The sequence below is a fragment of the Equus quagga genome, chromosome 7 (genome assembly GCF_021613505.1).
Source record: "Equus quagga isolate Etosha38 chromosome 7, UCLA_HA_Equagga_1.0, whole genome shotgun sequence".
Taxonomy (NCBI): Eukaryota; Metazoa; Chordata; class Mammalia; order Perissodactyla; family Equidae; genus Equus; species Equus quagga.
Window position 1 is genome coordinate 38935516 of NC_060273.1, and position 135244 is coordinate 39070759.

Below are 135244 nucleotides of genomic sequence, written 5' to 3' on the forward strand. Positions count from 1 at the left end.
CCTGGGTGTTGTCTTGCACTGGGGGCTGTGCAGGGGCCAGAGCTTGGAGCCTGAAGGCCTGGGTTTGAGTCCTGCCCCCTCCTCTGCTGCGATGGGGACTCCGGGCCAGTCACTTCCTGCTTCTGCCCAGTGCCCCTGGCCAGGAGCTGAGGGGAACACCCCAGCAGGTGTGTGTGGCCTGATGGGCAGATGGCTAAGTAAACAGGATGCCTGGTGGATGTGTGTGTTTTACACCTTTACCAGAGCTCAGAAAATGATGTTTACCTAGGAGATGACCTGCAGCCATTTCTGACCGTTCTTAAGGGGTCATCAGTACCTTCTGTTGAGGGACTCTAGGTCTTTGTTCTTCAAGGTAGTGTTTATTTGGGAAAGGGGAGCAATTGGCTGTCATCAGTGAAAAAGGAGTGGGTGGTACTGGGCCCGCCCCCACTCAGAAAAGCCATGACTGGGGAGAATTGTTAAGTAATGCCCTTGTCGATTGGTGCATGGGCAGGGAGGAGTCTGGAATTGAACAGGAAAGGTGCACAGAACTTGATGGTCTCAGGAAGCCTCGTGTATGAGCATTCTGAGACACCAGACAAGGTAGGCCTGCACTCGCTCACCAAACTTCTGTGAGCACTTCATGTGACAGCCCTGTGCCAGGCCTAGTTATTTGTATTAGAATACTCTTTGTAGGGGCAGCCCTGTAGCATAGTGGTTAAGTTTGGCACATTCTGCTTCAGTGGCCCTGGTTCTCGGGTTCAGATCCTGGGCGCAGACCTACACTGCTTGTCAGCCATGCTGTGGCAGCAACCCACATATAAAGTAGAGTAAGATTGGCACAGATATTAGCTCAGGGCTAATCTTCCTCAGCAAAAAGAAAAAAAGAATACTCTTTGCCCTTCAATTAGATATCTCATAGGGATTTATCAAACACAATTTCTAAACAGAAAGGTCTGGAAACTTGCCCGAGTCACTCAACAAGAAAGTGGTAGAGGTGGCCTTTGAACCCAGGCAGTGTGACTCCAGAAGCCATCATCCTAGCCCTCACCATAGCACTGTGCTGCTCTGAGGGTAAAGCTGTGTGGAGCCCATACCTGGCGGGGAGGAGGGTCCAGGTACTGCTCTCCAAACCTGGGGGGAGGGGGTGCTGCTCTTCCTGTGCCAGCGCTGGGGGCTGAAGACCCCTCCTTTGATAAGCCCCCTGGGGCGAATGTGTGCGCGCATAATGATGGAATAGTTCATCGTAATATGTAAGGATTTTATAGTGGTCATTTGCAGACGTGCACAGAGTAGCAAAAACTCTGAGTTGCCTGATCCCCATTCCCAGCTGAGGTCAAACAAGGCAGTACTCTGTCTTCTTGTTTCAGCTCAGACTTGTCTATCATGACAGGTTTTTTGCACTATTTTGCAGGTAAGTGTCTGCAGGAGCAGGGAGAAAGCACAGCTTCAGGCCAACCCTTGTGCCCACCACATCACCCACCAGCTCAGGGCCTCGGAGCCAGTGCAGAGAGCCCCCGCCCAGCACCCTGGAGCTGCAGGCCCTCCCTGTGGCAAGCAGCTCTGGTGTCTCCCCTCGTCCCCATATTCCCCTGCAACTCCCACCCCATTCACCTGTTGCCCCTCTCCACAGACTCCCCAGGAGTTCTGCTTGCTGCCACCGCCTCGCTCTCCTCGCTCTCCTCCCTCCGCAAGCTTTCATCCCCGTCACTGCACTGGGACCCCGGGCTTGCCCAGTCCAGGCCCTTGGTGGCGCTCTATAGTTTCCAAGCTCTTCTTGGCCTTCCTGACAGTCCTGCCTCCTGCCCTTCTGTCTGCCTTCCCCTTGCCCGCTTCCATGCTTCTCTAACTCAATGTTGGGGTGACCCAGAGCGCTGTCTTCTGTTGTCAACCCTCAGGCCTTAGGAGATCTTACCTAACCCGTGGCTGTAAATCCCTTCCTCACTGGTGTCTTCCGAGTTTGTGGCTTCACCTTCCCTTTGAAGCCCCAGGCTCCTGTCCAGCGGCCGACCCGACGTCTCCCCATGGATATCTGCTGGGCACCTTGAGCTCAGTATATGAAAAGCTTGGTTTTACCCCTAAACACCTTCCTCCTCTGCCTTCCTGCCTTGGTAAATAGCACCACATCCACGATTGCTCGAGCGCCTAACCCAGGACTCAGGGGCATCCTCGGGCCCTCTTGTCTCACCCCCTGCCTGCATCCATCCATCAGCAGATCCTGGACCTGCTCAGTCATCGTCTCTACCCCGTTCACCCCAGTCCACACCACCAGCATCTCTCGCTTGGATGAATGCTGTGGCCTCTTTGTATTCGTGCCCCTCCCCTCAAAAGAAGTCTCTTCTCCACGCAGCAGCCAGCAGAACCAGATCTTGTCGCCCCCTGTGTTAAGTGCCAGTAGTTCCCTCACACTGTGAACAGGGCCTCCGGGCCTGCTCTCCAGTCCCTGCCTGCTTCTCTCGTGCCCACTACCCTCATCCTGCTCCCGGCGTCCCTGGAAGCTGTTCCTGCCTCGGTCTTTTCCCTCCAGCCCATGACCACACTTCTGTTTCATGTTCTCCCTTGGCACCCATCACTTGTTTTCTCTCTGCACCCTGCCACACCAGCACCCCCACGCCCCAGGCTCTCCTCTGAGCCCTGTGAGAGCGAGGACCTGCCTGTCCTGTTCTTTGCTGCACCCCTAGTGCTAGCACAGTGCTTGGGACATCATGGGTGTTCAGGTGTCAGGTCAGTGACTGAGCAAATCTCAGTGACTGAAAGCCAGCAGGGAGGTCGTTGACCCTGAGAAACGGTGTCGGCGGGAAGAACCGGAGGTAGATGTACGCAGTTAGCTGTGTGCTGGAGGCTGCTGACGGGGTGCCCAAGTGCAGCAGCCCCAGCAGAGGAGCCTGCTAAGAGATCCAGACTCCCCGGCCACACCCCAGAGACTCCGAGTCACCACACTGCAGGCCCTAAGTAGGCACAGAGACAGGGACCCCGGGAGACTGTCCTGCGGAGCCGCTCCCCATACCTTGAGAAACATTGGTTTGGAACATACTAAGTATCATTAACTATTTTACATTTACTTCCCTGTTTTCAACATTTATCTTTTTGGAAAAAACAAAAACTAGTGAGTTAGAGGAGTGATGTTCTATTGACTTTTGGAAATAGGAATATAACTAAATCCACTTTCTAGGCTGAATGGGAGGGGTGCTGGGTGGAAACTGTTTCCTTTGCTATCTTTGTGGGAAACATGCATCTCTCCTCCTCCCCCCCCTTTGGAAGTGAATTTATGTTGACTCTTTGGCTTACTTGATAAAGTGAGCTATGATGCCCACGTATTAACATACTTAATAAGGAGAGCATCCTTAGAAATTAACCTGGGGCACATCCTGAGGCAGTCTTCAGTGTTGTTATTCCATAGAATGTGGCGAATGTTTCTTGAGCACTCCGAAGTGCTAAATGCAGTGGATTCCTAAGTGCACTTTGCTGGGCATCGGGGATGGTGCTGAGCAAGATGCAGTCCTTGCCTTCAAGGAGCTCCAAATCCGATCAGGGACACACACAAGGAAAAGGTCACTGCGGTCGGGTGGGTGTAGCACAGGGTGTCATGTGGGCCTGTGACCCAGGCCTGCGGGATGAGCTCCTGCGTAGCACAGTAATGCAGCTGTGCTAAGAGAGCAAGCCCGAGGAGGGAGGGGACGCCCTGCCGGGGCCTCTAAATCACCATGTGAAGGAGATTGCAGTGATCTAAGGCTGCAGGGAACGTGAAGGGCTGGAGGGGGAAGGGGGAGAAACGGGGGGGGGGGTGCAGTTCTCTGCAGTGTGGAGAGCAGACTGAAGGGTCAGGTGGAAGGCTCTTGCAGTAAGTAATGCAGAGCAGAAGTGATGATGGCCTGCATTAGTGTAGACACCAGTGGGGACAGGCAGAAATCGGGGAGATGCCAGAGACATTTAGGCAGGAGAGTTCACAGGACCCGAGGGGGAGGGGGGAGTCAGGAATGACACCAGATCTATACTGTCATCAGCTGGGTGGATGGTGGAACAGGTATGTGAGGGAAGTGACTTGGGGCAGGTGGCCCAGGAGGTGGAGCAGGTATGTGAGGGAAAGGTGAGGAATTCGGCTGTGGGCATGCAGAGGCTGGGGGCCTGTGGGACACGCCCTGCCAGCCTGGGGAGAGATCAGGGCTGGAGGTGTGACTGGAGAGTCATGGGACTCTGTGAAACAAGGGGAGTGGGGAGACCAGTCAGGGTGAGTATAGAGATGGGGGCCCAGACAGAAGCCTGAGAAACACCCATATCCAGGGGCCAGACAGCAGAGGAGGAGCCAGCACAGGGAGAAAAGAGTCAGGTGGGGTCACAGGAGCAAGGAAGAAGTGTGTCCAGATGGAAGGAAGGGTACCCACTGACAGACAAGGCAGCAGCCGAAATATCCTCTGGCTTTAGCAACACAATGTCGGTGGGCTGCAAAGGGCTGGGGAGGACCTGAAGAAAGTGACGACAGCTCTCCTGAGATGTCTGGCGTGACGGAGGGAAAGGTGGTGGCAGGAGAGGTTGGAAGGGGTCGGGCCGAAGAGGAGAGAAGGCAGAGCGGGAGAAAAGAGAGTCAAGGAAGAGAGGTGGGGGGTTGAGAACTGAGTGAGAAACAAGAGGTCCGAAAGTGGGATATTCGAATTCAGAATTTCACAGAGGGCAAGGTCAAGCAGCTAGGGCAATAGCTCAGCCTGCAGCCGACATCCCAGCTGGCTGGCTGTACTTGTGTGCCTGCACCTGAACCCCCTTCTCTGGGTAACTCCCACTCCACTACCTGTGCCCCGAGGAGCTCTCCAGCTATTAGTATTGTGATCCGTAGAGCTCTCTCCTTCCAACATGGTGCCGTCCCCTTCCTGAATCTTCTAGAGGGGAAAAGCCACTTTTCGTGTTTGGTTAGGAAACTTGCTCTGAGGAGCACTGGTAATGGGACTTGCTGTGCTTCTGTGCAGGCACGCTGGATGAATGTGCTGGGGGTGGGGGCGTGCCTAACCGGCAGGGGAAGTTTTCCCAGGGAGGGGCAGTCAGGCTGCAAGGGTGGGAACTCAAGCCAGCGGAGTCTGTTGCTGAAAAAATGTTCATCTATGATGCAACTACTCTAGTCTACAAAGTGCTCTCTTCCTGTCCTACAGGTCATTTCACCAAGAGCTGGAGGTTTCAAAGCCACACACTATGACTGCTTTTTGAGGACTTTGCCCCCTGAATTCAAATGATCCCTTTCCCATAGCCAGCGATGGTGGGGAGGGAGGGGCCAGTAATGAGACCCCAGGATTTGATAGGGCAGTGACCAAGGAGAAAGTGGCTTAGTCTGTTTTTAAGTGTCCTCCTGGATTAAAAGGTATCATTCGGGCTCTCAGCAATAGCTTCTAAAATGAGTCTTTAAGTATAAATGCATTTGGCCTGGCATCTGTAACATCTACTCTTCCAGTTGTCAGAAAACTCAGACTGGCTGACACGAGTGGAATTTTTCTTTCGTTTGGATAAATGTGTCACAGTCCAGTGCTGTTGTGACAGATGGAGAACTCCTATGTAGGCCACACAGGAAGGACTCTGAGGGCCCGTCTGGCACGGCAGGTTGATATGAACCCATCTCACCTCTTAGTGAATTACTCATGTGCACTTCCTGAAAAGAACGTTCCTGTCTGAACATCTCGGTGGTAAAACCGGAGAGTTCGCTATTCCGGGTGAGCGGTTCTCTGCAGGAGCGAATGGAAAGGGGCCGGGGCACCGCAGAAACGCTTTCTCCCCCAGGTGCTCTGCCGACCCAGAACACAGAACAGCTCTGGGCGCGCGTCTACCCGGTGTCGAGAGTGCTGCACCCGGGTTAGGGCCCCCTGTGGGTGGGGGTTGCAGTCTGGGCGCCCACCTGACCAGCTCCGGTGCGCGCTCTGCGAGCTGGGAAACCCGGGTATGGCTGCCTGGGCCCTTCCCAAACGGAGCCTCCCCTTCCGCCCCTGTTCCGCACGCCACTCACCTCACACCCGCCCACCCTGTAGTCTGATAACGGGATACGTGTTCCCGCTCCCTGCAGGGTGCGCCCTTTTGGCTTCTCCCCAACCCTCCACGTGGCCAATGGCCGGTCCCGGGCATCCTCCGGGGCTCGCCCTGGGAACCTCGTGCCCCCATTCTGCGCTCAGACCCATACCTCGAGCCGCGCAGGACACACTCCGCCCTGGACTTGCTGGCCAGACCCAGGCGTCAGAGAAAGCGCGGCCCCATCGTTCTGTCGCCCAGGCCCAGGGCGCCCGCACGGCCGGCGGGGCGGAGAGCGAGGGATGCCCAGGCTTCCGGCGGGCCTCGCCGCCGCCGCCGCGCCACTCCACGTCCCCGGTGACCGCGGCGCACCGGGGAGCAGGGGAGATGCGCACCCTTCGCGGGTGTCCGCGCTCCGGCTGGCAACCCTGGGGTGCTCCCGCCACGCAGCAGGGACCCCCAGGTCCCCCCGGGAGGGGCCGCGAGCTCCGCCTCTCCCGCATCGCCGGGTCACGTGGCCCGCAGCTCCCCCGCGGGCCGGTCACGTGACGGCGGCGCGCCGTTGCCGTGGCAGCGGCTGCGGCTGGCCGGCGGGGGCGGGGCAGCCGGTGGGGGCGGGGCCGGGGGGGACCCCGCGGGCCGGGCGGAAAGAGGGAGGGGGCCGCGCTCGGCGCCCCGGCCGGGCCACAGGGCCACGGGGCAGCCGGGCCGCACGGCCACGCCAGCGCCGCCTGCCGCGAGCCGGAGCCCGAGCCGGAGCCGGGCGGGGCGGGCAGGGCAGCTCGGTGAGTGCTCGCCGCGGGGCGTCTGGCGCGGGGAGCGGGATGGCACTGGGAGGCTCTGCGGGGGAGGGGACCGGCTTTCTCCCGGGCAGGCTTGAGGTGGGACGGCTGCGGGGTCGGGGGACGGCCAGGGGATCCCATCCCCGCGGGATCCCCGGGCGGGGTGCGGCGCCCAGAAGTCTCCGAGGTCGGAGCGCGGGTCCAGTCCGGGTCCTGCGGCCGCTGGGGCTTCCCAGGGGAAGGGACAGAGATGCAGTGGACGCCGCTGGGAGACCCTTGTCGGGGCTGCTGGGCCCCCGCCTCGCGCCGGCGCGACGAAGACAGTCAGAAACAGACGTTTCTGCGTGGCACTCGCCATTGCTCGTGCCCCAGATGTTTAAAGGAAATTAAGACAGGCAAACCCCAAAACCCACCCCTGGGAATGTTTCAAACAGGCCGGCCAAGGACAGTTGCTAATCTTTAGAGAAGGGGTCACCCGTTACCCTCCTAGACCTCTGTTCTCTGACTGCTTCCTATTTAAAAAAAAAAAAGACCCACAAGGTTCAGCCAGGACAGCATCGTTTGGAGCCTCTGCCACCTGACAGAAATGTCGGGCTCCGTCTGGCCCCCCCTCCCCCATCCCCCCTTCCGAGCCTTGAAGTGAAAAGAGCAGCCTCTGCCCCTCCCGGAACAGGAGGAGGAGTACAAGGTAGGCCGCTGGGGCTGGTCAGGATGGATTTGAATCCCGTCCAGGCTGCTCCCTCTGCAGGATGTGGCTTCTCTTTCTTCTGGACCCACAGGCCTGCCTCAATGCCCAGCTCTAAGCAGGCAGACAGCCCTTCCTTCCCTCCCCCTGCCAGTCTGAGGACATCTGCAGCTCCGCTCTCCACCCTCGAACTTGAGCCCAGCCACGCTCACTGACGGCCCCTGGGCTTCCCTCCTCTTTGCTCCAGACATGCCTTCATCCTTTTGGAGGCCACCAGGCCCTCCCCCACCTCCAGTCAGCTAACCATTTCAGTGGGCGCACAGAGCAGGCTCACCCCAGACTGTTCCCCTCACCGACTCCTTCCACACCCCGCGGCCGGGCACCGCCAGAGAAAGTCCAGCACAGTCCGACTGTCTGGGCTGCCCTGGGCTCCACATACTCCCTGCATCCTGTCTTTCAGCCCCTTTACCCTTGACCCTCACGGCAGCCAGCCTCCCTGCCATGTCCCCCTGCCTCTCAGAACCCTCCCATGCACACAACATCTTGTTTTGAGGGAGAGCCCCTCGTTGCCAGTGCTGCCTTCACCGCCTACGTCCTCGTCCCCTATATCCTTGCTCCCTAGCAGGCATCTCCTCCTTGCCCAAGGTGGAGGCAGCCAGCCAGCCCCTCTGCTCCCTAGGCCCTTCTCCCCACCTCCACTAAAGCAGAATTTAGCTCACTGGATGAGAATCACCCCCTTACCTTGCTCCCGCAGTGGAGCCTCACCTCTTTCATCGTTGATGCCTAAGTACCAAATGCAGTTTTACTTTGGGGTCCAGTAACCATCTGTTGGATGCGAGATGGAGAGATGGATACTCGGGGCAAAGGTGGTACCTTTCACCCCTCCACACGCCATATACTGCCTTCCTCATACCTGTAGTCTCGCTTCTGTGACATGTGAAAAAAAAAAAGAGAGAAAGCCCATTTCCATCTGCTATTCTGAATTATTTCGAGCTACCCAACACATTGGTTAGTGAGCAGCATTTCTGAATTCTCCCCAAGGGACGGGGCGTTCCAGTGATCGAAGTGCTTGAAAGCTGTGCTGCTGGCTGCAGGTGTGGGCAAGGGGTTAGTGACCCAGGCTCCCAAGTCAGCATTCCTATAAATGACCTAGGAATTGGCATCCCCTGGCAGAAAGAGAAGAGCGCAGAACTGTTCCCTGGGGATCCTGTTGGCCAGTAAAAGCTGTGCCTCTGAAGCCTGGCGGAGAACAGAGGAAGGCACCCCAAAAGAGAGAGCTTTTCCCCTCCTGTGGGAAGGACCCCTTCCCATAGAGCCCTTTTAGAGAGTGCCATGAATGGATTCATTTGGGGCATTTCCTCAGCCTGGTAAATACCCTCACCACCACCCCTCAGCCACCTCCAGCCATGCTCCCTAGGACGTAGAAACGCTGATCTGTTTGTAACAGCCTTAAGTAGGCTTTTCATGAGGCCTATGCGGGCCTGAGCATACAAGTTGATATCTGATGCCAAGTGAGCTGTGAGGTGCCTGTGCCCTTGAATCCTGCCCTGCACATTAATTAGAGCCGATCCTGGAGAGCTGCTGCTCGGGTGGCCCTTGGGGCCACAGGACACCACCAATCCTCTATTTGGATTAGTGGAGATTTGGGTTTAAATTCACAAATCTCAACAGATCAGTCCTTCTGATCTTGATTCCGTGTTATTGTCAGACCAGCTGTCTAGCTGGGATGACTCCTGGGGTCTCCAGTCTCCATTTCTTTTTTTTTTTTTTTTTTTGAGGAAGATTAGCCCTGAGCTAACATCTGCTGCCAATCCTCCTCTTTTTGTTGAGGAAGACTGGCCCTGAGCTAACATCCGTGCCCATCTTCCTCCACTTTATGTGTGGGATGCTGCCACAGTATGGCTTGACAAGCGGTTTGTAGGTCTGCACCCGGGATCCGAACTGGCAAACCCTGTGTCGCTGAAGCGGAACATGTGAATTTAACTGCTGCGCCAGGGCGCTTGCCCCCCCATTTCTCCATAAAACGTGTTCATGTCAGTTGGTGGATTTAGTTTTTCGTTTTGCTGAAGGCTTCCGTTGCAGCCTAGATGTGGCTTCACTGTGGTTCTACAAACCAAGTATTTTTTGGGTGAACCATGCCGATGACAGTCTAAGCTGGATTTGAGAAACGAGCGGCTACTTGGGAATGTTTGTTTTGTGGTTGGCGCCTGAACATCGAAAAGCAGTTCTGAGTCTTCAAGTCCATTGTCTTGTTCAGGAGCCCTATGTTGGGTGGGGATGTCTCTGTTTGGGGATGAGTGAGGTCACAAAGGTCAGAGGTCATGCTCAGGATCACACAGTCGGGTCAAATCCAGGTTTGGTAAGTTTAGCTCCTAGGATCTTTCCTTTTTTTTTTTTAAAGATCAGCACCTGAGCTAACGTCTGTTGCCAGTCTTTTTTTTTTTTCTTCTTCTCCCCGAAGCCCCCCCAGTACATAGTTGTATACTGTAGTTGCAGGTCCTTCTAGTTGTGCACCTAGGATCTTTCTAAAGGCTGCAGCTCCCTGTTCCCTGAAGGCAGGTGCGAACCAGAGGATGCCTTAGATGCTTTTGGCCCACCTTGGGATTCCATTCCCCCGCCAGCCACACTTGATTGGAGCCTCTCTGAGCACTGGGATGGGAGGCCGGAGTCCAGCGTTTGGAACAGCGTTGGACACTGCGGTGGTTCCTGGAAATGCACTCCTGACCCTCCCCTCCTGCAGATAGTTCGCACATTCCCGTGTGGGGACGGCCTCGGAGACCAGGGCCCCACGCTTGCTACCGCTGGACTGCATGGTCCTGGCACAGGGGCTATGCAGCAGACCCCAGGGAAGGTTAAGGGTCTTGGGTTCTGGCTTTTCCAGGCCCCGGGAACCCTGTGGGAGGCCTGAGTGTGTCTCTCCCGCCCCCAGTCTGGCTCCCACCATGAGCGCCGAGCTCAACGTGCCTGTGGACCCCTCCACTCCTGCCTGCTCCGAGCCAGGCCACAAGGGCATGGATTACCGGGACTGGGTTCGCCGCAGCTACCTGGAGCTGGTCACCTCCAACCACCACTCGGTGCAGGCCCTGTCCTGGAGGAAGCTCTACCTGAGCAGGGCCAAGCTGAAGGCCTCCAGCCGCACCTCCGCCCTCCTCTCGGGCTTCGCCATGGTGAGTGCAGGCGCGCAGGGGGACGGCAGCCCGCCCGAGGGGCCTCTGCCGATCCAGATCCTGCCGTGCTGCGGGAAGCAAAGCACGCTCTCTGGGCCCCACTGGCAGCCAGGATGGACGGTTAGGAAGCGCCCCCAGGTCCCAGCTCCTCCAGGGAGACTGCTCTGTCAACTAGAGGGCTTTCCTGGCAGATCCAAGGGAGTCCCCGAGCTCAGAGCCTGCAGGAAGCCCCACTCTCACGTTCACAGCAAGTATTTCCCTGACAAGGAAGTGGGGGGGCTAATGAAAATAGCTACAGTGTACAGGGCTTCCTGGAGAAAAGCGCCCACATCTGCCCATCTCAGGCGCCAGCCGAGGGTTTGGAAATTGAGGGATTTGAGCAGGAAGTGTGGGATGGATTGGGGTTTGCTCAGTTTAGCCCAGCTGGGGACGCAGATGTTCCCCAAAGGTGGCCTCCAGGGTGACGGCGCAGAGCCTTGGGCCTGGCTCCCGGCTGCCTCTTTGGCTTTCCTTCTGAGTCATCCCCAGGACAGGAGTCCGTCTCGGGCACGTCTCTGGTTGACCCACATCCCTTCAGGGAGTTGTCCCGGAGGGAGAACACAGCTGCAGCCACCCGCTTTCTCCGTTGTTGCTCAGAGGTCCTGGAAGCAAATATTTTTTTTGATGTAAAAACAATTTGCATTTTCCCCTAGCCGAGCTCCTCAGTTGTCAAATTGGAATGCGGAAAATAAAAAGCTGTTAGAGCAAGCCACTGTGGCCACTCCTGCGGCGAGGGCCTGCCTGGTCATCGGGTGGCCCACCCTTGGAGAAATGAGACACCACAAAGTCAGTGCATGACTTCATCCGGGAGGGCCGAGGTCACCAACTTGGAGGGCAGTAAATGCGGGTTTAGGTCTGTAGTTTAAAGCAAAGCCTTAAATAGCTGTTGCGTTTTACTTTTTCTTAACATAATTACAAACCGTATGATCATGTGGTGTCCAAGTTTGGCTCGTAGCAGTTTTCTTCCCATGTTTCAGTCACGTTAAAAAGACAGAATATTTTCTCAGACTTCACGTTAAGGAATATGTGTGAGAAGTTTAGACATCGCTGTTTAAATCAGAAGGACTATAGTATTGCATTAAATTTTCCTGGCCTATACTTATTATTATTTTTAACTTTGGGAAACTAACTCCAAGCAGTGTCGCATGATGTAATTGCCGCGAGAGGCTCTCCTCTCCAAGTCACTTCCTGTCGGCAGCCGTCTCGTTAGACCTCGGCCTTCCGAACATTTGGGTTTCCAAATTTGAGGAAGCTCCACTGTTTTCCAGCCAACGAAAAGCTCACCCAAGCTGAAGGCTTCAAAACCACAAAAATTTGAAAACAAGCCTGTGAACAAAGTTAGAAAACAAAGGGTGAATCTGGAGGAGTCGTTTGAGACAGAAGGGCAGCCACAGGGCCGCGAAGCGGTCTTAGAGTGAGAGCCGGGTGGGAAACTCCGGATGCCACCCCAGAGCTGTGTGTCGCCCTCTCCAGTAATAATTCACTCCTCCAGCGTTTATGGAGTATTGCCTCGGTACTAACAAGTGCTTCCTTAAGCAGTCTGGGGATACATTTCAGAAGCCACACAGTGCCCCTGCCCTCTCTTCTAGAAGGTTCCGCTCAGGGAGGCTGCCCCCCCCAACGTGTACCCGAGATTCAGCCGAAACAGTGAAAACTGGGAAGCCACGCAACCGAGCCCAGGGGTGGGGCGAGCAGCACCGTGCCTCCTGGGTTAGATTAATGTGCACCATTGAATCAGATAATTATTCAGACTGGAGAAAGGAGTGACAAGTACGGACCCACAGCATTTCAGCAATGGAAGCCATAGCTGAGGGCAGGGACCTGGAGAAGCCGTCGGGCAGTTTGCTGGGCGGAGCCCCTCTTTCTATTCTGCATGCCCTGATTAGCATTGCAAAGCTGTGCCTTTGTCCAACAAGCGCTATGGCTGACCTCAAGCATATTCCTCCTTGTTTATCCTTCCCCTGAGGCAGAGAACCACTGATCCGAGGCCCCCTAGTAAGATCTTTGCAGAAACACACTGGAAAATGCCCTTTTGGCCTTTTCTCTCTTGAGGTGGACAAAACTGCTTTCCCTGTAGGCCTTTTAATCATCTTTGTTTATCTCCGTGCCCTCTGCGGTTTCCAACATCCTTTTTTTGGGCCATATCCTTTGTGGTAACGAGAGCCTACCCAGGCCACAGGGGCACTGAGAAAAGATCACCCCTCAACTCGTGTCGGATGGCCACTGTCTTTTTGGAGCAATAATCGCTGCTGAGTTTTTCTCTTCGGCTGTGGTCCACTAGGACTGCCATATCTTCTTTTTATTTTCCAAAAGGTCCAGCTCCACTGAGGGGATGAGGTTCTCGCTCTAGGAGGCGGTAGTTGCTAGAAGAAGTTGTGAAATCTTTCTTGTAAATTTTCAAAAACAAGGACGGCCCAGATCTAGGAGGCAAACACAATGGGTGTAAAAGCCTCGCTCTAGCTTCCCTCTTTCTGCCTCCCCGCCCCCTTTCTTTGACTGGTCTGGTTTCTTACCTTTGGGTGACTGAGAAGGCCTTTGGTGAGCCCCAGAGTGCTTGCTGGGTCTGGACCAAACCCTCCCCTGGGGAGGGCCACAGTGCTGGGGTGCGGTGCTGGGCCGGGGTGGGGAAGGCAGAGCGGGGTGGGAGGAGCCATTCTGAAGGGACTGGGTCTAACCTGGGGAATCGTGGAGGGGCGTGTTGCCTAGTCTGTAGTTTGAAAGCCCCTTAGGGTTGTGGTGAGCAGCTCCCGCCTTAATGGCTATAGACAGTCGCTGCTACAGAGAGAAGCTGGGCTTCTGGTTCTCCCCGTGGGCCTTTTTACCCCTTGCATTAAAAAAAAAATTATTTTATCAGTTAATACATGCACGTAGTTTACAAATTAAGCACAGGTGCTGCTAAAGGGCTTATAACAAACCCCAGCAGCCCGTGTTTCCCACCCCCTGGAGGCAGCCCCTTGCAGCTCCTTCAGTCTGCCCGGCTCCAAATAACATTTGGAGACTGCTGTGTCTTGGTTTGTCCATTTCAGACATTCCCTGTTGGCATCTTGTGACTGTGGTCAATGATTCAGTTTGCTTTCCCACCCCAGCCCCCTTCCCCCAGCTTCCCTCCTCACCCTTGTCCTCATTGATATCACCATTCCTGGCCTTTAGGATGTGGGTTTTTCTCCCTTCAGCTCTGGGTCTCAGCTGAGACATGCACCCTGTGGCCTGTGTGAGGCTGTCCAGGTAGGCAGCTCTGAGCCTGGGGGCCATCAGGAGCCTCGGGTTTTTGGTTTTTTGGGGTTTTTTTTGAGGAAGATTAGCCCTGAGCTAACTGCTACCAATCTTCCTCTTTTGCTGAGGAAGCCTGGCCCTGAGCTAACATCTGTGCCCATCTTCCTCTACTTTATACATGGGACACCTACCACAGCATGGCTTTTGCCAAGTGGTGCCATGTCTGCACCCGGGATCCGAACCGGCGGACCCCAGGCTGCCGAGAAGTTGAACGTGCGAACTTAACCGCTGTGCCACTGGGCCGGCCCCAGGAGCCTCAGTTTTTATTTTACCTTTTGAAAGGTCAGTTTTTGTTTTTTGAAAAATAGCAGGGATCTTGCAGCTAAGCCACACTGCAGCCTGGCTCCGATGTCACCAGCAAAGCTGCATGTTCCCGGGGAAGTGTGGCCTCTGCCCTGGGTCGTAGCTTGGCACCCAGATACACCCAGACTCTGTGTCTGCAAAGGCCCCCAGAGGGTGGCCCCCCTACCCCCCTGTGCTTCTTTAGTCTCTTCTGGACTTTTTTAGATTTGTCCTTGGTGAGATCCTCTTTAACTCATTAGAAAAAGGGAAAGTTCGAAGTGGTTGAACAGTGAGGCCGGGAACGCGCTGAGTCCCGCGGGCAAGTCAGGGGGGCCCGGCCCGGCCCAGCAGCGCCCGCTCTGCCTTGCAGGTGGCCATGGTGGAGGTGCAGTTGGAGACGCAGTACCAGTACCCGCGGCCGCTGCTCATCGCCTTCAGTGCCTGTACCACGGTGCTGGTGGCCGTGCACCTCTTCGCCCTGCTCATCAGCACGTGCATCCTGCCCAACGTGGAGGCCGTGAGCAACATCCACAACCTCAACTCCATCAGCGAGTCCCCGCACGAGCGCATGCACCCCTACATCGAGCTGGCCTGGGGCTTCTCCACCGTGCTGGGCATCCTGCTCTTCCTGGCCGAGGTGGTGCTGCTCTGCTGGATCAAGTTCCTGCCGGTGGACGCGCGCCATCAGCCCGGACACCCGGCCGGCCCCGGCGGCCACACGGGCTGGCAGGCAGCCCTTGTGTCCACCATCATCATGGTGCCCGTGGGCCTCATCTTCGTGGTCTTCACCATCCACTTCTACCGCTCGCTGGTGCGCCACAAAACTGAACGGCACAACCGGGAGATCGAGGAGCTGCACAAGCTCAAGGTCCAGCTGGACGGGCACGAGCGCAGCCTGCAGGTGGTGTGAGGCGCCGCCGCGCGGCCTGAGGGCCCCACGCCAGGCCGAGCCCGGGTCGCCTGCGATTTGGAGAATTTCGAAACTGCAGATTGCTAAGGAGGCTGCCTAGACACTGCCAGATCGTTCAAGACCAAAGTTTGACTCCTGTCTTCATGCTATAAAACCTGGATTTTCCCTTAGAAAAAGGAAATCTTTAATTAAATGAGAGACTGTTGCAAAGAGCTTAGGGGAAAGATAAGCCGAGTCTTTGGCCCTGGGGATTTCCTGCAGGGCTCCGAGCAGCCCCCAGCAGTCAAGGGCAATCTCAGAGACATGGACTGGGTGGCCAGCGGGTGCAGAGGCCCAGAGGCTCGGGGCAGGGCCGTGAGTCCAGGGAACGGATTGCCCTGTGACACCCAAGGTGGGTTTTGTGGTGGTCGGGTGGCACATCTGATGGTACCAGCTTGCTGAGATTAGATGGGGCACAGGATCACAGTTTGACCTGGAGCTTCCCTCCCCTGTCCTGGAGGGAGTTGGGTGGCCTGGCTTGTGGGACAGGGCAGGAGCCTGGGACCCATGTCAGCCCAGCAGGTGCGGGGCTCCAGTAGGCAGCAGACTTGTCAGACCCCAGGGAGACGGGGAGACTTGCAAGGTAGAGGCCTGGCAGAGTGCAGACTTGTCTGTGCACGTCCCGTGTGAGATGCCCGCTTGAGGAGGCTGTTAACTGGGGGGTGCTCCCCACAAGGCTCAAATTCTCTCTTCTCAGCCAGCCTAGAGCCCTGGTCATGTAGACCCACTGGGGCCACCAGGATGGGAAAGGGCCCACAGTCCAGAGGCTTCCGTCTCTTGGCCCCAGAATGTCCTCTGAGCCTGAGTCAGCTGCCCCTCTGAGCTGTGGCTGCAGAAGGCCAGGGGCACCTGCTCAGGCAGCAGAGCCGGCTCATCTTTCTGATACCCGTGGTCCCAGCCGTGGGACGGGGCAGCCTGGGGGACTTCCTGTCTGGACAAGGCTGTTGGCCTGGCCTGGTCTGTGTGTGGTGGAGCCCAGGGCCAGCCCTGGCAAATGCAGGTCCTGCTCACAATGATGTGGAACAACCACAGGGAAGGCAAGAGCCCACATAGTGCCCCACACCTGGGCCCCCCGGGCCTCGCAGCCAAATGCAGGGCCCAGTCCACACGTTTACACAGCCATGCGCATGTGGGTTCTGGTGTTTTCACTCGGGCATCGGGGAGACCTGAGCCCAGGTTCTTTGGCTGTACACACTTATGCTACAGCCCAGCCTGGGTGTGAGCACTCTGCACCCTGAGCTGCTCTGAAAAACCACCTTTACCACATTGGCCAGCAGCCACCTGGAGGGAGGCCCTTTCTTCTGTTTTCCTAAGTAGTATTGGACTTCGTGCTCTGATGGCCTTTCTCTTGACAGCTTACTATGTCTGTGGGGTCTGGGTTGCCTGTGCCAAGAAATCCAGGCTGGCCTGGCTGAGGTTTCTGGGAATGTGACACACTGTTGCTCACAGAAACCCTAACACGTGACTCTGAAATGCTGAGGGCCCCTGGGAGCTGTGCTCAGAATCCCCAGTGCAAGTCGTGACATTTACGGGGAGCCCAGGCAGCATGTCTCGTGGGGCCAGAGAAGAGCCCTGGCATCTTCTGAAGGGAGAAGGGTGTGTCCCTTGCATCTTCTGCAGGCGTCTGTCGTGACTTGCTTGCTCTCTAGCGCATGCCCATTTTGTCCCGGAGCCTTATTAAAAAGGCTTGTCTGGTTTAATATGTGTTTGCTTTGTAAAGAATGTCAGCATCACTGCAAGACAGCTACTTGGTGTCCTGGCAGGGACAAGACAGGCTGGTTCCTCCCCACAGCTGGGAGGGGACAGCAGGCCCTTCCTCTGGCCTGAGCCTTTTGAAAGGGGCTGTGCTGGGTCCGTTCCCACTGCCCACTTTCCTGGGCCATCTGGTGCCCCTGTCCCAGGTGTGTCAGCCTCACGGAGTGCCACGCTTCCCAGACCGTGGGAAGCATCCCATCAGGGCCAGCTGGGGGCCATTTGTTACATCTGGTCCATGGGCAGAGCTTTTGGCCTGGCCCGGGCAGCATCAGGGTCAGCTCGGTGCCCAAGGACAGTGCCACGTGTAGGAAAGATGCCACATACCCCGTTTTTAACTCCGATTAGGAGAATAACGTTCCTGTGATTTCCTGTTCTCTTTTGTCCAGAGGGCTCTCCCAGCTCCAGCCTTTCTAGTTCCCAGCGGCATGGGGCAAAGGGCATTTTTACGGGAACAGAGGTGACCGTGGTCTGGGGACTGGTGGAGGGCGGCAACCTCAGGGCAGCCCGAGCTTGTCGGGAGACAGGATGAGCTGCAGTCTGAACAACTCAGCAGGCGGTTTGGGAGAGGGAGAAAGCAAATTACAGGCCAGAAGTTCAGTTTCTGGAGGTTTCGCCTGATGACCAAGTGCTCCGAGTACAGGGCCTCCTCTCGGTGGGGAGAGGCGCAGGGGCTGCCCTGGAGCCTGCTCGGGCTTGCCCTCTCCCCTCCAGCACAGCCTCCTGGTGCTCACGGCACAGACGCCGCCGAGGCGGAGCCCTCTCCAAAGTGGAACACCGGCTCCATTTAGGATCCGACCAGAAGGTTCAAAACTCATGTTTCTATTTTAGAAACTGCAAAGGCAGAATGTACTTTAGTGTCTTCTAGGAAGGTCTGTTGAGGACGAAACCGCGTGGGCCTGAGTGGATGGAGTTCACCTGCCCCTAACCCATCCTGTGCTGATCGATTATGCGTGACATGGTGTACGTCACGTCCGGTGCGCACACCCTGTCCCGTGTATGGGTTTTGGAGACAGTTGCCCTGGATCGAACTGAATAAACAAGTAAAGCTAAGAAACGCGCTTGTGCTCTTGGTGGAGGTCGTGGAGGCCCCAGTTCTTCCCTGGTGTCTGCCGCATCCTCGGTGACAGATGGCTTCTGCTGAGGCCCTCCTGCTCCTCCTAACATTGCTGGTCACCAGCCGGTGTCCTAACAGACTCCCCAGGCTAGGGGTTGGGGGGGAGAGGTGGACTGTGGAATGGACTGCAGGGCACTCAGACCCAGACATGCCGAGGTCTCCCAGGTGGGACCCCCAGATCTGAGTGCCTCTGCCTGCCGCTCCCTTCCCGAGGGAGGCTCTCCTGTCCCAGAAACATGGCAAGGGGCAGCCCATGTGTGGCGGAGCGCCACCAGAGCCCCTCTGGACAGGGCGACTTGAAGGCCCCCACACCCTCCTGGAGGAGCCTCCAGAGCTCTGGCTTCATGGGGCCTTCTCCACCCCGGGGACCTGTGGCGCAGGGGCTGGGGTCCAGCCGGGCAGCAGGAGTGCGATCCCGCCCGCAGCCTGGTGACACTCAGGAGGAAGCTCCCAGACATTCTGTTTTGTCTTTATTTTTTCTTTTCCTCCCCAAAGCCCCCAGGTACATAGTTGTGTATTTTTAGTTGTGGGTCCTTCCAGTTGTGGCATGTGGGACGCCACCTCAGCATGACCTGACGAGCAGTGCTGTATCTGCGCCCAGGACTTGAACCAGCGAAACCCTGGGCCACCAAAGCAGAGCGCGCGAACTTAACTACTCGGCCACAGGGCTGGCCCCCACCAGACATTCTGTTTTGTGACAGTCATTCACCCACTGAGGTAGAGGCCCCCTTCTAGGGAAGAATTTCTGTCCTTTATTATTTTTAACTTCCTGGCACTTCAACCCAGAGGCTCCTAGGAATCAGGTGTGCAAAGCAGCCGGCACCACTGTATGGACAGGTTCTGCCCATCCAGGGGGCAGACCGCCTCTGCAGCCCAGGAGGACTCCCCAGGGCTCAGGAACCCGAAGATCTGGGCTCGCTACAGAGCCGTGGCCGGCAAGCCCACTCCACGGACCATTTCCCCAGTGCGCTCAGCAGCCTGCCCTGGCCAGGACCACGTACCGCCCAGCCGCTGCTCAGAGAAGCGTCAATCTTGACTTGGCTGCTTCCGGAAGGCTGCGAGGTAGGGTGCACAGAGCCCTGGGTGGGCCCCAGTGGGCAAGGTGGGACAGGAGCGAGGCCAGAGACTCCTGCTAGCCCATTTAGAACCCGCAGAACCCTCCTAGCCCCTGATGTCTGTGGGTCCCCACGCATCGCTGGGGACGGTGCAGGCAGGTTCTACACGAGTCTGCGCAGGAGTCTCCCTGGACGGAGCTCAGCCCTTCCGCCCCATGAGGAGCAGCCTGTGCCTCACCGCTACCCCCTCCCCCCCCCCCCCCCCCGCCCGCCCAACAAATAAACGGCCTGAGTTTCCTCAACATTTTTCTACAGCAGGGCAGGCTGAGGCGTGTCAGCTGAGCTCCCTGTGACTCTGGAAGAGGGAACTTCCATGTGAGCATGTCCCCGGGGGCCTGTGCCTTCTAGTCTGTCACTGCAAGAGCCTTGGAACAGGCAGACAGTCAGCACTGCATCCGCCTGGCACTTAGGGAAAGCGTGCTGAATGCAGGAATGGCCACCTGAAATACAGGGTTAGACCGCGTACCCCTCAGGCTGTGGCTCCTGGGGGCAGCCCCTCAGACCCGTCAAGGGCAGTGGCTGAAGCACCCCAGCCACCTCAGTGGGTGGCCTGAGCAGCGGATGCTCGAGTGAGACAGTGGGCACACGTGCCTGATGGTCTTCATGTAGTAGCTTCCAGGTCACAACATTGACTGTGACGTGATGGAGCACATCCCGCGGTGTCCCCTGCAGGGCCATACTGACCATCACGGCAGGGAGCACGTCCTGTGCTGTGTTCTGCATGGTTTTGAAGGGCCCACTGTCAAGCCCTCACAAGCACTGGGTGATTCCAGGGGTAACGGGCTTTGCCGAGTGGCTCCCCTAGCCTTAACAGGCCTCTCCCCAATGGGTCTGGGTGTGCAGCGTTCCCCCCAGAGCCCTCTGTCAGCAGAGCATCTTGCAGGCTCCACGCAGCAGAGCGGGCTGCTCCAAGGCCCAGCCTGTGAGGGCAGAGGCTCCCCGCTGGCCCCAGTGGAGCAGGCAGCCCGCAGCCTGCTTGGCTGCGCAGATGCAGCAGGATCGCTGGAGCTCCACCCAGCCTTGCATCCGAATGGGACCTGGAGCCGGAGCTAGAGGGCTTGCAGGGAGGTCACAGTACCTGGGAGGAAGCTGTCCTCAGCCCTCCTGCTCCGAGCAAGCTGACCCAGGGAGCGGCAGTCAAGGTGGCTGGGAGCCCAGCACCCCCGCACTGGCAGCTGGGCTCCCTCAGCCACTAGAAGCCCAAGCAGCCTCTCCACTGGGTCTGTGCAGGGTTCCCCAGCCCAAGCCAGTGGCCTGGCAGCCGCGATGCCACTCTGCAGATAGCGCACAGTGGTCAGCGGCTCCCCTACCCTGACAGCTCTCAAAAAATTCCAGAGTGACTGTGAAGACCAGTGCTGACGTGAAGCTTTCTGGGCTGTGATGGGGCCCTGCTCCCCAGAGTTTGGCTCCCAGCATGTGGCCAGTGAGCCGAGTGTACTTTGTCATAGAAGCAGCAGGAAAGAGGACTGGCCATGCAAGCCAGGGCCCACGCCACCGCCCTCAGCCTCCACGACCTGCTCCCCACCTGGCCGCAGGTGCATCAGGACAGCCACCCATCCAGAAAGTGAAGCACTTTGTGCTGTCCTGGGAGCTGAAGAGATGTTCCCCCCCCCCCCACTTTTTAACAGTATTGTGGGGGCGGGGGGGTACCCGACTCTCAGGAGAGAGTTCCCTGTCCTCATGGATCTCGCACCCCCAGGGTCAGGCACAACCAAGCAGAGCCTGACTCAGAAGCTCTCACCCGCCCTGAAGTCTGAAACAATAAAAACCTCAGATCATCTGCCAGTTCCGTTCTCCAATCCAACACGCTACCCAAATGACAGGACCACAGGTGGGACGTCGGAAAACCGTGTTAGAGGCAGATAAAGGAGAGAATGGTTTAAGTGGTGCCAACGATTTTTAAGCTCAAATTATGCCACTGCCCTCAAAATGTGACAAATTAAATAACTCGAACAAGTGGCCATGGTGCAGGTCAAAGGGGACTGACCTGAGAGACCCATCAAAACCAGTGCCCGGGCAGGGTTCCCACTGCCGTGGCCTCAGGGGGTCGTGCAGTCTCCTCTCTAAACCCAGTGAGCTGGGAAGAAAGGCCCCAGTGCCGGGCTTCCCCTCAGCCCTGGCACGTGGTCAACTCTGGCGCCGGTGGCCCCGGCCACACCCTGCGCCAGCTCCTGTCCCTGGCAGGCGGCTCACATGGGCCTCCCTTGGAAGGAGAGAGAGATTTGCAGGAGCTCCTGCCCCAGTTCTTGCTGCTTCCCGCCAGGACAGAACTCGGCCGACAGCTCCCTGAAGGTGGCGCACACGCGGCGGGCCTGGATGTGTCGCCGGTGGATGGCGTGCTTCCACTGGTGGCGCGCGGCTCCCGTGAGCACGAGCAGAGAGCGGCAGGGCAAGGGCACGGCCACCTCCACCTCCTGGCACAGGACGGACCTGCTGGGGGCCATCACACCTTCCACCAAGGCCTCTGGGAAGCCCGACGGGGCCAAGCAGAGCAGTAGGCTGCCGGGCGCCTCCCGGGACATGGACAGCACGGTGGGGGACAGGAGGTTGAGGCTCACCAGCCGCTCCCCCCACAGCCAGGCGTCGTCCAGGTGGGGGTCAATGGCCGAGCCACGCTCCGGGCAGTAGTCCAGGTTGCACTGCTCCACAGGCCGGAAGTCCTCCAGGATGGGGTAGAGGCCCATCCTCCGCACCACCTCCCGGCTGAAGCTGGGGAGGCCTCTGAAGCCAGCGGTCTTTAGCTTCTGCTTCCGAAAGTTGACTTTGGGGCCATAGTCCTGAAGGACGAGGACAAGAAAGAAGTGGAGAAACGTGTGAGTTTACAGAAACAGGATCACAGACCAGGTAGGAAGAATTCAATGACAGCAACCAAGACAAGCAAAAATTCCTGACTTCGTGGATCTGACATTCTAGCAGGAAGAGGCCAACACCAAGGAGGTGTAAATAAACGGCCAACAGCAGATAGCAGTAAATGCTAAGGAGAAAAATAAAGCAGGGAAGGGGGAGAGGAAGTGTCGAGGGGATGTCCTAGCCCAGGTACCGCAGAAAGCAGAGCCGAGACAAGGCCCGTGGGCAGGCGGCCTGTTCCAGGACGTGATGCAAAGGAGTAAGGATCTGGGAAGGATGAGCAGCGAGGGCGAGAAGGCCAACCCAAGGCAGCAGCATTGCCGGTCAGCGCTGGGCACAACTGGGCTTCAGAACCACGAGGGCGAAGAGAGCACATGACCCAGAGTTCCACTCCTAGCTACACACCCAAAGGAACTGGAAACAGGCGTCTACACAGAAACTTGCACATGAACGTTCACAGCAGCACTATTCACAACAGCCAAAAAGTGGAAACAACCCAAGTGTCCACCAACGGATGAATGGATGAACGACGTACTTCTGCACAGTGGAACATCGCTTGGCCCAAGAAAGCAGTGAGGCCCTGATGCAGCGCCAAAGTGATGAGCCCTGAAGACGTCACGCTAACTGAAAGACACCAGACGCAAGGGTCACGTCTTATATACTCGCGTTTATGTGAAACGTCCAGGACAGGCAAGTCCACAGCGACAGAAGGCGGATCAGTGGCTGCTGGGGAACAGAGGAGTGGGGAGTGACTGCCAATGGATTATCACCACCTTTGGGGTGATGAAAATGTTCTGGAACTAGGTAGTGGTGATGGTTGCACAATATGGTGAATATACTAAAAATCAAACCACTGAATTGTGCCCTTGAAGTGGGTCGATTTCATGGCAGGTAGCCGCTTTCTAAAAAACAAAAACACATCAGAGAGGAGCCTTCTGGAACACAACTCAGATTTGTAGGCTGAGCGATGAAAGAGAGGAGCGTTTATCCGCAGACTCCTGCCCCCTCGGGTGCCCCTCCTGTGGAGGGGGGCTCCGCCCAGTGGAAATGTCCTGGCCCCTCCAGGCTCTGCAGGTCGCAGAGTGCCGGGGCGAGGCAGCTCCTGCAGGCCACCCCTTGTGGCAGCAGGCAGAAGCCTGAGATGGAGTGCAGGGCGTAGAGGAGCAAAGCCCGAGTATTTAAGGAACACTGAGGAGGCTGGGTGACTGCCCTAGGCGACACGCTGAGAGCAGAAGTAGACACGAAGGGTGGGCTGGCGGCCAGTGCAGGGCCTTCCAGGGCCCTGTAAGGACTCTGCCTTTGGGCTGAGAGGGGAGGCTCTGCAGGCTCTGTGACAGAGCGGTGACTCGACTGGACAGGACATCAGCAGGGTCACTTTTCTCTCTACTGAAGCTGACCGCAAAGGGCGAGGGCTGCTGCGGGAAGCTCCTGCACCTGGGGGTGGCGATAGGGGGGTGTTCTCAGATTCGGGGTATGTTTGAAGGAAGAAAGAGCTGACAGGAACTACCAAGGAGAGACAGAGAGAAATCTGGAAAGACCCATGGCTTCCGGCCTGAGCAGGTGGAAGATGGAGCTGGCTGAGATGGGGACACTGAGGGGCTGCAGCTAGGGGCAAAGAGCCAGAGCCCGGTGCAGGGTGTGACCAAGAGAGAAGCCTGGGTGGGAGGTACGAACATGGGTGTCCCGAATACGCCAACAGCGTGCGCAGCCTCGCGCAGAGCAGCCAAGGAGCGTCCACAGAAGGGAGAGAAGAGCCCCAAGGACCGAGCCTGCGGATGGGCTGGGTTTAGGGCATGGAGGTCAGCAGTGGACGCGGGTTTTGAGAGGGTTAAGGGAGGAGAGGAATTGAAGAGATCCAACAGCTCTTGCGAAGTTCTGCTGCAGAGACAAGTGAGATGGAGCTCACCGGTAGGCTGGTGGAAAAGACCCAGCTGAGGCAAATCTGATCTCGAGGAGAGAGAGGGGAACAACGCTGGACAGTGTCTTCCGAGCAGGAGGGGACAGCATCCAGCCACAGCTGGCCAGGGGCTCAGGTAAGAGGAACAGTGTCGGCACAGCACAGGCAGCTGTGTTCTCAGGGAGGCCCGGTCATCAGCGGAGTGGGGAGTGAAAAGAGAAGGTGTGGAAGGAGAGCAGCAGAGTGAACGAGCCGGGGTGAGGGCGGTGTGTCTGCCGGAGCAGGAAAGGCCCAGCTCGAGGTAGAGAGCAGAGCTGGGGAGCCCCGCCAGCAAGCCTCAAGTGGGTGCCCAGGGGCGGGGTGGGGCTGGACTCAACCAGGGCTGTGGGTGAGGGCAAAGAGTACAACAAATGGAAGAGACAGTGTAACTGGTCATGGTATGGAAGTTGGTGAGGAAAGCTGACGGGCCGGGGAGGCAAAGAGAAAGGCAGCCTGATGGCTGGCTCGAGGTCCTTGGGGAGTGGAGGATCGCCGGAGCCCAGGAACAGAGGGAGAAGGGAGCTGTGACCCCCGACACAGGGAAAGTGCAGGATGTGGAGGCCCGATCAGCAGAACAGGTGCGAGGAGACGACAGTGATGGGGAGAGAATTTCAGACAGGAAGGCACCTGGTAGCCTTCAAGAAACCCTCCTCGATCCTTACCCCGACCATGACCGTGACAGTCACCAGCACCAGGCCAGCTAGAGAAAGGCGCGGAAAGAGCTGAGCAGCTGTCTGCTTTAGATCCCCCTTGCCAACGCACACCACTCAGCAGCCCTGCCCACCGTGCCCTGAGGTCAGGGGGCTTGCCCCTCGATGGCCCTGGGGGCCGAGGGGTGTGGCTGAGGAGGAGAGCACTGAGAGGGAGGTGAGCAAAGAGGCTCCGGACAAGGAGTCTGGAGGGGCCCAGCGGGGCGACCGTCCTCCCAGCTCTGGGCCCGCCTACCTGCTTCCTCCGTCCAGACTGTGAGGGCTTCCAGGGCTCCCGGTCCATGAGCTGCACCATCTCGGCCTCCTCCTCCCGGGTCACGAAGTCCTCTATCACCGTCACACCCGGGAAGGGGAAGGCCCAGCCTTCGAAGTCAGACTCCTCGGCCCCCACGGCCCAGCCAGTGTCAGAGTAGTAAATGAAACGGTGTGTTTTCTGCACAAGAAAGAAGGGGTCCTGGAGCCACTGGAGCCCTGCCTCAGCACACGGGTGCCCCTGAGGCCCCTCGCGAGCAGCCCCTGCCGGATGGGTCATCCTCCCCCAAAGCCACTTTGGAAGGCAGCTGGAGTCCAGAAGGAGGCAGAACCTCCTGGGAAGGGCCCTAAGCCCTCTCCTTTTTCACTTTCCTCATAACAAGGAAGAGCATCTGCATGATCATGTTTCACTCTCCAATTTACAGATGAGGCTCAGCAAAGTTAAGGAACTAGCCCGAGGCTGCACAGCCAGGAAGCAGCCTCAGATTCCACACTGTTGCCCCCTGGCAGTGGCTGTGGCTGTGGGGCATCTTCTGTCCTTCCAGCCTCTGAGGATTAAAGTGTGTGAAAGCATTCTGCCTAGACCAGGAGTTGGAGAAATATGCTACCCCTAAAGCTGAGGCCCCGGGGCTGCCCAGGGAGGGAGCGGCACACGCTGGGAGGCTGGAGGGGAGAAGCCCTTTCCAGCCGAGGCGGGGACGTTTCTGGGCCCTGCCCTATGCTGTGGCAGCCACAGGCGCTGCCTCAATTTCCCTTCGAGAAAGATCAGAATTTGCCAGTCCTCCTCGAGGAGTGCCAGCCTAACGACCTCCTGCCACAGGGCCTTCAGGACCTGCCTCAGGTTTCGAGGGGGGCCATCCTCGTCCTGGGAAGCCCCTGCCAGTGGTTCTGTCCAACACGGGACTCCCTAATGGGCAGTCTTTGCTCGGGAGCTTCCGGCTGGGTTGGCTGTGACTGTCAGATCTACAGGCAGTCTGGGGTCCTCCCTGCCCAGTGAATTCTGCTTCCTCCCCTTTATGTTCCATAGGCATTGCTACCACCCCACCCCATCCTGAACCACCATGTTCTCTCTCCTGGCACCTCACACGGGACACACTGGACATTTCACTTGTCCCCCAGCCATCAGGTTGGGAAGGTGCTACCCCCACAGAGCCTGTGTCTCCGCACCCATAGTCACGGCACTGTTCAGACTTTTGGCTTTTTTTTGGGGGGGGGGGATGAAGAAGATTGGCCCTGAGCTAACATCTGTACCAATCTTCCTCTATTTTGTATATAGGATGCTGCCCAGCATGGCTTGATGATCAGTGCCATGTACACCCAGGATCCGAACCCGTGAACTTAACTGCTATTTAAAGTTTTTAATTGTGGTAAAGTAGCACATTCTGTTTATCCATTCGTCTGTCAATGGACACTAGAGTTGCTTCCACCTTTTAGCTGTTGGCATAGTGCTGCTATGGACATGGGTTTGCAAATATCTCTTCCAGACCCCGCTGTCAGTATCTTTCGGGTATCTACCCAGAAGTGGAAGGGCTGGACCGTAGGTAATTCTACTCGTAATTTTCTGAGGAACTGCTAAACTGATCCCACAGGACCTTCCAAGCTCTTACCAGGAACACTGCCACAGTTTCTTGTCTGGCTTCCCAGCCTCCACACCTTCCTGTCCGCCCCACCCCTCCCACGATCTTTCCCAAATTCACTTGTAACTTCCTTTAAAACCCTCAGGAGCTCTCCACAGCCTCAGGACCAGTGCAGCCTTGCCAGGCCCCAGCGACAGTATCACCCCCTCACCGGAAGCATCACGCCGTCTGAGCACACGCACCTCCCCCAGGCCTTTGCCCAAGCAGTCCCCCCGCTGGAACGTCCTTGCGCAGCTCAAAGGCTCTGAGTCCTTTTTGGTTAATTAATTGCATTAATTTCCTCCTTGCCCATTTCCGTCCAAGGCCTTCTGGGGCCCTCTGCCCTGGTTTTCGGACCCTCTTCTCGTTCCGTGTCGTGTCCCCGCGGGCCCGTGAAGCTCCAAGCCCCAGATACAGGGGGCGATGTGAAGGTTTGCTGTCAGACTCCCCCGCAGCCCCAGAGGCGCGCTGTGGTCGGACTGCACCCGCGTCCCAGCCCCTTCCCGACTCCAAGCCTCCTCCTCAAAGCCCTCACCTCCTCTCCCCGCAACGCCCCACCGCGAGGGCCCCTGACACCGTTCGATCTGGGGCCCGTCTTCATGGCCAACCTGGGCCTCAGTTTCCCCATATGAAGAGCGGAGCCGCGGGCGCGGCTCCTCTCCCAGACCTCACCTGCGGTGGGTGCTGCCAGGGTGGGTCCCCTCCGCGCTGCCGCTCGCAGATCAGACAGGTCCGGATGCCCTTGCAGCCGCATTCCCGAAGGACCTCGGGGGCTGCCACTGCCGCAGCCGCCATCGCCGCGTCCTGGCGCGCAAGGCGCAGGCGCGGAGCCGCGGGCCGGGGGGCCGCTGGGAGTTGTAGTCCGCGCGCAAGGGCGCGAGGTCCGCAGGGCACGAGGTCCGCGGGCTGCTTCCTTCCGGTCGTCTCTGCCACCAGGCTCGCGCGGCGCCACCTCCTGGGCTCGCGCGGCGCCACCGACGGGAGAAGCGGGCTCGGCCGCCGCTGGTGCCGCCGATCGGGCCCGCGCGGGCCGCGCCTCCTCGCCATGGGCCCCCTCTCAGCGCGGCTGCTGATGCAGCGGGGGCGACCCAAGAGCGACCGGCTGGGCAAGATCCGGAGCCTGGAGTAAGAGGCGGGCCGGGGATGACTGGGGGTCCGCGGCGCCGAGGCCACACAGCCCGCCTCCCGGGCTGTGGTCGCCGGGCGGGCGGGAAGAAGGGCGGGGACCCTTGCCGACTCCCTGCCCGGCCCCGTAACGGCCCTCTCGGTTCGGCGAACTCTCCTAATCGCTGGGGCCAAACGCCGTCCTCTCGTTACGAGATGGGCCGAGCTGGCTCCAAGTGGCCTTTCCCCTGAAGAAGGCCCGGGCTGCTGGGGAGTCTTGCAGAAAGAGTACTGAGCAACCTGTTGCGACAATTACAGAGGAGCGCCCCCAGAGAGTCAGGAAAAGCATCCTGAGCGGGCCATGCTGCCCGAGTTCTAAGATTAAAAAAAAGCGGGATGTTGGGGAGAGGCTGTGCATGCGCAAGAGAGGCCAGGTGAAAACGCCTTCGGAGGCCCCTGGGCTGCCAGAGGCGGGGCGAGGAGGCCCGCCTGCCCCTGAGCCCTCCTGGTCTGCCCCTCATCTCACCCCAGCCTGTCAGGGCTGAAGCTGCTCTCTGAGCACTTGGATCCCAAGCTCCTGAGCCGCCTGACACAGCTGCAAGAGCTGGACCTCTCCAACAACCAACTGGAGACGCTGCCTGCCAACCTGGGCCTGTCCCACCTGCGCATCCTCCGCTGCGCCAACAACCAGCTGGGGGACGTCACTACCTTGTGCCAGTTCCCACAGCTCGAGGAGCTCAGCCTAGAGGGCAACCCCTTCCTGACAGTACGTGGGGGACCCCCAGCCCCATGCCCAGGGCCAGCACTCTGTTGGGCTTGGGCTCAGCAGCGCCTGAGCCTGGGGCTAGGCACCCCCAAGCCACTCCTTCTTCATCCCCCAGGTCAGTGACAACCTGAAAGTCTCGTTTCTCCTGCCCAAGCTCCGTAAGGTCAATGGCAAGGATGCTTCCTCCACTTCCTCTCAGGTGGAGAGCCTGAACCGGGAGCTGACCAGCAGGGTGAGGGAGCTGGGAGGGGTCTGGGCCTTGGGAGGAGTCGGGGACCTTGGGGATGGGGTGACAGAAGTGCACATTTGGAGGTCTCTTGGGGGTAACAGAGGCTCTTCACCCCTTAGCCCCTGGCCTGATGTGCCGCTCTGAGCCTGGCTGTGGTGTTTGGCCTCTCGTGCTTGGAGGTTGTGCCCTCCCGTGTGCAGGCCGGGGCCCCGCAGGGGAGGCTGAGACGCCGTCACAGTGCCTTTACCCTGGGCCAGCCCCTCCTCCTGGGGCTGGTACTCGTGTGTGTTGCTTAGGCTTGTTCAGCCTGCAGCTGAGAAGGCTGTGGTTTGCAGGAGGCAGGGAGGTGGAGACAGCCGTGCCCGTGAGGTTGGAGGCAGAGGTGCCATGAAGGGTCCGGGAGAGCTGGGGTGGGCTGGGCCTGAATCTGGTGCCTGGTGCCAGGTCACAGCTCACTGGGAGAAGTTCATGGCTACCCTGAGCCCAGAGGAGGAGGCGGAGAAGGCCCAGGAGGACTTTGTGAGGTCTGCCATCAGGGATGTCCGCTATGGGCCCGAGTCCCTCAGCGAGTTCACCCAGTGGCGGGTATGTCCTCACCCCACTGTGCTGGGGATCATTTCTCCCAGCTCCTTGCTGGCTTCCGTGCCCTGAGCTGCCCTGGAGGTCTCTGGCCATGAGGGGCAGTGGGGACCAAGGCGGGTCAGGGAAGGCAGCCCTATGGGCTGGAAAGGGCCTTTCCTGCCTTGGGAAGCACAAGCTCCCGCTGTCCAGGCATCTGGGGAGGGGCTGGGGGCCCCCAGGACTATGCTCAGCTCCCTGATGGCCTGGCCCCATCCAGGTGCGGATGATCTCTGAGGAACTGGTGGCCTCTGGTGGGATTCAGGTACATGAGGCAGACAGGCCGGAGAGGCCCTCAAAAGCCACAGCTGCCCAGGAGCCCAGGGTGAGTGTGGTTCCATGCAGCTCCCCGGGCTCCTAGGGCCTGCCTTGCCCTTCCTGCCTAGGGAGGCTGCAGGGAAGAGGGGGCCCAGGAAATGAGCCAGGAGACAGTCTCTGATGCCCATGCTAGTTCCCTCTGACCCTGGACCAGCCCTTGTCTCCCACACCATGGAGGGTGCAGTCCAGCCTGTGATGGGGAGGAGGAAAGCCTGGACGGATGAGCTCATGGTCACCAGGCCCTCAGCCCGCCCCTGGCCCCCTGCCCCCTCCACAGGCCAAGCCAGGTGCCTTGAAACGGCCGGATGATGTCCCACTCAACCTCTCTCCCAACAAGCGGGTGTGCACCGCCCCGGTGGAGGGCAGCCCCGTGGGCTCTGATGACAGCCAGGTAACCTAGCAAGGTGGCAGGGAGCATGTGGTGGGGAGCTAGGGCTGGGGCTGCCATGACCCCACTCTTCCCCCACAGCCTGCCCCGAAGCTGGAGCCCCTGCACTTCCTACAATGCCACAGCAAGAACAACAGCCCTCGGGACCTGGAGACGCAGCTCTGGGCCTGCGCCTTCGAGCCGGCTTGGGAGGAGGGTACATGCATGGTGGGCAGGCAGGGACAGGGCGGGGGCCAGAGGGAACAAGAAGGGAACCTAGGAATGCCGCCTGGAGGGGGCCGCCTGCGTGGATGGGGAATCTGGAGGAACAGAGAGCTTAAAAGTATTGTCAAGGCCAGGAAGAGGGAGCTGCAGACGGGAACTTTACAGACAATGTTTTTACTAGGCTGACCCCTCAAAACAGGGCATGTAGGGGCCACATCCCAGACTGTGGCCACGTGTGGCGGGGAGGCTGTGTGTGTGATAGACTGCCAGACGGGCATCGTATTGCACAAGTACAAGGCGCCAGGCGAGGTGAGTGCCAGGGCCTGCTCCTGCAGGGTGGCAGGCAGAGCCTTGACTCCTGGGGGCGGGAGTGTTGTCTTGGGGGTCCAGGCTCGGCCTCCTATGCACCAGGTGACCTTTTCTTTGCTGCTGGGCCTCAGTTTCCCAGCCTATCCTGCATGCCTGTGCACACACGCAGCTCTGCCCCTTGGTGACCATGCCCCCTCTCCCCCTAAGGAGTTCTTCTCCGTGGCCTGGACAGCCCTGATGGTGGTCACTCAGGCAGGCCACAAGAAGCGCTGGAGCGTGCTGGCGGCTGCAGGCCTGCGGGGGCTGGTCCGGCTGCTGCACGTGCGTGCCGGCTTCTGCTGCGGGGTCATCCGGGCCCACAAGAAGGCCATCGCCACCCTCTGCTTCAGCCCCACCCACGAGACCCACCTCTTCAGTAAGACCCTCTCCCCATCCCCCCGGGGCTCCCCAGCACCCCCGTCCTGCAGCCCAATGCCTCAGTGCTCCCTGGGATGGTGGGAGCTCATGTGGCTGGTGGGCCTTACACTGGGCTGCGAGATCGGCTCTGTCTGTGGTGGGACCAACGTGGCTTCACGGACAACTGACTGGGCTTCGGACCCTACTTTTCCTCCTGCTCTGTGGCCTTGGAGCTTTCCAGCAAGCTGAGCCACTCTGTCTGACCTGGGTGATACCCCTGGCCCTCAGGTGTGGTGAGCCCAACAAGGGTGTTGTGTGAGCAGAGGCCTCCAAAAGATGGCTGCCTGGCGTGGGGTGCATTAGGTTAGAGCGGGACAGGGACTGTAGGTCCTTGAGTTCTCTGTCTCTCAGCCATGGCCCTTCCTCCTGGCCTTGGAGGGTTGGCCTTGGGACCATGGTCTCAGCCTGGGATATAGCCTGCAGGAGGGAGCAGGGCCTCCTCAGGGCCACCTGTCCTCTTCCCATCGCCTCTTCAGCGGCCTCCTATGACAAGCGGATCATCCTCTGGGACATTGGGGTGCCCAACCACGATTATGAATTCCAGGCCAGGTGATGCTTGGGGGGAGGGCTGGGGGGAGGGAATGGCTGCTAGGGTGAGCAGACCCCTGGGTCCATGGGCTCATGCTGTCTCTCTCATGTGCCGGCAGCCAGCTGCTCACGCTCGATACCACCTCCATCCCCCTGCGTCTCTGCCCAGTGGCCTCCTGCCCAGATGCCTACCTGCTGGCTGGCTGTGAGGGTGGCTGCTGCTGCTGGGATGTGCGGCTGGACCAGCCTCAGAAGAGGAGGTGAGGCCAGGCGGGGATGCCTTGAAAGCCAAGCCTCTGAGCCAGGTGGCTGCCAGTCCAGATGTCCGACCCCAGGCACACCTGCCAGGGGTGGTGCCCAAACCACATGCCCCATCCCACCTCCTCCTAGTCTCTCGAGGAAACGCCCAAGTGACCCATTCCTTCCCTGGTGTTGGGCTGGGGACTGGGCTGTGATCACCTCCCCTTCAACCTGGGGCTTCACCAACCCCAGGTCCTGCCACCCCCCAGCAGAGTGACCTTTCTCTGTCCTAGCATAATTTTCTCATCTGTAAAGTGGGGACAGCAACTTGCATCCCAGGACTAATGGAGGACAAGAGAGATGTGTCTAGACAAGGATGAGGCCCTGGGAAGGCCAGGGTGAGGCCTGTGGCCCATCTGTACCACCCAGAAGGCCTGAGATGGCTTGGCATAGGGTCCCTGCCCTCGTGGGGCCCACAGCCTAGTCAGGGAGACAGGCCTTAAACAAAGGTGGCCACTTCAAACCCCACAAAGCTACAAAGGAAAGAGAATCAGGTGTCGGTCTGAGAGGGGGACAGGGAGGCCAGTGGGCCTCTGCAGAAGGACCGGTGGTAGACGGATGGGTTCTCAGGCTCCCAGTGTCCCCTGCAAGGGCATCAGGCAGGCAGAGGGAAGGGAACGTGCTCACACAGAGGGAACAGCATGTGCCAAGGGCCGGTGGCGGGGAGAGCTGGCTGACCACCAAAGACTGGCCATGGAAGTCTGGCCACAGCTTGGAAAATTGGAGGAAATGGCACAAGATGAGGTGGCAGGGTTACCTGGGCCAGGGTAGGCTGGTGACGTAGCTGCTTGGGAGGGAAGGAGGGCAGGTCTCCACACAGGCTGTGGCTGTTGTCCAGCCATGTGTTGGGGGTGGCCCTGGGCCTGCCCCCTCCCTGCCCACCCACCTCTGCCTGGTCCCCAGCCCTGTGTGTGGCCTTCCTCCCGCATCTCAGATGCATCTGCTTCTCATGGTTGCTACTTGGTTGCCTTTCTGGCTCCAGGTGGCCTCTCAGGACTCCAGGCTGCTGCTGCATGGCCTCTCCAAGCAGTGTGACCCCACACACAGTCTCAGCTTGGAAACATTCAGCAGCTACTCCCACTGTCCTCAGGCTCCAAATCTCCCCTCCGGTCCCCAGTGCTCAGCTGCTTGGCGAACTCCTGCTCATCTGTCACTCAGTCCCAGAGACACTGCCTCTTTCCAGAACCTTTCCTGGCCACACAGCCCACTCCCATCCTGGAAGCAGCAGCCCCTCATGCTTCTGAGTTCCCAGCACCTGGGACTCAGTAGCCTGAGGTGCTGGCTCCCACCTCCAGGGCAGAGCGGAACCCCTCCAAGGCCCGGAAGGGGTCTCTCTGGTTGCATCTGTTGACCTTCGCACAGGGCAGAGCCCAGAGTAGGTCCCTGGCAGCCACTTGAGTGGATGAGCAGCTTTTACAAAATGTGTAAGGAGTAGCCCACCAGCGTCTTCTGCCGCCCCAGGGTGTGTGACGTGGAGTTTGTCTTCGAGGGCTCCGAGGCATCTCGACGGCGAGTGGACGGGCTGGCGTTTGTGAATGACGATGTCGTGGGTGAGTGGGCCTGACTCAGAACAGCCTGGCCTCCTGGGACCCACATGGGCCCTGGTAAGGCCTTCATGGGTCACTTCTCCCTGGCCTGGGGTTTAGGTTTGAAGGCTTCAGAGGGGTCCCCACTGTGGGACAGGAAGTGACTGGAGAGGGGGCCCCCCCCAGGCACAGTTCTCTATTCTCCCCGCACAGCCTCCAAGGGGAATGGCCTGGGTACCATCTGCCTATGGAGCTGGAGCCAGACGTGGCTGGGCCGAGGAAGCCAGTCCACGGTGGCAGTAGTGGTCCTGGCTCGGCTGCAGTGGTCCCACACTGAGTTGGCTTACTTCTCACTCAGCGCCTGTCCTGGTGAGCCCACCCGCACCGTCCCACCTGCCACCTTTTGGAGCTCTGCCCACCCCCTGCCCCACCTGAGATTCCACTCTCTGTGTCCTGGCAGATGAAGGGATTGTGCTCTGTGGGGACGAGGAGGGCAACGTGTGGGTCTACGACATCAAGCGCATCCTAACGCAGCAGCCTCTGCCACTGGCAGCCCCGCAGGCGCCCACGCAGGTATGCACAGCTCACTCCCACCGCCCTGCCGGGGCCTGGTGCAGGACAAGGGCCCGGTGTCTAGGAAGCCGGAGCCCAGCCCCCTCTCCTCCCACCAGATCCTTAAGTGGCCCCAGCCCCGGGCCCTCGGGCAGGCGGTGACGAAGACCATGGTGAACACAGTGGTGGCCAACCCCACCTTTACCTACCTCACCGCTCTGACGGACTCCAACATCGTGGCCATCTGGAGGAAACACTAGCCTTGAGCACAAGCTCCTGCCTCTACGCAGAGGCCCATGGACACAACTTAACTTATTCAGCTTTTGCTAATGACAGGGAGCTTTTCACAGTTGACTATTTTTATTAAACTCTACTGGGGTAGAGAAGCCTGTGGCGAGCCGTTTGTGGGCCCGTCTGCTCCTCCTACTTTGAGTGACAGGCAGAGCTGGCAGCTGAGGCTTCCAGAGCAGAGACTCACGGAAGTCCACGGGTTTTCCGTCCCCTTCTGCTCAAGACCACCTCCTCCCGGGTTCCCAGTTGTCCAGAATGAGCTTGTTCCTACCACCCTCTGACAGAAACCTGAGTCTTTGGGCCAATTCACTCTGAAGCAGAGTGGCTTTGAAACAGGTCATCTACCTCCACCCAGAGTGACAATCCATTTGCTGTGAAGTCCCCCCTGCTTCAGGCCTCATCCGGGTCTTTTCCCTGCCACACTTTATTAGGAAGATAAAACAATCTATGTACAGGACACGTGGGTGTCGGGGGTGAGGGGCTCACTGGGGTTTCTACAAGGAGGCCCACAGCTGGGAGGAGCTGCTCTCCACCTGGCGCCGGGAGAAGGCCCAGTGCAGGATAGGAACTGGCCAAGCGAGACTCCTTCCAGCCCACTATTCGATCCCTTCTTGCTTGTCTTTGATGGCCACCTGGGGGAGGAAGAAGACAGCACACTTAGCTGGAACGACCAGGGTGAGGGCATGGGGAACACAAGCCCAGCATCCCCGACGGAGGTCCGACAGGAATTCTGGCCCTGCTCCAGAACGCGGCCATGAACTGAACAGAGGCTGCAAACCGGGCCTGAGCAGCTCCAGGGAGCAGGGAGGCCGAGAGCCCCAGGGACCCTCTGAGCCAGCCCTACCCAACCCATTATTTGTGTGCAGCACATGTCCTGCTGCCTGGTGGGAGGCAGTGGGGCAGAGGCGCCTCCTGGTGAGCATCTGACTTAGATGTGGAAATCTGACAGGATGGATCCCTCTAAATCCAGTCTAGACTTTGAGGTCCCTGCAGGAACAGGTGTGACCATACCATTTGGCCCTTCCTGGGACCCCACCCTAGGATGAGCTGCCCCCTAGCCAGACAAATGCCCTAGAAGCACCCAGGCCTTACAAACCACAGAGCAGCCAGCACCACAGACAAGAGACTTGGAGGAGCATCCCCATGGGGCACTGCACCCCTTGCTCCCACTGGGACCACGAAGAGCTCACAAGCAGACCCTGGAGCGCTAGGTAAGGTCCCACCCGTGGGTGCAGACAGCAGGCCCCGGGGCTCAACTCCATAACCCCTTAGTCTGTGCTGCCTGAAGGCTGTGGTGGAGGTCCCTGCTCTGTCATCACCTCTGTACACCCCCAAATGAATCAGGAAACCACCCAGGGGTCATCCTAGGCATGAGCGTGAGAACACTGCGGCTCTGGCCATAGAGCCTGCGCATCTGGTTCCTCACCCGGAATCGCTCCTCCAGCAGGGAGAGCTCGCTGATGAGGTCTGTGATGGCATTGGTGAAGGCCTCCTGGGGGCTGTAGTCTGGTGTGGTCTGCACGCGGATGATTATCTTGTGCTCCAAGGGGTGGGGGACTTTGTAGCCAGCAAACAGCACCTGTGGGTCCTTCAGCAGCTGTCTGAGACACAGGGATGGGCAGTGGGAAGGAGGCTGAGCCCAGTGTCCCTGGGGCTTACCAGGCCTTCTAACCAAGGGAGCTTCTTGGTGGGTTGAGGCCTGTAAGCAAGTGCACTGGGGCCAACGCCCCCAAAAACATCTTCCTAGGCAGTAAAACTCCAGTCAGTATTCAGTAAACTAGAACACAAATGCCCCATCCCAGCCCCCAGAGAGCATCTGGCACAGCAAGGAGAGGCAGCAGGGGAGAAGGCCCGGCTCCCAGCAGTTAGTGAAATGGAAGTGGAAGTCCTTTGGGCAACATGGGCTGGCAGCTGCCGTCCACACACGTGGGGACCGTTCTGCAAGGCTGTGGGACGTGAAGTGCACATTGTGTGCTGTGCCCTGGGCAAGCACAGCTGTTCTCCAGAGCAGCTCAGTCAAGTGTGAGCACCAAGAGGCAGCGCCCCAGCACAAGTGGGGACACTGGGCTCACATAGGAGTGGAGCAGCGGGGCCCCAGAAGAGCCCAGGTGCACCACTGGTTTGGCTGAGGGCGGGAGGCATCCGAACAGAAGATGGGCAACCCTGCCCCCTACCTATACCAGGAGACCGGGCAGCTCCTGCTCACGGCCTCGGCACGCAGACCGGGGCGAGCCAGGCCTCACTGATGGCATTTTCAGCAGAATGACAAGTCTCCGGGCCAGAGCGGCACTCACGTCATGACCACCTCCCTGGCCAGGACTTCACAGGTGTAAATAAATACTCACCAACCAATGTCAGGTACCCAGCAGGGGCACCGGATGACCACAGAGCCCTCTCCCACCTCCTACTCTACTCAGTTCCAATCTCTGCCACACACATCGGGAACGCCAGGTGTCACCGGGGTCATGTCACAAACGGGCTGGTGGGTGGGAGCTAACCCTGACTGCTTCTCCACGCTCATTAGCACAAAAACACAGTCAAGAAAATCTTCTGGAACTTGCGCTTTGCCTCAGAAAGCCCCACAAAACGCAGCCCGGGAACCTTGGACCTGGAACTTACGATTTAATGATGTTTCCCAGGGTGTGGTCTTCTTTGTTGATGGTGAACAGACAGGCATTGGGCACCTTGGTGTCCTTGTTAATGGTGATCCTAGGAAGAGGAGAGGCAACAGATGGGGGGCAGGGGCTCCCCTCCTCCCCTGAGTCTAAACCCTGCCGTTCACGGCAGACTCAAGTCCCACGTCCTCCTGGAAGCCTCTCCCAATCTCTTCATCCCATAAAGACCCCTGACTCAGAGCGGCAGGGTGTCTCCATCCTGACCCCAGCCACGCCCTCATCCTGGGGGACCCTTGCCCACTCTGGATGGCTCCTTTTTCCTGAAGCAAACTTTCTCAACCTTGGCACCACTGACATTTTAGGCCAGATAGTTCTTTGTAGGGGGCTGTCTTGTACGTTGTAGGATATTAGCAGCACTCCTGGCCCTACCCACTAGATGCCAGTAGCACCCCCCCACCCATGACAACCAAAAATGTTTGCAGGCATTGCCAAAAGCCCCTTAGGGGCAAAATGGTCCCCAGTTGAGAACCGCTGCTCTCAGGGAGACTGAAGTGGCTGGCAAGGGCTAGACCACAGAGTCTGCAGGCCAGGCTGTTCAGAGAAGGAAAGCCCAACCTTTAAGAGGGTCTTCTACGTGCTGAGCCCTGGACTAAGCGCGTGACATAAACTACCTCATTTAATCTCCCCTTAGAGAAAACCCTGTGGTTCAATGCAGTAATAAGCCCATTTTCCAGATGAGGAAAGTGGGCCTCAGGCAGACTGAGTCACTTGCCCAAAGACAGAGAGTCCTTAAGCGGGAGATCCAGGAGCCAAGCCCAGGCTGTCCGACCCCGAGACTACACTCTCCTTCACCCCGCAGGCAGTGAGGGGTCACTGAAGGTTCTACGCAAGAGAATGAAGATCGGATACGAGTCTAGGAACCGCCACCCTGGCTGCAGCACGGAGGACAAAGGCGGCGGGCAGGAAGACGAGCGAGGAGGCTGCCAGATTCCAGAGCAAAAAGACTTTGGAGCCAGTCTGGGTTCGAATGCAGACCCGCCACTTCCTGTGTGCCCGGGGGAGTTACTTAACCTCTCTGAGCCTCAGTGTCCTCATCTGCAAAATGGGGAGACTCACCACCATCTCGCAGGGCTGTGCTTGGTAATTTTTTTATATGCAAGGAATTGTGACTTTAATCTTGTTAGTGCTGGATATTTTTATATTCCTATAAATATTCGTGAGGTTCATTTTGGGATGTGGTTAAATTACAGTTTTGTTCTTGCTGTCATCTTACGTTTGGCAGACTCGGCCGAGCGGACGCTCAAGCCAAAGCTGCTTCATTCCCCCCGGCAGGGGACCGGCAGGAGAAGCCCCAAAATCTGCGACCGGCCCTCGGCCCGACCCTCCCCACCCCGGCCCGCTCCACTTACTTCTTCTCGCCCTCGAAGAGCAGGAACGACTCAAAGGCGGGAGGGGCGTTCATCGTAGCTCCGCAACCACCTCCAAAGTAGCAGCTGCCGCCACCGCGGCCTCCAAAGCCCTAAAACACAACCTCTTCCGGGTTAGCGACTGCTTCCGGGTTACGCCGGCGGTGCCAAACCCGCGTGAGGACCGGCTCACTGCCCTCTATCGGACTGGAGGATCTTGCGCAGGCGCGGGAAACGCCCGAGGGAGGGACCGGGGTAGGGGGGCTGGTGGCTCTGCGCATGCGTGAGTCCGGAAGTTCCTCTCGGGGGTTCGCATCTGGGCGCGCTTTGGCGCATGCTTGGAGCGCTGAAGGATGCTCTTTTCGTCCTGAGACATACTCGTCCAGGCTAAGCCTGAACCATGAGCTGTGCCTCTCTCTGCTCCCCAGGACCCTTGATCCCTCTTTGGAAGTGTGCCCTGGAATACGTAGCAAGAGGCCCCTGAATGGAGAACGGAGCCATGAGGGAGTAGGCAGGTGTGGCCGGCGGGGGGGGGGCCGGCCAGACAGTTGTGGATGGATAAGCCTCCTGCCCAGGCAGACTGCTACAAGACCCCCGGCTGGCTTGTCACTGGCTTGCCAAGTGGGCTTGTGGCCTACTGAGCTTCTTGTTAGGAGGACAGTTGGGTGAGGAGGCAGGTGTACACAGGTGTGAGAGAGGCGCTGCGAGGGATAAGTGTATCAGTCCCTGTTTTGATTTGTTGCTATTTTGCAGGCTATAGCTTAGTATAAGGCCCTACCTGAGCTCTGTGAAGCAACAGGGGCTGGGGTCTCAGATTAGCGACTGGAGCCCTAACAGCTTTCCAACTGTTCCTCTAGGGCTGGGCAGCAGCCGAGGAGCCCCCAAGGAAATTTGGAGCTTCCACCACCACTTCCTGGCAAAGGCCATTTCCTACTTGAGCCTCGGGCGCTGGGGAGAGGCAATGTCATTTGCTGGAGGCCCACACAGAACCCTGACTCTGCAGGCCAAGTGGGTGGGGGTCTCTAACTGATAAGGAATAGGAGGCAGGGAGGGTAAAGATGCCCCGAGGTTGTAACCCCCACCCTTCTGGGTCATCCTGGAAAAGCTTGGGCCAAAGATTGCCAGGATTACTGTGGCCTGGAGGTGATGAGGCTGGTCACCCTTAACTGGGCTAGGGACAGAGTGGGGAGAGGATTCTTACCCAGCAGGGGCTTCACTCACTCGCCCTTTGATTCCCAGACCGACATGAAAGCCTGGGCTCCAGAAGTTGTCAGCCCTCCAAAGAATCTTCAGCAGCTCAATGCAGATGTGCCCAAAGGGGAGGTCAAGGGACCATTCTCATCTCCTAAGAGAGATGGACCTGCCTGGCACTGCTGTGAAAGGGGCTGCTAGAATGTGGGTGTCAAGAACCATTATCCAACCTTGGAAATAAGGTGAAGGGGGGGAGTGTGGCATAATCTATCAATGTCATACTGGAGCATTGTTGAACAGGCCTGGCCAAGGGTTATTTCATTAACTGGGGCAGAGATCGTAAAATGTGAGGGCTTGCGGACCAAACCAAGCCCGCCACCTGTTTTCTTGTTTGTTTGTTTGTTTGTTTTGAGGAAGATTAGCCCTGAGCTAACATCTGCTGCCAATCCTCCTCTTTTTGCTGAGGAAGACTGGCCCTGAGCTCACATCCGTGCCCATCTTCCTCTGCTTTATATGTGGGACGCCTGCCACAGCATGGCTTGCCAAATGGTGCCATGTCCACACCCGGGATCAAACTGGCGAACCCCAGGCCACCAAAGCAGAACGTGTGAATTTAACTGCTGTGCCACCGGGCCAGCCCCCAAGCCACCTGCTTTGTACATAAAGTTTTATTGGACTCAGCCACGTCCATTTGTTTACTCATCGTCTGTGGCTGCTTTTGTGCTACAATAGTAATTTTGACCAAAACTTGCACGCCTGGGCCTTTGCAGAAAAAGCTTGCTAATCCCTAATCTCGGGGAATGGACCGTGTTTAATTTGATGTATATTATTCCATTAGAGCCCAGACACTGAAGTTACCTATTAACCTGTAGGTTTCTATCTCATAGAGAAGAAAACTCCATTTCCAGTTTTGTATCTAGTATCACAACCTTCTTCTAGCATTCTTTTCTCAGAATGCTTACAAATACCCAGCTTCTCAAAATGCTCTGCACACCAGCTTTGCCAAACACTCGTTTCCTCCTTAAAGGGTAATAAATCTCTCACACGTGTTCATTCCATATTTGTATAAGTCATTTTTTTATATATCTGAAAATTGTACTTTGAGAGGAATTTCCCAAGAGGAGGTTGGTGGGAACTGGCCCAGATTTCCCACGGGACAGGCCTGGAGGATGAAAGACGCATGTACCATGTGAGCCGGGCCCACCCAGGGCTGCCCAGGGTGCCTGTCCTGTGTCGAACACCAGCCCCCTGGTCTGCAAGCCTGTCTGAGGGTCCACTCAGACCCTCAGACCTCTGGGGTACCTGCCCCAGGCCCCAGGTGAATAGCAGGCTTGGCAATCCAGGGGGGTAGGTGGGGGGTGTAGGATCTCTGGGCAGGTGTGACCTTCACAGCCTCCTGTGCTGTGGGCAGGCAGGAGTCTTTTCTGTCCCTCTCCTTTTCCAGGTGGCTTTCAAAAAGAATGTGGCACCCTGAGCTGTAGGAGCCTGAGAGGAGAAGCTGGGGTGAGGGGTCCATGAGCGTGGGGGCAGTGCCAGGCACTTATTCATTTTAACCCCACTTCTGGCCGCAGTGGCCACGCCCACACCAGGATCCGCTGCAGGAGAGGGTGGTGGCTGTTGTCGGGTGGCTGGCCGTGTGTGTCGTCACAATCCAGACTTGGACTTGTCCCCAAGTCAGAGCTCACCTCTCTTTCCCTTCACTTTCTGCGCCAGGGCTCAGCCACCCCTGGACCCAAGCATGGGCTACAGGGGGAGGGGCCTAGCTCTGCAAAGAGGCCCATGAGGCCCCCACGATAGCAGCATCCCCACCAAGGGGCTGAGCTGGTGGGCTGCTTGTGGGCGGACAGTGTCCCCATCGAGGCTATGGCCAGGAGAACAGGCGGATATGGCCTCAAAAGCCACACGGTAGAGGGGAGGGGGCAGCCTCTTGCTCCTTCGACCCCCTTTGCGTTTCTGTACCATCCCTCAAAGAACCCAGCATGCAGCCTGCCCAGATGGCCCTGCCCTGGAGCATGGCTGGTCAGCTGGCACAGGGGGCCTGCCTGTGACCTGGGCCTTCAGGGACTGTCCTAGGCTAGGATTCACAGGCAAGGTTCCAAGCTTGGCTGGATGAGTTTTAAGAAGGTGCTGGAAGCCCCTGCCCCTCCCCTGCCTCGTTAATTACGTTGGAGGTTACCCTGTACCTAGAGATGGATGGGGATGAGGGTGGGGACGTGAGGACAGAGGGGACCTTGCTTTGGCAGAGGGGGTTGGCATAAGGGACGCTGCCAGGGCCAGGCCACATGGTCCGAGGTTCTGAACCCACCCGGCTGTGCAGTTTTCAGGACACTTGCAGGAAGAGCCCGCTTGGGGGCTGCGAGGAGAGGACAGCTGGTGAGACACATCAGCTCTATCGCCTGTGGGGAGTGGAGGAGTGGGACCAGGGGGTGTGGTGGGGACCACAGCTGGGAGGAGAAAGGAGCGCCCCGCCCCGGGGTGGGGGGACGCAAAGAAGGGGCAATGGGGATGCACAGAGGCTGTGCTGGTGGCCCCAGTCCTTGGCCACTCCCACCTACTCCCTCTCCTGACCCCCACCACGAGAGCCCAGAGTTGTGACAGTCAGAGCAGGTTTATTGTTGGCAATAGAGCACCGCGATGCTCTCCCAGGGGGTGCAGCCAGTGGCCATGAGGGGAGCAGGTGGGTGGTGGCAGTGAGCAGAGAGGGTGCTGAGGTCAAGTCCTCGTGGCCTCCTGGGCCCCATGCTCCCTCCCGCTTCTCTGGGTCCAAGGAGCGTCAGCCCACCATGCTCGGGGTGGTTCCTGGCTAGGTCTGCCGTGGGCAGGAGAGGAGGGTCCCTGGGGAGTCTGTGATAGTGGTGGCAATGGCTGCAGGGGCTGCAGGGAGCAGCCAGGCCTCACAGAGGAGCAGGAGCTCGGAAGTCCCCTGGAGACTTGAGGTGGGCGAGGTGTCAGTTCTGCACTTGTGGAGCCCCTGGGCCCTGGCTCCCCCGACTCAGCCAGACCAGGAGGGACCGAGGCCCTGCACCCCGGTGGCGGGGCTCTCCAAGCACCTGGCCGGGCTCAGCAAGGGAGTGTGCGGCAGGCCTCACGTCTGCAGCGGCAGGAGGCAGGTGGGTTCTGCGGGCGGGGAGCCAGCTGGGCTGGATGCATGGGCCTCCCGGAGGTCGTGCAGCACCTGGAGCAGCTGAGCCAGGGGGTCCTCAGGGGCTGTGGGCAGACGCAGGGTGAGGGCAGGGCGGGTAGGGCCTCGCCTGCCTGTGCCTGTCCCTGGGGCCAGAGGGTCTGGGAGTGGGCCCGAGGAGCCGCAACCACAGCATCCCCGAGGGGGCTCAGGCCACCGCGCGAGTCCAGAGGGGAGGGACCTACCTTCGCCAGGGCCGGTGGGCACAGAGCCTGCCCCTGCACCTGCACTCAGCTCCTGGTGCTTCTCCCTGCGGGGAGGGCAGAGTGAGGGTTCCTGGTGCCCTTGGGGGTAAGGCTGGGGGCCCCCGTGCGGCCTCCTGAGTGGAAGCTACGGGGCGGGGTGTGGGGCTGACTCTTTCCATCGATGGGGAAGAAACACGGGCCTCTCTTCTCCGGTCCTTCCCTCTCCCAGCCTCCTCCTCCGGTCCTCCCCACCCTAACTGCAGGTCAACGGGAGGCACCTGGAAACCAAGCTCCAGCCGAGTCCCCGCTGTCTCAGAGGGCCCTCGGGAAAACAGCCACTTGAGGCCTGAAAACCCGCTGATTCACTGGCCACGGCCTGACTTTCCTTCTTGTGGGAAGAGCAGACAGTGGCGTCTCAAGTACTGTTCCTAACCAGAGTTCTCCAACGTTCCCCGGCCTCCCAGGTATAACCCGAGTGCAGACCGGAGGGAGGGGGAGCAGCCACGGCCCCGGCCTGAAGGGCCTCACTCAGGAATTCTCCCCGCTCAGCCTGATCTCTTCTGGGAGACATGTCCCTCCGCTGAGTCTCATAGGTTCCTCCTCCTCAGATGCTGTCTAGGCTCTGTGGGGTCTCCCTGTGGGGTCGCCTGGCCTGCATCCTGCTTCTCTCAGGTGCAGTCACCTTGACCTTTCCTCCGCATTGACCCCGCTGCCCAGAACTCGCCCTCCCCTGCTTCGCTCCCTGCGAGATGCTGCCCAACCTCACAGACCAGCCTGTTCTGTCACCCACTCTGCTCATGCACTGATCCTACATTTACTGAGGGGCTGGGATGTGCTCAGCACCGTCTCAGAACTGAGCTCAGCACAGCAAATTCCAGACATCTGCTCTCAGAGAGCTCATGGTGTAGCTGAGAGGCAGGCAGAAAGTGAAGAAACAGCACATATCAATGAGTTCCCTAAGGTTTGAGAGTGATGGTGGTCCAGGAAGGCCTCTCTGACAAGGTGGCATTTAAGCAGAGGCCTGAATCAGGTGAGGGAGCAAACGACGTGAACAGCTGCGGAAGAGGCTACAGGCAAAGGACACAGCAAGTGCAAAGGCCCTGGGGTGGGGTGGCCCAGAGACAGCAAGAAGGCAAGGGCAGCTGTGGCAAGCTCAGCACAGAGAGAGGCTGGTGGTAGATGATGAGGCCAAGAGGCAGGCCAGCTAGGGCCCAGGGGAAAGCCTTTGGATTTAAGTGTGTGGGCAGCCATCAGGGGTTTTAAGCACGGGAGTGATATGATCTGTTCTAGGTTTGAGAAGATCACTCTGGGGCTGTGTGGAGAGTAGATCCTAGGGAGGCAGGATGGCCAGGTAGGAGGCCCCTGCATCGTCCCAGTGATGAGAGATGTGAGGCTCATCTGGGGAGGCGTGGTGGCAATGCGAGGGGAGGTCGAATCTGGCTCATCCTGAAAGTAAAGCAAGGGGCTGGGCTTGCTGGGGGCTGGATGTGGGGCAGGGGAGGTGAGGAAAGCAGGCCCCAGGTACCCACAGGGTCTTTATAGGAGGGAGGCAGGAAGGTCAAAGGAGGAGGTGGCCACGTGACAATGGAACAGGGACTAGAGCGAGGCACTTTGAAGAGCAGGAAGGGGCCATGGGCCCCTTTGGGTTTTAACCCATGGAGACTGATTTCTGACTTCCAACCTCTAGAACCATAAGAGAAGAAATCTGTGTTGTTTGAAGCCACCAAGTGTGTGGTGACTGTTACAGCAGCCACAGGAAACTAACACAGCAGGGCCATGGACAGGAGGCCGGGTCAGAGATGAGAGGTTCTAGCCTGGAGGCCGGGTCAGAGATGAGAGGTTCTAGTCTGACGGCATGAGCTTAGGTTTTTTTTTTTTTTGAGGAAGATTAGCCCTGAGCTAACATCTGCTGCCAATCCTCCTCTTTTTGCTGAGGAAGACTGGCCCTGAGCTAATATCCATGCCCATCTTCCTCTACTTTCTATGTGGGACGCCTACCGCAGCATGGCTTGCCAAGCGGTGCCCTGTCCGCACCCGGGATCCGAACCAACGAACCCCGGGCCGCCGAAGCGGAATGTGCAAACTTAACCGCTGCGCCACCGGGCCAGCCCCTGAAGGTTTCTAAGGAAGAAATAAACCCCAGGAGAGTCAATGAGGGGCCAGGAGGATGCCCACCACCCCTGCAGGCCCCGGGTGTCGGGTGTGGGAGAGAAACCCCCCACTGGAGCAGGCTCAGGGAAGCAGTGCTCTTAGGATCCCTTTAAGAGATCCCCCCGCTGGGCCCCACCCCCAGAGCCTCTGAGTCGATGGGGTAGGGCCAGGCATCCTGTTTTTTAAAGTTGCTTCTGAAAAGCATCCTCTCTTTCCGAAGCTGGAGCCAGGACCGAGAACCAGTGAAATGAGCGAGATGGCTGAAGAACTCCGGGAACCGGCTGAGGGCGATCCCTGGGCTCCGAGGACACCACCAGAAGGCAGGGTCCGCCCAGGCGGGAAGCAGCCAGGGCCCTGACCCGGGGCTTCCGCAGCCCTGGGCACCTTCGTCCTAGCGGGGGCCGGCCTCATGCTGCAGGATCCGGGGCCCCTCCCCAAGTGTGGCTGCCAGAGGCCGGAAGGCGCCGGGCCTGATTAGAAGGGAGGAGACCAGCCACCCCAGGAGCCCCGAGCCCAGTGCCAGCTCCGGCCCCGCCTCGCACATTCCCTCATTCCCTGGGGCTGCACAGGCCTCCTCACCGCAGTGCGGCCTCCAGGCCCAGCAGGTGCTGGTAGAGGAGCTGGGCCTCCAGGTCATGGTCGAGGGGGTCATTCCACTCCTGCAGGGTCACCCGTGACCGGGTCTTATCACAGCCCAGATCTGGGGGCAGAGAGAGGGCAGAGTTGCGGGCAGGCAGTGTGAGAGCTCACGATGAACTTCCCGGTAGTGCAGATAGGGAAACTGAGGCCTATAGACGGAGAGGGATGGACTCAGGGGCCCCCAGTAAGGAGCTGGGCTGGGAGCACAGCCTGGGAAGCCGGGCCTAGGGCCTGCCTACGGCTCCCCATGCTTCCGGGGCAGCAGCTTATCCCCCTTGGGTTCAGCTCCTGAGCCATGGGACACGTGACTGCAGAGCACGGGAACTGAGCAGGATCCAACCCAAGGAGCTGGGTAACTTCTGGAAGGCTGCCTACCTGGAAGGAAGCAGGGAGTACCCAGAACTGTAAGATCACGTGAGGGGAGCCAAGGGGTTCGTGCTTTGGGATGAGCTGGCCCTGCCACTTGCTGCCTTTCTGCCCTTGATAACCTCAGTTTCCTCCTCCACAAAATGGGGCTACCAGCCCCTGCTTCGTAGTGCCCTGGGGAGCCCCACTTCCCCAAGGACAAGGGTTACTGCCACAAAGGTGACAGCCAGAGACGGCGGGTCAGGCCCACCAGCCAGCAAGCCCTGTAAAGAGCCGCCACTGCTGACCCGCAAGGCCAGGGCTGGGCTAGAGTGGGTGGTCAGCTTCCGAGGGCCTCCCCCACGCCAGGCTCCGAGGGTTGAGGCTTGGCCTGGCCTGGAGGCTGCGGGATCCAGGTGCTGGGTCTCCTCCATGACTGGGGAGCAAGAATTTCATAAAGCAGGTGGGGATAAAGGAGGATGATCCTGAAAGTTCTAGAACCGTGCTGTCCCATAAGTTAGCCACTAACCACATAAGGCCATTTAAATGTAAATTAATTAAAATTAAAAAAATAAAATTTGAAACCCAGTTCCTGTCCTAGCCACGTTTCAAGTGCTCAGTCGCCACCTGTGTTCACGGCTAGCACGTGCACAGCACAGGACAGTGCAGACACACCACTTTCATCACCGCAGGAAGTTCTAGTAGGAGCTCCTCTCTGCCATCCCTCTAGTGCCCAGGGCCCAGGGACCCCAGCCCACAGCTCCGGTAACAGGCTGCCAGCCCGGGAATGTGCAGGCTCGGGGGCCCTCTTTAGCCCTCATTAGCAAGGAATTCCTAAAGTGTGTTCCTTGGAACCCCAGGTCTGCAAGAGGCTCACACTCTGGGCCAGAAAAGGCTTCCCTGTCCAATGAGTTTGGGAAGCGCTGGGTTAAACAGTGTTGGAAATAGGATTCTAACTCGTTTTCAGGGCTCCTCGGCACCTTCAACATACCCACACGCATCACACACACCACGTGGCATCTCCCCAACTACCCAGTCACAGAACCCTCTTTGCCCAGAGCTTCTGGAAGGGCTGGTTTGCCGCAGGTGAGTTCTCACAGGTGCACAGGTGGCTCCCCAGCCAGGCCAGCAAGCCAGGGTTCAAGGGGTCTGTGTCCCAGCCAGGGGCCCAAGGCCTGTTGTGGACAGATGCAGCACAGAGAGACCCAGGCCTCCACTCCCACCTGTCTTGTCCTTCTGGTGACAGCAGCTCCACTTGTCCCCGCGGAAGATGCCAGGGTGGTAGGAGCCCAGCAGTCCCGAGTTGTTGATGCTCACCTTCCGCAGCGCAGACAGCCACTGGTTCAGCTCGTTCACACTCTGCAGGGCACGTGGGGGTGCTGTTTAGAGGTCACCTCCTCCAGGAAGCCCTCCCTCCCTGGAGCTCCCGTGCTGCTCAGGACCATGTGTCCCCCAGAGTGAACCAGGAAAGGCTGCCCCTTCTCCCCAGACACAGCCCACACCTAGCACATGGCTTGGTGAGCAGACTGTGGGCTGGCTTTCGGCCACCCCTGGCCCCCTCGGCCATGCCCCTTGGGCAGTCCACAACCTGCCAACTATACGTGGCGGCCCTGCTGTCACCATTTTTTCCCTGTGGCTCTGGACTCTCACCCAACAGGGAGTTCCTAGAACATGGGGCCCCGTGGCACAGGTCTGTGACCTCCTACACTTGCACAGGACAGTCACTCTCGGGAGCAAGCCAAGCCCCCTCCAACTTCAGACTCCCTACTTGCTCCCAGCTCATCCCTTGGATGCTCCGTCCCTCACAATGTCCCTGCTCGAATGACCCCCGTCAGAGGCCGTCCCTGCCCACCCTTTACAAACCAGCACCCGTTCAAGGTTCTACCACCATTTGACATTTTAAATATTTATTTATCGGGCCATCTTCTTCCCTGGGCGTCAGCTCCATGAGGCAGGGCCTCTGCTCTGTCGGCCGCTGTACCCCCACCACACAGAACAGTGCCTGCAAGCTAGCGGGTGCTCCATAATATTTTTAGATGACTGAATGAATGAGTTAATACATGAACAGATGAGAAGGGGGCTTGAGAGTATGCACCCAGAGCACACACTTGCATGTACGTGTAATTGTCGGGTGTTGATACACACACAGAAATGGACAGGCACCAACTCAGACGCTTGGAAATAGATTCCCACAAATGTGTAAAAGGCGAAGCTCTGAATCTCAGGGCCACGGCCATCCATGCACTGGACCACACGCAGACCTACACGTGGGTGCCTAGGCAGGCCCACGGAGAGACATGGGCACGGCCTCCCGGGCACCCCGACCCAGGAGAGACACACACACACACACACACACACACACGGGCAACGCATGCACATCAGATCCCACACACCCTGTTGTGCCTGATGTGGCGGCCATGGGGGTGGGAGACACGTGCTCCTCATTCCAGCCCACACAGGGGCTCCCACAGCATCCCGTCCCGAGCGGCCCCTCCACAGCCGCACCTTGCACTGCAGGTAGGCTGTCTGCAGCTGGCCAGTGTCGTCTGTGTAGATAACCTGCATGACATGTGAGCTGCTGAAGCTCTTCTCCTCCACTTTTTCTGCTGCCCGGATGCTGGCAAGCTTGATGAGGGTGCTTTTCTGGGGCGGACAGGGGAAGGGAGGCTCAGGGTCCACCCCACTTCCCATCTCTGGGCCTCAGTCTCCCCTCTTGGCACCAGGGTTGGCAGACGGGACCCAGAGTGCCTGTCCCTCCCAGGAATCTGCTCTGTGAGTGACCTCAGCCAGGACAGAGCGCAGACAGATGGGGACCAAGTGCCCAGCCTCTTGGGGGCTCCCAGCAGCCCTGGGAGGTCAGGGCTGGGCTAGGCACATCTGGCAGACCGTCCCCAGAGCCTGGCTGACTGGGGGTCAGGTTCGCCCAGCTCGGGGTCAACAGGTCCATTCAGAAAGTATGTGCTCAGCCCTTCTTGGGAGAAGAGTGCTCCTGGGAGGCCAGGCCGGGGGATGGAGTGTTGTTAGTAACACCATTGGTCTAGATGCTGCCCTGATTCTGGACCCTTGGAGAGACCATCTCATCTAAGCCTCAACAATCTGGTAAGCAGGACCACCATGCCCAATTTATAAGCTGAGACACCAAGGCTCAGAGAGATTGAGACACTTCACCTAGGTACATCAGCCTGGAACCCGGGACTCCTCTTAGCCCTTCTTTGCTTCCCTGATCTTCCAGAAGCACCCCTGAGCCCCCACTCCATTCACGCACCTGACCAAGGAGCCAGGGCTGGACACGGCAGCTGCTGCCGGACCCATGCACTCCTGGGCAGGGCAGCTTATTCCTCATGGGTCTTAAGTGACCTTGTGGCTGATACCAGAAGCCTGTCCTGCCCAGCTTTCTTCTCTGACCCCGGTGGACCTTGGGATGGGCTCCGAGGAAGGGACAGGAGCCTCCAGGGTGTTAAAGCCCTCGGAGCCACACTTGCTCACCTCCTTCCTTACCCACCTTGGAGCTGGGAGTCTTGGCGAAGCTGAGGGCCTCGGTGGTGAGGGAGAAGTGGAGCTTCTTGAAGGAGGAGGACATGAGGGGGCCCTTGCCCTTGGTCCTGTGGATGAAGAGTGGTCCCTCCTTCACTGGCGGTGCCTGCAAGCTCAGCGCCCTCTGCAGGTCGAGCTCTGCAGGGCCGAGAGGGAGGGAGGGCGAAACGTGAGGCCGGGGGAGGGCTGGGGGAGGAACCGCGAACCAGAGGCGGTGGGTGGAGCTGCGAGAGACACAGAGGTGGGCGGGACCATGGGACGGGGGCGGAGCAAACGTCAACAGGAGGCCCCGGGCGGGCCGCACAGGCCTCACCCTCCTTCTCCTCGATGTCCACCAGCTTGGTGATGAAGTCCTTAAGCTGGGCCACGCCCTGGCGCACGGTGGGCTGCAGCGGCTCCATCCACGCCTCCTTGGCCCTGGAAGTCTGCATGTCCATGTTGCCCACGTTCTGGACCGCCTGGGGATGACAGCAGGAAGGGCCAGGCTCTGCTGGGTCAGGGGCCCGGCCACTGCAACCCCCGCCCCACCACCAAGTCTGTGCTACTCCCACTGTAGAATGAGAGGCAGCGGCGGCATAGACTCTGCTCGTGGACCCACTCCATCCCCACTGGGAATCAGGGGTGAACAGATCCCAGAGTTGGAGGCATTTGGGGACCTAACAGTTGAGACTACTTGCGCCCAACCTATTGACTTTCCTCTGCAGGTTTAATGTCAGACTCTGCTCCACTAGGCGTCCCCGCCCCAGTCCAGGGTCAGGGAGACAGGCGCAGCTGGGGAGTGAGTAGATCTGAGGGTCAGAAGACCCCGATTCACCACTGATAGGCTGTGTGGCCTTCGGCAACCTCCTTCCCCTCGCGGACCTCTTTCTTTATCCGTGACATTGGGCGACCATGAGAAAGCTTTGCAGACTGTAAAGTGCAGTGCCACGGGAGAGCATCAGTGTCCCCACCACAGGTCCCCGGAGCCAGGTGGGAACACACTGCAGTCCAGGCAAGGACCCCTGATGTTCAGCACCCAGTTGGGCATCCCGCCCGGGCCCACAGGCCCGCACCTTGGCCAGCAGGAGCAGGGTGCGGCTGGTGCGGGCATCAGCGTGCCGCTCCCGCAGGTGGAACAGCTTGGGCGCCATGATGGCGGGCGAGAAGAAGCGCAGGCACAGGAAGCTGGTGACGGCGATGAACGGCAGGTTCTGGAGGTGAGGACAGCGGGGGCTGGACTCCCCTAGGCCTGGGCTGCTGCAGCCCCCTCCCCATTGGCGCTGTCCCCGCCTGTCCCCATGACCCCGCCCCCTCCCCGCCCTCCGCCGTAGGTGAGCTCGGTCCTCCCCACCGCGCCCCCTTCGCCCACCGCTCGCCCCTCCGCCCAGCCCCGCCGCCAGGGGGCGCACCTCGTGCTGGGCGCCGGGGAAGCGCTCGCGCACGCGCCGGAAGAGCTGGCGGAAGGTGGCGCGGACCACTGCGGGGCAGGCGCGAACCGAGCGGCTGAGTGCGCTCAGCAGCGCCCCCAGGTGGGCGCGCAGCGTCTGCGCACTCTGCTCCAGCACCTCGGCCTCGGTCTGCGGGCGGTGCAGCCCCGAGCACCTGCGTGGGCCGGGGACGGGCCCGCGGAGAGGGCCGCGGTCAGCGCCCGCACACACGACGAGGACAGGGGCTCCCAGGGACACACGCACGGAAGGCATCAGCCGAGACCGGACACAGAGACGACACACAGGTGGACAGCGACGAGGGGCAGACCCAGGCAGAAGGAGCCATAAACACACATTTGCAGACAGGTGCTGACCCCCGCCCCCGGCACCACCAAGAATCACCGTCGGCCTCACCCTACATCCTTGACCTCCACTTTGCTGGGGTCCAGCTCCACGTACTTCTTCTCCTCAAACACTTTATTGATGATGGGGCCCAGGACACCGTGCAAATACCGCATCCCAGCCACCTGGGGGCCACCGCGAGCCACATTGGTCCTGTCTCCCATCTCCACTGCCTCCATCTCCCCGCAGCTGGCCTCCCAGGCACCCCATACACCACCTGCCTGCTGTATCCACCCAGGATGGGGCCGGACACACGAGGAGGACAGTGCAACAGACTGCTACTACATGAATGAATGAAGGAAGGAACGAATGAATGCAGGCAGGCAGGCATGAATGAATGAAATTCTTAGCTTTTTTTTTTAAAGATTGGCACCTGAGCTAACAACTGTTGCCAATCTTTTTTTTTTTCTGCTTTATCTCCCCAAATCCCCCCGGTACATAGTTGTATATCTTAACTGCAGGTCTTTCTAGTTGTGGCATGTGGGATGCCGCCTCAACGTGGCCTGACAAGCGGTGCCATGTCCGCGCCCAGGAACCGAACCAGCGAAACCCTGGGCCGCAGCAGCGGAGCGCGCGAACTTAACCACTTGGCCACGGGGCCGGCCCCTGAAATTCTTAGCTTTAAAGAGCCCTGGATGTGGAGACAGAAGACTGGAGACTTCTGTCTCTTGGCCTCTCTGAACCTCAGTCTCCTCATCTGTAAAACAGGAACAATATGCCGTGCGCCCTCACCTTCAGAAAAGACTCCATGGACTTGGAGGCCAGAGAGTTGCTCCGGAACAGGGTGTTGGCCTCACCTAAAGCAGAGGTTCCAGTGGGTAAGCGGTTGGGAGAAGGACAACGCTTTGTGGAGGACAGAAGACCTTGGGTCTGGGGGGTTCTAAGCTGGCCCAACTCACTGCCCCTCCTCTGCCTTTTGCTGTTTCCCTTTCCCCCTAATCTGACCCATCAGCCTCCTACAGGAGGACTTCCCAGATTTCTTCCCTCCCAGCATCTCCGGAGTCCTTGGCTCCAGGCTCCCCTCTCCCCCATGCCCTCAGACAGGCCACTCCCCACCAAGCCTCACTGGTGCGACCCAGCTCCAGCTGGAAGAGCAGGTCCAGAAAGTCTTTGGCCAGCCCCTGCCCCAGGAAGAGCTTGAGCAAGTTGGTGGCCACGTCCTGGCGGCACTCGGTGCTCGTCATCTCCTCAATGAGTGGGATCAGCTGCCCTGGGCCCTGCAAGAGGCGGCAAGGAGAGGTAGGGCTGGAGGACGCACAGGGAACCCAAACCCTTCACTCTGAGGACCTCAGAGGACCCGGGGGGAGGTGCAGGGGGGCACACTTTCCCATGGGATCGCGAGGGACCCCAGGCACTGGCTAGTTCATCACCATCCTGAGCACTCAGGTTTTGTTCTTCAGAGTGGGCTTAGAAGGACAGGGAAGACAGGCCTGCAGCCCGTGGACTCTCCCACCTTCCCCTGGGCCCCCTCACCTGGACGCCCAGCTTCACCTCCCGGCACAGCAGCTGCACCAGGGGCTGGTAGCAGCTAGAGGGCAGCACCGTCTCGTCCCGCAGCCGCACCTCCAGCTGCAAGGAGCCCAGGTTGCCCCTGGAATGGGCAGGCTGTGACCTCTCCACCAGGGCCCCAGGCCACCCTGGGTTGTGCCCCCGCCCCACTGCCTCTTGTCCTCCCCACGGGGGTGAGCCTCACAGTCTCTCTGCTCATGCCCTCCACCTCGGCTCCTTGCACTGTCCACCTTCCAGATTCTTTGCCCAAGCTGTCTTCTCTGTTTGGAAGGCCTTCCTGCCTCTACACGGTGGAAACCCCATCCATCTTCAGGGCCTGGCTCCCAGCCACCTCTAGACTCCTGGGGACTCTGAGCTTGGCCTACGGGGACACGCTGGGCTCCCCAGCCTCCTTCATGTCTACACTTTACCCTGGAAGCCAAACCCCAATCCTCGTGACAACCTGCCGGGGAAACTGAGGCTTGAGCAGGTTAAGCAACTTGCCACATTAGGTCTAATTTCTAAGCTCCCCTGCTCTGAACCCCCTGGTGAGGGCGCCCCCCAAGGCTTAACAGTGTCTAAGGCCCTGCTGCCCGCAGCACAGCATGGTTCACTGGGGGATGCTGCTGGGCACACGACCTCACACACAGCAGAAGCCATCAAGATGGCCCTGGCTGCTTCTAGGGAAACGCCGCGGGGCTGGACACAGCCATCCGCCCTGCGCCTGCCCTGCTGAGGGGGCGATGGGCGTCTGGGCCTTCTGCAGGGAGACTGAGCTGAACCATCTGAGGTGGTGGGCACTGCTGAGCCTCTACTTCCGGTTGAATGGTGGGCAAGGAGGCCAGAGGGCTTCCTTGATAGAACTGCCAGACTTAGCCAAACAAAAATACAAGACACCCAGTCAAATTGGAATATTTTAAATATAAGTTTGTCTCAAAGATTGCATGGACAGACTTATACTAAAAAGTTGTTCATTGTTTATCGGAAACTCAGTTTTAAGAGGATGTCCTGCATTTCATCTGGCAACCCTATTCCTGGAAAATCTGGGGGAGGGTCGGAGCTATGGTGCAGGGACAGTGACTCAGGGCTTTGGGGACTTGAACTCTGGTCTGAGGTCTGCAGAGAATCCCTTAAAGGGAAAGGGTCTGAAGGCTTGTTCCAGAATCTGCCAGCAGGCAGAAAGCAGGAGACCTGTCCTGCCTCAGAGCTCAGAGGACAGGGCTGAGCCCAGGATGGGGAGGAGGGGGAGGAGGCAGCATCCAGCCGGGATGGAGAAGGATCCTGGCCTGGCGGGGCTGCACCATCCACCCGACAGCCCACCTGCCTGCCCGCTGCAGCCCGCTCTCAGCCTCCCCATGGCCTGGGGCCCGCCAGCCGCCCCCTGCTGCCAAGCCGCAAGCACTCACTCTTCCCGCCGACTCTTGGACTGGTCAGGCTGCAGCCGGAACCAGCCCTCCTCCTGCTGGGCCGCCCACAGTCTCTGGACATTGACCACCACCTGGGGGCAGGGCAGAGGCAGGGGGCCACGCTGGGGCTGGGACCCTCAGGTCTCTTCCTTGCCGACTACTGTTCTTTTGAGGGGGTACCTTCCGAGGGTCCCTGAGTACAAGTGGCTGGTTGTGGGGAGTCTCAGACCCCCTGAGTGCCCCCTCTGGGGCAGCTGGAGGGACAGGATGACTGGAAGGGAGGCCAGGTGCAGCCTGAAGGGGCAAGGTGCTCACTTTGCCCAGGAAGTCGTTGCGGCTGACGAGGTCCCAGTCCCAGGCCTCCACGCACAGTGCCTCTGCAGCCCCCTCCTTGAGCTCAAACTCGAACGTCTCGTTCCAGCGTGGGTAGCATGACTTCTTCACGACCTGCCCAGAACGGGGTGAGTGGGGTGGAGCTGACTCCACAGGGCTCCCCAGGCCCAGCCAAGGGCAGAGCCACCCCAAATGCCTCCCTCGGGTTCGCTGCAGGGGCTCTGGTTCAACTTCCTCTCCTGGGTCCAGAGGCCCTGTAAAGCAGGTGTAAAAACCTCCTGACAAACCCGTATTCATTTCTCACATGGGAAAACAGGGCCAGAGTGGGTAAGGCACTTGTCCAAGGCCACAGAGCAAAAAGATGGCTGATTGCACTGAGAACCCGGGTCTTGACGCCCTCCCCCAGGGCTGAGGCCACCACCCCAGCTGAGTCCCGGAGGCGAGAAAAGCAGTGTGAGCAGCGTTGGACCCCGTCTGCTGTCTCAGCCCAGGCTAGCCAGGAGTGAAAGGCGGCTGAGGCCACAGGGGTTGGTGCCAGAAGGGCTGAGACCCGCTCTGCACCCTCAGAGAGGTCTCCCGCTTCTCTGAGCCTCCTCTGTGTGATGGCAGTCCCAGACTGAGCTCCCAGGTGATGGGGAGGGCCCAGCCCTGAGCCTCCCGGCCTCCTCCACAGCCCACTGGCCTCCTCACCGAGGTCTCCTGTGTCCGGCCGTTGTAGCGCACTCGGACGAAGGGGTCAGAGGCACCATTCCGGTCCTTGGGCGCTAGGTCCCTGGGGGTAAGCAGAGCATCCACGCGTCACCAGCTTCCCACCTAGGCTGTCACCCGACCCCTTTCCAACCATACAAGGCTGGAAAGGCCTGGGCTCATCCAGGCCCTGGCAAGCTGGGTGACTAGACAGTGCCTCTCCCTTTCCTGGACCCTGATTCCCACAGTGTTCACCCCATGGTGCCCCATGTGGCACCCACACCAGGCTACAGATCCCCCAAGGTGGAGGCAGCTGCAGACCGGGGGGTGGGGGAGGCAAGGGCAGCCATGGAGCAACCGGGCCATGGCCCCCAGCCCACCCTCTGTGCCTAGGGCAGCCCTGAGCAGGGACCACCTCTCCGAGCTCAGTTTCCTCACCAGATTCTTGGAGACAAGAATCCCTGTAACTGAGATAACGGGCTTCTAGAAGGCCTGCCCCACAACAGCCCCCCACTTGAGGGGGTCTTGGTGAGCAGGCCCAATCGATCGTCCTGCCCTCTGCACAGATGAATCTTTAAAAAGCCCAAATCTGGTGGCAGCAAGCCCAGCCTTTCTGGAGGAACAGCAGAGCCCACCCCTCTTCCATTTGCCATAATACTATTTTCTGCTCTTTTCCATGCTGTAAGTTGTAAGCCTCTCCTGCCCACTTTTCTTTCCTCCCCAGAACCATCTAAGAGAATTCCAGAGCATGGCCTTGAGAATCTGCCCAGAAGGAGGAGGACAAGGCGTTCTTTCTGTCTCTGCAGCCAAGACAGCCTCTTACGCTGTCTCAGGATCCCCGCTGGGGTCTGAGCTGGCAACAGTGGGGGGCACATCCCTTCACGCTCTGAAGAGATGCCTGGCGGACCACTCACTCCCCCAACCCCAGGGACTTGCTAAGAGGAGGCCAGGCGGGTCCAGCCACTGTGTCCCCAACAACCTCAGCAGCAGTGTGCATGAGTGTGTACTTGGGCCACAGAGCCTGTGTTGGGAGGAAGTGGGTGAACAGAGGATGCTCGTGTGAGAGAACGACTGAGTGTGAGGGGTGTCACTGTGACTGGGACCGTGACCCTGCCCAAGTCCGACCAAGTTCCCTTTGGCTGTATCTCTTCCCATTCCAGCCCTGGGACAGAAAACAAAGCCGGGGGAGCCACGGTCCTCATTTTCAGGAGACGGCTTCCTCTCAGAGGCTGACCACCCCATGGTGGGACACGCTCCTCCATAGGTGCTGCTAGCTGGCATCCCTCTACGGCGGCATTCCGGGGACAAGGGCCGCCCTCCTGCCCCGGAGGCAGCAAGGCCCCGGTGGTGGTGGGCTGGAGCCAGAAAGGAAGGCGCTTCTCTTGGAGTGCATGTGACTCACACTCAGGGCCGGGCGGGAGAGAACTGGCAGCTAAAAATACCCTGGGGGGGTGGGGGAGTCCCTGTCACAGGTGACTCAGACCCACCTGCCCATCCAAGTCACTGTCTCTCCTGGGGAGAACCCCATCTGGGGATTTTCAGCAACTCCTTTCACCCCCCACCCCACCGAGGACCCCCCCGCCCAAAATATGTCAAGTTCATATTGGCGTTAAACCTGGGGAAGCCCAGTCTCGGCACTGGGGTTCCATGGTCAGAGTTCAGGGTCCTCCCTCCCCCGCGACACCCACTGTGCTGTGATGTCTGAAGTTCTGACATTAGAACATCACCCCTTCCCCTAAGGGTCACGTCCTCCTGAGTGAGGTCATCCAGGAAGCATCTTCAGGTCAAGGAAACCTCCCCAGGCTGACCCTGAGAGCAGGCTTTTACGGAGGAGGCACCGGGCCAGGAGGTGGAGGCGGGGAGGGGAGGCCCAGCATCCACAGCGGGTTTCTCTAGTTTCGTGGAGCCCACTGTCCCACTCCCCAGCCCCCACGGCTCACCTGGCCTCCAGCACAGAGCAGCGCAGCAGGCAGGCCTGGGTCCCCCTCACCACCTCCAGCCGCAGGTGGATCTCGCCCTGCACCTCCTCGTCGGGGTCGACCTCCACCAGGTGGGCCCACCCGCTGAAACCTGCGGGGCTGCAGCTCAGCCAGGGGCCCAGGCCCCTCCCTCCAAGCCCTTCGCCTGCAGCCCCGCCAGGTGCCACGGGGCCCCTCTGTAGTCCCCTTGGAATCCTCTCAAGCCCCTGTGAGGCAGTGGCTGTTATCCCTGATGACAGATGGGGAAACTGAGGTGCAGAAGCTGAGCAACAGCAGCTGGAAGAGCTAGGATTAGAATCCAAGTCCAGTGACTCCTGTGTCCTCACTGCTGTGCCACGCTGGATTTGGTGGCCCTGACCCTGACTCATCATGGAGATGCTCTCTCTGTCCTCAGTTTCCCCATCTTAAAACAGGGGGCGAGTGGCTCTTGCCTAGCGCTGCCAGGAGGAAGGTCTAAACCCAGATGGGCAATCTTAACAAGAGAATGGCATCACTGGGCCACCGGACCCCGAGGGCCTGGCTGGGGCCATGGGCAGGAGAGGCCTCTGGCAGGGGCTAAGTGGCTCCATGAGTCAGCAAAGTCCCCCCGGCCCCGCAGGCGTGCCCCAGCCTCACAGACAGGAGCAGGTGTGTGCTGGGGAGGCCCCGTGAGAGTCACAGGGGCTCGGGCTGGCAGAGTGTGAAGCACCTAAGAGCTCCTGGTCTGAACCTTCATGGCAGCTGGGGACTCAGCCCAGAGAAGGCAGCACCTGCCCAAGGTCACACAGCGAGGCTGGGGCAGGGCTGGCCCCTCAACATAACGTCAGCATCCCAGACTTAAGACAGAGTGGCAGTGGGAGGGCTGTGGGGACCCCACGGGGTACAGAGGAGCCAGCTGGATTGGGAGAAGCGGGTACCTACACCTCAGCAATGGAACATAAGGAGGCCCCTTCCTCTCCCTGCAGAGGCCTCAGGGGGTATGTGGTCCCAATCCAGGGGCAGAGAGGGGCCCAGGGCCCGGTGGCTGGGGTGTAGGAGATGGCCACAGGCCCTTCTGGGGAGGGAGAAGTAGCTTTCCCTGAGCACGGGGCTGGAAAGAGTCTAGAGTAAGGTCTCTAAGCAGAGGGGAGGCCTGGGACTGGGCAGACAGTGGGGCGAGAGGCAGGAGGCAGGGGAGGGGGAGCAGGAGCGGGCCACGGGCTCCCCGGGGGATCTTACCCTTCGGGTGAGCAGCCAGGGCGTCCCTGGTAAGGCAGACCTTCCCGATAACGTCATCCCGGCTGGAAGTGGAGAGGGAGCCAGAGCTGGGCAGGGCTCTGCGGGGGGCCCAGGACCACCCCCCCCCACCCAATTCAGGGTCCTGTGGGGAGCAAGGAGGCTGACGCTCCAGTTACTTAAAGGAGCCTATTGGAGCAGGACCCACGACCCTTCTGCAGGGCCAGGATTCTGGACACTCTCGTGGGCATGTGATGTGTTTCCGCACACGGACCAACACGTGTGCCCACACACATGCCAAGCTCATGCTCTCTGGGTGTCCATTTCCTAGCTCACATCCCCACACACACAGCCCAGCGTGCCTGTGCCTGTATCCCGCACATGCGCAGGTGTGATGTAGTGTGAGCACTGTGAATGCCCCCCACACACAGACACCGCACGCTCACACCCTGCACCCTTCCAGACCCTCCCGGGCTCCCCCTCGAGAATACAGAGCCACCAGCTGCCCCAGCACTGAAACAGTCTGGAGGGGCAGATGGCAGTGTCTGGCCCAGCTGAAAGCGGGGCCCACCCACCTGAGGGCATCTTCATCCATGACGTAGAAGGCCACGGCGTGGAAGCTGGGCGACAGGTACACCTGATACTCCTCGCCCCAGAAGGGACACAGCGTTTTCCACACAGTGGCTGTCCTACAGGGGAGCACACTCAGCACCTGCCCAGGCCACCCGCAGGCTCCGGGCTGGGGCAAGGCAAGGCTGCGTGACTTGAGCCCAACTTTCTCCACATCCCCCTCCACTCCTGGGAACAACAGCTGCTTTCGTGATGTTGATTTTTTTGATGACTTGATGGTTTAATGATGTGATTTGACAGCTTGAGGAGTTTCCTTATCCCAGACCCCACCGTTCACCACTGATCACTCCCCACTGATCTCTCTCTCTGCCCGGGGTGGGGTGTAAGGCTGCCTCTCTCAAGCCATTTTCCATTGGGGAAACTGAGACCAGAGTTGACAGTGGGCCCTAGGTCACACAGCAGGACAGCAGGAGTGCTAGGACCAGAAGCCTGGCCTCCCAGCCTCACCCTGGTCCTGATGTCCTGAACAGACCCCCTGAGGATGGAGGCAGGGGGATGGCCAAGTTAACTCTGGAGCCAGTCCTCCTGGGGGGCCTGGGAGCACAGGTCGAGGGCCTGACCCAGAGGGGTCTTGTCTGGGCAGAGCCTCGCCCAGCCAGGGCAAAGCCTTCAACTCACGGAACTCAGCAGGGTATATGGGTGGGGGGAGCTGAAACCCCCAACAACCCAGATGAAGGCTCAGGGGGCCACCTTCACCCCATCCGTTTCTCGGACAGGTCACGTAAACTCTGGGGCCTCGGTTTCCCTGTCTGTCATTGAGACAATCAGAGCCATATGTCTCTCTCCCCCATTGACGGCCACAGTTTGGAGAGAATCTAGAAAAAGGCTGGGGGCCCTGTTTGCAGGTGGGAAGAATTGAGAGTCTGGCGACTTTGGATGAAGGTCAGCAATGGGCACTCAGGCGGGCAGAACAGCAAAGCGACTATGAACTTGGAGGCAGAGGCCTGCGTGAGGGCGGGGACAGGATAGCAAAGACCTTGCCCAGAGTCATGGAGCCCATGGAGAAAGAGAGTTCCGGAAGTGGGCCTTCTCAGTGCAGGCTGGGACGCCCAGCCCGGAGAGGAGTTTTCTGGGGGATTACCCCTGTAGGACCCTCTCATGGAGCGGGGACCCCAAGTCAGAGCAACGACCAGGGAGGGGAGAAGGCTTTGGGGTGAGCCAGACTTGGGTTCCAGCCTGGCTTTGCCACCTACTAGGTATGTGACTTTGGGGAAGTGACTGAGTTTCTCTGAGCCTCAGTGTCCTCATCCGTAAATGGGGTTTAACGGCTGGGTACAATGCATACCCAGCGCATTGTAAGTATTAAACAGCTGGACTCCTTTAGCACAGGGCCTGGTGGAGACAGTTCTCCAGAAGTGACAGCTGTTCTTACTCATCGTCATCATCACCTGTCCCTCTTGGGGGTTGCAAAGAGGAACAGAGCCGAGGAGAAGCCCCTGGCCAAGTGCCCGGCCCACAGCAGACAATCCCCGGATGGGCATTAAGGCCAGCAATTAGGAGGGGTTACAGGTCGGTCTTTCTCACGCCCCAGCAGATGTGTAGGGCGTGCTGGGGCCAGGGGTTAGATGCCCATCTCCAGACACACTGCACACCCCTCTGAGGTGCGCGTACTGGAACGGGCTGCAGGGGGCGAGTGGTCTGCTCAGAGAGGGAGCCCACCTCACCGCCCTCAGCCCGGGGGTGGGGGTACCTGATGATGGGCTCATTGTCCACCTTCACGATGCAGTAGGGGTCACTGCTGCCGGTGCTGCAAGACAGACAGGGGGCGGGAGAAGAGGGGCTGGGGGCGCGGCCAGCTGCAGGCAGGGCCTCCCAGCAGCTCCCCTCCCTCTGCAAGGGGCCCTCAGGCACCCCAGGAAAAAGACAGTCGAGGCTCAGGCACTGGGTCCTGGGTTGGGGTCCAAAGGCTCCTTAGACCAAAACGTGTGCCCCCACCCTCAGCCTGGGAGGCGGTGGTGAGGGAGAGACAGGAACCTGCCCCAAGGCCCCCACGTGCAGGAGGAGGCTGTTCCTTCTGCTGAGGAAACGATGCTTCTCCTTCCTGCCACTCCCACCCCACGCCAGGGAGGACACAAACGAGTCCCAACAGTGCCCAAGCCACAGCCCCAGGCCAGCTCCTGACACCCCTCCCCTCAACACCAGTCAGCCCCTTACTCTCCTCTGAGCCTTTGCTCCTGCTGTTCCTCCCACCTGGACTGCCTTGTCTCTCCTCCGGGCCTCAGCCCCTCCTCTACAGCCCGCCACTGTCCCAGAGGCAGGGAGTAAGGGCTCCTCTGCCATCCCACTGCCTGCCCCTCCCCATTAGGTTTCCCTCCATCCCAGGACAGCTAGCGATGCACTGCCTATGAGCGGCTGGAGGGTGGGGACCACTTCTGTGTCCCCAGGGCCTAGGACAGGGCTTGGCACAAGACAGGGGTCCCGTGAGTGTTTGCTGAATGAATAGGTGAATGAACGAACACATATAACAGTCTGCCCTAGAGCTCCCAGCCCTCTGGGAAAGAAGGAAGACGGAGGGGGAACTGGGACCGCTTGGTGCCACCTGTCCCAGGTGGGTGGGGGATTCCGGGCATTGAGGGCAGCCAGGCCCAGGGCTGGTACTGGGCAAGAAGCGGGGCGAGGACTATGCAGAAGTGCCCTTCAGGCTTGGTGTCCATACAAAGGAAGTGGATTTGCTTGCTGGAGGTTGGGGACTTCCAAGTTCCACTTCCCTTCTCAAAAGGGGCTCCTTGGGCAGAGGAAGCCTCTCGAGACAGACAAACAAAGGCTCTCACGACTCAGGGGGGAACTGACTGGCAGGACTCAGTTTCCACCCGTGTGGAGTGGGACTTGTAACGCCAGCTCACTGGGCAGCTGCCCTGGGCCCTGACATGAGCTGAGGGCCAGCCTGTGGGAGGTGTTTAGCAAATGTTGGCACCGCCCAAGACTCCTTGCTCCTCTGCCTGTAACCCCATCCCCCATCACTCAAGAGCCCCCTTCTCCAGACAGCCCCTGGGGAATACCCCCACTTGCATCCCACCACCCCAAGGCCAGGGGACTCTAGGCCTCAAGTAGAGGGGCCTGTGCGCCCCAGGTGCTGGGCTGGGCAGCAGGGCCCGGAAGCTGCACGTCTATTTGAACAAGGAGCTCAGAGGAAGGAAAGAGAGATCAGTATGGACTGAGACCTCTGTGGGCTGCCCCCTCCACGGGCCCCCTCTGCCCTGCTTCTGTCTCCTGGTCTGGGGGGGGGTCCCTGGGAGTCCCCGGGGACAGGAAACCTCTTGTTTACCCCTATGAGCCCAGCACTGCCCACTGCTCAGCTGTCACTCAATGGATGAATCCATGAATGACCAGTGAGTTTTGGGGCTCATGTGGAGGACAGTGGGTGGGCAAAGGCCCAGGGGCAGGGACAGACTCGAGTCTGCAGGAGCAGTCATGAGCTGGGAGGCTGGAGCAGAGCAGTGTGAAGGGAACAGTGTCAAGAGTGGGCTGAGGCCAGAATTAAGGACCTGAGCCCAACCATGGTCGCTATGCCCTCTGCCCTGTGCCCTCTGCCCTCTGCCCTAATGAGGTCCCTGGGCTGGTCCGCTTTCCCACTTCTCCTTCCCCAAGCCACTGGCGGCCGCTGGCCCAGCCTGGCTACTTGTAGGGCCTCTATATTTAGGGCCTTGGCAGTTTCCAGGCTGTGGAAGGTAGAGGATCAGGGCAAACCCTGAAATAGCCCCAGGGCTGTCCCCAGGGCCACTGGGCGTGGGAGCCAGTGGGTCACCAGTCACCGTAAGACTCAACTTCTGTCTGGCTGACCCAGGCACCCAAGGATGGGTGATGGTGGGAGGAAACATGACAGGAACAGGCGGGCTCTGAAAGCTGTCGGTGACAGGGAGCACAGCCATGCTCTGTGCCCTAAGAGGACTAAAAAACCAATGAGTGGAAGTGGCAGGGTGACAGATGGCAGCTGTGTCAGAAAGGCTCCCTCCTCAGAACTGCCTCAGGCAAGATGGGCCACTATGCGAGGTGGTGAGCTCCCCGTCCTCAGAAGTGTGCGAGCTCTGGCTGGAAGGGATGCTGGTCAGAAGATAAGCTGGGACTGATGAGGTGCAGTGAGGCAGGCTCACTACCACCCCTGCCTCCAGCACTCAGTGAGGGCCTCCTGGGATCTCCAAACCCCTGCCACCTGTGCAGCCAAATGTTTTGCATGGCATTCATGAGGGTCAGTCCCTACTGAGCCCCAAGGCAAGCCTGCAACCATGGTCCAGCTAGGATTCTTGGCCTGTCAACAGCAGCCAGAGTGGGTTAGAATCCTGACCTCTCTACCTACCTGCTGTGTGGCCTTGGCAAATGGCTTCCACATCCTGAGCCTCAGTTTCCCCATCTATAATCTGAGCATATCTACTGTACGGGACTAATAAGAGGATTAAAGCTGAAGGTCCTAAACACCTCTTATTCGCCCCTACTATGGACCAGGTGCCCCTCAGGGCACCCAGAACACCCAGACGAAGGAATCATGGTCCCTACCATTGCAGTCACGTGGCACAGGCAACCCAGGAAGGAGCAATTGCTACCCAGGGCTTCATCCTAACTCCAGCTGCCCCAAAGTGCTGGAGGGCACAGGATGGGGGCAACGAACCCTGCCTGAGGGCACCAGGAAAAGCCCTGGGGTGGGGAACAGGAGTTTGAGAAGGGTCCTGAAGGATGAATAGGAGTTTTCTGGGGACTCTGAAGGGGAGTGCTTGAAGGCAGAAGGCAAGGCTGTGAAAGGCAGCAGCCCATATGTGAGGTGCTGAGGGGCGTCACAGCTGGATTTAAGAGACAGTTGACAGATCAGAGCTGTGTGCACTGGCCACTACGGGAAGGCAGAGGAAAGGAGGGGAGAGGAGGCGGGTAGGGCAGGGCAAGGAAAGAGATTCCGGGGGCAGAGCCAACAGGACATGGCGGCCCCTCCCCAGGATGAGGGGCACCTTGCCCAGAGTCCCTCAGCTGTGCAGACGCAGGGCAGGGCTGAGCAGGGAACCAGCACCCCTGCTCCCAGGAAGACATGGTCCTCAGCTTCACCGCCCTGGGCAGGTGAGAGCCTGGAGCCAGGCACTAGGGCCAGCGCTGCAGGATAGGGAGGGAGGCGACAGACGGAGGGTCTGCTCCTCCCAGCCGCCACCAGCCAGAGGAGGCCACGCTGACCTAGTTACGGTGCCAGCGTGAAGGGTGCTTAGAGGATGGGCCTGGAGGCTGAGACCCTTCTCAGAGCTCATCTGCCTTCCCACCCTGCCTCCCCCTACCCGCTGCACAGAAACCCACCTTGAAACAGCCTGCCCACCCCCTCCCTCACCCACTGCCATGGCAACTGTTGAGCCCAGCCTCATCAGGCCCAGGGGGCCTTGAACTGGAACTGCTCAAGGCGCTGAGGGAGCGGGGAAACTCACAGGGGTCACTGTCCGTGTGAAAGATGTCCTCACCCCCGCCTCCCACACCCCCCTCTCCAGCTTGCCACCTCTCTGCATCCGGGAGCCGGCTGAGGAGCCCAGGGAGTGGGGAGGCCCCAGCCCAGCAGACTTTGGACCCTATGCTGCCTCCGGGCTCCCCTTCCCCCTCCTCCAGGCAGCTAGCACCCCTCGCTCGAGCTCTGTGCTTTCCACCGCTCATACTGGAAACAGATTTCGACCTCCAGTTTACAGAGGGGTAGCTGGGGCTTTGGGGACAGGGAGCTGCCTCAGGCTGCATCTGATGGAACCAGGGATGGGATCAGGCAGCTCAGCTCTGGGACCTACTGAGAAGAGTGGGACCAGGGGCTCCTGAAACCTCAAATCTGACCAGGGACCAGGGAAAGCTCTTAGAAGTCAGCGCTTGTTAGGAGCCCTACACTCAAAACCTTGCTTCGCCACTTAGAGTCAGCATTTCACGTCTCTGAGCCTCGGTTTCCTCACCCATAAAACAGAATGATGAGAGCTGCCTTGCTGGGTGGTTGTGAGGATTAAGGGCAATGGCTGGGGTAAAGCCAAGGGCAAGAGCAACGGCTATGACCCAGCCAGCCCCTCTTGCACTGGTCCTGGCCTCCCGACCTGTAAGTCCACTCTTCAGGCCAGTCCCTCGTATCCCCTGTGCACAGCAGGAAACCCCGGGGCAAACCCTGGGCCCTAGGGCGTGTTTCAGGTGCACACTCCCAGGTACCAAGGGTTCCAGAACTAGTGAGGAAGACCCCTCCTTTCTAGGGGGGCACCTCACCCCCTCCAGCCACACCCCCGGCAGTTAACCCAGCCATCTCCCCTGCGATGTCTCCCTCACGCCCAGTTCCCATCCTATCAAAGCCCCTTCTCCCCGGAGCCGCCGCCGTTCTCTGCCTCCCCGCTCACTAAGGCTCCTTACAGATCCCCGCCCCTCCCCAGGCCCGGGCCCTTCCCTGTCACCCCTGTCCGGGGCTCGCAGCAAATCTTCTCACTGTCCCCATTTCCCCGCCAGTCTCCCGCTGCGGCCACACTCGCCACGCCCTCGTCGCTGCTCTACTTGTGGGCGGGCCGTGCGGACCCCGAAAAGGTCAGGCGTAAGAGGCAGCGCCCCTTCCCGGAAAGTTGGGGCTCCCACCCAGGCTGCGCTCACATGTCCTTGGCAGGCAGGTTCTTCCCCTCCACGATGCGAATGGACAGCGAGCTGCGCTTGGCCATCGCAGGTGCGCGCCGTGGGGTCCTGCCCCAGGGAGCCGGACGCCGGAGTCCCGCGTTGCGGGCAGCGGGCAGCGGGCAGCGGGCAGGCGGCTGGCGGGTGGACCGGCTGCTTCGGGACTGGGCGCCGCGAGGGGCGGGGCGCGCGGGCCGAGGCGGAGGGTGGGGGCGGGGAATCGCGTCCACTCCATTCACCCCCGCCCCCGCCCCCGCCCCACGTGCGGGGACACTGCGCCCAGCGGGCCAATCGGCGGCCGGGGCTCCCCTGGTGGGCGGAGCCAGCCCCAGCCGCCGCGCCCATTGGCCGCCCGCGGGAGGGGCGGGGCCTGCGCTCGGGGGCACAGGCGGGCGCGGGGGGGCAGGCGGGCGTCCCTGCGGGCAGGTGGCGGCGCCGGCGCCTTGTGGCCTGTGGCCTGTGGCCCGGGCACGTGTGGGCGGCGGGCGTGGTTCGAGTGCCGACCTGGCGCCCCCGGGCTCTGGATCCGAGTGTGTGCGGGGACACGCGGGCGGGGGGCGTGAGAGGAGGACCGCCCCGGCGCCGGGAGCCTGCCGCGTGGGAGGCCCGGCGTAGGTGTGAGTCGACCGAATGGACCGTGGGACGGACTTAGCAAACAATAGGGATGTTTGTGTTAGAGCCGCCTGGATCCAGGAGAGCAGGCCAGAGGTTTGGGGACCCGGCATTCGAGTCTGAAAGACGTCGATCATTTTTGAGAGCCTCCTTGGGAGGAGGGGATGTCCTCGGTTGTCATCTCACTTACTCCTCCCCCGTCTCCCGCAGTGGGAACCTGGAGGAGGCGCTCAGGTTCACAGAGGGAAGATTGCTTGCTAGAGGTCACACAGCTGGCCCCAGGCTGGGCTAGGCTTGACCTCCCCAGTACTCAGGGAGTGACCCTGAGCCTTTCCACTGGGGCAGGATCCTTCTCCCAGACTCAGTGTCCAGAGCTGAGTTTCTACAGTTGTCCCCCTCGTGGTTCCCTCCCAGATCTAGAGGGCACAGTCCAGCGGCCACTGGCCCTGGACAGCTGGCTCCCCCAGAGGACATTGTCCCAAGCATGGCAGACTTGGGTCCCAGACCCAGCTCCACCACTCCCTTGCTGGGTGATGCTGCACAGCTTCTTGAACTTCTATGAGCTGGTTCCACTTCCTCACCTGCACAGAGGGAGCAGCGACACCCCCGGAGTTTCCAGGAGATGCTGTGTGTGTGTGTGCCGGCATCTAGCACAGCTTCTATTTTCTGTGACGTTCTGTTTTCTCTTCCTATTTTGTTATTTGTACACTACATGCACACTTTACCAAATTCGAAAGATAGTGAAAGTTTACAATGCTTTCAATGAAATCCGTCCCTCTGCCCTCCCAGCCACACAAATTCCCTCCCCGCCCGGGCATCCACTATTTCCTGTTTCTTATGCATCCTTCTGGAGACAGTCTCTGCCCACAATGCATCAGCAGACATATATTTTTTTATTCTGTACACAAATAGTAGCTTATTGGTTACGTTTCTAGTTTCACTTCTTTTATTTTGGAGAGCTGTGCATATCCATTCGTAAAAAGCATCCTCATCCTCTTTGCCACATGCCCAGTTTCCATTGGGTGGCTGTACCATCATCCCTGTGATGGGTCCCCTGTTCGTGGATGGGCAGGTTGTTGCCATCATTTGCTTTCAGCAAACAATAGCATGACTCACACATCATTTTGCACGTGAGTGAATGTAGCCAAGGATAGATTCCTAGAAATGGAATCCCTGGCCAGACGACATGTACGTGTGGGACTTCCATAGGATTTGCCAAATTTCCTGCATCTGGTTGTTCCAGTGTACACGGCCACCAACAGCCGAGAGAGTGCTAGCTCTCCCATGTCATGCCCCTTATCACTCTGTGATCTTGTCTAAGTGATCAGTGGGAAAATAATGGTTTCTCAGGGTGCTTAGGGCTGTTTTTCTTAGGTGGTTTATCAGGGCCATTATCAGCCATCCTTGGTTACTGAGATTTGCCCCCTCTGCCTCATCATCTTTCAGGCATGTCCCCCACCCATCTGATACCCCTAGGTTTGGGCCAGGCCACCCAGGAAGTGAGAAAAGCCCTGTTGGCTTCTTGGTCCACTGGGGGCTCACTCCCCCACTGTAGGCTGTTATGGAGGCCTGGGGGTGGGTGGGGGTGAGGGTTGGGCTGGAAGGGCCTCTGCTGGGGCCTGGTGTTGCCAAAGGCCAATCCCTTCCCCTAGCCTGGAGATATACCCCCAAGGCCGAGCCAGGGAAGCCCAGGCTGGGCTTCTTTCTCCACTTCAGGGCCCAGTCCTTACTCACCTCTGGTGCTGGGGAGCTTACCTCCTCCAAAAGTAGTGCTATCTTCAAACTATTCCAGCTGTGAGCAAGGCCTGGACACCCACTCCTCTGGCCCCCTGCAGCTACCATAAACCATGGCTGATCTCCCCGGAGCCTTTAGCCTACTCAGCTCCAAGCCAGGCTCCCTCCCCTGCCATGAGTTCTAGACCCCACACTGACCTGGTCATTGTCCCCTAGAGAGCCTCCACTTTGTCGCAGGCCCTTCTGGAGTGTGGCTTCCAGAGCAGGGCTCGGTCTCCCTCCTGTGCTCTGTGCTGCACACATGAATGGACCAAACCCTCCCTTCTTCTGGTCACTAGACCTTTAATATGCCACTCACAATCCCCTTAGCTTTTTTGGGTCACGCTGCCCTGGTTTCTGCTTCCAAATAACAGAAACCAGTTCTGACTAATTTAAACAGAAAGGGGTTCATTAGAAAGCTATCAAATGTGTTCCAGATTCTCTGGACGGGCCAGAGAACCAGGCCCAAAGGCCACACCCAGCCAGGAACAATGCCCTACATCATGCTCCAGAAGTGGCCTGGTGAAGACGCCCCCGCGGCCGGCCCTGGCCACAGACCCCTCACCTGAGTGCTGCCGCTCCAGCTCCTGCGCTGCTTCCACCCTCTCCTCACCATGAGGCAGGGAAGGCCAGTGACAGCATGGCCAGCGTCTGTGCTGGGCGGCCCACCTCAGAAGGCGGGGTGGGGGAGGGGAAGGAGGGCTCTAGACAGAAGAAGGGGGTTCTGGTGCCGAGCATCCCAAAGAGTGACAATTTCTCCATGTTACACCCCAGGTGACATCCCTTTAGCAGCCCCTAGATGCCACCTGGACTCTGAGCACCCACATAGTTTTCCCATTTGGTTCTCATGACACCCTGTGCTGTCACCCCCTTTGCTGTGAGATTCCCGTGACGTCTCCAGCCTCCTGCAGTGCACTCCTCTTCAGAACAAAGGGACGAGGCTCCGTGGCGGATGCGTGGCGGGTCTCAGGCTGCTGCCCCCCTCACCCCAGGCCCGCTGACACGTGAGGCCCTTCCCTCTGCACTGCCCCATCCCTGGCCCTGAGGCCTTGGAGCACGGAGACTCCTGGGGCAGAACATGGTTGACACGGATGATGCAGCCAGGGAGGCGAGCCAAGCTTCCAGCGCATTCCCAGAAACTAGTCTCTGGGGAGGGGGTGAGTCAGAGGGCGGGGCCCGTAGGGGAGCTCAGCCCCTGCTCCACCATCGGTTCAGACCCTCCGTCTCGGGGGGGCTATGGAGGGGACCTCTTTGCTGAGCAGACCACTGCCCTCATTTGCTACCTCCCTCATTCATTCGATCACTCATTCACTCACTGTCATCTGCTATGTGTTCAGCCTTCATTGTGTACCTGCTCTGTGCCAGGCCCTGTGCTGGGTGCAGGGAGCCAGAGAAAAACCATCCGTGGGGACTCTGCTCTCCAGGGGCTCCCAGTTGAAAGGAAGAGAGGGACTAAGAGAGTGAGTCAGTGCCAGAGCGAAGAAGTGAATGAGGCATAGAGAGAGGGAGGGGGCTGAGGATCTTCCTAGTGAAGTGACATTTGAGCTGGATCTAGAAAGATGTGCAGGTATGCATGACATGGCCAGGTGGGAAGGGAATGCTCCCAGTGGAGGGAGCAGCTTGAGCAAAAGTGTGCAGGCAGGACGAAGGCCGCGGTGTTCTGGAAACATCCAAAGGGGAGTTGTAGGAGGCTTATGGTGTGTGAGACTGAAAAAGCAAAGAATCAGCCAGTGAAAGACCTCGACTGCTGGGGAGGGGTTTGAGCAGAGGAGTGACATGGATGGACTTGGGTGCCGGAAGCACAATGCATTGACATTTTGACGTGTTAGCATATGGGTCTCCTTCCCACGCTGAACTTCCTGCACCCCTCGCCCACATGGGCAGTGGAACAGAGTATCCAGGCCCTTATATTTTAGGGACTCCCCAAAATGGTTTAATTTCTTTTAGAATCAGACAAAAAAAATGAATATAATAATAATGAATATATAACAATGAATCCAGCCTGGATTGTATTCATCTTTATACCAAAGCATGTATAAAAGTCATAGAATAAAAGTTTTAGTATGGTGACCCATGCCGGTCAAAAGGGTCCGGGGCTCGTGGAGGTCGCAGCGCTCCTGGCACAGGACAGGAGGCAGCTCCTGAGTTTCAACACCTGCCGATGAAATTCACGGCTGATCAGTAACGTTGAAAGAAAAAAGTGTTTGAGTTGCAAAGTCTGCGTCTTTGAGCATCAGAGGAGCCTCGGACGGACCAGCTACCCCTCCAGCCTCTGCCAGGGATAGGGAAACAGCCTTAGACAAGGGTGAGCCCCGTGGGTGCTGCCCCACGGAGGGGGCTCACTGCCAGACTAACTGAGATGAGAAAGGAGGGTTCCATCCAGATTACATTGAATGATAGAAGAATAAACTTCTACTTCGGGAACTCCTGAGCTCGTGCACTTCATGCCTTGCCCATCACACAGGGCTATTTTTGGACCTGCATCAGCCAGGGCTCCACTCCACACCCCAATAAACATTTAAAAATGTGCCCAGTGGGGGGCGGGTGAAATGGGTGAAAATGGTCAAAAGTTATAAACTTCCAGACAGAAGATAAATAAGTCCTGGGGGTGTAATGTACAGCATGGCAACTATAGTTAACAATAGTGTATTGTGTATTTGAAAATTGCTGAGAGTAGATTTTAAAAGTTCTCATCGCAAGAAAAAAAATGGTAACTATGTGAGGTGGTGGACGTTAACTAAACTTCTTGTGGTGATCTTTTTGCAATATATACGTATAGCAACTCATCACGTTGCACACCTAAAGCGAATACAATGTTATGTGTTAATTATATCTCAATAAAACTGGAAAAAATTAAATCATTAAAATGCACCCACACCAGGTTCTTCAAAAAATTTACACAGAATTATAATATGACCCAGCAATTGCCCTTCTGGGTGTATAGCCAAAAGAATTGAAAACGGGATCTTGAAGAAGTATTTGTGCCCCCATGTTCATTGCAGCATCATTCACAACAGCCAAGAAGTGGAAGCGACCTAAATGTCCATCGATGGATGAATGAATAAAGATAATGTGGTATAGACATATACAGTGAAATATTACTGAACCTTAAAGAAAAAGGCAATCCTGTCTCATGTTACAACATGAATTAACACGGGGCATTATGCTCAGTGAAATAAGCCGGTCACAGACAAGTGCTTTGTGCTTCCCCGGATCTGTAATGTCCAGAGGAGTCAAATTCTTAGAAATAGAAGGCAGAATGGTGGTGCCGGGGTTCTGGCCGAGAGAGGAAGGATGGGGAGTTGCTGTTCGATGGGTACAGAGTTTCAGTTTCACAAGATGAAAAAGTTCTGGAGATCGGTTGCACAACAATGTACGTATAGCTAAGACTGCTGAGGTGTGCTCTTAGAAATGGTTAAGATGGTAAATTTTATGTTATGCATTTTTTACCACAATAAAAAAAGGCAAATATACCCCAACTTTATATGTATTCTTTTGGCTGAAAAGTATTTGAAAAGAAGAGTTTGATAACTCAGCTTTTGAAGCTAGCTGGGGACCAGGAACTCGTTAGATTTGCTGGTGGCCCTGACCTCTCTCCAGACATCGTGCATTCTTGGGACTGTTGGGGATTCGTCCAAAGTGAGAAAATGTGACCTACAGATTGTTTTCACGCACAGTGACACGTTTTAAAATACTAAATGTAACAATGGATGAAGCTGACATACTGTTAGATTTAGAAGAAATTTGAGTCAACATTTACTATTTTTAAAAAGTTTGCAGTTTTGGGGCTGGCCCCATGGCCGAGTGGTTAAGTTCACATGCTCTGCTGCGGCGGTCCAGGGTTTCGCTGTTTCGGATCCTGGGCGCGGATATGGCACTGCTCATAGGCCATACTGAGGCAGCGTCCCATGTGCCACAGCTAGAAGGACCCATAACTAGAATATACAACTATGTACTGGGGGAATTTGGGGAGAAAAAAAAAAAGCAGAAAAAAAAAAGTTTGCAGTTTTAATATTTTGGAGCCAATGCATTTCCCCCCACCAGACCTCAAGGATTTTCCCGAGCTGGAGGCCCCATGCCCACAGGGCCTCCTGGAGGACTGTCCCTGCCCAGAGGAAAGGCCTTCTCCTGCCCTGCTTCTGTCCTCCCCGCTCAGTCAGTGCCAAGCCTTGGCCCAGGGCCCCAAGAGAGGACTTCTGGGAGGAGACAGGACCCAGGAGGGAAGCCAGAGAGAGGATAAGAGCGGGGTTGGGGGGGGAGGAGGGGGACCTGGGCCGACATGCAGAGGGTGGCGAGGGCAGCCCCCACACAGAGGTCAGAGGGGCCCTGCTATGGACCCCTGAATGCTAGGTACGGGTCTCTGGACTGAACCCAGGGCCACAGGGAGCCCCGACAGGCTCCAGGCCGAGTGACAGCAGTGTGCCAAGAAGTCTGGCCTTGTCAGCTGTGAGAAGCCAGGAAGGGGCAGGCCCAGAGACATTCACAGGCCAGACGGATCTCTGTCCCTAGCTTCCCCCTGCCCCACCAATCTTGACACTCCCCCCACTCCATTTAAACAGACAGCATTAAATACAATTTCAAAACCAAGACCCACAGCGAAGAGTGTGGGCCCTGGAGCCAGACTGCTGAGTGCAAATCCTGGCTCCACTCCTACAAGAGGACCTGCTGTGTGACCGTGGGCAAGTGACTCAGCCTCTCTGGGCCTCATGTGTCTAATCTGTAAAGTGGGGCAATGGTGGCTACACCCCATGGAGTGGCTGTGAATAGAGCATGCTGATGTCACCAGGTCTCAGGAGACACCTTCACGTGCTGAGCACTTTGGGGACACTTTCTCGTTGGTCCTCATGGGAGCCAGGGGCTGGCTCATCACCCCCTTTCTTGGATGCCCTACTCCATGTGGGCCGTGCCTCATCGCCCGGATCCTCAGCACAACTCCGGGACTCGGCACCGGTGTCACATCTGCTTTCTCGGCACAGAGCTGCAGAATCACCTTGACAAAGAGGCCGCTCCCAGCATGGCCCCCACCTCCCTGGGAGGACAGAGAAAAAGACCCCGCTCAGAGAGAAAGACACGCAGAAGCAGGGAGAGAGAGGAAGTCAGAAAGAGGAAATCCAGAGGGGACTGTTCTGGACTCCAGACTGACGCGGGGTGCAGAGGGAAGGGGGATGCGGCTCCCCAATCTCCCCAGGGACCCCTTGTTGGGGGGTGGGGTCGGAACAGGTTGCAGGTCCCCCTGGGCAGCCATGAGGTGACAAAGAGTGGTCTTGGGCAGAAACCAAGGGGGGCAGAAGCGGGCACAGGGCTGGTGACAGGCGTCCCTTGGGGGCCCTGTGGGCGTGGGCATCCCAAGATGGCAGCATGTGGCTTCCAAGAAGGAGCTCTGAGGCCTCCCCAGAGCTGCAGTCCCTTAAGCCCCTCAGCCTCAGTCCCTGTGGGTGAAACTAGTTTCCCACTTCTCAGAGTAGGAAACTGAGGCATGGCAAGGCAGGTGAAGAACCAGGAGTCCTGGGTGTTGAGAGCTGAAGTGTGGGAGTCTCGAGTCTTGGGTCCAGATCTCTGTCATGGCCTCTGGAGCAACCAAATGCCCACCCTTCCCATGGAGGGTGGAGATGTTCCCAGTGGGCTTCCTGGAAGAGGTGGCACCAGGCTGACCTTGAAGGAGTAGAGATAGGGCTAGGAAGTGGGGCAAAGTGGCCGGACACAGCTCTCAGGGCATCCACTGAGCAGAGATGGCCAGGTCTGGGGGAGACAGCGTGACTCTGGGGAGACCCTGGCCTCCAGGCTCATGGCCGGGCCTCTCCTGGCCCCAAGGGGAGAAGGATATTTCTGTGCAAGCCAGAGGACTTGGCACGGGGCCACTGCAGCTGCAGCCGGAACATAAACGTGTCGTGGCTTCAGGCGCCACCGCTCTCCCACTCCAGCTGGGGACAGGACCCTGGCCTGGCTGACAAGAACCAGGAGTCTTGGCGTGAAGGGTGGAGCCTGGCAGGGGGACAGGAGGTGGCGGTGGCTCCTGCTTCGCAGCCTGATGCCTGCTCAGAGAGCTCCTCACTCTGTGCACAGTGCTCCCCTCCACTGCCACCCCCTCCTCCGCTTCCACAGCTCCTGGTGCCCTGTGGGCGCTTGGGACCCCGGCTTCTGGTTGCCCCAGCCCTCAGCTCCCGGGGCCCCTGCCCTAGCCACCCGGAGCAGGGGCCTCTGTCTGTCCACCTCGAAAGCCAGAGTGGCATACAGTGGGTGCTCCCTAGATGCTTGAGGAATAAACATGGTACAACACACAAATCTTAAGTGAACAGCTCACTGTATTTTTACACATGCGTATACATGGGTAGCTATCACCCAGATGAAGATCTAGAACATTTCCAGTCCCCAGGAGGCTTCCTGGCGCCCCAGTCCAGTCACTGCCACACTGAGGGCTAACCTCCGTGCCAACTGTGTCACCGCGGGTTGGTCCCGCTCGCTCTTGCTCTCTACTGAGTGGACTCACACTGTATATGTTCCTCCATTCCTGGCTCCGCTAACCGAGCGTTGACTGGGACAGTCATGCACGTCGTTGGCGTAGCCACAGTCCACCTGTCTTTACTGCTGAAGGGTTCTATGCGGTGTGGCTGGAGCTGCACAGCTTCCCCCTCCTGCACCCGTGGGGCCATCTGTGTTGCGTCCAGCCTGAGGCTGTCACGGATAAGGCTGCTCTGAACTTAAGTTCTTGCATATGTCTCGGGGCAGACATGACTGCTAGTCTCCCTTGGGAGACACCTTTGAGCGGAGGTGCTGGGTCCTAGGGTGGACATAAGAACACCGAACCCCAGACAGGTCAGTTCTGACCCTCCCGTCCTGGGCACTTCACACCTATCCCCGCTGTCTCCCTGACAGGCCTGCGAGGTCTCCTCCGCCTCCCTGCAGCGGCCCAGGAGCGGAAGCTCCGGGTTCTTTAGCCTTTTTTGGCAGAGCAGGGCAGCCCTCCTGACCTCCGTCCGGCCACCCTTGTGGGCCCAGGGCCCCCGTCTCACAGCTGAGGGACCCACTGGCTTGGTCAGCAAGGAAAGAGCCCTTTCCCCTAAGAGGACCCAGAATTTTCTTCCTGCAGGCTGAGAGCTCCTCTCGTGACACTTTGGGACTGCCTACTTGGGGTCTGTCCCTCTGTCCTGGCCACCCTCCCCCCATAGGACAAGGTCAGTGGCCAAGCTGCTCCTACTCGCAGTGCCCAGCATGCAGCCAGGGAGGACACCAGGGGACGCACAGAGAGGTGGGGTGGGGGAGAGCAGCCTGGAGACAAATGTCCCCGCCTTGGGGACTGAGGCTGGAGATGGAGGCTCTTGCTCCAGGCTCTCTGCAGCTTTTAACCTCCCGGGGCCTCAGCACGGGCCTGGCATCCCTCCAGGGTCCAGGTGCGACCCAGAACCTCCTCTTTCCTTCATCCTGGCCAATGGAGCCTTAGACTCAAGGCAGGCGAGTTGGGGACAACTATGGCCGCTGCAGTCACACCTTCCCCGGGCCCTGAGAGCCCACCTCGCAGACCGCCCCGGCTGGAGCAGTTCCCCGGGGGGAAGAGAAGAGGTCTCCTGCCCTGCTCAGGCAGAGAAGGCCTCCATCCAGCGTCTCTGACCTTCTTGGAGACTCCCCGGGGGCCCAGTGGCTGCTCAGAGAGGCCAAGTCGTGGCCCTGAGGCAGCGGGCCTTGAGGCTCTGTGACCAGAGGGGCCGTGGTCCACCCCACCCTTGGCCCTCAGCCCAAACCCAGGTTCCTCTCTTCCCAGAAGTTCATCCCCCTGAATGGAGTTACGTGCCTTGTCTTCATTAACCTCCGGAACCTTCCAGAAAGGAGTGGAAATGCCCTACTTCATTCTCCTGCTGAGGAAGCTGGGGGTGGGAGTCAGGAAGGATGGGGAGCCACCCAGGCTGCCGGCTAGATCACAGGCAGGGGTAGGAGAGCTGGGCACCCCTGCCTCCCCATGCAGAGGCTCCTGGGCCCCCGCCCCTCCAGCCGAGCTCTGAGACCCGTCCCCTGTGTGCCCTGGTGGCGCTTACCTCCATTTCTTCCTCTGTAAAATGAGGGTAATGACGAGATTGCCCCTTGGATTTCGGGGTTCACATCTGTGAATTGTTCAGGCCAGTTCCTGGTGCCCAGGAAGTGCTGTTCAAGGGGCAGCCCTCTTCTGAGTCACCCACCGTACCCGCTGTGTGTGGCATTCGCTGGGTTGGGCTGGACTGACCAGATTGGCTGACAAGGGTGTTCTGGGTCTCCCCGTCTCTGTTTCTGCTGTTCCCCATCTGTCTCTCTCGGTCCCATCTCCCCACCAGGCGTGGATGGAGCCAGCCTGGAGTCCTTGAGATTCAGAGGGGACAAATAATTTGCAGTAGAAGGAGCCACCGGTGGCCACAAGGAGAAGGTGACATCCGAGCTGGGCTTGAAGGACCAGGAGGATTGGGTGAAGAGGGTGGGAGGTGGGAACAGCAGCAGGAGGGCAGAAGGAGCAGCACATGTGAACCCTTGGGCCAGCAAGATGACACAGGAACCTGGGGCCCAGGGTTCTGGCCCCTGCAACCTCAGTCCCCAGCATCCCTACATGTCCTCAGGGGGACCCCAGAAGCAGCCTGCATCTCGGCCTGGGGCTCACCAGTGGGTCCCAGGTGGGCAGAGGTGGCCATCCCCTTGGCCCGGACTGTCCTCCCTGGGAGGTGCCTCCCAACAGGGTGGCTGGGACCCTGGAAAGACCCCTCTCTCAGGTCACAGCCCTGCATCTTTGGGCCTGACATGGAAACATCCCCCAGGGAGCTTAGGATGATGGGGTCAGACCTAGAAGCACCCTGACCCCAGATTCCGGGATGAGCGGATTCCTTCCTTTCCCCGGGCCTCACAGCTGCGCCTGCCTGCCTGGCTCTGGCACCCCCTTCGGCCTTCAGACCCCTGTGTGTGAGTCAGCATTCCCTGGGGAGCCCTAGATTGCATGCTAAAGAGGGGGTGCAAACGCACACTGTCGGGAGGAGGGGGAGCTGCCTAATCTCCCACAACGGTCCCTCAGGCCACCTGGGCTCCTGCTGCAGGGGACAGCTGGGTGTCTGGAGAGGGAGCAGGGCATGGAGATGGCGAGACTGGAGGCTGAAAGGGCACTGGGGGCAAGGCCAGCAGGAGGGGGGGCCCTGATGACCCCCTCTGTACCTGCTGGTTTGGGGCCGTGGGCTGTGAATGGTCGCCATCCCTGACACATTCTCTTTCTCCCTTCTCCTTTCTGCTCCATTTTTGCCCCTGTCCCCTCTTGAGCCCAATCCTGGGAGAGAAGCCAGCTTCTGATCTTATCTGGTGTTTATTAGGAAATGGTGATGCCTGTCTCTGGGCCAGCTCGGACGGCTTCCCCCAAGAAAAGGAGATGAGCTCCCACGGCCGGTCAGAGTCAAAAATGGAGATGAGACAGAGGGCGAAGCAGGCAGAGAAACACAGCAGAGGGGGATGGAGAGAGAGAGAGAGACAGCCAGAAAGACAGAGAGGGGCAGACAGACAGCCGGAAGCAACAGGTCCCTCCTCTACCCGTTTGTTAGTTTATCAGGCTGACGTCAGGTGATGCGTAGCCCACGTGTCAAGGTCCTTGTCACCAAGTCTGTTTTCCCCAGGTTTGTGCTGAGAGCTGGTCAGCGTCACCCCACCAGCCCCTGCAGCCCCTGGAATGCCCGCAGTGTGTGCTTCTCCATCTCCAGAGGGTCTGCTTGTTATCTCTGTGCGTGTATCATCCCCACTGAGGGGGGCTGACCCTGAAGGCCAGGACCACACGTCTCAGCGCCCAGCAGGGCTGAAGTCAGTGCCTGTCTGCCGAATGTGGGAATGAGTGGATGAGTGAATGAATGAATGAATGGGGGGGCGCTTAATGATCCTAGGACCACAGCTGGACAGGAGCTTACTGCTCTTCTCTCCCATCCTTTTCACGGATGAGAAGGCTGAGGGGGTCAGGCAGGGTGCCAGGGCTGGGGCAGAGACATGGACCCTCCCAGGGCCCTGGCCGCTGTGTGGCCCTGCCCCGCGCGGCTCTCCCCGAGGGCAGGTCCCACAAGACGGCTTGGGAGCTGAGGCTCCCTCTTCTGCTCCACAGGGAACATGGCCGGCAGCTTTATGGGGCTGGGCACCCTGGCTCAGGCCTTCCCCTCCAGCCAGTCCTGGACCCCCAGGCCCCTGAAGAGCCCAGGGAAGCAGACCCAGGCATGGCTGAGCTTCCAGTGGGAGTGGGGGAGAATCCCACCCACACTGCGCTGGGCTCTCCACCAGCCCTTGAGCTTGGGCTCTGAGCTCAGCACTGAGCAGGTCCCAAGGAGGTGGCTTAAGCTTTGTGGCCAGGCTGTATCTGTCACAGAAAGTGGTGCATATCCCCAGTGGGGGCCTGTGGTCAGGGAGAGGTTGACGGGAGGACCAGGGAACCAGGAGGCGGCGTGGGGCTGGGGCAAGCTCTGGGTTTGGCTGTGGGGGTGGCCTGGTGGCGTGAGGGGCCTCTGGGATGTCCAGTCAGAGGCGGCCAGGGGACCGAGGACATATGAGAGGCAGCTGAGAGGAGAGACTGGGGGATCATTAATGCACATGGGGGCTGGCTGAGGCGGTGGAGGGCATGAGTGCCCAGGGATAGGAGAGCTGATGAGGAGGGGTCCAGAGGTCAGCTAAGTTGCCCAGGATGCAACAGGCCTGGGAGAGTGGTCGGCTATGAACAGGAGGCCAACACCTCCCAAGGACACGGTGCAGGCCCAGAATATGAGCAATGACCGGTGACAAGGGGCGGAGGAATGGGGTAGGGAGGAGTTGTGAGGTTGGCTGCACAGGGCATTTACTCCAAATGGGGTTGAGGAACAAGGAGGACCCCAACATGCACCACCTCTCAATCTGGAAACTTGTGGCTAGATTCCATGCAGGAGGGCTTCAGGGAGGAGGTGTCCTCAAGGAAGAGGCAGGAAAGTGGTGAAGGGGATATTCAGGGGCCCCAGCTTCTCCAGCTGACAAAATCCCCCATCTTCCCAAACCCTGGGGTCAGCTCCTGCAGAGTCCCCTCTGCACGTCCCCACCCCAGCCTCAGGCAGCCCTCTGTCTGGGATAGGACTTCATGGTCCTCTGTCTGCACCTCTCTCCAATCTGGAGGCCACGGGTCTGGGGAAGGGTCTGATTCCACAGGATGAGCACCAAGGCGCCTGTGCACCTCTATGATATTGTGATATAATAAGAAACATATATTTGGTCTTTGTTCTGGTTCCTGGCACAGAGCTCCTAAAACCCTTGGAATTCTCTGAGTGCTGGGGTGAGAGGAGCATCTTTTGTTATCGATGACGAGTTCCTTACAACCACACCTGAGTTCATGCTAATGAGGCGACTCTTGGTGGCCCCTAGATGCTCCAGGATGGGTGAGGGCTGGTCCCAGAGGAAAGACAATGTGATTAGAGGGTTGGAGCTTTCAGCCCCATCCCAAGCCCCCAGTGACCTCCAGGGAGGCGATTGGGACCGGAGACTGAACTCAGTCACCAGTGGCCAATGATTTAATCAATGATGCCTACATAATAGAACCTCCATACTGACCCTGGACTGCGGGGTTTGGAGAGCTTCTGGGCTGGAGAACAGGTGGAGGTGCTGGGAGGGTGGGGCCCCCGCCCCCCCACCCAGGGCAATGCAGCGCCACGCCCCTCCCCCCGCCCTGCCTGTGCAGCTCTTCTCGCGGCTGTTCCTGACTTGTATCCTTTATCATAATCTGGTAATAGTAAGTAAATTGTTTTCCTGAGTTCTGTGAGCCATTCTAGCAAATCATCGAGCCTGAGGAGGGGGTCATGGGAATCCCTGATTTGTAGCCAAGTTGGACGGAAGTGTGGGTACCTTGGGCCCCCAATACTTGTGACTGGTGTCTGAAGCAGGGGTGGTCTTGTGGAACGGAGCCCTTTACCTGTGGGGTCTGCACTGACACCAGGTGGTTAGTGTCAGAGTTGAATTAAAGGGCGGTACACCCAGTTGGAGAATTGGTTGGTGTGAGAGAAACCCACATGTTTGGGATCAGACATGCTGTGAGTACAAAGCAGATCCTAGGATCCTCTCAGTCTGCTTTTGGCCCTTCTCTGTCCTGCGCTGGGCCCAGGAGGCCAGGACGTGGACCACACCATCCAGACCCCTCTGCTGTCTTGCTTCTGGTGAGGTGTGGTCAGCCGAGGTGTTAGTATGTGATGCTGGAGGCAGGAGGGAGGCGCCGGGGTATTTATTCGCTCAGCTCCCTCCAGCGGCTGCGTCCCTCTACCCACAGCCCCTGTTCCTGCGGAGCAGACCCTCGCCTGTGGCTCCTGTTCACGGGCTCTGGAAGCTGAACTCCCTCTGGTCAGCCCTTTGGTACAGGAGTGCTTCTGGCCCTCCAGTGCCCTGGGCCACACTCTCCTGTTGCTTCCCTTAACACGCTGCCCACTCCTTTGTAAACACTCTCAGTCGCCTGCTGGACTGCCATCTGTTTCCTGCCATACAGGGCGACGGTTTGCAAAGTGCCTCAGAGTCACCCAGTTCAACACTTGCTTTTTACATAAGGGGAAACTGAGGCCCAGAGAGGGTAAGGGGTCTGTCTAGGGTCACCTAGCCTCAGGGTCAGAGCTGACAGCTGCCATGAGAGAGGCCGAGGCTTATGTAGGCGGACACTGGAGGTCTGTTTGCCGGCATCCCCTCCCTGCCCCTCGCAGCCCGGCTCCCCTGTGGTCCTGTGAGTATTTCCTCCACAGCGGGAGCAGGATGTGTCTGTACCAGATAATAAATCAATTAGGGCCATTTGCACCTCCCAGAGACAGGCACCTGGGACCCCACCAGCACCTTCCTTCCCTGACCCTCTGCCCCAGAAGGCGAGGCCCTCCACATGGACAGGGTGCCTCCTAGCCTCCCCGCATCCCTCACCCCACCCTCTGGCTGTCCCCAACCTGCCACCAGTCCCCAATTGCTTCCAGGCCTTGGCCCACGCTGCTGCTTCTGCCTGGGCACCCTTCCCACGTGCACCTGGCACAGGGCCGCTCCTTCTCCACACCACGCTGCCCAGGGATCTCCGCCAACGGCACTCCTTCCATCCTTGTGCATGGCGGTTCCCTCCCTTCCCCTCGCAGCGGTGGGCAACTTGAAGACAGACCTTGTCTGGGTCATCTCCAGCCCCTGGGGGCCCAGCCTGGAGGGGGGCTGATGCTGACAAATGCTGGGTGTCCAGAATTAGGTTTTGGGCCGAGTCTGCTCTGAACTGAACGCAGGCTTCTCCAAATGCAGCCTCTTCACGTGCACTTCCTGCTCCCAGGTCCAGAGTGAACACAGGAGTGTGTGGAGCTGAGAGGCTGCACCTCCTGTGCACCCAGGAGGAAGTGGAGGAAGAGAGGCAGTGGCTCTCAGCCCTCCAGCCAGGAGGTGAGGCCAGCAAGGAGGATGCTGGGCTGGGAGGGGGCAGCAAGCACCGGACTGCAGCCTCTGGTGAGCATGTCCACTTCCTTGGTCTAGCCTCACGACAGCCCAGGAGGGCCTGTGTGATCAACCTCGCCTTACGGATAGGGACAGTGAGGCCCGAAGAGAGCTTGCCCTGCCCCAGATGGCTCAGCTGGCCTGGACGCTGGGCCCCACCCTTAGTGCTGGATCCTCCTGAGCATCCCCCGCCCCCAGAGGAGCTGGGACAGGAGCGTGGGGAGTCTGCTCAGGTGTACAATGACACAGACATACAGGTGGGTGTTGGGGACATTTATTTCTGATGGGGACAGGCCCGAGCTTTGGGCCAAGGACACCCTCCCACCTCATTTGGAACCAATCTCTCCCAGGGCTTCATCTGAAGCTGCAAGGCATGCCCCCAGCCCATGTTCTGAAGGGCAGATGGGGATCCTCAGGAGCCCCCCACGGCTGGAGGGCTGAACATGTGGTGGGTGTTATATCTTCTCACACCCACCGGCTCCCCTGGGCCCGAAATAGGAGTGCTTTGGCAGGTGTCGTAGCTGCAGGGGGAGGGGAAGGAAAGACGGAGAGAGAAGGATAAAGGGGAAGGGTTGGGGGTGCTGATCCAACCCCCTCGGCTGTTGCCTAGAGCTTGGGGCTCTAAGTATAGGAGCACTGGGGAAACTGAGGCTCCACTGGCCAGACTGGCTTAACTAAAGGGAACCAGGCTATTTCTCTAAACCTCACAAATCCAGCTCACATCCCTGTTCTTTGTCATCACCCAGCTCCCAGGATGCCTCTGAAACATCATCTGCCAGTCTCCCCAGATTAAAACCCACCACTGGCGCCCTCTGGCCTTCAGGATACAGCCCATTTCCTCAGCTGGGAATTAAGTCCCCGGCCTTGCCTGGCTGCTGGCCACCCACCTGCCCCAGACACCTCCCCACCGTCCCCCACAAATCCTGGGACCAGGTTTCCCATTCTCTCTGGCAGCCCTGGTGGACACTCCCTCTCCACCAGGCCCCAGCACCCACGCTCTGAACGAAGTCTCCAGACCAGGCCAGCGCTTGGATTAAAAGCAATTCGCCTCCACCTGGGTGTGTCCCACCTCTCTGTCTCCCACCTGGAGTGTCTGCGGCCCGCCCCCGCTCGCAATCCCAGCTGTTGTCACCAGGGGGCGGCTGGCAGCCGCTCAGAATGTGTGGCTGCCATGGGCAGGCAGCGGGCAGAGATGGACAAGGGAGGGAGAGGGTAATGCACTCTCGCCCGCCTAGAGGTTCTGGAACCTCGGGGATCCCTGGCTCAGTAATTATTACCCTTGTCTGGCCTTCGAGGAAAACCCCTTGGGTATGGTTAGCAGGGGGGAGCCGAGGAGGGCGGGTCCAGGAGAAGATGGAGGGAGGAAGGGAGAAGGAGATAGAGGCGGTTCAGGGGAGGGACCCCACCCCTCCCAGGCCCCGGGCAATCTCGGCCCTGTCCTCTTACCAGGTGTAGACGAGCAGGGCGAGGAGGGCAGTGAGGACTAGGGCCAGCAGGATGGACAGGACGGCAGTGATGACCACGGTGCCAGCACTCTGAGGCCCTGGGGCAGCCTGGAGGGCCTGGGCTGAGGGCGTGGGGGGGCCCCACAGGCAGGGAGGAAAGAGATCTGATCTGACCTGAGATCGGGCACCTGGAACAGACTCCAGACCAGCCACCCCCACCCCCTCCCGCCCCCTGGCTGGGGGAGGGGCACCTGCAGACAGCAGGGTGGTAATGGCAAGTGACTGTTGGGGCCTGGCCCATCCTCCCTAGCCCCCCCTACCCCACCTCCCTCCTTGAGAGCCCCCCAGGCCCCTGGGCCCCCAGCCCTAGTGCCTGACCTGCTCATCAGGCCCCTACCTTGCTGCAGGCGGGTCTCACTAGACCACTGTGTCTCAGCCACGGGTCCCCTGTCACTCATCACTAGGAACTTCACCCTGAACAGGAAACCCAGCGTTCAGGGTGGGGGTTCCCCCATCCTGAAACCCTCTGGCCCCCGTGCCGGTCTGTCCCCCTGACTCCCAGGGCCCGGGGGTGGAGGAAGCGGGGACTGGGGCTTAAAAACACAGGCTTAGAGCCCCCCAGATTGGGCTCCAATTCCAGCAGTGACATTGCCCACCTGTGCGGCCTTGGGCGCATCCCTCACCCTCTCTGGGCCTCCAAGTCCTCATTTGGGAAAGGTGTGTGGGGAGTAATCAAGCCCTTAGTGAGGGGCAACAGGGCCAGGGCCAGCCCTGCCCCGGGGCACACACTGCCTGGATGGGGACACTCCAGGTGTGGGGTCCAGGGGCTTGAGCGTGGGGGGGGGGGGGGTCCTCTGCTCAGGAAAGAATTCATGGAGGCCTCACTGGCCCCTGCCCCCCTGCCCCCCACGCCGCCCCAGTGGCAGAACTAGAGCAGGGAGCCCAGGCCCCCAGCTGCGAGCTGTCCCCGACTGGGGTTTGGCACAGGCAGGAGCTGGGCCTGGCAGCGCCTCACCGGTAGGGGCCTGGGCCCGGCAGGGGGTGGTTGCAGCCCCTCGTCCTCGGGGAGCAGCGGGTGTCGTTGCCTACGCGAAGGACCCGGAGCTGAGTGCTGGGCTGGCTGCCTGCGTAGAGAGCCCGGTTGGCCATCAGCGTGAGGTAATAGCCCCTCTGGGGGAAGTCGGCAGGCACCGGGGTGTCCTCTGCGCTCCGTGGGGCAGTGAAGTTCTGGGTGGCTGAGGGTGGCACCGCAGGTCAGATGGCAGGGGCCACACGGGCAGGGCTCCCCCCATTCCGCCAGGCAGCAAGCAGCCCTTCGGCCACAGCCCCAGGACACCTCCCCCATCTCCTCCCACCCCTGCTCCTCGCAGGCCCCTCCCCATTTCACAGGCCTGCCCCGGCAGCACCCACCGTTGCCGTGGGCCACCACCAGCCAGATGGCATCGAAGTCGGAGATGCTGGGGTGACTGAACTGGCCGCGCGGCTGCTCCAGGGTGAAGGTGGACTGGGTGACTGTCCCTGCCAGGGTGGCATTTGAGAGCTGGGGCACATAGCTGATGTGCTCTGGGGCAGAGGGGAGAGGGGCGCAGAGAGAAGAGGTTCAATGGGACAAACAAACCCCCACAGCCCAGTCTGAGCGGGGACCCACAGCCCTGTAAGCCCCAGTCTGAGGGAGGAGGCACAGCCCTGCCCTGGGAGCCCAGTCAGAGGGGGGAGACATGGTCCTGGGAGCCCCCATCTGAGGGGGGAGATGTGGTCCTGGAAGTGCCAGTCTGAGGAGGGAGGCACAGCCCTGCCCTGGGAGCCCCAGTCAGAGGGGGGAGACTTGGTCCTGGGAGCCCTAGTCTGAGGGGGGAGTTAGGGCTTCTCCTGGGAGCTCCGGCAGCCATTCATCAGGAGGGCCCCCTGGTTACCCTGTGCCCGTGGGGCATGGGTGGGCAGCCTGAGTCCTGCCCCTGGCCCCTGCCTTGGCAGCCAACTAGGGGTGGGCACTGTGGGACGTCAAGGGGGTGGCTCATCCAGCCTGCCCCACCTGGGTCACTGGGGTCTCTGTGATGGGCGGGGCCGGGGCTGGGGGACAAATGGAGGCACTCCTCCCAGCTGCAGGCGCAGTTCTCCTGGGGAAGGGGTCTGAGGCCTTTTTGGGGTGAGAGTCAATTTGGGGGAGCCTGAGCCGCAGGCCAGATTCTTGATGGAGCCCAGTGACCTCGAGCTCTGACTTTCTGGGCCTCAGTTTACCCACCTTTCAAGTCCCTCCAGCTCCACCCACATGGTCCAGTTTGGTTTGTTTGATGAAAAGAATGAATAACTTGTGTGGGGGGAGGTGATGCAAGAAGGTCCCCGCCAAGACCCCAGGCCTGGACATGGCCCACCCAGAGGGCGGCCACAACCTGGCTCAGAGCCTGGGACATCCTCTCCTCACCCAGGGCTCTGCCACCCCCCACCCCACCCCAAGGCACCTTCCCCTTCTGGAACCTGTCCTCCTCAGCCCCTCATAGCCTCACCTAGGGGGAGGGCAGGGACAGGCGAGGACAAGAAGCCTGGGCCCCCAGGCAGGGGGACTCAGGACGGGCAATCGGCCTGGGGCCAGCCTTGCTGCTCTGAGAGCTCAGAACCCCCAGCTCCTCCCGGGCCCCCAGAGAGGAGTGCTCCTCTCTCCAGCCCCCAATACTAGAGGGCAGCAGAGACATGAGCTGGGCTCTCATGCAAGTCTCCAGAACGTTCTCCCCCTTTCTGTTCAGATCAATACGATTCATTTCCTCGTAACTCAGCTCAGCTCCAAAGATTCAGGGCTGGATCTCTCCTTTCTCAGAGCTTCTGGTTCTATCTCTGAGACACAGGGCACACTGCATACAGCAGGTACTTAATGTTTGCTTAACGAGGGAAAAGGAGTGGAGCGGCAGAGATGGGGGCGCTGCATCTAAACCCCTCAGTTTACGAGCCCCACCCATGGACGACACCTGCAATCTCCCTTTGGGGTAAGCATTGTCCTTGTCAACTTCTTTAAACCTCTCCTCAGGGACAGGCAGGAGGGAGCCACGGTGAGAGCTGGGGTGGGGGCTCTGGATGCATAGGGATGAGAACTCCAAAGAGAGCAAGGAAGCATTACCCACTCCTCCTCTTGGGGTGGGGGGCAGGTGTCTGTCTCATGACCTCTTTGCTGGGCTGTCTCCCCTCACCCACCCAGGACCCAGTCCCCAGACTTGGGGCTCGAGAGGTGGCTGGGGGAGGAGGGGTCTGTCCTCCTGAAGCCCGAGGCACAGTGGGCACCCCCGTCCTGCCCACACCCTCACTCACCCAGGCCCGCCCCGGGCTGGAGGCTGGTCAACAGCAGCAACAGTGGCATCAGCAGCCGAGACTGTCCCCCACTGAGCCCCATGGCCAGGCCAAGTGTCCAACTGTCTGTCCGTCCGAGGGTCTGTCTGCAGCATCCAGAGCCCCAGAGGCTCAGCCGTCTGTGCTGGGCTGGGGGAGGCTGCTTCTGGCACCTCCTGCCACCCCTCCCAAGTGCCCCCTCCTCCCAAACAACTGGTTGGACAGGTTTGGGGCAGAATCAGCTGGCTCCATGGATTTAGCATCGCCAGGGAGGGGTCTGAAGAGAACAATCAGTTGCTGCCTCACAGACAAGCCCGGACACCCCCACCCCGACTCCAGGAGGGCTGGTCAAGGAGGGGCCACCAGAGGAGGCAGCCCCGGGGACAGCCCTGCCATGCCTTGTGGAATCTCCTCATCTGGACAGTCCCCAGCCTGGCAACCAGGGCTCCCCACACGCCCTGTGTGGAAGGGAGTTGCCCTCATTCTCTAGATGAAGCATAGAGGGGGGATGGGGGCTTGTCCAAGATCACCGAGTGAGGCAGGGCAGAGCCCAGAATTGGAGGGTCACACCGAGGGCAAGTTTGGGGGCACTCCCTGCTGGGCTCTGCTGTGCCCCCTGCAGCCTGGCTCCGGGAGGGGGCTCCCCGAAATCACTCGCCCACACCTCCTTATCTAGGTGGCCTGCCCTCTCTCCTTCCTCCATCTCTCTGGCCACCACCAGGGCAGGGCGATCCCTCCTGGGACAGAAGGTTCCCCAAGGGGGCCCAAAGTGAGCGGGCAGAGCATGTACTGACCGCTTCTCAGCTGGATTGGCGGAGCAGCCGCTCATGGGCTACCTGCTCTAAGCCCCCCGGCCCCCTCAGCCCAGCCTCTGCACCCGGCCGGAGTCCCCCTCCAAAAACTCGTCATGCCTGCTGTCATCTCTCCCAAAGACCCGACAGACTGTCATCCCCTGTGGTCTCCATTTCGAGGTGAAGAGGAGGCGTCCCCTAGGTGACATAACTTAGTCCACTGGGTGGATTCAGATATCCACCTTGACCCACTAGGACCAGGGCTGGAAGGAACCTGTGTAATGAGCAAAACAGGCCAGAAACCTCAAGTGCATTGAGGCAGGAAGAGGTTGGGAATCACAGGCCACCAGCTACTTAAAGCTCAGAGTCCTCCCAATCAGACTCATTCACTCCTTGCTGCTTCCTTCTTAAAGCCTCCCTTTAAGTGCTCCCTCACACCTCTGAGCCTTTGCATTTACTATTCCCCTGCCTGGAATCACTTCCTTCCCAAAAAGAAAACTCCTACTGCTACTTCAAAACCCAGTTCAGATATCAACTCCTCCGTGAAGTCTTCCTAGCCTGCTTCCCCAGTCCCCAGAAAGAATGAATCCCTTCTTTCTCAGTACTCCCACAGCACTTGGCACAGTCTGGTATCCTTCTTGCTGCTCTGTAACCGGTTGGCCATGCACCGTTCACCTTCTCTGGGCCCAGCCTGCACTGGGGCAGGTGGGAGTTGTCAGTGTTACAATTCCCAGGAACCCTGACTCATCATAGAGAAGAGCAGTGTGGTTGCCAGACCCTGGGAGGTGCTGCTGCTCATTGAGCATCTCCAGCCTGGTTTCAAAGTGTCACGTGACACAATAGGACCCAAGGTGAGAACAAAGCCCTTCCCCATTGCGACGTGTCACCGTCCTCTCCCGCACCACAGCACTCATCACCATCACAGCCACAGCCCGCGGCAAGCAACAGAGCATGGTGTGGAGAGAAGAGAGGCGTCATCTTTCTCTCTAACTTGGATTTAAGGACCCTTCAAGCCAAGGTTCTTGAGAGGGTTGTCTACACTAGGTGCCTACACTTGCTCGCCACCTACTCATCATGCTAGCCCTACCGCCGCCTGGTTTCCACCCCAACCCCCTCCCAGGGTCTCATCAAGGTCACCAACCGCTCTGTCTTAACAGAGGCCGGCAGACCCGGTCGCCCACCCTCGCTGAGCACCAGATACACTCACTGCCTCCTCGTCTCTCCGCTTTAACTAGCCCACTTACACTCTTGTTTCTCTTCTCGCCTCTCTGGCTGCTCTGTCTCATGCCCTTGAGGGCCTCTCTTCCGGTCCCTGAAATGCAGGGCTTTCTCTGGCCGCAGTGCTGGGCTTGCTTCTCATCCCCCGGGCCTGGCTTTCCCTCCGGGATCACATCCACTTCCACAGCTGCGGTTTCTGCCTTCGTGTCTTGCCCAGTCCTCTCGCCGTGTCCCCACCTGTCGACCAGACAGCTCCACCTGGTCCTCTCAAATCTTCTCATTCTCAACAGGACCAACGCAGAACTCCAGCCAGCTCCCCCGCCAGACCTGCACCCCCTCCTGCAGGCTCCCCAGGCTCAGCTGATGGGTCCCGCATGGACCCATCACCACGCGGTGAAACTGTGACTCCTTGTCAACGACCCCTCTCCTCACAGCCCCCTAGCAGTCCTGGCTGCTCTGCCTCAAGGCCCCCCCAGGTCCTTCCCCACCTTTTCCGCTGCCCCAGCCCGGGGTCAGTCCTCATCATCTCTCACCTGCACGCTTCCAGAGGCTCCCTGGTTGGTCTCCCTTCAGTAAAGCAGCCATCCACATCATTCATTCATTCATTCATTCATTCATTCAGTAAATGTTGATGGTGTGCCTGCCATGTCTCAGGCCCCTGCTGAATGTGGGACCCCAGAAATGAACACAACTTTCCCTGACCTCTTGGAGTTCAGGGGTGAACCTATGGACAAGTCGGACGGATGGATGGACCGAAGGAGGACAGAGACAGAGCCCAGATGTGGGAGTGGCTCCCTGGGGAAGAGAAGTCAGGGAAGGCTTCAAGGAGGAGAGGTTGCAGGGGAAGGAGACCCTGACACCCTCTCCCTACTCTCTTCCTCAGGAACATGGATAGGGCCATGGTGTCCCAGCCCACTCCTTTGGGGAGTACTTTTTAAAAAATTTTAAAACAATTATAAATATTCTCTGGTTATTATAATGCGTTTACACTCTATTTGATTGCCAGCCCATGTATATTTTTCTTCCCCAAAATACTTAAGCTGTGCCAATTGTTCATTACAGTGAACTTCAAAAGAGGAAAATATTCCTACCAACACTACGTAATCACCTGCTAGATTTTGTGTGACCAACTCTTTACTCGGACATGCTAGCACATGGCGTCAGACTTTTCAAGATTAAAATTACTGTATTTCACCAGTGATTGACTCAGCCCCAAGGAGAGCGGGGGCCCAAACCAGGGCGAAGGCCCCAGGAAGGCCAATGAGGTCAGTGGGTCCCGCTGCCCGGGGTGAGCTTCAGCGGATAGGCCATGGAGACGACCTCTTACTGGGCTCCAGCTGCTTCGCACCTCCACCCCTCTGCTCCGGCCAGGCCCTCATGACCTTGCAAGACCCAGGGAACTTTTGTCCTTCAGCCCTACCTATCCTGGGGGTCAGCACTACTAGAAATCATCCCCTGGTTGGCCTTGATGTCTCCCACTCAATGGTCCCCTAGCACCTAGCATCCCTTCCATCTTTTTGTTGTTGTTGTTGTTAAGGAGAAGATCTTAAAGATGACCCACTCTTTTTTTTTTTAAAGATTGGCACCTAGGCCAACAACTGTTGCCAATCTTCCTTTTTTTTTTTAAGGATTGGCACCTGGGCTAACAACTGTTGCCAATCTTTTTTTTTCCTGCTTTATTTTCCAAACCTCCCCCCCGCCGGTACATAGTTGTATATCTTAGTTGCAGGTCATTCTAGTTGTGGGATGTGGGACGCCGCCTCAACATGGCTTGATGAGCGGTGCCATGTCCACGCCCAGGATCCGAATCTTGGGCCGCTGCAGCAGAGGGCGCGAACTTAACCACTCGGCCACGGAGCTGGCCTGCCCCCCCCCCCCATCTTATAATCATTGCAACTGAACGTATCATTATGTCGAGGGGCGGCCCTACCCACGCCTGTGCTCTGCTCCAGCTGAAAGCTCAGCAGAGGCTGGAACTGGCCTCTGGACTCATGGGGGTGCAGGTGTGGGGGGTGGGGGGCTCCCATTGTCTCTCACAAGGCCCTCCACGAAGCAGGCATTTCAGCAAGCCGGTGATACTGCTGGGTTTCGGATGCACGTCATCCTGCCATCAGCATTCAGTTGTAGGACGTGGAGGCAGGCAGGCAGGATTCTAAGCAGACTTGTGGGCCTCTGAGAGAACATGACCAGCCCAGCCCTGGCGCAGGGTCGGACATGAGAGGGGGCAGGAGTGGGTCCGAGCCCTGGAAAGGCTTTATTTCCCCAGCTTTTTATGATAGAAATGGTCCCACCTATAGAAAAGTTAAAAGTATGTAATACAATTAATGCCTGTATACATACCTCCACCCAGATTCAGCAATTAACGTTTTGCTATATTTGCTCTCAATTATCTCTCTCCTACTATGTACATATATGTTTACTGTGTATATATACTATGTTACTCTCTTTACATATCCACATATCTCTATATACATATATGTAGGTATTATATATATGCTTACATATATTTTTATATTATATATAAATAAATATATATTCACTTTTTTCCCTCTGTCTACCTTTTGAAGGGCAGTTGAAAGCAGACATGACACCATGGGAAGAACTTGCTTCATCCTTTTGAAAGCACGTTCTTACTCATCTGCTCATCGTCTGCTCAGATGCCCAGAAGTGGGCAGGGCGGACATCCTCATCATGCAGATGAGAAAAACAGGCCCCGCCAGAGAGAGGAGCTTCTAACAGCCCCTCTGCGGTCAGTGCAGAGCTGGAAACCAACCCAGGTCTTCTGATACCCTGGCAGGACTCTCTCTTTACTCTTTGTCTGTGTTTTATTTGGGGCCTGAAGGAGTAAATGCTTAATTTTCCTTCTCGGTTTGTGGCACAGTTCATTACTGCTCTGCACAAGGCCATTTTTATTTTTTATTTTTTCACTTCATGCTCATCTCCATCCCACTCCTGCTGCCCCCCCCAGGCCCCCCCCCCCCGCCAGTGTGGAGTCTGTCTTGTACCAGTTACTGTGGCTGCTGTGACCATATTATGATCTTCCTCTGTGGTGCCCAGCACAGAGCTGCTAAGGGGCATCTTTTTGTTCCCTGAAACAACCCCAGAGTGATAAAGGTGAAATGGGTGTTTTATATTTTTCAGAACAAGCCCCTTTCAACCACACCTGAGTTTACCTTAGTGAGGTGATTTTTGGAAAGCCCCGAGATAGCAGGATGGGGCTGGTTGCCAAAGGAACGAGCCATGTGGTGGGAGGGTTGGAACTTTCAGCCCCTCCCTCCTACCTCCGGGGCGTGGAGAGGGGCTGGAGGTGGAATTAATCCCGGTGGCCCAGGGTTTAATCAATCATGCCTATGCAATGAAGTCTTCATAAAAACCCAAAATACCGAAAAAACTTAAAATACGGAAAAATCAGTTCTTTCCCTATGATTTGAAATGCCGTTTTTATCATACACCGCAGACGTAGGCAGTCCTCAGTGTCCGCTCTCAGCTTGATCTGGGACAAGCTCTCGTATGTCCACACCCACAGCCCGCTCGGGGCACCTGCCTGCTCAGTTTGTGCCCCTGGGCGCAGGGCTGAGGGCTCCTTCTCAGACCCACAGGGCTCCGGAAGTCCCCCCCACCTGGGTCCTGCATTCATCCTGGGGCCGCTGCAGGTTGACAACAGAGGAGTCAGGCAGCAGACAAGCAAAGACTCAGCAGGCCCAGGAATGCCCCCTCCCGCAGTCCTGGACAGGGGCCTGGCCAGCAAGCGGGCGGCTGGCTCTCACTCGGGGACAAGTGGACGTCACCAGAAAGGAGCTCCCAGCAGTGCCACTGTGTGGGAGAAACGACGACAATAACAGGGGGACCAGGGCAGACCCAAGGCCAGAGACTCCCTCCACTCCCTGCCGTTTTGCTAGCCCGGGTCAGCGCTGGGGCTTCGGCACAAGCTCAGGAGGTGAGAGAAGCCACACAAAGTGACCGGCACTGGACCCACAGCCTGAAGGAGCAGATGCCAGGAACCAGAGTTGCTGTGATACAGAAAACAAAGAACTCTGACGCGCCTTACTCCACAAGGGTCACGGAGACACTCGTGCCTGATGTGCACGTGTGTGTGTGTGTGTTGCGTGCAGGTCAGCTTCTGGACTTTGCTACTCGTTTCTTGGACCAATCTGTCTTTTCAGGCATCAGTATCTGACCATTTTAGTCTCTGTAACTTTACACCAGGCTTTCCTCCACCGCAGGATGAACCATCTCTCACAGTCGTGAGTCGCCGGTTGGCCACAGCATTACTTGCTGGATGCCTCTTTTCTCCCTTAAACTGTAGCTCCCTGAGGGCAGGGACGGGGTCTCTTTCGTTCCCCCACTGTGTCCCCAGGCCTGAGCCCAGGGTCTGGTGCAATAGTTGTACTCAATAATTATTTCACTGCTGATACGCATCCTCCTTGCTCTGTGTATCTGGCCAGGTGGCCCGTGGGTGCCATTTTGTTTTACAGCATCAGGCTGATAACCAGAATGTCGTGGCTTCTGGGCAGAGGCCAGTTTCTCTGCTGTGTCCTCTCTTCGTGGTCCAGACATCCCCAGGTCCAGTGAGGCGCAGTGCAAAGGGAGGGGGCCCAGGATGCCCAGAGGGGCTGGGCAGGGCGAGGGAGGTGGCCATGCCAAGCCCTGGGGAATATTCTGTTCCTAAGGACCTACTTTTGGAGTGACTCATGAGACAGGGTGGAGCTCCCACCCACCCTGTCATGCAGGGCAGCCAGCTAAAGGCTCCCAAAGGCCCACCCAGCCCTGTGTCACCAAACAAGGCCCTGGCTCCATGGTAACCATCACACTGCGTCATGAGGAGGCGCACGGGGGTAGCTCTGGGCGGCTCGGAGGGCCGCAAGGCTCTCTAGACCCTCCCCAGCCAGATCTGTGACCTGGGACTTTGAGCAGAGAGGGAATGTACAGGTGACCCAGTCCCTTCCCCCGCCACACCAGACCCTGACAGAGACCCACCTGTGCCAGCATTAAGGGGAAGAGACCCCACGGTTCACTGACCCTGCCCTGGCCCCAAATCTCTACCACACAGTGGTCCAGCCCCTTCCAGGTCTGTTTGAACATCCCTTATGCCAGGCAGCTCACCACCTCCCCAGTCTGGTTAAAGCATCATACACCTGGAATCATAAACTAGAAAGCTCTTTTAGTAGAGGAATGCCTCCTTTGAGTAAACTTTCACAATTTCGGGGCCAAGAGGCAGATGCCACTAGCTGGTCACTGATCCACCTAAACCTGGGGCCACGTCCTTCCTGCTCCGGGCCTGTGTCCCCCTGCTGGACACCAGGTGGCTGGGGGTCAGCACACTGAGGGCTTTCTAGTTGTTACACCCAGTACAAGTGACACACCGTTCACTGAGGGCCCACCATGTGCCGGGACTGCCGTGGGCACGGGCTGCGGGCAGAAGCTCTAGAGGAGATGTGGAGGGTGGCAAATGGGGGGACTTCATCCATCCATTCCGCCAACAGGTCATCACGGCCCCTGCCCTGGGCCAGGCACCCTGCCAGGCTCTGGGTTACCTCAGGGAACAAAAGCCAAGTCTGACAAGCTGGTTGGGAGGGACAGACAGTAAATAAACACATACAGGCTTGATGGAAGGTCTGGTGGTGATAAGGCTTCAAGGAAACAAAAGCAGGGCTGAGAGGTGGCAGTTAGGGAAGATGGGGCTATTTCAGACAGGGAGATGGTGGAACCCTAACAAGGTGACATGAACTGAGCCTGAATGGCCCAGGAGAGGGAGAACCATGGGACCCCGAGAAAGTCCTCCACTGGCAGAAGCAGGCATGTGCCGAGGTCCCAGATCAGTTGTCTGTGCCGTGTAACAAATGCCCCCAGAGCTCTGAGATTAAACAACAGCCATTTTATCATCTCTCTTGGTCCCGTGGGTGGGCTGGGCTCAGCTGGGCGGTTCTTCTGCTCCCTAGGGTGTCAGCTGGATTTCCTCCTGTGGCTAAATCCAGCCGGGAGCTTGGCTTCACCCACATGTCTGCAGTGGCTGGAACAGCTGGGGGCTGGCTGGACCTCCCCTCTTCTCTTGTCCTCTCCCCTCCCCTCTCTCTTCCTTCTCCCCCACCTCTCTTGCTCTCTCTTTTTCTCTCCATGAGATTGCTCATCATTCACTGGTCCAGCCTAAGCTTCTTTTCATGGCAGTGAGAAGCCCAAGAGGGCAAAAATGGAAGCTGGCAGGTCTCTCAAGGGCTGAAAGTCACACAGCATCATTGCAGCCACATTCTATGGCCAGAGAAAGCCACAGGACGGCCCAGGATCAAGGAGGGGCGGAGACGCCACCGGAGGGAGCTGCAGCACCCACACAGGGCTGGGTGGAAATGCCGGTGCCCATAGGGCCAGAGGAGGGAGCATCTTGGTGGCGTTGGGTTTGCTGGGGTCAGTGTGGTTGGGGGATTAAATAGGGAGAAGAGAAGTTGTAGGAGATGAGGTCCTCGAGGGCAAGGGGCAGTGCAGATGCTGTGGGACTGTGCAGGTCATTGTCTGGACTTTGGTTTTGACCCTGAGAGAGACGTGGGTCACTGCAGGGCTGGAGCAGAGGAAGGGTTTGGCCCGGCCCCCTCGGGCTGCTGTGGGGAGAGAGCAGACTGGAGCTGGGGGGTGCCATAACAAATGACCATAAACTAGGAGGCTTAGCGCTCCACAAGTTTATGCTGTCACGGTTCTTGCAAAATCAAGGTGTCACGGGGCCATGCTCCCTCCAAAGGCTCTGGGCTCTGGGAAGAATCTCCCTTTTCCTCTTCTCATTCCTATGGTTGCGTACATCCTTGGTGCTCCCTGGCCTCACCCCCATCTCTGCCTCCATCTTCACATGCTGTTCTATCTGTGTGTCTGTCTCTGTGGCCAGATTTCCCTGTTTTTATAGGGACATCAGTCCTGCTTGGTATAGGGCCCACTTAAACGCCTAATCCAGTACAATCTCATCTCAACGGCAAAGACCCGAGTTCCAAAGAAGGTCATACTCACAGGTTCTGCATAGACATGAATTTTGGGGGATGCTATTTAGCCCAACACCGGGGGCAAGGCTTTGCGGTGCCCAGTGAGGAGGCTGCTGCGGTGGTCCAGCGGGGAGACAAGCGTGGTGGCAGCGAGACCCTCTCTAAGGTCATTTTCCACCCCGGGCTGTGCAGAGGCCCGCCCTTGAGAGGAGGTGTTTCTGAAGCTCCGAAGCCCTCTGCACGGGAGCCTAAGTGGCTGGGGCCACCTGGCACTGGCTGCTGGCTGCAGTGATGCTGTCAGGGGCAGAGGGGGATCCTCTGTCTTATCAGACATCCCAGCACCCCCGTGCCAACCCTGGGAGCAGCTGGGAGGTGTTCATGGGAGACACTGTCCACCGAGGCCCTGCTGAGGCCACCTCCCTGCTCTGCCCTGGACCTGCCTCTCCTGTCACTCATCCCACCTGGGCCACTGAAGGCCTTCCCCAAACCCAGTCTGCCCCACCTCTCTTGGATCAGCTCCTCTGGGTGGCATCCAGGGCCTCCCACGCCTGGCCCCAGGCCACATCTCCTACCTCACCCTTTTGACCCCCAACTCCACACCCGCCTCATCCTGGCCAGCTAAGCCCATCAACAAACCCACTCTGATGTCTCATTCCCTACCTTCCTCCCCTCCATCCTCAACAAAGGCTTCCACTCAGATACCACCTCCTCCAGGAAGTCCTCCTTGTTCCCCCACTCTTCCAAGCTGGGCCAGATGCCTGCCCTGGGCTCTCACCACCGCCTTGTTGCCCCATCACAGGTCCCCTTCCTTTGCACTGTACTTTCTGTGCTGGGTTTTGTCTGCGCTCCCAGCTCTGCCTGGCAGAGGACCCCACACGGAAGAGGCCCCCAGAGACCTCTGCTGACCTGAGCCCACTCTCAGCCCCTCACCCCTCCTACTCATCCCCCAGCCTGGCCCACCCCCTGCCCTGGGGGCTCTCCCACTGGCCCGGCCCATGGAGTCTCAGACCTGGACAGGCTCCAGGCACAGGGACTGGAGGGCAAAGCTGAGCCAGAGCTCCCAGGAAACAATCGTTAGGCCTGCGGGGCACCTGCACCGGGAGCAGAAGGAGGGGGCTGGAGACAGGGAGGGAGAGGCCAGCATGATTGATGGGAGGTTCCTCTCCGTCCCTCAGGGGAGACGTCAGGGAGAAGAATGGTTGTCAAAGGCAAGGCATTCCCCCCCACCCCGTGGATAACCAGCCCACATGGCGCACAGGGAGCGGTCGGCAGAAGCTCTGAGAGCTTCACATTTTACAGACAGGCTGAGGCCCGGGGAGGCAGTCAGGGCCGCCCGGCGGGGCTCACAGCAGAGGAGGCGCCAAAGGGGCCCCCGGACCCCTGTCTCACTCCCAGGGCTCTGAGGGAACATGACTCAGTCTGTGACAGTGGTGCGCCTCTCAGCAAGTGGGACAATCCCTGGGGACGGGGACCAGATCTGAGCCCTCTGCATGGCCTGTGGGGTCTCTGGGCTGGTCCCTAGGCCTGTCGCCCAGCCCAGAAGTGGGTGCCCGGCAACTGCCCTCCCCCAGGGAGGGTGGGGCGGGCTGCAGAGTGCGCAGTGAGGTGTGACGAGGTCCCTCTGCTCCTGTTTCAGGCTGGTGCCTGCACCACCCATACGACAGGCCTGGCCTCTGTGGGCAGGGAGGGGAGGGGGCTCCAGGGGGCCCAGGAGGCAGCGGGCTTGGCTGTCAGGAGCCCACAGCCCAGCTGTGTGGCCAGGTGCTGAATGTGCCCTCTCTGTGCTCCAGCTTCCTCCTTGGACGTTGGCAAGGGGCTGAGCTCTGCAGAGGGTCCTTGTGTCCCCATCCTGGGGAGGGGGTGGGGGATCTGAGCTGACAGCTACGAGTGGTCAAAGTCACAGCTTGGTCTTCCTCTGAAATAACAAAAAATATCTCAAAAGAAAATTTAAAAACTCATGAGACCCTTCAACCACCTCCTCTCCCTGCCTCTCACGGCAGCCCTGTGCGATGACCATCACCGTCCTCATTGTGCAGACGTGAATGCTGAGGCTCGAGGTGGGGTACGACATGCCCCTGGCTGATCCCTAGAGAAGTCGGTGCTCACCCCAACACTGGCCCTGGGCCCTCGTAGAAGGCGGACAGTCACAAACACCAGCGAGGCTCCGAAGAACTCCCGGCATTGAATGAAATGCTGTCATTAAGTGGTACTTGCAGACAGTCAGTCAGTGATCATAAACCAAGCTCAAGCCTGTCATGCTCCCGGGCGTGAGGGAGGGCTGCCATTCCTTCTGACGGCCCAGCCCTGCCACACCTGCCTTGTGTCTGGGACATTGCCTTCTTGTGCACATGTTCCCAGAGCCAGCACTAGCCACATGACGTCTTTGTGAGAATCCCCAGAAGGCGTCCCTTCTCCGGGCAGACTCGGCCCCCTCACCCACACCCAGGCGCCCCGGTGCCCAGCCCACCTCCCACGGTAGCAGCCACAGTGGGTGACTTTCCAGCCTCCCGTGCAGCCAGGAAGCCCATCCATCACGCTCCCACACCTGACAAGGAAGCAGGTACCATGGCCAATCCATTCTGGCCAGGGCAGTGGCCACCATGCCCAGCTTCCAGAGGTGACAGGGCCAGAAGCTCCCACAGAGGGACCCTGGGAAAACAGCTTTGTTCCGCGCTCGGATTCCTAGGGTGGTCTCCATGCCTGGCTGTCGGAGCCTCCAGGGGCTCCCCAATCTCCTCTAGAGTGTTCTTTCCCCACCTAACTCACTGAGGTTGGTTCCTGCTGTTTGCGGCTGAGCATACACTGGGCTGGGGGTCCTGGGTCCCTGGGGAGACTGAGCCTATTTGGCAGCTGTCCTGGGTGGTTGAAAGAGACTCCAATTTTACCAGACTGGACGCCAGAATGCAGTTCCACCCAATTAAAAATGATTAGGAAGTGATTCAGCCAAGTGACAGCAGCAGTGAGTGACAGAGCCCACAACAGGGGACATCAGGGCTTCTGTTTCCTTTCCCCCAAATTCCATGCAGTGAAACAAGCCAGTCACAAAGGACCACATAGCATGTGATTCCATTTCGATGAAGGGTCCAGAAAGTAGGTGAGTGCTTGCCCAGGAGTTGAGAGGAACTGAGCGACTGCTGGATGGGGACAGGGTTTCTCTTGGAGGTGTGAAAATGTTCTAAAGTTGATCATGGTGATGGTTGCACAACTCTGTGAATATAATAAAACCCCTTAAATTGAATGCTTTAAAGAGGTATATTGTATGGTATTCAAATTATATCTCAGTCAAGTTGATATTAGAAAAGGAGTGTGGAGATATATTTGCCTTTGATAAGGCATTCAGTCAATAAATATTTAAGGGCTTACTGGGAGCTGGGCACTGTACTAGCTCTGGGGGCACCTGGTGACAACCGTCCCTGCCCTCCTGGAGTTTACAGTTTAGCCGGGGAGATGCAAAACTCACAATTTTAAATGTCTAATTACAAAATAGAAAATGTGCTGAGAAAGAAAAGAAGATGGTTCTAGGAGAGCTAGGGGTCAGGAGGGGCTTCCCTGAAGAAGCGACATTGGAGCTGAGGACTGATGCACAGGCAGGAGAGCGAAGCGAAGGAGTGTTCTACATTGAGGGAACAGCAAGGCAAAGGCCCTGCGGCCCGTGCAGTGGGAATCCAGGGAGCAAAGGATGGATCAGGGGGCCTCACAACTGAGATAATGAATCTGGATTCTGTCCTTGCAGCAGGAATTCTCTGAAAGCTGTGAGCAAGGGTGTGACACCATCAACTTTACAATCTGGTCCCTCCGGATGCTGGGAGGGGAATGGGGATGAAGAACGCTGGTGTGGGGAGACCAGCGAGGGGGCAGCTGCAGACATGCCAGTGAGAGACAAGGGTGGCTGGCCTGGGGTTGCAGGATGGTGGAGAGAAACAGACAGCTCAGAGATGCAGAGGAGAAAAGTGAAGCCAGCCGGTGAGAGGGAGGGGTGTGGCACCGGGGCACCTGCTGTCATCCCAATTCCTTTGATTTTTGGCCTGATGACTCACCTTTGAGTCATCCCCACAATCGCTGCTGTTTTTTCCTTTTTAACAATGAACTTGTTTTTAACCACCGGGCCATTTCGTTCCAGGTCGATGGATTTGGAGGCACTTCCCCAAATACAGCCGTGGAGAAAATTTGAAATGCCATTTAATGAAAGATTCTCCACAAGGTGGCTGTCACTGTGTGCTCTGCTCAAGGCTGGCACAAGCTGTCACGAGCTGGCCCGTGCAGGGCAGGGGTCCGGCTGATGACTCTCTCCAGCGTGACTCGGGCCCAGCGTGACACTGCCTGTGCTGGGCGATGACGGGTCCTGCTGCCCCTTCTCTGTGTGATTCTGTGACACCCCGCCATGCTTGCCAGCACAGCCCTGGGGCAGAACACCCACAGTCGGGCGGGCCCACAGGATGGCCTCCCACTGACCAGGTGGTTTCCATCTTTGTAAAAGATTAACCATTTTTTGAACCTTGGGATCTGCTTTGAAGAAAGCTGGGGTGATATGACCACATTCAGAAGATAAGGGCCTTCATTTTGCATTCACCCCCAGCCCCACATCAGAAACCCGGGCACGGCCTCTCCTTCTGACTTATCTCCCACATCGAAGAAGTCTCAATTTCTCCGGTCACTCCTGAGTATTTCTGGAATCCACCTCTTCCTCTCCAACCCCCTTCTTCTGCCCTGGTTCATGGCTGGTCCCATCTGCCTGGAAGACCAGGCCAGTCTCCCTCTCACTGGCATCTCAGCCCTCAGTCCCTCCTGCCACCCCCAGGCACCATCCGGGCTGCCGCAGGGCAAGACTATTCACATCTGGTCTCCCCAAGTCTCGCTCTCTCTTCCTCCCTCCTTCTGGACCCCTCTGCTTGACTAACTTCCATTTGCCTCTTAAGGCTCAGCTTGGAAATCTTCCCTAGGAAGGCCCTTGACCCTCAGGTGGCGTCGGGTGCCTCCCTGGCCCCTGGGCTACACTTCAGTCTTCGCCCAGCGTGTTGAGATGTCTGTTTAGAGCCTGACCCAATGGTCAAGCCCCCGACTGGATGAGAGCAGCTCCTCAGGCTCCGGAGGACCGTTCAGAAGCGATAGGCAGCCGCATGCGTGCACAGGATGTCACTGGGGCTGTGCCAGGGAGCAGCACAGATTCTGGAACTAAGAACAAGCCACAAGAGGGCCCAGGGACACATAAAAGCCTGGGGCAACTTCTGGTCCTGGCTGATCCTTTGGCCCAGGGTGGGTTCATTCATGTTTTCACCCAGCAAATGCCAGTGGACCCCTCTTCCTCTTGTCATACCCATCCTGGGCAAGCCCCAGGCTGGGCTTCCGGGCCTCGAGGGCCTTCCTGTGTGGTGTTGGAGCCAGGCCTGGACAGGACAGTATGAGACAGGCTCTACCAGGGGTAGTCAGTGAGAGTGGGGGGCACTTTTAACTCTCCTCAGATTCCAAGATGCCAAGAGGGACCTGGGTTCACAGTGGCAGAATTTCAAAAGTGGTACCCAAAGGGGCTGGCTCCCATGGCCAGATGTCATGCAGGACTGTGGGGGTCTGAGCTCCTGATTGCATTTGAGTCTGCTTGTGTCTGCACCTGGAGTAGGTCTTGTGGCTGGTGGCGGTGCAGGCAGGATGGCAGAGACCATCAGGGACTAGGGGGTTGACCGGTTTTGAAAGCAAAGACTCCCCCGGAGCGTTTGCCTGGGAGGTAGTCCTGCTAAATCCACCTTAGTGGCCGGCTTCCTGGCCAGCAGCACACAGGTGGGTTTCCCCGGCTCCCCTCTTCCAAAGTACAAGTCGGGATAGCAATCAAGGGGACAGCTCAGGGCAGCCCAGGGGGTGGTGGCGGGCCGGCTGGGCACAGCGAGCCCGGGCTGGGTCCACGCGCAAATGCTCCTCTCCCCACACCACGCGGCCACCGCTCGGAGGTGATGGAAGAGGCGGACCGTATTTATTTAGCTCCAAAGACGGGGCACCCCTACTGGCCACCACCGGGCCCTCCGCGAGGGTCTGAGTGCTGGGAGCCCCGGTCACACTGGGAGACCGGGACCCGCCCAGGGACACGGGGTGGGCAGCCCGTGGAAGAGCGCGGGGGCAGGTCACGGAGCCTCAGTTTCTCCATCTAGACCGTGGCGTCTGCGAGGACTGGACGGCACAAGAGGCTCTCAGGCGGGAGCGCTGATCCCTCCGGCTTGATCCGCTCTGCGACATCAGGTCACCAAACCTGAACCCGCGGCCTACAGCCTTGCGGGTCCGTGGAGAGGAGTGCGCATGCGCAGGGCCGTGCGGCTGCGGTGCACTCGCGCCCTCGTGTGGCCACCAGCGGCCTTGGGGCAGACGGATGCCCGGGGGCGTCTGAAGCAGGACCTCCCCGGTGATGGGGAGGGGGCGGGGCGCGCTCCTAAGCCTGAGAGAGCCCACTGGGGTGGTTGTCTGAGGGAGTGTGAGCCCCAGGGTATGTGACAATCTGAGGGCGTGACAGCCCCCCAGCAGTAACAGGTCACATCTGGACCGGTGGTCATCTGATGCCCAGAGCAGAGTGAATCGACCGACTGTGCCTGAGGTCCCATGTCTAACACTGCGTGGCATACAGCAGGCGCTCAATAAATGTTTGTGGAGTGACTGGATGAGCAGTGAGCCATCTGTGTGCAAGGGGGTTGGAAGCAGTGCCCGGATGGTCATAATGGACAGACGTCTACACTCTGTCCACCTTCCAGCCGGGGAGGGCCACCCTCAGCAAGGGCTCACTCCCAGTGACAATGGAGGGGACTCTAAAGGCTTGACTGCAGCCCCAGCTGCTGGGTGGTGGGACACAGGGACAGAGGGTGGCTCAGACCCCACACACCCCATGACGGGCCCGGCCAGCCCCCTGCCCAGGGCAGAGAAGGGCCCTGCAGGCGTCCTCCTGGGCCTGGAAGCTTGGGGTCAGGGCAGCCTCTCCACATCACCTCCAGCCTCGCACTCGCAGGAGGCCAGGCAGAACAGAGGCAGAGGTGGAAGAGGGGGCTGGACGCCCAGCCGGACCGTGGCCCTCCCCTCAACTCCCCTAAAGGCAACTTCAATTGCCTGGAGAAGGTGGGGAACGGGAAAGCCAAAGGCAGGGCTGCTAGCGGTGACTCCAGGCCCTGGGGTGGGGTGGGGGAGTGTGATGGGGTAGGGAGCATGTGGATGCAGAGGCTGGCAAGGAGCCTGGTGCACTGTCGCCCCTCACCCCCACTGCCCCAGGCCCAGCCACACAGGCCAGGCTAGGGGCTGAGGCTGGGGAGGGAGTCCAGGCTAGGCTCACAGCCCACAGGCAGGGTGGTGGCCTCGCTGGGCGGGATGTGGTGGGTCATGTAGCGCTTGCCCATGAAGGAGCCGATCCGCAGCTGCTCCGGGGCCTCCTCAGGCCACCACAGGCTGGAACTGGATGGGGAGAGGAGGGGAGCTGTGTCCCTGCTGGGTGGAGCCGGCTGCCAAGTCAGGGCCTCCTCTCCACTCCCAGATCCTCCTCCTGCAGCCTCTGATAGCCCTCTCCTCCCGGGTAGAACCAGCTGGAGGCACACCTCCTCCAGGTGGCTCCCTGACTACCCTGGTGTCGGTTCATTGACATGACTGAGGGCTCACTGGAAGGAAAACAAGGCCCAGGAGGACAGGGGCAGAGCGAGGTGGCTCCTTCTTTGAACCTGTCATCAGAGGAGCTGCTCACCACCTCTCTGACGTCCCAGGTGAGAGATACTCAGTGGCAAGTCCCTGCACATGCCTGGAAGGGACACTGCCTGACTCCAGCCCACAGAGTTCGCAAAAGGCTTCCAGGATCTGGGGCCCGTGAGAGAGGAGGGGTTCTGGGTAGAAGAGGGGCCCACGGGATGTCACCACTCACAAGCGCACAGTGGAGGCAGCCAGGAAGGCCAAGAGTAGGAGGCAGGCCAGAGAAGAGAGGATGGAGGTGATGATGATCATGTCACCACTCCGCCGCCCTGGCCACGTGTCGATGGAGCCTGGGGACTTCCCTGTACACACAGCGGCTGCTCAGAGGCTGCCCCTCAACCCCAGGGCAGTCACCTCCCCACCCATGTCACACCCAAGGCCTGGCTGCTCACATCCCCAGACAGCCTCTGGAGCCCACCCATCAGTCCATCTCAGCATCTGTGCTCTGCCAGCCTGGACCACCCACAGCTCCGGCCTCCACCCTGGTCTCACTGGGCTGTTCCCACGAGTGCGCCGCCCACTGCCCAGCCCATAGCTGGCAGAGTGGTGGCAGACCTCAGAACTGATCATGTGGCTCCCTGCTATCTGGAGCCTGGCATTCAAGGCCTTCAGACAACAAGGCCCCCCACCACCACCCCTGACCTCCAGTTTGTCTTCTGAGCATCCCACACACCAGACACTCTGGCCTTCCCACATGCAGTTTCCTCGGCCTGGTGAATCCCTGGTCCCTTGGGGTCCTGCTGAGGGAAGCCCCCCAAAACCCATGGCCCTGACTCTGACCCCGGCCTCCTTTCTGCCCTGGCCCTTCTCCTGACCGCTGGCCATGGGGCTGGCTCCCCATGAGAGGCTGTTGCTGCCCACGACTGGGCTGGAGCCTAGCACCCAAGGGTTGGCAAACATTTAGAGGTGGACAGAGCTGGTGCCTCTGCCGACGGGGCTGACCGGTGCCTTACCCTCCAGCGCTAGGTTCTTTTTCGGGGGTGGGCCTGATTTGGACACTGCCTCCAGGCCCCCAGTCCCATAGCAGCAGGGGGATGGACTGGCCAACGATGACCATTTTGTAGGGGTGACCAGTCCACACAGGCCAGACTGGAGCCAGACACCCCCTCCCCCACCAGCACTACCTTGGTGGAGAGCGATGGGGTCGGACCACCTGGTCTCGGCCTGGGGTGAGCCCCTGGCATCCGTCAGAAGGAACTTCACCCTGGGGAGAGGAGGAGGGTGAGGCTCAGAGCCTCAACTGCCCCAGGCAGGGCACCCACCGAGGCCAGGCTCCAGGCAGCTCTCTGTGCCAAGCTGTGGGCCTTTCCCATGGGGAAGCGTGGGAGCACACCAGGACCAGCCATGAACTGGCCCTGCCCTGACCTCTCCGGCCACGGTGACCTCTGCCAGCAGACACCCTGTCTGGTTTAGGGGCCCCAGTCACCAAATGTTCCATAAGGGGTGCTGCAGAGTGGCTTATGGGGCTGGGACCCCCAGGCCTCCTGGAGAAGAACCGCTGGCCGTGTGGAGTCATGAGGCTGTGGAAGGCCCCCCAGTAGGGGCGGGCACCCCGGGCAAAGGCCCAGGGAGGGGTGTGGTCAGGGCGTACTCAGAGCCCAGGATCACAGGCAGGGGCGGGCTGAACATAGAGGGCACCAAGAGTTGTATCTTTGCGCAGGGTGGGGAGCTCTGGAGGGTTTCTGAGCATCGAGGGAGCTGGTCTGAAGGGGAGCGGCTCTAGTGGCTGCTAGGGTTGGGGCGGGAGGTGAGACTGGAGGCCAAGCTGGGGAGTGGCCACGGGGCGGGGAAGGTGGACCTGGCAGGGCTGGGGGAGAGGGCAGAGGGAGGCGGCGGGTGGAGGAGCTGGTCCAGCCCACACCTTGCCTGGCCCTCCCTGCACCCCTGCCGGTTCTCCCAGCTGGACCTGGTCCCCCTGAGGACACTGGCCTCCTCCTGTGGTGGGGGCAGCCCTGGTCTGGACACCGGCTCTCCTACCCTGGCTCCACCCTGACCTTGACAAGCCACTTGGTGCTCTGTGCCTCAGTTTTGTCACCTGTGGAAGTGAGTGGTAGTTTCTCTCTTGCTTCCCCACCTCATACCCCCCGGCTGGGTCTCCACCTCCGCCAGCTCTGTGGTGTCCACCTCCTCCTCATGGGCCCCCTGGAAAGGCTGCGTTCTGCCTGCCCCCCCACTCGGATAAGCACCAGCGTGAGACCCCACAGAGCAAGAAACTGAGGCTTGTGTAGGGGAGGGACCAGGACAAGGGCCTGAGGAGAGGCTAAGGAGGGCAGGCTTGGTGCCCCAATCCCTCCTCTTCCAGCACAGGCCCTGTCCCAGGGTCCGGGCAGGGTGACCCACCTGTACGGCCCAGGGCCAGGGAGGGGGGCGTTGCAGTAAGGTGGCTGGTGGAGGTCAGCAAGGCAGCCAGGGTCATTGCCCACCCGCAGCACGGGGGCGCTGCTGCCATCCACGGGGTCCTTGCAGGGCAGCTGGTCCAGGGACAGGGGCAGCGTCATATAGTGGCCATCGGTCAGCAGCTGTGGGGAGGCTGGGATCTCAGCCAGCGTCTGAGGGTTCTGGAAGTCCCTGGAGGCTGCAGGAGGGAGGGACAGACAGTGGGGCTGGAGGGCATAGTCCCTGGCTGGGTCCAAGGCCTCTGGTCCTGGCCCTCCATGCCTCAGGGCCCAGAGACACAAATCAAGTCCCTTTGTCACCCTCTCAGAGCTGCCTGGGGTAGAGCCCAACTCCCACTGCAGCCCTATTGTAGAAGGTGATGGTGAGGGAGGGAGGGGCTCCCAGGAGCCTGCAACTCTCCTTGGCTCCACCCTCACCCCAGGCCCCAGACTTGCACCAGGACACACCATTGCTGAAGGCCACCACCAGCCAGACGGTGTCGGCACCACTGGCACGCCCGTCCAGGACACAGCGCGGCTGCTCCAGGGAGAACGTGGTGGCCGTGACCTTTCCTTCCAGGTCCCAGGCTGTTATCCGCGGCGTGTAGGGGATCAGCTCTGTGGCCATGGAGAGAGGCGTGAGGGTCCCAGGCTGCCGCCCCACCCCCGCCCCTGGGCTGCCTCTCCCAGTCGGAGGGCATGGGCTCCCAGGGTCCAATCTCTCCAGCAGGTCCCCCAGCCCCAGCGTCTGGCCAGGCGCATTCATCCTGGGACCCCCACTCACCCAGGCTCATGCAGGGCTGGGGCCAGACCAGCGCCACCACGAGGAGCAGCAGCCGAGGGTGAGGCTGTCTCTGGAGGAGCCCCATGATGGCCGCCTGACCACAGGCCTTCTTCCACTTCCACAGCCTGGGGCTGGTCTGGCTGCCTCCTGCTGCAGCCCCCACCCTCTCCTTGGGCCTGGAGGAGCTGGTTAGTCAGGCTGCCAGGCTGGCCGAGAGCTGGAAAGACCTGAAAATGTAAATGAACCCCCCCACCCCTCCCACCAGGCCAGCCCACCTCGGGGAGGGGGCTGGGTAGCGATCTAGTGCAGGGCAGGCCAGTGCCAGGCCCCACAGCCAGGGCTGAGAGAGAGGCCGCCGAACCCCTAGATGCCAGCCCAGCCACCCCAGAGTCCCAAGTCTGAATTTGGGCTCTATGCAACCTCCCAGCCCTGGGGAGGACGCCAATCTCCAGAATACGGGCTCAGGGCCACGTGCCTGAAATTCTTGCACCCCAGGTGCCAGGAGCCTCCCCCGGACTTCCATCCCCGCCCAGGGAGCAGGCGCAGGCGCAGGAGCAGGGCGGCCCCAACCTGCTGGGCTCCAGCCCCATCACAGCCCCTGGCCCTGATGCCCTCCCTCCACATTGTCCCTCACTCCTCAGCTCCCCTGTCCAAAGAAGCTAGAGTCAGAGAACTGCAGAGCCCTTGACAGCTGACAGGCCCCGCACTTACATTACTGCCGTGCTTGTATTTTTTTATCAAGATGTAATTTACATACCATAAAATCCATCCTTTTAAAGTATACGGCACAGTGGTTTTTAGCATATTCACAAGGTTGTGCAATCACCACCGCTAATTTCAGAATATTTTCATCACTCCGAAAGGAAACACCATACCCTTGAAAAGTCACTCCCATCCCTCCCTGCCCCCCGCAACCACTAATCTACTGTCAGCCTCTATGGATTTGCCTATTCTGGACATTTTGTATGAATGGACTCACAAGATACGTGGCCTTTTCTGTCTGGCTTCTAGGATGTTTTCAAGGTTCATCCAAGTTGTAGCGTGTATTGGGACTTCATTCCTTTTTTATGGCTGAATGATATTCCAGTGTGTGGAGGGTTTTTTTTTTTTTTTTTTTTGGAGGAAGATCAGCCCTAACATCTGCTGCCAATCCTCCTCTTTTTGCTGAGGAAGCCTGGCCCTGAGCTAACATCCGTGCCCATCTTCCTCTACTTTATACGTGGGATGCCTACCACAGCATGGCGTGCTGAGTGGTGCCATGTCCGCACCTGGGATCTGAACTGGCGAACCCTGGGCCACCAAAGCAGAACGTGTGCACTTAACCACTGCGCCACCGGGCCAGCCCCAGAGGGACTGTCTCATGGGTACTTGGGTTGTGGCCCTTTTTTGGCTATTATGAGTAAGGTTGCCAGGAACATTCACATACAAGCCTTGGGTGGACACGTTTTCAGTTCTTGGATATACACCTAGGGTGGAACCGCTGAGTCAAACGGTAACTACTTTTTGAGGAACCGCCTGAGTGCTCTCTGAAGCGGCTGCTTTGCATTCCCACCAGCAGCGGATGAGGGCTCCCATTTCTCCACATCCTCACCAGTGTTCGCCATTTCTCGTTTTTTTGGTAAGAGCCATCCTAATGGGTGTGAAGTGGTATCACTTTGTGGGTTTGATCTGTTTCCCTAAGGACGCTGAGCATTTTTTGTGCGCTCGTCAGCCATCTATCTTGGAGAAATGTCAAGTCCTTCAATCATTTTTTAACCTGAGCATCTGCCTTTTCCTTCTTGAGCTGTAAGGGTTCTGTATATGTTCTGGAGACTAGACTCTTACCAGACAGATGACTTGGGAACATTTCCTCCCCTCTGATTCTCACGTCACTCCCAGGGTGGGAGCCAACAGGGCGGCACTCAGATGCCCCCCCGACTCCTGTGCTCTAAGCCAGTGGAGCGAGCCTCACTGTGGAACCTGACGGGTCTGGGGTCCAGCCAGGTCTCCCCGCCGTCCCCAGGACCAGCGCCTCTGCGAGGCACAGTGGGCTCGGGGCCCAGGGCCCACAATACTCTTAGGGACCCACAAAAATGTTTTATTTCAAACTCGGAAGGAAACCCGCCCCCCCCACTTAGGTTAAAAAAATGCTCTTATATATAATGTATTCATCTTTATACCAAACACACCGTAAAACAGAATTTTCTTACAGAGAAAGGGGGCTTATAAAGGCAGAAGTGCCCCTGGCCACTTCTAACAGGCCCTGTGAGTCCCTCCAGCCCCAGGCCACAACCACACTCCCTTGGCAGACAAGTCTGGGAAGATCTGATCCTCCTAAGAGGGTTGAGAAGAATTTGAACTTTGAGGACAGCGTCAGACGAACCCTGCCCCGGGTTCCAGCCCCGGCTCTAGCACTAGCCGGTAACCTTGGGCCATCACTGCATCCTTGAACCTCATCTTCCTCATCTGTAAAATGGAGACAGTGGCACCCACCCCAGGGGAGAAGTGTCAGTAAACCCAAAGCCTGGGGCAGTCAACGGGACCGTGGGCTCTGAGGGGCTGGACCGCACAGTGCAAGGAGACCGGAGTGGGCTGTGGGCTCTCCGGCCCTCACCGCAGCCTCAGTGTCTTCCTCTGGGAGACGGGGGTGAATGGGCAGCCTGTAAGGTCCCTACCTGCTCTGACGCAGCAGGACGTGCGTGCTGGCCTTCACACATCAGATCTCACATGCACACTCACACACAGACACAACCAGAACCTCTGCACTGACAAACATTCCCAGGCCTGATGACTTTGGCTATAGGGCATTTATTGCAAACAGAACATGTGAGGTATGAGAAGCTGACCCAGAACCCATGCCTGCCCCTGGCTGGGGACAAGGTGGTCTCTCCTCACCCTATGCCAGGCCCCAGGCACTAGGGCCCCGAAGCAGCCTGCTGAGGACAGAGGGCCCCGTGCACTGAGGTAGCTGCAACTTAAGCCCCCACGAGGACAACTCCCCAGCTTGTCCACTTCCCACGCAGGTCCAGGCCCAGGAGGGGAGGAGGAGGGGGAAAGGCAGGCAGGAGAAGCTCTGGCTCCCAGAGGAGCACACCCGTGCTCCCGACAATGCTGCAGCCTGAGCAAAGGCACCTACCACCTGCCCACCCCAGAAGCAGCCCCGCCGGCAGGGGGCGAGGAGCAGCTGGTGCCAGAGGCAGGTGTGGGGCAGGGAAGGGGCCAAGCAGGCTGGTGGTCACTGCTGCTCCAGGCAGTCCTCGGTCACCCCCTGGGCGGCCAGCTCGGCCAGCACGTTCTGCAGGTAGTTGGGGTCAGGGTAGCCGTGGCCTGTCACATTGCGGTCCATCTCTGTCTTGTGGTGGATCTCGTTCCACACCACTGTGTCGGTCTCGCCCGTGGTGCTGGACGTTCCTACTGTGAAGATAAGTCGCCTCTTCCAGGCCACCTTCAGCAGCTCCAGGACCTGCCCGCAGAGGGGAGGGGGAGGGCAGCCTGGTGAAGCAGCACTGGCCCGTGCCTTCTGTTTTCCACCCTAGGGCAGGGGTGGTGAGGCCACAGGGTGGGAACGTCCACTGCCCTGCCTTCCCCCCGCTGCCGGTTTGATGTGCCCCAGTGATGGGGACAGGACAGCGGCAGCAGCCATCCACCAAACTCCACGTGTGAGTCAGGCACCCTGCCGGTGCTGCGGGACGGGGGTCCTCCTCTCTGTTCCATTCCACTCCCTCCTGAGTGATCTCATCCAGTCCTGGGGCGTGAAACTCCATCTGTGGGGGTCTCTGTCTCCAGCTCCAACCCTGACCCCCTGAACTCCAACTGCCAACCCACTGCCCAGGACCTCACACTGGGCACCGCCAGAAGCCTTGCCCCACCGCTCACCTGGCCCTCCCCGTCGGAGAGGCTGTCCTTTACTCAGCTGCCGGCAGGCATCCTGACCCTTCCCTACTTCCAAGTGCATCCTGGACGAGCCCCCTCCCCTCCGCCCTCCGGAATCCAGGCCTCCCTGCTCTCTCCCAGCCCTGCTGCCCTCCACAGTGGGACCTCAGTCCATCCTCTCACAGCAGCCGGAGGGGGCCTTTTCAAACCTAAACCCAGCAGCTCTCACTCCTCTGCTGGCGTGCCTGCCTTCCCCACCCCTCGCTGCCTCACTCCCCCACCCCGGGGGCTGCTACAGTCCTCCCTCAGGCTCTTCACGCTCTCCCACCTGTTCCCACCTCAACGCCAGTGCACTAGCTGTTCCATCTGCCTGGGATGCTCTTCCCCGGCCTTCTCAGAGCTGGAAAATCCCAACTCAGGTCTCAATGCAGAGGTAGCGCCACAGGCTGCGTGGTCACCCAGGCTAAGGTGGCCTCAGTCTCTCCTGTCGCATTACAATAGCCTGACTGAAGAACACATAACCTGGCCCAACAGCCTGCTGGAAGACGGCCTGTCCTCCCCGCTCCAGCACCTGTGAAGTCTGGGACATCTCCCCCTGTAACCCGGCACCCAAAGATGTCTACCCCACAGTGGGTCCCTGGGAAGGAGCAGCTACCACCCCAGCCAGGTCTCGGCCCTCCTCCGGTCACAGTAAGGTGAGCGCAGGCAGAGCTGGTGTGGCCACCAGGCCGGGCCCTCCCTGCCCCACCCTGCCCTGCGCCTGAGCAGCTGCGGTGAGACCCTCGGGCCACGGGCCCTCCGCAGGCACGGTGGCCAGGCCCTCACCTTGCGGCCCTGGGCGTTGTCCGGGAGGTAACACTGACGGGGAAACCCTCTGGCGGTGAACGGCTTCCCAGGGTTGGGGTGTTCGGGGCCCTGCAGGAGGAACACAGACCTGGGGAGTGAGAGTGGCCAGGAAGGGCCTGCCGCGGCACAGCGCACAGGGCACACAAGCCCAGCCTGCCCCTTCGCCTTCCTGGCTGGGGCGGTTCCTGCGCTCCAGTGACCAAATAAATCACCGTCTCATAATCCTACCGCCTGAAGACCCACCGTGACCATGGCCTTCTACCCACGGCTGCCCTCCCTGAACCCGTGCCGCCCACTCTGCCTGGCATCAGACACTCCTGCTAATGTCCCCTTTTCCTGATGAGACTGGACCCGTCCAAGATTGGGATGGACGCTCCTCCAGGCACAGGGCTCTCTGGACTGGGTGGCAGGGCCCTCCATGACGCACGTCCTCCGGCACACAATGCCCTCCACTCCTCCCTCTAGAAGTGGCTAGGGAGGGGCCCTGAGACACTGGCAGGGTGGGGGGCCGGGACAGCAGACGGCCCTTGCTCCCACCCTCTGCGACACAGTGACACATCCATGTACAGCTCCAAATCCCCCTCCCACTCTGGGGCCCTAATGCTGTCTAGAATGTTTTTAAATTGTACTTTGAGCCACAGAGAAGTGGAAGAAAACCAGGGGAAAGTACGTGATTAAAGCAAACAAAGGGAGCCCCCCACCCCCATCCCCACCTGTGACAGATGGGCTCCATCGGCTCCTGGTCCCTACTGCCCTGCATCTTCCCAACTTGCCCAAGGCAGAAGGTCTAAAGAGACCCTGGGGCTCTCTGCTTGGGTTCTTGTCTTGTTCCTGACATCTAGATCCAGCCCTGCCACTCTCAATGGATCTGGGCACTGGGCCAGTCTCTCGAGAACCATCAGTCCCCACTGCCAGCACCTCTCCACCTCACACTGCCCCTGGGAGGGGTCCTGCCCATGGGCTCCCCAGTTATCCAGCCCCTCAAAACAAGTGTTCTTCCTGCTTATATGCTTGGCCTTTGCCCAGTACAAGTCCAGCTAAGATGTCTCCACTTCCAGGAAGCCCTCCTGGGCTCAGGAAAGGGCTGAAGGCCATTTCTTTGCTTCCACGGCCCTAAGAGCTTGCTCTAACCCCAGCACTAGCACCTCCTGGTTCCTGGGGGCCTCAGCTCGGCAGCATGAGCATTCTCACAGTGCCCGGGGCAGACTGGTGGGAGAGGGGTGAGGCAGGAAGAAGGGCGCCCGAATGATTCTGGAAAGGTCTGAGGAGCACCACCCCGACTCCCTGCCTCACCTGAATGCCATGGGGAATGTTGTAAACGATGAGTATTGTCCCGCAGTCCTCATGACCTGGGAGGGACACCTGGAACTTGAACACCTCCATCTTCCCCCGGGGCTGGGTCCCTGTTTTCTCTCCGTAGATGGTTTTGCAGGAAGGACACTGTAAACTTCCGTCCTGAGACAGGGCAGACCAGCATAGACTGAGTTGGCGGCCCTGGGAGAGCCCCTGAGCACAGCCACCCCGCTGTCTAGCTGTCTAGACAGGAAAGAGGCCCACAGGGGCCCGGGTCGGCCACTGTCGCAGAGGGTTCCGGGCAGACTGCCCCACTCCCAGCAGCCTCCTCGCACAGAAACTCGATTCCAACAGACTGCTTGGAAGGGCAACTTTTGCACCAGAAACTCATGATGCAATTCCCACTAAAGAGGCGAGGTACCGGGAGACTGGCGTCAAGGAGGACAATTAGGTTTAGGAGCAGAAGCCTCCACAGTGCAATCACGTTTAAAATGGAACAAAATCCTGCGACTGATCAACTGTTGGTGCTGGCACCCTGGCTGGTACAGGATGGCATAGGGAGAGCGCGGAGAGGCCACCCCAGGCGGGAAGGTCTGCCCGTGATCGGTTCTCTCTGTCCTCCCAACCTCTGTCCACGCTGGTTAAACTTCACTGGAGGAAGAGAGGCCAGGCACCTGCCACCCTCAGCCCCCAGGTGTCAACCCCATCCTGCTGCAGGGCGAGGGCTGCTCCGAGCCTGGGTCCTTCACAGGACAGCTGGTCCTGCTCAGATGCAGCGGGACTGCAACGGGGCTGTGACAGGGCCCCTGACCCCACCCGGGGCCTGCTGTGGGGCACCTTGTTCCCGTTGCAGTACATGGCCAGCAGGCAGAGCAGGTGGAAGGCATGGTTGCACTTGGCCAAGCGGCCCACGGCCACGGGCCCGATGGTCTTGCTGTCGGTCACGTCGCTGTACCCAGATACCACAGAGAGCTTCTCCATACAGATGATGCAGTCCTGGAGGAAGACCAAACACAGGGCATGCTCAGCAACGGCCCGCCGCAGCCGAGGAGGCGAGTGTCACAGGAAAAGCCCTTCATCTGCAGTCAAAGGCAATTCGACAGTCATTTGCTCCAGAGGCTGGGGACACAGAAGAGTCACGGGGATCTGTGTCCTCAGAGGGCTCACGGCAGTGGAGGGGACGACAGGCAGCGTGGAGCATGGGTCCAGCGTAATAAGAGAACCACAGGCCAAGAGGGCAGCGAGAACAGCCAGATCAGGAGGAGAGAAGAGCGGAGGCCCTCAACACTGGGCTTTGCCAGGGAAAAGGGAACTTGTCAGATGGACAAGCACGAGAATGGGCATCCCAGGGAGAAGGAAGAGAGTGTTCTGGAGCATGAACCAGCATACAGTTTGGAAGGCTGGTGACACCTGCAGGGGCCTATGGCGGAAGAGGACCAGATCCTGGAAGGTTCTGATCGCTGTGCTCAGGCGTTGGAGCTTTATCTTACACGTCAGCGGCCCCGCTGACGGCTTTTAAGCAGGGGGTTCTATCATGACCACGGCCGTGTAGACCGCAGCATGGAGGGGAGGAGCCTGGGGGCAGAAAGCAGCCCAGTGGGGCTGGATGAGCACAAAGAGACAGAGAGAGTGATGCTGCGAAGCAGGAGTAGAGAGGGCAGGAGGGACAGGTTTCTGCCCAAACCTTTACCAACCAGGTATGTCTCACGTGCCTGACTTGCACGAGAAAGAGGCAGGTGAAGACAGTCCTCAGATCTGTCTGGCACCACTGACCTTTGACCCAGCCCACTAACCCCCTCCAGATTCTCCAGGATCTTCCATTCAAATCGGAGAAAAGTGGCACTGGAGCTCCAAAAATGTGGCTTGGGAAAGAGTTTCAGGTCATACCAAAGCTGTGACAGGGGTCTGGCAGGCCCCGTTAATTACGGGAACGCTAACAAGCTCCCCCAAAAGCCAGAGGGCAGGACCGCTCCCTGAACAAGGCTGCTGGCTTCCACACAGCATCAGCCCTCGGGGACGGGGGCAGGCTCTCCCATGCCTCGTCTCCAGGAAGCCTGGCCCCCAGGGTGGCCCAGGGAGGAGGCTACACAGAGGCCTGGGTGCGGAAGGAGCTTTGCTCAGGATCACAGCCCGTTTGTGGCAAACCTAAGATCGGGATCCAGGTCTCAGAGGCTGAGTCCTCCTCCTGTTAAGGCCTCTTAACAGGTTAACCCAAGTGCCAGGAGCTTGGCACCTGGCACCCAGAGCCACCTTGAGAAGTGTCCTTCCAGCAGAGAACAGGCTGCATCCTTCGTCTGGAGCTGCCCCTAGTTTCCAAACAAAACCCAAAGCAGCGTGGCTCCTGTGACACCCACCTCATCCGGGGATGTTTTCAGCTCTTCAGTATAGTTTCTTATCACCTGCTCTGGCTCTGGCTTTGGAGTCCCTCCTAGAAGAGAGAAGAACATAAGCAGGATCCTGAGGAACACTAACTGGAGATGCTGAAGCCAGAGAGGAAGGAGGACAAGGGAGAGGTCCAAGCTGCCAGGAGGGATGTTAGAGGGGCGAAGACACGAAGGTTAGCGTGCAAGGGAGGAGAGAGCTGGTGCCGGGCGCAGAACACGCCAGAGCGCTGCCTGGCAGAGCCCTATCCAGCCCACCACTGGGGGCCCAGCCCCAGGAGCCCCGCTGGAGGTGTAAGAGGGGCAGAGACAGCAGCTGGTCACGACCCTCAAGAGCCATAACCCTGTGCACTCTGGGTCAGGAAACTGGACTCAGGCTCCTCGGAGGATGCACGGAAGACTCAAATAGCAGCTTCTAAAACGAACTACTCTTGTGTGAAAGTCTTGGTAAGAAAAGTAAGTTTGGGGGCTGGCCCCATGGCATAGTGGTTAAGTTCAGCACACTCTGCTTCAGGGGCCTGGGTTCCCAGGTTGAGATAACGGGCATGGACCTACACCATGCATCACCCCTGCTATGGTGGTGACCCACATATAAAGTGGAGGAAGATTGGCACAGATGTTAGCTCAGGGCTAATCTCCCCCAGGGAAAAAAAGAAGTTTTGTAAGTTGAGCATGTAGCGGGTGCCTACTCTGTGCAAGCATCTGTGTGCATGCCAACTACAGACAACGGCCACACTGACTCTACCACGATAAACCGCAGACTTCTTGCACGTGTGCCTGGACTGTGGGGTCTCAGTGACACACCTACTCGGTTCCTAAGCTGAGCAGATCTGGGAAGCTGCTGAGATGTAGCAGGAAGGGTGCCTCACCCACCTGACTCCTCTCGAAACCTCTCATCTTCTGTGCACACATGTGCCTGAAGATGGGAGGGGCCACCCTGCACCAACCGGACCCACCCCAAGGACAAGAAACTCCCCCGCTAGCAAGAGAGAATCAGCATGGCCCCGAGGCTTCTCCAGGCAGCGGCAGCACCAGAGAACAATAGCCAAGCCCATGGGGGAGCAGAAAGGAGGGGCGGGGAGGCCAGTGCGGCCTGGGTAAGCAGCCCTGGCAGCGCGCCTCACCCCACCTCCAGGTTGCTGGGGAGCTCCTGGGCTTGGCCTCCGTCCGAGACCAAGGCCTCTGCTCTGAACCCAAGCTTATGGCCATCAGCCTGTGGCTGAAAAGACTCACAAGTCTGAGGGCTCAACAGCTCAGCTCCCTCTAGACCAGAGAAGGCAGGTAACAGTTATGAAGGGAGCAGAGAGGCTGGGACCAGGTGACATCAGGTTTGATTCTGGCTCTCAAGCTGTGACCAAATCACGTCACCTCTGAGTCTCAGTTCCCTCATCTAAAAAGAGACCTAATACTAACCAAAGCTGTGGTGGTTGTAAAAGCTTAGCTGCTATGATCTGAATGGCAGCTACAGGCAAAGGAACACCACACACACTCATACACACACGTTCCCAATACACACCCACACACGCCCCATACCCACACACAGACTTCCAGGACCCCGACTCTGGTCACTGTGCTGAGAAAGCCAGGTCAAAGCACAGGCCAGCGCAGGGTGGCTGTCCTGGTAGCTGGAACTCTACTCAGATTGAGGTGAGGGGCCTTTTAGAAAAGCCTGGTAGCTACAGGCCAGTTTCCAGATGAACCCCAGGACCCGCCATCTGCCAGGACCAGCTCCTGGCCCACGTCGAGAGGCCCAGCTCAGCATGCCACTGCCCCCTACTTGCCCACACCCAGGCAGCCTTTCAGAACTGAAGGGAGCTCTCCACGAGCCACATTTCTCCAAGGGTGACAGCCAGCGGACTAGACTAGACCTCAGAGACTAGGAAGGCCTGGGGGTCTGCTGAGAGCCTGTGCACTCCCCAGGCAAAGCCGAGTGCCTCAGAAAGTGGCCAGCCTGCCCTGCCCACAGATCCGTCTCCACCCCTAAGGAAGTGAGAACGGGAACGGAGCCAGCCCCCAGGCCCGCCCTGATCGCTGGCAATGGGGTGGGGGGCTGTGCAGTTGGAGCCCTGCCTCTCCCCAGGCCTCCCTCCCACCCTGAGGGGATGATGTCAGCCCAGGTGATGGACACGATCGGAGCAGCGACCATTATGGCGTGCCACGCGCTTCACGTGTGTATTTCCTATTCCTCCCACAACCAATCTGCTAAGTAGGAGGCAGCCGGCTGGCGAATGGAGATGACTGTGTGAGATCACAAAGTGACACGAAGCCAGTAAACGCTGGAGCCGAGACCGACACCCAGGACTGGCCAAGCCAGGGCCTTGCTCCCTGCTCCCCACACCACCCTGAAGGTCTCTGGGCTTTCAGAAATCCGTGCTTCTCCGGCCTAGTGATGAAGGCAAAGGCACAATCGGCTTTAGAAATGGCAAGTTTAGAACTTACTACCCACAGGCCCCTCCACACAAGTCTTGTTAAACCTCACAGCACCTTCCACGGTCCTGACACACCTTCCCTGGCCACACGATGGGCAGGGCAGGGGTCAGCAAGGGACCCCTTGGAAGTAGCCCCACATTCGTGGCCAGACAGGGCCAGGAGGCTTTCCTGAGACACAAGCTGGCCCCAGTGGAAGGGACCGAGTTGTCCCCCATCCTGAGCCAGGACTCACCCCACACCTGTGCTTAAAGTCACAGAGTGGTCAAGAACGGGCCCCTCGTGCTCTAACTGCCAGGAAAACATGACCTGAACTCTGGAGCGAAAGCAGATTCCCAGGGGCCACTTCTGCTGCTGAGGGTGGGGCGAAGGGCCACTGAGCCCATCCCCCAGCGGAGTACGGGAAGCGGAGAAGAGCCAGGGGAGTCAGAGAAGAGCGATCGATGCGGGAGTCAGAGGCAGCAAGACTCGAGGATGCTTAGCAGAGGCCAGAGAGTATTGGCGAGCAGGAACTACCTTTCACGGACATTTTCCTCAATCTCTTAACTGAGCTGTGACTTTTAGAGGCCAGACAGGAGGCGGGAGGGCTGGCGGGCTGGGGTGCGCGGCTAAGACACACAGGGAGTCCAATGGCTGACATCAGAATACTCGTCATGCCTACACGGGGTACGAGATCAGACATGCAGAGAGGGGAGAAACGTTAGAAGGAGTCATTCAGCATGTGACGTCCACAAACCCCGGCTGGGTCCAGGCGGCACTGTGAACAGCCATCAGGACCCACCGATCTCCCCAGGGAACCCAGCTGCTGGACTCCTGGGCCTACCCAGGTGGGCAGGGCTAAGCCCTGGGCCAGGAACCAGTGAAACACTCAGCTCATCAGAGCCCTGGGCCCGAGTTCCACAGGTGTCAAGCAACCAATCAGCCCGTGCTGGGAGCAGGCGGGGGCAGAGGGCAGAATGCCTGCCCAGGAAGCCGCCTGAGCAGTTGTGGGTGGCGTCTCCCTGTGCCAGGCACAGGAAGGAGAGCCATGAAGGGTACAGCCAAACTACAGGAAGGTGGACAGGTCTCAAGCTCACAGTCCTCCCTGTGTGCTCCCCCTGGCTGTGCTCCTTTGGCTCCCAGTTGCCTTGCCTCCAGAGGGGTGCTTGCTGCCTGCTTTCCACGCCCCACCTGGCTGTCTCAGTGCCTTCAGCGCCCTCACCAGGGTGGGTGAGCAGGCATGCTGTCCCCAGGTCTGTTCCAACACGGAGGCATCCCACGGCCCCTGTGACTGCTCCTCTGGAGCAGCAGAGGTCCCGGGCTGTGGCTTTCTTCTCTGGTGCCCTCAGCCGAGGCTCAGACAGCTTGTCTGCCCTGGGTGGTAGCATGGCGGGCACACCCACAGGGGGAGGGAGTGGCGTCAGGCAGTGTGCCAAGGACTGTCCGTTCTTGTCACTCCTTTCCGATGCCTGCTGGGGGAGGCCTCACTCCCCAGCCAGGAGCTCCACACCCGTCCTAGTGGGATGCTCACCCCACAATGCTCCTTTCTCACTCCCTGAGGACCCGACATACACTTCCTGGAACACAGGACGTCCTCCTGCTGGAGCCCCTGTTACTGCCACACCCTCCATCTACCCTGCTGACTGCAGCACCACCCACCCAACCCTCCCTGTCCTCAGTCTGGCTCAAAAGCACCTCCTGCCCAGCTCAGGATCTGGCTGGAAGGCTGGGCACAACAGTCAGCCTGGGGTAGGAAGTGGAGGGCCTGGCCCCGCTGGGCCCCATTCTTGGCCCAGGACAGGACAGATAGACAAAACTACCCCTCTGGAGGGGTGAGGGGAAACCTGGCCTAGAGATCCACCAGGGCCAGCCACTGTGACCTCTACCCAAAGAACGGCTCTCAATGCAGCATACGCGCCCAGTCGGGCAGAAGCGAGGCCAGCCAGAGCAGCACAGCCAAGATGGACAGGGTGTGGTGCGTGGCCGCTCAGCAGGAGACGCTGAAGCGCACATCAGAAGACCAAGGCTGGACCCTGAGCGCCCGTTCATCAGGTAATGCAGCACCAGCAGCATCCCAAGGTTGCTCCCAAGCGTCCCAAGGGGCTCAAAGGTGGGTTCCCCTGGGAACTAACGGTCAGCAGACCGAATGACAAGCAGGCACAGGGGGCGGAAAGATGGAGAGAATGGGAACAATTCCTTAGGAGATCCTGGGCCTTTGTACTGACCATGACCTCTTCCCCCAACATCTACTAGCTCCCTCCCTTCGACCAGACCGCTCTTTAAACATCACCTCTGCAGGCAGCCCTTCCCTGACCACCCCATCTAAGAGGGCCACGTCCCCTCCAACTGTCCCCTTTACTCTGCTGAGCATTCTGACCACTGGAAGGGACTCGCCTATCTGTTCTGTGACTGTCTCCCATTTCCACTGAGCACCTAGAGCAAAGCCTGGTCACAGGAGGTGCACAGTACCCGTCTGCTGGGAACAAACACATCCCTGAGGCCACCACATCAGCCCCCAAGAGGCCGGCATGAACACAGCTCCTGCCTTTTTCAATGCAGGACCCATTTCCATGAATCCAAGGCACTGATGGAGAAGTCTCAACTTAGAAGGCTACAGAGCAGCAGGTCAGCCCTCTTAGGAAAAGTGTGAGTCTCTCACGCCCAACACTCTACAAAAGCAGAGTCCAGTGGCCAGGATGTGAGGGACAGTAAGAGTGGGCCATCACATCTTCCCCAACAGCAAGGGTTCAGGGACAGCCCCCTAAACTCCTAACATCCCCAAGTAACTCTGACAGCTCAGACAGCTACGGCCTTTCCTTCGTTCCCGAGAGGATTCCCACGTGATCTGTCAGAGCTCCCAGCGTCCCTGTACAGTCAGCTGCGCAAACAGCCCCTCCCTGACACCAAGGCTCGGCCTTCTGTCTAGCGACCAGGGTTCGGGTCCAAGCTGACCCTCCTTCGGTTCCGGCCTTACCAAGCTGGCTTCACGCCCAGCACACTCCTCCCCGGCTGACTGGTCTGGTCTGGGCAGCAGCGGCATAAAGCACAGAGACTCCTCCTCCCGCGTGGGGTGGGAACCTGGTGCCAGCCTCAGCGGCCATTCCACCACACTCTCATAAAGGAGAGGGTGGGCCACGCAGCCGCTGGCAAAGCTGTCACCTGAGACACTCTGGGCCTGACCTGGAGGTGGCTCCCCTGTGGATCTCCTCCTCCGCCAGTGCAGAGGGGCACACAGTCCCTCCCCGGCACAACCACTTGTTTGTCAGCCCACCTGCAGAACCCTGTGCCCCAGCGCTCTGCCCACTGTGGCCGTGTGTATTCCTCGATTCATAAACATGGTCCAGGCTGAGCAGACACTCTCCAGACACCACTTCTCAGCGGTGCCCCAGCCAATGGGCCCACCCACAGGTACCAGCCAGAGCCTTGCATTCAGGGAGGCGGTGTCTGGCCACAGGCTCCCATCCCTAGTCTTTCCTAGCTGGGACCAAACCCTGAACCTCTGCAATCTGTTTCCCCAATGAGTAAAATGGAGGTTAAAATATGTGGTGACCTCCAGGATTGCTGAGAGCCAAGGCGACAGGGACACTGAGGACAACCTGGATGCAGCTTGGACAGGGTCCTCAGCCTCAAGAGCGGAGGAAAGGGAGCCAGAGCTGCTCAATAGCAGACCACTTGTGTGATGCACTGAGAGAGGATGTTATAACATTTGTGTTAAAGCCGTAGTGATCACAGAGCTGCATGGATCATGTGTGGCCGGGCCTGCTCACCCACAACCCTTCACCAACAAGATCACCACCGCACACACGCGCATACACACACAGGTTCCACTCACCTATGGCACAAGAAGACCTACACTGGGCAGGAGCTTTCTAGTCACCATATCTTTGCCCACTGTTCTCTCTGCCCCAGCAGAGGGCTGATGGCCGAGCAGCTGAAGCAGGCTGCACAGAGCCCGCTGGGCAGGGGCTCCCTTCTGGGCTTTCCCGCCCCACTCCCACACCTTCCACCACCTCTCTAACTGGTCCTTCCATTTCCTCCAAGGGCTCTTTTTCCCGGCGGCCCACTGCGGCCTCTGAGTTCACACGCTCCCCGGGGGGCAGAGGCCACCCCAGCCTGCTCCTCTGAGCTGCACATCTGAACTCCCACTGCCCCAGGACAGCTCTGCCTGTCTACAACCACAGCCAGCACCCCACCAGACTCAGGAGTATCCACGAAGAGCCCAGATTCTGAGGCCAAGAGGACCTGGGGCTGAATCCTAGCTCTGCCACCAACTGGCTGGCTGACCTTGGGAAGTTTGTGGAATTCTTTGAGCCTCATTTCTTCAAACGTAAAATGGGAATAAAAGCTCTTACCTGACACAGTTGTTATTGGGATGAAAGAATTCACACACATGTGAAGGCCCTAGTGATCCCCATCAATGATGGTGACCGGTTACAGCAGCGCCATGGGCAGCTGCGCACCAGGCCTCATTCTACTCCTCCTCGCTCAGAACCAATCCAAGCACCAGGTCACAAGCTCTCACCTCTGGCCCCCAGCCCCAGCCCCACCAGGCCTCAGCTGGCTCACCTGAGTATGGAGTCAGGCTCCACATCGGTCTCCCTGCCCTGGGCCTGGTCCCTCCTGTGCCCTGTGCTAGCACAGTGACCCACCTGACACACAGACTCTGGTTACCTTGCTCCCTTTAAAGGATGGAGGTTCACCACACTCCTCAGTCTATCTTTCTACATACTGTATATTTCCTACAAGTTAAAAAGTAACTTTCAGTGGCTCCCTAACACCTATAAAAGGAATTCTGAAAACAGTTCAAAGACGTATGGTTAACAAAACACCTAGTTGGATACAAAAGCCACTATCTGAAGCATAACTCTAGCCAAAATAGTCCTCTGCGTCCCCCAAAGGGCCCCTTAAGGGAAACGCCTAAAGCATTTCAGGACAGAAAAGTAATTCTGGAACCCTAATTCAAGGTGACGCAAAAATTTAAAGGATGGGGAGAGGTCCACACCAGGGCACCCACAGTCATCAGGCATGACTCCTCTTGAGAGACAAAGTAGGGGCACCACAGGCTCACTCACTAGGGGTACATCATCACCAAAAAGAGGTACTGCCCCCCATGGAGCCCTTTTGGGTTTCCATGAGAACACAGAGGATAACAAGACCCCCGCCCACAACGTCCTCCCCACCCTACCAGGCCCTGCTGGACACAGTCTGTTCCGGAAGTCAGGAGCAGCGTGCCTACCTGCGAGGGCTTGCTGGACCCTGCTGGGCTTCGGCATCTGCACGGGCACAGTGGTGGGGACGCTCCCAGGGCTGCGCGAGGGACCGCTGGGGAGGGAGGCACTGGGGGAAAAGAGAGCAGAACTTAATATGCACAGCCAACTCGGCAGGAACAAGAGTCAGAGAAATACAGCAAGTCAGGAATAACTCGGTGCTGCCGAGGCAGCTCACAGCCTCACTTTCTATGGCTTCTGTGAGCGAGGGCTTTTCTTTTCTTTTTTTAAATTAAAGACCCTGAAGAAAAGGATCTAGAAAGAGGAGCAAAGAAATGTGAATTTCACCACTCTTAGACCCAAACTACCTTAGAGAATCTGAATACTTAAGATGTTAAGCCCAGAGCCTGGCCCATCACTTGCTCTGGGAAAATTAAGTGATGAAAGTCACATTCCAGGCCAGGTGTTGGGGAGGGGAAGGAAGGGCAGGCGGGGACAAAACAGTGACAGGAAGAACACTGCGGGGCACGAGTCTCTTCCTTGTAAAAAGAAGGAAGCTTTAACTGTCAAACAAGGTTGCCCTGGGCAATTCCGAGACCCTGCAGACAATCCCGGAAGAATTTTGAGCTCGCTAACTTCATCCAAATAAGGGCTCCACGGTACCCATAGAGGGGAAACCGGCAGGAGTCACTCTAACAAGTGATCAGGACCAACACCACCAGTAATATGACCCGTAAGCATCAGGAAGCCCAAGAAACGATGCTCCGAGAAGGACAAGCGCCATGTTTGTGGTTCCTGCCACGGCTGCGTAACCTCACTCCAATCGTGAGAAAACACCGACAAGCCCAAATTAAGGAACATTCGACAAAGCAACTGTTCAAAGGTGTCAAGGTTATGGAAGATGAAGCAAAAGTGAGGAACTGTTACTGACAGAAGGAGGAGGAGAAATGACAACCGGATGCAAAGTGGGATCCTGGAACAGACAGAGAACAGTAACGGGAAAACTGGTGAGAATCGAAAGAAGTCTTTGGTTCAGCTAATCGTATCGCACCGATGGTAGTTCTCTGGCTCTGACCACTGCATTGTGTTTATTATGAAAGATGTTAACAGGTGAGAAGTCGAGGGAGGGAGACAGGGAAACTGTACTATTTTTGTAACCTTTTAGTAAACCTAAAATTAGTTCAAAATAAAGGGAACTATTTTTTATTGAGGGTCTTGCTTCCCACAGTGACTATGTTTGAGTCACTCGTTTGGTTTTAAGCCATTATATTTTTAAGATGGTAACAAATCCTTGCCGTTATGGCTGGGGGGAGCTCCACACTGGAGAACAGTTGGTGTAGACTGCCCGAGATGCCTGCCACCTCCTCCCCCTGCCAATTCCTGTGTCCTCCAATGCATCCCTACCCACATGACAGATGATGAAATGGGAAAGGTTAGGGAACCCTCCCACGGAGTCCCTACACTGCAGCTCCCCAAGGACAGGGCCTGGGCGCGTTCACCTCTGTTCCACTGGGCCCAGGCTGGAGCCAGGAACTGGGAAGGTGCTCAGGAAATAAAGGATGGCTCCAGTCCACTGTGCCACTCTTCCAGCTGCCAGCAACCCGACAACCTGCCTGGGTACAGCAACTGCTTCTGGAAGCTGCCCCAGATCCTTCCCTACGACCAGCCATGGGTCACAGAGCCCACGGGTGGAAACTACAGGGAGCTGGCTGGTTCTGATCCAAACCAGAAAACCTCATACCCTGCTGGTGCTGAAGCCGCCAGGGCCTCGCACAGGGTCTGGAGCACAGCGAGTGCTCCGGTATTCGTCTGAGTGAAGAAAGAGGTTGTTCTGTTTTTATTTCTGTGAACAACCTGAAAGAGAATAACCTGTGTGGCCAGGTCACTCAAATAGCAGCTTCTCGCCCTCCTCAACTATTCTCAACACCAGGAGAAGGATGGAACTGGATCTGGAGTGCTGAAAATGCAGTGGAAGGCAGGCTGGGCCTTCACCCCTGGGCTAAGGTTTCAGCCCCACTAAACTACTTAATCTGGAGCAAGTCCCTCCACTTGCTGAGCCTGTTTCTCCATTTCATTTTCTTAAAGGAAGATAATCTCTGATGGTCTTTCCAATTCTCAGGTTCTATAAGTGAAGGAATTCGAGAAGCTACAGCCCTTGCCGGCACGCTTCCTCTCCCAAGCCAACCCTACAGGGAGCACTGAGCTTGAGCCTTTAGCTAGGAAGCTGGGAAGCCGAAGCCTGGCTCTACAACTCCCCAAAACTAGGTGGCTACTCAGTGAGCTAGCCATCACTGGAGGGGGCCACGAAGTGGGGTCTTCCTTCGCCAGGGAAAGGCATGCATCTGAGGCAGAAGGCCTAGTTTCAGGTTCCACCACCAAGAACTGGAGCAGAAAGCAGACAGGGAGTGAGGCTTCCAAATGGCAGCCCGGCCTGGAACTGGGACCAGGAACCAGTATGCTCTGCACAGGAGTCTCACAATGCTGCCACTTCCTCCGTGACTTATCCCGGGTTCCTCCTCCATATGTTCCTGGATCAGAAGGAATGAGCAGTAAAAGCATCCAGCAGTTCCTAAGACAGGGCCTCTCAGGGGTGGACAGAACCTCAGAGGTTACCAAGCCCCCTCCACCGTCCTCAAAGGCTCAGACTAGCACAGTGTTCCCCGATGTAGGTACCATTTGCCCCATGAAGTGCCCTGCTTTGAGAATTTCTCCAGTCACTGCCTCAGGCACCCCCGCCCACCTCCCGCTTCTGGGTCTACCTAGTAGGCCCTACCTAACTTTCCTGTCTGGGAGCATTTGGAGGAGCTTCCAAACGGAGCTGAGAACATGAGACATGAGGATGTCTGGGCCTCTCTGAAGACAGGATTTGACAGCCCCAGGCAAGGGGCAGAGCTGGGAGGCTGGGCAGTAAGGAAATGCAAAGCCTTCCTCAGCCACCCCCAGTTTCTGGTTCAGGTTGGCCCTGGGGAACCTGTGACAGCTTGTGCAGTACAAGAAGCAGAAGGTGTGAAGCCTGGAGACCCCACTTCTAGTGCCCGCTCCACACAAGGCTGTGTGCCCTCAGGCCCGTCAAGACCCCTTTTCGAGCTTCAGTTTGTCTGAAGAATTCCAAAAGGCCCCCAGGGCGGGCATGAGGCTCAATCTGCAGCCTGACACAAATGTGCATTGTTTCCCAGGTCTCAGAGGAGCAAAGTGGGTACAGGAGAGCTGAAGGGCCCCCACTACATCCTGAAAGGCACAGCGATATTAGAGCAAAAGGAAACTTCAGGAACTGCTCAGCCCACTCCTCAGTCTTACGAGGGGAAGAGAGACGTAGACCAGGAACAGAGCTGACCCGGGGCCCCACCTGAAGCCCAGGTCTCCAATCACTCCAGCCTAAAGAGCCAGGCTGACGGCAGGCGGTGGGGGGGGGGGGGGGGGGGGGCACTTTTAGAGGCTAGAGAGCAGCAGCAGCAAGAACATGGCCGAAGAAAGCAATCTGGGAGAGACACTTCTAGTGCAGAGCAAAGCGCCTTGAGGCTCAGCCACAGCAAAACTGCAACAGGCCGCTGGTCATAACCACCACCCCAAGTCATCGAAATACTCGACAAGCCGGCACACCCTCTATTAAAGACAAGAGTGTGCGTGACACATTTTGGAAAGTTTTCCACCTAACATCATCAAAACAAATTTTGGTGCTTAAAGGGATAAAACTTCAGCTACCAGGAATTTACTTAAGCCCTGCAGCTGTGTGACAAATGACGCACCTTCTTGATGTATTACTGTCTACCAAGAGAGCCTCCCGGGGCCCAAGGAAATCAGTCAGCCAGAATTTTACCCAGATTGAGCAAGAAGCCATTTGAAACCACAACACTTCCACAAATTTTGATTTCGCTCGCTCCAGTGTTATTTCAAGAGGCTACCAGCAAATACAGTCAGTTACTGGGCCTCCCCAGCCCATGGCGTTGCCCGCCCCACCGCGTTCCCACATGGCAACTTTCACCTAATGCTCCTGCTGTTCATCTGGCTTGGAGAACTCTATCACAGCCTCCAGGGAGACCAAAGTGTCAAGTGTTGTCAATCCTCCCAGCCCTGCTGGGTTAAGAGGTCAGGTATTTACTAAGCCCCCTCTGGCTCTACAACACCCATCAGAGACAGGTTAACTCAGGATGGCCCCACTACAAATTAGATAGGGGAAAACCCTGTTTTTCAAAGCAAGGATAGGCCCATGCAAGTGAGGGCCACCCCTCCCAGATCCTGAAAAACTGGAGGAGATGCAGATGAACACCCACCTTAGGAGGCAGGCCCCTTTGAGGCTGTTTCGACTAGCACAGCCAGCTGGCCTGGTTCCCTCCTGGCTTACAACACAGGGCAAGCAGCAACACGCATGGCCCAGCAGCAAAGGCAACACCGCCTGGCCCACCCGCCCTCCCTTCTGTAACTTGCCTGGCCTGAGCCAGGAGAGCCCACATCAGCAGTCTCTCAGGCCCTCAGGGTGGGGAGGGGAGACCCCAGAGAAATATCAGGGGAGACCAAGGAGAGCCCCACACCAGAAGAAAACAACAAAGCCCATTAAGTCGCCTGGCTCAATCCCAGAACCCCAGCTCTAGAACTATCTAGAAATTTGCCTCAAGATAATTTGTAAGCCCTTAAGAAGCCCCAGGAGGCGAGGCAAAGCCCACCTAGGAGAAGCAGCTCCAGCCCTGCTGAGAAGCACTCTGGGCAGAAAGCCACAGCACACCTCTCTCAGAGAGGCTGAGCCGCATGTCGGAGAGGCCTCGTGGAGCACTGGGGGCCCGGACAGCACAGACTGCTCAGGCCCACGTGAGGGTCCACAGGGAAGGCCCGAGGGAGACCTCCCTGTGCTCCCAGTTCCCAGAAAGATCGCCGATCCACACGCCTCGACTCCCAGGAGAAGACGCCCGCCCCAGCCTGGCCCGTGCCCCTCGGTCTACAGGACTCCTCCACACTCAGCCCCAGGACGCCTGCTGCCTCCCTCCCACCCTGACTCTAAGAGAGCTTCAAGAACTCTATTGTCCCCCACAGCCCACTCTGGGGCCTAGGTTTAATTCCAGCTCTGCCACTTGTTGGCTGTGCTGCCAACCTCCAGCCTCTGTGTTCACCTGCAAGCTGAAGACAACACCCACCACACGGCCGTCGTGAGGACTCATGAAATCACTCACGCAGCCTGCTCAACAGGGCCCAGCTATAATATGTGCTCAGTGAATGGCAGCTGTCACTGTGTCTTACAGAAGCTGGCAGGGTCCTCTGAAACCTAGCTTGAAAAAATGCTAGAGGCCCAAGAAGCTGCTGAGAATGGTCTTGGCCACACTGGGCAGCTTCAGCCCTCACTGTGGTCAAGCGGGCAGGGCTGGGGCTGGGTGAGCGAGGCGGCACCATGATGCCAACTGGCCGATGTTGGTTCAAATCAACAAGACATGACTGACTCCCTAGGGATCAGGGCAGCCACAGGCCGACATGTCCTGTCACCTGCTGCCCAGGTCACCCTCTCTCAGAAATCAGCCCGATCCCAGCTAACACTCTGAATTCTCAGAATGTTCTCCTGGCCCAAGACTCCCAGTAATGATCAGTGATGAGGCACCTCATCAGTGACAGGCCTCTGAGCACCTGGGAGCAGCCCACTACACACACATGCTGGCCATGCCAGGGGCTTTCTCACTTCAAAGTGCCATGTGGTCTGGAGGGGGCCTATTTTATCATCCTTCTCAAAGTGCAGAGGGCTCTGGGCTGGACTGCACCAACACAGGGGCTGTCCCGTGTCACCTGTTGCCACTGCCCCTAACTCGGCATTTTGTTTTCTCTTCAACCAACTTTTAAGCACCAAAACTGGGTTCACAGCCTTCCTAACGGTGGGCTTAGGGAGGGGGCTGAATCTTCCATGTCTGTGTCTTCAGGGCCTGGCACACAGGAGGAGCCAATGAAATGTGCTCAGGTACACGGCACCAGCTATGCGGCACACAGGCACAGCCACAAGGCCATGAACTGCTCCACACAGAGGGCCTGATTCTCCTGAGCGAATGAAGGCATTACTGGGTTTAACCCCTACGGCAACTACCAACCCTCAAGTACAAAGGTCAGCTAGGCTCTGTGGGACGCAAGGCTGTGAACGGCCTTTGAACACACAAGGAGACGCAGGAGGGACGACCAAGGAGGCAGGTTGACTGACAGGTATTTGGGCAAGAATTTCCAGCTAAGTAACAGCAGAAACCCAAACCTGCTAAGGCATGCGGGTGGACAAAACAACCCTCCATAAGGCAAGATACCTGGCTCCACTGGCAGTGGACGGTGCTGGGGGCTGGTGCTGCGCTCCCAGGTGGGAGAGGCTGGAGCGGTAGAGGGGCTGGTTCCCCAGGGAGGGCGGCGGCACCCCACCCCAGGGGTTGGTGGTGTTCAGCCTGGGCGCAGACCTGGCCCCAGAGAGTGAGGGCTTGTTGTATGGGGCAAAGGCCTGGTGGGCCCCAAAGACAATGGCGGTCCTGTGGGGATGCTGGGAGACAGGGTACGCGGGGAGGTTGGTCATGGAGTGGCGGTAGCGGCCCGACACGGGGCCAGTTCTGCCGCTGTTGAGGCACTGATGGCAAGAGCAGGCGACTCCTGTGTGGCCTGGTGGAGCAATGATGGTGGTCACCGGGTAAGGGGGCCCTGCCTGGCGCCGCACGCTACGGCAGAAGCTCGAAGTCTTGTTGGTCTGCGTGTGGGTGCTGTAGTTGACAGTATAGTTGTACCCCAGGGGGGCCAAGTCCACGAGCTGGTTGCCCCTGGCCACCTGCTGCTCCAGATAGTCACAGACGCTGGCTTCATACGCTGTCCAGGAGCCGTCGTCACTCAGCCACTCCCAGATGATGCCCCGACCAGGGGCTGAGTGCTGGGGAAACAGGTGTCTCCGCACAGACCGCATGGTGCCTGTTTTAAAAGGAATATTTACACATAAATGGTTAATCTGCAAGCCCCCCAAAACCAAGAGAGTTTAAAAATTCATTTTCCCACAACCAAAATAAACCAGTATGATCACAGTGCATCTATGGTCATGCTGTTATTTGACCTAAAGCCTGGCATTGGTTATTTTTCCCAAATTTTGGGTGAAGGGTAGACAGCTCTCTTGAGGTAAAGAAACTGGGGCCCAAAGAGATCAAACAGCAGAAGGGTAGCCGCGATCCTCGCCAGGAGGCAGGGATGCTGGAAGCTTAGGACAGAGAACAGCTGTGGCTCAGACTCCAGGAAGCTCCTCAGATTTCTAATGCTGAAACCTATACAGCCCCACTTAAAAAACTGAAAACAAAAGAGAACAAAGAAAATTAAATCATCTGTAACCCAACCACCAAAAGGAAGGCACACAGTTTATATGGCAAGGCCTTTCTTCCCATCCAGTCTTTCAAGCACGTGCACTTAGGTGGCTGCTGACCACACTGGAAACTTCCTGCCGTTTTCATGTATCATGCCTTAAGGACTTCCTATGTCTCTACCACCTCGTAAAACTCAATAATTGTTACATAATTCTTTTATATGGATCTGCCATTCCCTTCGACTTCTCAAGTAGCAACTACTGGGAAGCACCCCATGGGTAGCTATTATTCTTAATAAACCAAACCTGAAGATTGAGGAAAAAAAGAAAAAAGACCACTTTGGGCCATGCTTCCAACAGCACTTGCCAAAAGCTGATCCCTGCAAACTTAACCACTCGGCCATGGGGCCAGCCCCTGGGCCAATAATTCTTTGTCATGGGGCCAGTCCTGTACATTGTAGGATGTTTAGTAGCATCCCTGGCCTCCACCCCTAGATGCCAGTAGCACCTCTCCCCACCATAGTCACGATAATCAAAAATGCCTCCAAACATTGTCAAACGCCCTGGGAGACAAAAATCGCTCCCAGTTGAGAACCACTGAGTTAGACGGACAGGGTATAGCACCGGGAGGAAGCCGGTGGCCCCATTCACAGTAACACTGACCAAAACACAAAGTGGGGCCAGCCTCATGGCCGAGCGGTTAAGTTCATGCACTCCACTTTGGCGGTCCAGGGTTTCACCGGTTCGGATCCTGGGTGCGGACCTAGCACCGCTAGTCGAGCCATGCTGAGATGGCATCCGACAGCACAACTAGAAGGACCTACAGCTAGAATATACAACTATGCACTGGGGGGCTTTGGGGACAAGAAGACGAAAAACACACACACACACACAAAACAAACACAGGTACACAGGAGAGTGAAGCAACCTGCCCAGGACACAGAGTTACAGTGCAGTGGAGCAGTATTCAGCACCAGGCCCTCCTAATCAGCATGGCGTACTACCTTCATGCCAGCCTGCTTGCCTTCGAATCTCTGCAGGTAGAGAGAGGCATCTTTGGTTTGGAAGACAAGGGAAAAGGGGCTGGGAAGGCCTCTAACTGTGCTCCCAAGGCATGCTCTCCTACTAAGGGGGACATTGCATACAGTGTGGTACCTGCCATCACTCACAGCACCCGCCTCCCAATCGCCTGCATTTCAGGGACAGGACGAAGCTCTGAGAGTCACTTCTATAACCCCGACACGTAGCACGGCACCCAGCCCAAAGCAGGTGCTCAGACATGTACTAGAGGCAAGAAGTGTCTTACCCGTGTCCTGGCGGAACTGGGTCCAGCTGGGGAGGTCGATGATGTACGGGGCCAGTGAGGGGTCAGCTTGGCCTAAGGGGATGCTGTGGGCCAGGCTCCCTAGGCCAAAGCGCTGGCCCTTCTGCTGGACAAATTGCTGCTCGATGTAGCTGCAGACAGTGGCACTGTAGGGATGCCAGGTGCCCAGCCCGTCCTGCCATTCCCACACGGCCACTGCCACGGGGCTGGCATACACCTGAGCCAGGGAAGGGCTTGGGGCCATGGCCATCTTCCCCAGGACTCCTCCCAAACAGCTTTAGACCACTCTGGGCTGGAGTCTTGGGTTCATCGCCCAGTGCTTCCAGCAGACCTGTAAACAGGACAGACAAGCAGTTACCGACACACACAGTGGCCCTGCCAGAGATGGCCTCAGAGCAGGGAAAAAATCATGCTCTTCCACAGTCGGTTTTTTCCAAACACCTTAAGGGCATCGTGAATCAAGTACCTGATCCTGCTTTTTGCTCAGTCAGCCACGAAGAATTCAGAGTCAACCAAGCAGCCTACCTACCTCTGCGGATGTTCAGGAAGATACAGTAGAGTGAATTTTGGGTCCTAATCATCAGCCCAGCTTGTCTTTTTACCAATAATTTCCCTCTGACCCAACTACTACATGTGTATCCTTTTATACTGTATGTATTTTCATGAGTCACCCCAAATCCTTCGTGGGCCAAGGCCATGATGACCCCTGAGATCTGTGTGAGGGCTCTACGGTTTCCAAAGCTGGTTTGTTTATTAACACCTGCTAGGCTACAGATGGGAACAAACTGTGTCAGAAAGAACCAGAGGCTCAAGGACACCCAGGGGGTCAGTGGCAGAGCTGGGACTCAAAGCATGGGTCCTAGCTCCACCCAGGTCTCCAGGCTGCCCCTTGCGGCATCATTAACCACAAAGGATGCCCTAGGCGGACATTAAAATCTCAGCATGCCAAAGCCCTCCCTCCCTGGCCTCTCTGCATCCCTCTCCCTGTGCCTGTGCCTCACTGGCCAGCAGGCAGGTCCAGAGAGCTTACATTCATCTCCCGAGACTTTCTCCCAGTCACTCCACCCCTCCCTCTTCCCTTGGAAACTCTACCATCCTTCAAGCCCAGCCTGCGCCATTCAGGGAGCCCTTCCCCGGCCACTCGGCACATGAACTTCTCCTTGGCCGCACCAACCAGAAGGCTAATGCCCATCCACACATAAGTACAATGACGTTCCATGTCTCTCTGCCCCCCCAGATGGCAGCCACCCAGGAGACTGCCTTGTCCACAGCCGTATCGCCAAGCCCAGCACAAGCCTTGTCATGTATAAGGGTCATAGTTCAAAACACGGCTGAACACAAGTGGAGGATGATTCTACGTTCTGCGGCTATCTGAAGGAGCAAAGAGGTCTGTGAACGCATTCCATCGTGTGGTACCCCGGAGCACCAGCTCTAGAGTCAAGAGGAACAGGACCAACATTTAGTGACAGACGCCAAATGTACCCGTCTCATTTCAGCCTAACAGACTGACAGATGGTACTTCTCCCACTTTATGGACAGGAAACCAAGGCTCAAAGAAGTCAAGGTCTTATTGAAGGTCACAGTATTCTGCTAAGTGGCAGCACAGAGAACCAACCCAGATCGATCTAGCTCTAACGCCCATTTTCTTAGAGAGGAAGGCTCAGCCTGAGCTCTGCCTTAGGCTCCACTTACAGGCCCCACTTGGGCAGAAGAAGGAAGGGAGAGAGGAACCCTCATCTCAAGCCCCAAGTCCCCTCAGCTCCTCGCAGGGCCCTGGTGCCAACAGGTTCCTAGTCACACCATCTGCTCTGATTACCACACAACCCCCTTAAGCACACACATCGAATTTTATCCTCATTTTGCAGAGGCCCAGGGAGTTACAATGGCTTGCTTACGTGGCAAGTAACAGGGCTGGGACTGAGCTTGTGCTGCTGTCCCTCGGACTGCAGACACCATCAAGGTTTCGGTGAGAAGCCACAGGCAGCTGCCCCCCAAGGGAGGGAGAGCTGGAGCAGCGGCGAAGAGGAGCAGGCACGGGCTCTGGCGTCACCTCGCCGCTTCCTTGCTCCGCTTGCTGTGGCATCATCTTGAGGATGGTATTTAAGCTCACCAAGCACCTTGGCCTCCCTCCCTTTCCCTGCCCTCACCCCCCACACCTACCCACCCTTCGAGCCTGGGTGAGGAGTGGCGGCCCCGGGCGGCCCCAGGCTACACAGTATGAGAACGCAGGCCATGAGTCAGGCCTGCAATCACCCTGAGCACACCTGTGGGTGGCAGGCCTGCCACTGAGCTGCCAATTGTTCCAACAAAAGCCCATATCCAGCCCTGGAAGATTAGACCTGGGATGCCCTCAGGATGGCTGGTTGGCTTATTAACTCAGTGCCTGCAATTAGGAGTCTCTGTAACCACATCCAAGAACAAATCACAGGACTGGCTTCGGAGCCAACTACTCCTGAGTCCGGACTTTCCTCCTGGCAGCGTCACTCATCCCTCAAGCAGCAGGGACCTCCCACACACCAGCGCATGTAGATGTCCCAGCATGCCCACACATCCCCAGATGAACCAACTCGCAGAGCTCTGCCAAACAGCCTGCGAAACACAGTCAAGAACTTCAGCTAAAGCTTTTCATGAAAGCGTTCAGCCCCCAGACTCTGGGCCCACCATGATCCAGGCCCTGTCGAGGTCCTGGAGACCCAGAGATGAGGAGGTCATGGTGTACAAGCCCCCCCCATGACTGGCCACGGTCCCCACTCATACCAAGGCCTCCACCCTTGGTACCTATATCCAGCCCTGTCAAAATCCAGCAAATGCCAGAAGATTCGGAGCCATTTCTCACCTCCCAGCCATTGATCCTGCTGGTATATGTGTCCAGACTCCTGTCCTCTCTCCACCTGAGCCCCCAAGCAAACAGCCATTTTTCCAGACTCAGCCACCTCCTCTCCTGAGCCCTCTGACCCACCAGAAAGGGCTGACTCCACCCTCCAGTGCGTCTTCACTGAATAACCTGCTCACCCAAACACGACTGTATTTACTGGTTTCAGTATGTCTCCCCATTGGAGCAGGAACTTCCTGAGGGCAGAGCTGCGGCAGACCTAAGCTGGGGCCGCGGCTCTTCAAATGCCCAATATCCCAGAGGGTCTGAACCCCCAGAGGACAAAAGCAAGGAGAACCTTCCGCTCTGGGGGCCTGGGGCACGTTTGGTGCAATGCCCAGAAACACCCACTGGTGTTCCACTTGAACACAGCAATTATGCACACACAGCAGTTGTGTCAATGCGCCCATTCTCTGCAAAACCTCTGCCATCACGAAGCTGCAGTTCAAAAACCTAATTTGTCTTGGCTCCTAAGAATGGCGGCTATTTAGGGTGTTCTTAATTATGACAATTATATTATAATCGGCCATGGAGAAAAGCCTCAATTTGGAGACAACCTAAACATCTTACAATAAGAGAATTCTTCATAAATTATGGTACATCCTAATGAGGAGATACAAGCCCTGCAAAATGTTTAGCAAAAGGCTTACAGACCTGAGATCATGCTCACAAGTTAACACAGGATGCGTAACTGGACACACTATGCTCTCAGGCAGGTGAGTGTGCCATTTACTGAGCACCTACCATGTGGCACACACTGGTGCTTTTGTCATCCAGTTCTCTCAACCCTCAACTGCCCTCGCAGGTAGGGACTATCCCCATTCTACAAACGAGGGAGCTGAGGCCAAAAGAAATTCAGAACTTATCCAAGGCCAGGCAGCCAGTCTGTGGAACCATGAAGCCTGTGTTGTTTCGATCTTATATAAAAAAATTTTTAAACGGCTGGGAGGTACACTCTTTTAATAGGAGTGATTAAATTCTAGGATCATTTTTCTTTAGCTCTTTCTGTACTTGCAAATGTTCTACAACGATCATATGACCTTTCATGATCAGAACAAAGTTATTTTTTTAAAAATATCAACAACTTTGACCACGAGAAAACCATCCTGCTTTCCCCTGCATTCTCCTGTCAGACATAGCTGCAAAGCCCTGTGCCCAGCGCTGTGGCTCTGAGGCACAGAGGAAGGCCGCCAGCCAACCATTTTCACACAGAAGAAAAAAGTTGCACGTGCCCACCAAGAGCCCTTCTATTTGCAGAGGATTTAGAAAAGCTTTAGAACAAGGTCTGAGCTGGCACAAGAATCTCAGCGAAAATCATCCTGCCTAACTGTGGGCCTCGGGGAGGGAGAACCACCCAAACGGGTCCCGGTGCAGTTGCGGCCTCCGGGAAGAAGGCCCCAGGTGTGGTTTCTAAACCGGTGCTCAGATCAAGAGATTATCAACTTGCCAACAAGTGAGAAGCCCGTTTCAACACTCCCGAGCCCACCAAAATATGTAACAGTCTGGACTCCGCCTGGGCCCGGCCATTTACCTTCAGTCCCCACTGCTGCCGCACTGTGCTCCCCGGCTGTCCTGAGCAGAGAGGAGCCCAGCTCACCCCTGTGCCGCAGCGAGGGGCACCTCCACTCGGCCTCCCCCATGCTCGGTGACCTCGGGACAGTCACCTCCCCTTCTCCATGCTCTACTACTCAGGCAGTGGGATGGGCTTTCCAGCCTTGTATGAGCAGAACTTTCCTCCAAATGTGTTCACACGCCACCCACTGATATGCAAGACGCAGAAACGTGCGGGTGCTCTTTTCGACACAAAAGTGGCCTCCATTCCTAATCTTTGCAGAACAGAGGGATTGGAAACCAGTGAGACCAGGAGGTGACTTCAAGTCCTATTTCCTGAGCTGCCTCTTTCGGGCGCTTTCCTGGGCCTGAAACTCCACACCCCACGCCAAGCAGGTGACACGGTGAGCAT

General features: G+C 58.3%; 9 protein-coding genes across 27 annotated transcripts in view; 3 read left to right on the forward strand and 6 right to left on the reverse strand.

Annotated features, from left to right (window-relative positions):
• The window catches only part of PRKRIP1 (PRKR interacting protein 1), a 25964-nt gene extending 25793 nt beyond the window's left edge, over positions 1-171 (forward strand). The window contains exon 4 of the mRNA XM_046668062.1: positions 1-171. This exon is cut by the window's left edge and continues 1441 nt beyond it. The gene's annotated coding sequence lies outside the window, so the exon portion shown is untranslated.
• Positions 172-6610: 6439 nt separating this feature from the next.
• On the forward strand, positions 6611-16835 carry ORAI2 (ORAI calcium release-activated calcium modulator 2). Of its 2 annotated transcripts, none has more exons than XM_046668406.1 (3): positions 6611-6743; positions 10355-10592; positions 14557-16835. In XM_046668406.1, exons 2-3 carry the CDS (start codon positions 10368-10370, stop codon positions 15094-15096), a joined length of 765 nt encoding a protein of 254 aa, XP_046524362.1. In that variant the 5' UTR covers positions 6611-6743; positions 10355-10367; the 3' UTR covers positions 15097-16835. The 2 variants fall into 2 exon arrangements, with proteins under 2 accessions (XP_046524362.1, XP_046524361.1); XM_046668405.1 differs by having other exon boundaries at positions 6646-6743; positions 10307-10592.
• A 4473-nt stretch (positions 16836-21308) lies between these two features.
• Positions 21309-27081, reverse strand: ALKBH4 (alkB homolog 4, lysine demethylase). The gene is made up of 6 exons (XM_046667749.1): positions 27016-27081; positions 24848-25045; positions 24687-24723; positions 24530-24602; positions 23364-23400; positions 21309-21896 (listed from the first exon to the last, which is right to left on the reverse strand). The coding sequence occupies exons 1-6, from the start codon at positions 27079-27081 to the stop codon at positions 21309-21311; spliced, it is 999 nt and encodes a 332-aa protein (XP_046523705.1).
• Positions 27082-27158: 77 nt separating this feature from the next.
• LRWD1 (leucine rich repeats and WD repeat domain containing 1) lies at positions 27159-34335 on the forward strand. Of its 6 annotated transcripts, none has more exons than XM_046666964.1 (15): positions 27159-27605; positions 28116-28350; positions 28466-28582; positions 29024-29164; positions 29418-29522; positions 29793-29906; positions 29985-30099; positions 30307-30416; positions 30624-30831; positions 31289-31421; positions 31520-31660; positions 33162-33250; positions 33440-33595; positions 33687-33799; positions 33898-34335. In XM_046666964.1, the coding sequence occupies exons 1-15, from the start codon at positions 27217-27219 to the stop codon at positions 34036-34038; spliced, it is 2307 nt and encodes a 768-aa protein (XP_046522920.1). In that variant the 5' UTR covers positions 27159-27216; the 3' UTR covers positions 34039-34335. The 6 variants fall into 6 exon arrangements, with proteins under 6 accessions (XP_046522920.1, XP_046522921.1, XP_046522922.1 ...); XM_046666965.1 differs by having other exon boundaries at positions 31349-31421; XM_046666966.1 differs by lacking the exon at positions 29024-29164.
• A 140-nt stretch (positions 34336-34475) lies between these two features.
• POLR2J (RNA polymerase II subunit J) lies at positions 34476-38217 on the reverse strand. The gene is made up of 4 exons (XM_046666970.1): positions 38094-38217; positions 36689-36778; positions 35496-35670; positions 34476-34701 (listed from the first exon to the last, which is right to left on the reverse strand). The coding sequence occupies exons 1-4, from the start codon at positions 38144-38146 to the stop codon at positions 34666-34668; spliced, it is 354 nt and encodes a 117-aa protein (XP_046522926.1). The 5' UTR covers positions 38147-38217; the 3' UTR covers positions 34476-34665.
• A 3671-nt stretch (positions 38218-41888) lies between these two features.
• On the reverse strand, positions 41889-65546 carry RASA4B (RAS p21 protein activator 4B). 3 transcript variants are annotated; one of them, XM_046668419.1, is made up of 21 exons: positions 65406-65546; positions 60532-60588; positions 58787-58900; positions 58215-58276; positions 56979-57108; positions 55042-55123; positions 54334-54465; positions 54019-54110; positions 52598-52715; positions 52191-52341; positions 51857-51921; positions 51137-51249; positions 50705-50897; positions 50369-50506; positions 49630-49774; positions 49285-49454; positions 48288-48425; positions 47006-47141; positions 45378-45498; positions 42648-42712; positions 41889-42488 (listed from the first exon to the last, which is right to left on the reverse strand). In XM_046668419.1, exons 1-21 carry the CDS (start codon positions 65468-65470, stop codon positions 42367-42369), a joined length of 2409 nt encoding a protein of 802 aa, XP_046524375.1. In that variant the 5' UTR covers positions 65471-65546; the 3' UTR covers positions 41889-42366. The 3 variants fall into 3 exon arrangements, with proteins under 3 accessions (XP_046524375.1, XP_046524376.1, XP_046524377.1); XM_046668420.1 differs by lacking the exons at positions 52598-52715; positions 54019-54110; XM_046668421.1 differs by lacking the exons at positions 50369-50506; positions 50705-50897; positions 51137-51249.
• A 16081-nt stretch (positions 65547-81627) lies between these two features.
• On the reverse strand, positions 81628-86250 carry LOC124242309 (uroplakin-3b-like protein 1). Of its 3 annotated transcripts, none has more exons than XM_046667230.1 (6): positions 85973-86250; positions 84086-84238; positions 83691-83799; positions 83073-83149; positions 82677-82797; positions 81628-81751 (listed from the first exon to the last, which is right to left on the reverse strand). In XM_046667230.1, exons 1-6 carry the CDS (start codon positions 86052-86054, stop codon positions 81643-81645), a joined length of 651 nt encoding a protein of 216 aa, XP_046523186.1. In that variant the 5' UTR covers positions 86055-86250; the 3' UTR covers positions 81628-81642. The 3 variants fall into 3 exon arrangements, with proteins under 3 accessions (XP_046523186.1, XP_046523185.1, XP_046523184.1); XM_046667229.1 differs by having other exon boundaries at positions 82677-82792; positions 83691-83910; positions 85973-86243; XM_046667228.1 differs by having other exon boundaries at positions 83691-83910; positions 85973-86238.
• Positions 86251-100685: 14435 nt separating this feature from the next.
• On the reverse strand, positions 100686-106497 carry UPK3B (uroplakin 3B). 3 transcript variants are annotated; one of them, XM_046665682.1, is made up of 6 exons: positions 105819-106432; positions 105503-105652; positions 105000-105234; positions 103613-103863; positions 102832-102961; positions 100699-102374 (listed from the first exon to the last, which is right to left on the reverse strand). In XM_046665682.1, the coding sequence occupies exons 1-6, from the start codon at positions 105901-105903 to the stop codon at positions 102215-102217; spliced, it is 1011 nt and encodes a 336-aa protein (XP_046521638.1). In that variant the 5' UTR covers positions 105904-106432; the 3' UTR covers positions 100699-102214. The 3 variants fall into 3 exon arrangements, with proteins under 3 accessions (XP_046521639.1, XP_046521638.1, XP_046521640.1); XM_046665684.1 differs by having other exon boundaries at positions 100751-102374; positions 103784-103863; positions 105819-106427; XM_046665683.1 differs by lacking the exon at positions 105503-105652 and having other exon boundaries at positions 100686-102374; positions 105819-106497.
• Positions 106498-108585: 2088 nt separating this feature from the next.
• Positions 108586-135244, reverse strand: part of DTX2 (deltex E3 ubiquitin ligase 2) — a 34732-nt gene continuing 8073 nt past the window's right edge. For 4 of the 7 annotated variants that reach the window (XM_046665677.1, XM_046665674.1, XM_046665676.1 and 1 more), the window contains 9 exons: positions 130392-130740; positions 128067-128706; positions 121833-121933; positions 117134-117274; positions 114164-114237; positions 112647-112805; positions 111810-111971; positions 110496-110585; positions 108586-109260 (listed from right to left, as the gene is read on the reverse strand). In XM_046665677.1, coding sequence (XP_046521633.1) covers positions 109033-109260; positions 110496-110585; positions 111810-111971; positions 112647-112805; positions 114164-114237; positions 117134-117274; positions 121833-121933; positions 128067-128706; positions 130392-130659 — 1863 coding nt within the window. In that variant the 5' untranslated portion in view covers positions 130660-130740 and the 3' untranslated portion in view covers positions 108586-109032. Of the gene's footprint in view, positions 109261-110495; positions 110586-111809; positions 111972-112646; positions 112806-114163; positions 114238-117133; positions 117275-121832; positions 121934-128066; positions 128707-130391; positions 130741-132304; positions 132420-135244 lie in introns of those variants that run through there. The other 3 variants (XM_046665679.1, XM_046665681.1, XM_046665680.1) reach the window with 3 other exon arrangements.

Bases quoted from the DNA above. Each gene is read 5' to 3' on its own strand.
- ALKBH4 (XM_046667749.1), bottom strand. From the start codon at position 27,081: ATGAAGACGGGCCCCAGATCGAACGGTGTCAGGGGCCCTCGCGGTGGG. The intron at 24,603-24,686 runs GTGGGCAGGGCT...GCCTTTCTCTAG, and splicing joins CCCCCTGACCTCAGGGCACG to CTGGCCTGGTGCTGGTGACT. The intron at 23,401-24,529 runs GTGCCTTCCTGT...CGCCACCCCCAG, and splicing joins GGTTTCTTGAAGGCTACCAG to GTGCAGGAGCTTCCCGCAGC.
- LOC124242309 (XM_046667228.1), bottom strand. From the start codon at position 86,054: ATGGGGCTCAGTGGGGGACAGTCTCGGCTGCTGATGCCACTGTTGCTG. The intron at 82,798-83,072 runs GTAGGGGCCTGA...CCACGCCCTCAG, and splicing joins TGAGACCCGCCTGCAGCAAG to CCCAGGCCCTCCAGGCTGCC. The intron at 81,752-82,676 runs GTAAGAGGACAG...CTCCCCCTGCAG, and splicing joins GCCCTGCTCGTCTACACCTG to CTACGACACCTGCCAAAGCA.
- ORAI2 (XM_046668406.1), top strand. From the start codon at position 10,368: ATGAGCGCCGAGCTCAACGTGCCTGTGGACCCCTCCACTCCTGCCTGC. The intron at 10,593-14,556 runs GTGAGTGCAGGC...TCTGCCTTGCAG, and splicing joins TCCTCTCGGGCTTCGCCATG to GTGGCCATGGTGGAGGTGCA.
- RASA4B (XM_046668419.1), bottom strand. From the start codon at position 65,470: ATGGCCAAGCGCAGCTCGCTGTCCATTCGCATCGTGGAGGGGAAGAAC. The intron at 55,124-56,978 runs GTGAGCCGTGGG...GCTTACCCCCAG, and splicing joins TGCTCTGTGCTGGAGGCCAG to GGACCTAGCGCCCAAGGACC. The intron at 51,250-51,856 runs GTGAGGGCGCAC...GGTGGCCCCCAG, and splicing joins CCATGGAGTCTTTTCTGAAG to GTGGCTGGGATGCGGTATTT.
- POLR2J (XM_046666970.1), bottom strand. From the start codon at position 38,146: ATGAACGCCCCTCCCGCCTTTGAGTCGTTCCTGCTCTTCGAGGGCGAG. The intron at 35,671-36,688 runs GTAAGTTCCAGG...CCTGTGTCTCAG, and splicing joins CTGGGAAACATCATTAAATC to ACAGCTGCTGAAGGACCCAC. The intron at 34,702-35,495 runs GTGAGGAACCAG...TTCCTCCCCCAG, and splicing joins TGCTGGAGGAGCGATTCCGG to GTGGCCATCAAAGACAAGCA.
- UPK3B (XM_046665682.1), bottom strand. From the start codon at position 105,903: ATGGGGCTCCTCCAGAGACAGCCTCACCCTCGGCTGCTGCTCCTCGTG. The intron at 105,653-105,818 runs GTGAGTGGGGGT...CCATGGCCACAG, and splicing joins CCAGCCCTGCATGAGCCTGG to AGCTGATCCCCTACACGCCG. The intron at 105,235-105,502 runs GTGTGTCCTGGT...TCCCTCCTGCAG, and splicing joins GGTGGTGGCCTTCAGCAATG to CCTCCAGGGACTTCCAGAAC.
- LRWD1 (XM_046666964.1), top strand. From the start codon at position 27,217: ATGCCCTTGCAGCCGCATTCCCGAAGGACCTCGGGGGCTGCCACTGCC. The intron at 29,907-29,984 runs GTAACCTAGCAA...CTTCCCCCACAG, and splicing joins TGGGCTCTGATGACAGCCAG to CCTGCCCCGAAGCTGGAGCC. The intron at 33,800-33,897 runs GTATGCACAGCT...TCCTCCCACCAG, and splicing joins CCCCGCAGGCGCCCACGCAG to ATCCTTAAGTGGCCCCAGCC.